At 38.4% G+C, this 144,179-nt stretch overlaps 2 protein-coding genes across 2 annotated transcripts; both read left to right on the top strand.

The window, feature by feature from the left end:
* The first annotated feature begins 30,813 nt into the window (after positions 1-30,813).
* LOC145994482 (uncharacterized) lies at positions 30,814-91,535 on the top strand. The gene is made up of 2 exons (XM_083130617.1): positions 30,814-31,671; positions 89,494-91,535. The coding sequence occupies exons 1-2, from the start codon at positions 30,814-30,816 to the stop codon at positions 90,937-90,939; spliced, it is 2,304 nt and encodes a 767-aa protein (XP_082986743.1). The 3' UTR covers positions 90,940-91,535.
* Positions 91,536-105,879: 14,344 nt separating this feature from the next.
* LOC145994481 (uncharacterized) lies at positions 105,880-106,497 on the top strand. Its single transcript, XM_083130616.1, has one exon. It carries the CDS (start codon positions 105,880-105,882, stop codon positions 106,495-106,497), a length of 618 nt encoding a protein of 205 aa, XP_082986742.1.
* The last annotated feature ends 37,682 nt before the right edge of the window (positions 106,498-144,179 follow it).

The raw sequence follows: 144,179 nt of genomic DNA, 5'->3' as shown, positions 1-144,179 counted from the left end.
CGGGTTCGAATCCCGCTCGGGCTTGGTTGTTTGTGAATGTCCATTCATCAATTTCATCACTCATCCTCATCTTCGCAAATTAGCCAAGAGGCACAAAGTAAAATAAACTAAATCAATCAATCAATCAATCTTGCGAATTGGAGCCGCAACCTTTGTCCTTGACAGATAACCAGTTCCCATAGCCTCTGCCAGGCTGCAGCACCCGGGAGCGCTGATAACTCCAAAACCCATATTTAAACCTTCGCCTATATTTAGATCTTCTCCTCTAACAATCGTAAAAAACATGTTTATTTTTTATTTTTATGTTTGATTCTAGTTTTTTATGTACTTTACGTTTTGGACGTATTTTACGCGTAATTTACGTGTCATGTAGAAAACATTTTTTAGAGCGTAATTGCACAACCCTGACCATGAGGTTACGACTGGTAAAATTATGCGCTGTATTACAATTAATAATAGTTAATATTAAATTATTTTCATCAACATCAAATACATTTCACATGAGTCTTCTGGAATTTTCTTGCCTTAAATATGAACAGACGGAAATCGTTTCTCCCACCTGGGGGAAAAAATGAATTGATTGATTATTTTGGTGTTTTAAGTTCACTTTATGCACAGTAAGGCTAATCAGGACTGGACCTACAGTTTAAACTGGTATCCGAACCACTATGTGCCTCCACCGGGTATTGAACCCGGGACACCTTGAATTAAATGTGTATATCGCTAGTACTTCATGTCGTAATACTACCTTGGTACTTCTTGAAAAATCACTTTGTGCAAGTGAAATATATTTCTATATTGTTATTTTGCGTTTTATGAGGGATTGGGTTTATTGTTTGACTGACTTGAAATTTGACAGTTGGGCTAATCTGTCAGAAAAATCGAATCCACAAGACAAGACAAATAATAATAATAATTAACAAACAAAAAAGTGAAACAAAAATAGACACTATCATGCTGTGCTTACCCCCCTCACACTGAAAAACAAACGTTGTATGTATAAAAAACAAACGAGCCGGAACGCTCCGTTGCCATTCCTGACGAGACGGAACGCCGTTCCAGCTCATTTTGAAACCCGCTTTACTTTTCACCCCTTTGTAAAAAAATCTATGGGCTTGTTGAGGTGCTCGCCCACGTAGAACACCCAATTGTCAACCTCACTTCCACGTAGTACACCCTGGACTGCATTTTGCAGACGAACGAGGCTCTGGCGACTGGTCCCATGGCCAGTATAACTTTGTGTGTTGTCCTGTGTTTTGTCCTTGCTAACAGCCTCAGCTTTTAACCGAAGTCAATTTTTTTTAATATTTTAGTTACTAAATGACGTTACAGTTGTTATTTTAGTTATGGTAAGGGGCGCTGGACCCCGTATAAAGTGAAGGGTGCAAAATAGCGTAAGCGCTGACGCACCCAAAATTTTAAATTCAAATTTAAATTGTTGAAGTGCTGAGGGTATGTGTGGATAAACCAATGAACATAGCAATGAGAAACGGCGAAAAGTGCCGTTGTATCATATCAAGGGTTAAATTAAAAACAAACATTATATTTGACAAGGTTAAATAAAAACTCTACATCACAGTTTACTCCATATAAGCGATTTCAACTAAAACAGAGGCGCTAGATAACTGTGCAAGACTTCGGAATTTTCCATTCCCCCGGCCTTGTGCCCCTCTTGCCCTTCCCCTGTTACAAACTTTATCTTGCCCCCCCCCCCCTTCCTCCAGCTTTAGAGAGATAACAATGTACACAATCCGTTTTGCACTCGTTTCAATTCACCTACAACACGTAATACCTCAATCTTATCGTCACATGACTCTCTCAGGCATTCAGTGTTGCAAGTCCAACAGACCAAAACTTCCTGTCGGTACCTAAAATATTTATCATATACTCCTTTGTCCTCCATCATGAGAAGCACCTCTTTGTCTACGCGGATACCTTCTAATCAAGATGTCCCGCGTTCGATCCGTGCTGCGGGCACATTGCACAGTGTTTGGGATCTCACTTTACACAGTAAGACCAGTTCCGATTAGCCTATGTAAACGTAAAGTGGACTTTAAAACTCTGACATGCATTTCGTCCATCGAAAGAAATTGAATACAAAACTCAACAGCGATATAGCCAGTGCTCGAAATGAAGAAAATGTTGAGGATTGGAACCGTAAATATGTAGCTTTTACAATTTCGATTTCTTAAAAGTCGCCAGCAAAGTGGGGGGAAGGGCAAGGGATGAAGTCACTCCTGGGAAAATTAGTGTAGGCCTAAATTATATTACACTAGCTGATTGCCCGGCGTTGACCAGGTATTTATTTATCCCAATCTTGTATTAGACAGGAAAATAATGAATTCTAACTATAGTGTGAAATGTAACTAATTTTAAATGTGATCGTGAATGTCACCAATTAGTTTAGCGACTCCGAAAACTATGGATTCGACACTAATCTAGGTCATTTATATATTTTTCACCCCCTCTCACCCCCCATGCCGATAGGTGATGAACTGGGGGTTGAACCACATTGGGAGTGTCACGAAAATTATGAATTCCATTCGCAACACAGCCTGAATGTTAGACACCCCGAGAAACACTATCGTTGTGCGGATTGCATAGAGTCACGGATGTCTGTTTGTGCGGAATTTAATATCGGTGGTTCTCGATTATTTTTACATGTCACCCCTTCCCACCCCACCCGGGTGCCAGGGGTGTCTTACCTCCCACAGAATTTCTTTCCAGGTTGCAAATGATACGCGTACCAAGTTTGGTTGAAATTGCTCCAGCCGTTCGAGAGTTATGCCGGAACAAACAAATATACACCCCCCCCCCACACACATGCATCCATTTTTATATATGTAATATAGATTTAGGTCCCTGACTTGATCTGATTTGTATTTTATTTAGCGTCGCTTTTCTTCCACATTTGGCTAATCGCGACGATGGGGAAGAGTGATGATATGAAATTGATGAAGAGACACTGCCACAGAACATCCATACCCAGGCCGGGAATCGAACCCGTGACCCTTGTCCTCGCAGCGCGCTGTGCCCACTCTTCGCCACGGAGGTTGACAACGCGCTCTACTATTGAATCGGCTGGGTCAAGAAGCATAACAAAGCAGAACTCTGGTTAGCACATTGCCCTATGACGTCATGGGTTTCGGGGTCGAATTCAGGCCTAGGCATGGACGCCCACAGGATTTTTTTCTTCGAGGGAAGAGTAAGATTTCATATCTTGCCCTTCAACATGCAAACTTTTATTATTGTTATTTACTTTACAAATCATAGAATTCAAATTAAATTGAAAAATAGTTTGGAGTTTTATTCAAGTTCAGACTCGAATCTACTATTTGGATTCACTATCATATACATCTAACCAGGGTGCTAGATCATTGAAAACTGGTGGGGGGAGGAAGTTCATCTTCAACCCCCTCCCCCACAAACATGTGTAAATTATACGATATTTGTAGTGTTATTAAAAGTAAAAACAAATTACTGAATTAAAATATATTATTATTATTATTATTATTATTATTATACTATTATTATTAATTACATAAAGGAAATTAATTTATTACTTTTATACATATCAGATATTGCAAAGCAGCTAACTAATTCATTTACTAACTTGTACAGATGTTAATAATAAGTTATGAAATAGTTCAAGTGGTTTTATTATATGTAAGTTTTTGTTTAGTTTGTGCTTAATGTTAATATAAATCAGTTAGATTTCATAGTTGTTATTGTTTTGCAATCTTGTTTTACTTTTATTGTGCGTATTGATGTAGATTTGTTAATCTCTTGAGGGAGATGCATTCAATACTCACAATTACAATAATTTGTGTGTGTTTTCGATATTATTCTTAGTAAAGTACAATTGAAATTAAAAGTAATTGCTTATCTTTTGTTTGTTATAACAAAAACTCCCCCCCCGTAAATTTTTGGTGGGGGGGTTTGAGGCCAAGATTGTTGGTGGGGAGGAAATCCCCCTGTCCCCCCAGGATTTCTCACCCTGCATTTAACACATTGTTGACGAATAGTTCTTAACCTTCTTTGTATTTTTTTCATAATGCATGGATATCAAACAGACACTACTGTCCTTCATGGTACCTCAATTCTCATGTTTTCACGTGTCGAAGGGTATTCTAAAAAAAAGAAGTAATAATTCAAAATGACGGGGTGTGAAATATCAAAGTCAGATCGCGACTTTTCGTAATACAGAACATCCGAGAAGTTTCAAAGGATATTAATTATTCTCATTGGGTAGTCAGCGCATCGAATCCCATCGTCGCTGTTTTCTGCCATTCGAGACCGGAGCCTGCTCCCCAATTGTTCTCACGATGCTGGGTCGACACCGAAATTTATGGAGCTTCTACCAGTGGACGAACCGGACACCGCTAGCACCAATTTGAGAGCACTATATGCGGGGTTTCATCTAACCATAATTCGTCCTCTACCTCCATGATTAGCGTAAAGAGACAAAAGAATCATCACGTAAAATGAGAATAATAGAACGCAAAATATAACTGAGAAACAAGTGCAGATATTTTATTACTATGTAACCTGACAGTGGCGGCGATTTGGGGGTGGGGCAGTTGCCCCCCTACTTTTGCCACCTTGCCCCTCCCCCCGGTTTTGTGACCCAATCGCCACCACTGCCTGAAGATATATAGTGTTGTTTGTACCCGTTTTACAACTAAAAATAACAATTTTTCAAAAGTGTCGTGATTTGATTTGATTTTTGTTATTTGGCGTCTCTTTTCTGCCACTTCTGGCTAATAGCGACGATGAGGATGAGTAATATGATGAAACTGATGAAGGAACACTCGGATTCTAATCCAGCACCCCTGGTGTGGTAACCACTCCTCAACGGAGGTCGGTATATGTGAATCAGTAACTTCAATGTTATTTCTCATAAACAGACGGAAATTTTATTCTCAGTGGCAACACTGTGAGAGCGCTGAGAAGTCTGATTCTACAAGTCCAACGGCTACCACATGCATATTGATGATGTAACACGCGATAAATGGCAGGTGTATATAAGTTGTATCCACTTCGTTTTACGCATGGAAAGTTCCTTGTTCGGATAAAACACATCAACCTTGAAATTATCCGCTCGACGCACAATGCCTTTCTCCTGCAGAGCAGAAGTTGGCTGAGTGTTTCTAGTAACATCAAACTTTATTTTAAAGTGAAGGAAGGAAAACCTACTTTTACTCATTGTAACATGTCGAGAAAGCTCGGCCATTTGTGCAGGTGACATGATCAGCACCACGCTCCGACTGCCTTTAATCCCCCCGGTGAGCATTTACTAGATGCTGGGTGAACCCCAGAGCCTCTCTTCGCAGGGAGTTTGCTGGAAAAATTTCCATCTGAAATTACCCACCGCAGGGAATCGAACCCGGGTGTCCCGTGTGGCAGCCAGACAACGTACAACAGAAGTAGTGAGAGAAAAAAAGCAAGAGACTATCAGTGCTATAAAGATGTCACTTTAAACTGTAGGTCCAGTCATGATTGGCCCATCTATGCATAAAGTAGACTTAAAAATACAAATACACAACGAGAACAAAAGTCTCACAAGGATTATACTGGCTGCGAGTCTGTTTTTTCTTTCTACATTTCTAGAATTCATTTCTCATTCTGTTAGTGTTTGTATCGTCATATTCTCATGTCTATTTTTCCTTTCCCCCTGTTTCTTTTCTCTTTCTAACTCCTTTTCCCTTGTTTCTCTCCTCTTTCTAATTACCTTTCCCTGTTTCTTTCCTCTTTCTAACTCCTTTTCCCTTGTTTCTTTTCTTTTTCTAATTAACTTTCCCTGTTTCTTTCCTCTTTCTAACTCCTTTTCCCTTGTTTCTTTCCTCTTTCTAATTAACTTTCCCTGTTTCTTTCCTCTTTCTAATTAACTTTCACTGTTTCTTTCCTCTTTCTAACTCCTTTTCCCTTGTTTCTTTCCTCTTTCTAATTAACTTTCCCTGTTTCTTTCCTCTTTCTAACTCCTTTTCCCTTGTTTCTTTCCTCTTTCTAATTAACTTTCCCTGTTTCTTTCCTCTTTCTAATTAACTTTCCCTGTTTCTTTCCTCTTTCTAACTCCTTTTCCCTTGTTTCTTTTCTTTTTCTAATTAACTTTCCCTGTTTCTTTCCTCTTTCTAACTCCTTTTCCCTTGTTTCTTTTCTCTTTCTAACTTCTTCTCCCTGGTTTCCTTTCTTTTTCTAATTCATTTTCCATAGTTTCTTTACTTTTTCTAACTCCGTTGCCCTTATTTCTTTCCTCTTTCTAACTCCATTTATCTTTTTTCTTTTCTCTTTCTAACTCCTATATCTCGTCTGCTTTTCACTTTTCTACTATTTTGTGTTTTTGTGTTCGTATCGTACGGCTTTTACTGTAGACCATCTTCCATTTCTGTCATATATTTTGGAGGTTCTTAATATGTGAGAAGCTACAGAAGGAAAACTGTATTCAACATATTTTTCTTGGAAACTAAAGTAAAAGTAAAAACATGGAATTGTCTCAGCCATATGATCAGGATAAATTCTAATTATAAAATTACACTAATACACATATGATTCAAACCGAAACTCACGGCAGAACGAAGAACTTAATATTTTCATTTAAAGACCCAACCTCGGTGTATACCTCGTTAAAAATTAACCGCGATCGCCGAATACCTAAGAAAATAGATGCAGAATTTTTCGTTTCTGGCTGACAGGCGTTATTGCATTACACATTGTAAGCACTAGCAATGTGGATGCTTATCTATTGTAGGAGGGCACATCGTGTTATACTAGACTTCCTTATTGATACTGGAGACAATAACGACCATTCTTCTCTAGTAATAACAAATTATCATGAGAAGTACATGGTTCTGCTTGCTCATGTTTGTCTATCAGAATTGCCCACTGGTACGTTGTGCATATGCGCAGGAACTTTTTTTGGGGGGAGGGGGTGCTCACCAGTAAATCAAATGTGCAATTCTTATTTTATCCTGCCAACATTTTTGCCGAGCCTTTCTATCATTCCCGTCTTCGACTGCATCACGAAGTCTCTACTAGCAAAGTAATAGATTAAACAACTGCATTGGTTCCTCTACACTACAACATAATGTAGCCAGAGGCGTAGCTACGGGGTGTGCCGGGTGTACCTAGGCACACCCTAATGGGCTGCTTTATGAAAGAGAATTAAAGACAGATATTTCAATAAGAGAGAAAATAAGCGGCATTTTGTAAGAAGTTGAAAATGTCATCACTTGGTACAAACGCGTGCATTATCGCTGATGAAACGAGTGTCTATAGTTTTTCGATTTTTTGATGTCATTGGAGAAAGAAGATATTTACTGCATTATACTCCGTACTGTAGCGCTCTTCTTCAATACCTGTCACAAGCTGCACGTGTGAGAGAGCTTTCTCCAAGCGTACCCAAGTTAAAACTAAATTAAGAGCAACTCAGAAGCAGGATAGATTGGAAGCCCTGCTCTTGCTATTTGTGGAACAGGAAAAAGCTTCGTCTATTGATGTAAATGGAGTTATTGATGAGTTTAATAACATTGTACCTTTTGACAGACGTCTCTTGTTATAGATGGGGTGTATTTTGATGTATTTTTTGTAACATTTATGAACATTTTGTGTGTGTGTGTGTAATTTCAATGAAATTTGATTTTTTTCTACTACATGTATTCAGAAATTTTCAAAACTGTCATTTAGTGAATTTATATTCCTTTACAAACATCAGTGCAGTTAAAGAGCGAAGCGATTGTGTTGTAAAATATGCTATTAAAAAGGTACAACACCTCATTTTTTTTGTTTGTGCACACCCAAATGTAAAGTTCTAGCTACGCCTATGAATGTAGCATTCAAACATGCTGCTGATGGCGATGCTCAAGTATGTGGTTTTAATACTTCAAAGAAATTGTTTTAATGCAGGGGTTCCCAATTTTTTTCGTTTCACGGCGCCCTTAGTGTTTAAGGATTTTTCCGCGGCACCCAAGTTAAAAAAATAAACACATGTTTCAAATTCATAAACATTTTGTGTAAAAAGTGCTAAATAAGCACATATTTGGAACAATCATATATAAAACCGAGTGTAGACAAGTGTGTGTCATTTCAGTGAAAATATTGGAACATTTCAGGGCGCCGCGGCGCATGCTTTGGGAACCACTGCTTTAATGTATTAAATTTTAAAAATTACACACTGTTTCATCTGTATAATTTCCCAAGTTGTTAATTACAAATTTTCAGTAAATGTTTTGTATTGACAATGATGATATTTAAATATTTTTTGGGCTTCAGTATTCCCAAGAAGGTGTTAAATTTAATTAATTTGCTAACTAAACATAGTATAGGTAGTATTACTGTTACTCTAAATATTACGCAAGAAAATACTGCATCAAGAGGCCAACTGTATGTTTGTAGTTACAGTGGAATTTATATTTATATACAGGGTGTACCAAAAGTCCCATTACCCCCTCTTTGAATTGTAGACAAACCTGCAAAATGTTATTTTAACAGCATGCGTATGATGAGAGGTTGGTATACCATTAAATCAGACCAATGGCCACCATTTACTCTGTGTGCACACCGCCATTTTCATGGCACATTATTTTTCGCCTCCAGGTGCGATGTGAAATCCTCCGTAACGTGGCTGGCGTGAAGGAAGCAAACGCACTGCGAACAGCTTCTTGAAGTTCCTCAGTTGTCTGATAACGATTATGGGCGACATGCATGCTGTTTGATGTGCCCCCATAGCGCATTATCACAAGATGTCAGATTTGGACTTCGGGATGGCCATTTTAAAGGTGCTGGTAAATTTGGCGATCCTCGTCCAATCCGTTTGTCTCTGAACACGTCATTGAGGAATTCTCTTAAAATGGCCACCCTGAAATCCAGATCTGACATCATCTGTTACGGAGGATTTCACATTGCACCTTGCAACGTCCCCCGGTTGTACACCAGTCATCACAAAGTTAGTCCGCTACTCCTTTAGTCGGGAACATGAGAATCTTTGCAAATCATCAGGGCTTGCTGGGCAGAAAAGAAACACAACACAGTATTCAAAGTTAAACGTAGTTTTTATAAGCACTTATATTTTCTATCGTATGTGTACTTACAAGCAAGGCACAGATTTGCTTACGTTTCTGCCTGAAGAGGAACAATTCTATATCATATTAAATCACATCACAATCACTAAAGACACTTTCCTATAGAATTAACGTTGGACGAGACAAACGTAAATACACGAAAGTTTCTGTACTTAATTATTATTTCGAGTATAGCCAGAATGAAACTAAAAGAGTTACCAATTACATTATTCCTGCATTCCATTAACTGTTACCAAGTTCTTGTTGATTCTTCACCTTCGCCTGTTTTTCAAACTCAGTCTGTCGTCAGGTGAGGAACATTCAGGTGGGTTCACTTCCTCGGCTGACATGAGAAAGTGACGTCAACACGAACAGATTTTGACGTATTTATAAACATACATAAAAGTTCCAACTACAACTGTATCAGTCTAACTATAATTATCTGTGACAACTTGCACATTATTTCAAGTAATAAACATTTTAAAAATCTTAACTTCTTATAAATATAAAATCTTAAATTCTCAGGTTCGTTACAATTGCCCCTCGTCCGGGGAAAATTTTCGAAGAAATTGTAATTTACAAGTTCTGAAAAAAATTTGAGTATATAAAGAACATTAAAATATAGAGTTTATCTGCACAATTGAATGACTCAATCTTGGCTTCTCTTCATTTGACAACAGCTCAGAAGGAACGTAGTTTACAGTATCAAAAACAGAATGTAATCGATGGTAGTTAAACAACCAATAAACAGTGAATTCAGGCAATGATTGATTCCATGATGGTTTAATAGAACAGTAGGCTTCCATATATATCTAGTTTTTTCTCCAGAAAGACTTTGTAGAAAACGGTATAGGGTTCGATAAGCAATGAACTGAAACCAGTACTTTCCTATAGCACTTCAAACTCAACACTCTTCTTGCTTCTGTGCTTCTAGAATAATGCCTTTAAATTCCACACCAGCAATACAATAACTCCTGCTTATAGGAATCAATCCAAATATTTACTATATGGACCTTCTCTGAGAGGTCTACGGATTTATACATCCCGATTCTATCCTCATTCTGGACCTTTCGGATGTACCGCACTAAATATATATCTGGAAAATCCTCCTTCATTTGATCAGGAGTGGTAACAAACAACGCATCAACTGCATTCTTCTCAATACTTATTTCTGCCTGGTGCAGTTTTTATAAAAAGCATACGCCAGAGGAAGTCAGAACCAAAACCTTCTTAAATGGATACTTTGGTGCTAAAATTCATAACCACCAATTTCCAGTTCTATTTGTCTACCATCTAACACTCTCTTGTTGAGTCTTACGGAAATTACACCAGTTTCACATTGGAATTTGTTTGCACTTGACTGCCTGAAGATACATTTTCGGTCAGCAAAAAGAATTTACATATTATCCTTGTATTTTACGTCCCGTCGAGTTCACTTGCCTAAATGAAGAGGAGACACTTAGAAAAGGTCGACGTTTGTTTGACATGATTGGGATCGCTGGTTGTGCAGAAACTCTCTAGTAGTCTCCACTGCTTCTTCCTGCTCAGAGGCAACGTCATGTCTTGGGGAGAAAGAACCACAATTGTCACCTCTACGTCGTGGAGAGTACCGTCTGAGCGGACTACGGCTACGTCGTTCTTCGTAACGCCATCTGTCTGGAGAATTCTGCTCTTGTTCTGGACGAGGCCTGTAGAAATTGCTCTGTCTTTGGTTTTGATCTTGGTTGAAACCTCTCCTGCCTAATCCTCTGTTGAATCTTCGAGGTCGTGAGAAATTTCCTCCTCGACTCTCTGAATCCGTTTGGATATTCCGGATCTTAAAACTTTTATTCCCTGCAGCATCTTTATTCTTGGAGTCGTCTTTATGCTTCCAAGCATCAGGGTCATCATAAATATCGAAGTCCTTTAAGAAGTGTGTCAATTCATCCACACTTCGTGGAGCATGCGCCAGACAAAGATTCCGAATGCGATACGGCAACTGTCCAATGATCAAATTAAGAACTTCGCTCTCATTAAAATTGTCAGCTAGGTTTCTGTACGCTGCGTAGACACTCCAGGCAAAACATTCTAAGTTGTCGTGGACCAGGCGAGAATACCTTCGGTTCCTCACAGCCGCTAGTTGTCTTTGTTTTGCCTTTTCTGATGCAAATTCATCCTTAAAGCGTGCGCAGAAATCAGCATAATTCACAAAGTTGTCCATATTACCAGCTAACCAATGCTCAGCCTTGCCGGTGAAAACCCGAGGTAATAATTCCAATCTATAGTGCTCTGGCACTTGCATTAAGTCGAAACTGACATTTAATTCACGCAGATATCTTTCGGCAGATTGAGGTTCGATATCGCCTTTAAACTTCGGAATGTTCGCGATATCAGCCATTCTGGGCATCTTAAACTCTGTTCTGCGTCGAGGAGAAAAACTGTCATTACTATCCTTTTCTCTAGGCCTCTTGCATATATCAGAAGTTGTGGTATTACCGGGGAAGAATGGGTTTGGAAGTACAACAGGAGGTTCATAGGCAGTAGCTTCTGGGTTCAGTCCTCGGATTGGATCAGGCACTATATCGGAAAAGGTTTCTGGTCGAATCTGTAAATTATGGATCTTTTCCTGCAGTTCACTGACCCTACTTATAATTGTAACTGTCTGTTCCTGAATTTCTTGGCGAAGAGATACTTCCATCTTTTTAGCCTTCTCATGGAGAAAATTAACCTTTTCTCCAGCTTCCTTTATTTCAACTTTCTGTTCTTGCACTATATTTTCTATGAGTTCTGTTCGTTCACCAAAGGTTTTTAGTGCTACATTAATAGACTCTACAGAACTCTTTAATTCTTGAACTCTCTGTGGAGGGTCACATTCAGATTCTCTTCCAGACTGGACAATTTCAAGGCAGGTTTCCATATTCTTCTTCAATTGCTCCTGTTCCTTCTCTATCCGTCCTTGCCGAACTGTTAAGAATTTTAGCTGCTCTTCCACAATTTCCTTTACCCTTTCGTCCACTTTTTCAGTGACTTTAATACTAAGCTTTTCTATCTCTCCTCTGACGCTCTCTACCTGTTCAAGTTTATGTTGAGAGAATAGAGCCTGTAACTCTGACCTTAGTTTTATATCTTCCTGTATCCTCCTTTCTTCCTGGTTTTCAATCAATGCACGGAAAATATCTAAGTCTTCTTTTCTCTTTCTCTCTTCCTCCTCTTTCTCTTTCCTTCTCTTAACTTCTTCCTCTTCTTTTTCCTTCTTTCTCCTTTCCTCTTCCTCCTCTTTCTCTTTCCTTCTCTTTTCTTCTTCCTCTTCTTTTTCCTTCTTTCTCCTTTCCTCTTCTTCCTCTTTCTCTTTCCTTCTCTTTTCTTCTATAGACTCAACTATGAGCTTAAACTCCATCATCTCCTTCTTTCGAACGTTCTCTATCTGAGCCATCTCTTTCTTACGCTGTTTCTCCTCCTCTATCCTTTCCTTCTGTCTACGCTCCTCATCCTTCTGTCTACGGTCTTCATCCTCCTTTTCTTTCTGGTTTCTCTCTGCTTTATCTTTCATCAACCAATCAAGTAGCCAGTGATCTGATGAGGGTTTGGTAGGAACGCTCGGTTCTGGTTCTGTTTCTGGTGCTGACAAGCATGATGTGCATCGCATCTCTTTATTTGATGCTGAGATTACTTCCTGCCCATCACAACTATTATGAAACCTCTGCAAACATTGGCAACACTGGAAGAATTCCCTGTCATTGGTAAGATCATCACAGCATCCAAACTTGGTTTCTGCATCCATTGTCGTTCTTCCTCTGCTTCGCAGATTCATTCCTGTCGCGTCTTTCTCCATTCTTCAACACCGTCTATGACTCTTACCAGTTAATACCTTCACTTCACTATCACACTTTTACCTTCGTGAATTCCAAGAACTTTCAATATCACCTTCGTGAATTCTATGAACGAACACTTTCAGTATGCACTAAATCGGGTATCACGTTTTAATTGCTAAAATAACTTTGCACTCAAGCCCCCACGATTGTACCAAAATAGCTATGCACTCGAGCCCCGCGTTGGTGTGCCAAAATAACTATGCACTCGTCCCCCGGTTGTACACCAGTCATCACAAAGTTAGTCCGCTACTCCTTTAGTCGGGAACATGAGAATCTTTGCAAATCATCAGGGCTTGCTGGGCAGAAAAGAAACACAACACAGTATTCAAAGTTAAACGTAGTTTTTATAAGCACTTATATTTTCTATCGTATGTGTACTTACAAGCAAGGCACAGATTTGCTTACGTTTCTGCCTGAAGAGGAACAATTCTATATCATATTAAATCACATCACAATCACTAAAGACACTTTCCTATAGAATTAACGTTGGACGAGACAAACGTAAATACACGAAAGTTTCTGTACTTAATTATTATTTCGAGTATAGCCAGAATGAAACTAAAAGAGTTACCAATTACATTATTCCTGCATTCCATTAACTGTTACCAAGTTCTTGTTGATTCTTCACCTTCGCCTGTTTTTCAAACTCAGTCTGTCGTCAGGTGAGGAACATTCAGGTGGGTTCACTTCCTCGGCTGACATGAGAAAGTGACGTCAACACGAACAGATTTTGACGTATTTATAAACATACATAAAAGTTCCAACTACAACTGTATCAGTCTAACTATAATTATCTGTGACAACTTGCACATTATTTCAAGTAATAAACATTTTAAAAATCTTAACTTCTTATAAATATAAAATCTTAAATTCTCAGGTTCGTTACAACCTGGAGGCAAATAATACTGTGCCATGAAAATGGCGGTGTGCACACAGATCCTCTGAAGTAAATAGTGGTCATTGGTCTGATTTAATGGTATACCATCCTCTCATCATACGCATGCTGTTAAAATAACATTTTGCAGGTTTGTCTACAATTCAAAGAGGGGCTAATGGAACTTTTGGTACACCCTGTATATATACCTGTAAAGGTGTATTCCCTGAAAGGGGTTAAAGTAGAGGCAATTTGCAATAAATTTGACCATATGATACCCCGTCCGAAAATTAGTAGTTTTCGAGATAATCAAATTTCTATTGTTCTTTTTTTAATGACAATTTTCCACATAAAAGTACGAATTGAGAAAAAAAACAGCTCATTGTATGGCACATATTTCAGCGTTTTCTGATAGTTAACAAATAAGTGGTTCGTTGGGAAAAAGTTTGTCCAAAATAATTATCACATGTAAGTAACGGGTGGATATAAACTTACAAATGGTGATAAAAAAAATCCAATCTTAGTTTACTTGGCAACATATTGATAACAAAAATGGTATGACACGAAGCGTACAAATTACTTAAATTATTTTCTTGTGTCATCAGCTATCCAACAAGGTACAAATGTGTACAAGAAATAATACTTCATTCATCTTCATGTGAATGGAATCAATGAACAATACAATTAAAGAACATTGTACGTCTTTCTCAAAGTGGGCACCTCCGTTACGAATGCAGGCACGCAGGTTTTTACGGACATTTGGTCTCTTAACTTGTGATGTGATGGTGTCCTTGATGTTGACCAGCTGTTAAGATCCTCTCCCTGAGCTCTTCTTGCGAGTTTACCGCAATATATAATCCTTTGCGATGCAGCCCATGAAGGGCCTCGGCTTACCCACCGACTGCCGATCTCCCTCCCACGCTTTCCTTCGTCACCTCTAACATAGAGATCTTCAACCAGTATTGGAAGTGTCGAGGGGTCAGCCCGACGTATCCCCAGCCGTTATAGTAGGTCTCCGTGACCGGATTACGCTTACTCATTCGAAGCTCCCCAATTTCCTCACGATGGTGGGTTGCCAGTTGCCACCGGACCTATACAGAGGTCGAAATTTCCTGAGACTGAACCCGGGATCAAACCCATGCCGTCCAAAGCAGGGTGCCTTAGACCGCACGGCCACGAAGGAGGACATTATATATATATATATATTTTTTTTTTTAAAAAAAATGCCGTTTGTTGAGGGAAATACAAGTTCCAAGCATAGTGAAGTACGGATCCGTGGTAGCTCAGTGTCGACCTCCATGGCGGAGTGGTTAGCACAGTACGCTACAACGCCAGGGGTTCCGGGTTCGAGTCCCAGGTAAGGCATGGGTATTTGTGTTTGTCTGTCATGGGAAAAATCGAGAAAAAAGTCCAATTGATATGAGTGAAGTCGTGTGAATGATGGGGAATACTTCCGCATAGCGGTATTCCTTTAAAAAAAAAAAATGGTCGGTATTACTGTGGAACCACGATCTGAAGATCGTACGTTCAAACCACTTCCAGAAGAAAGTGAGTTTTTTCCAAGCCCAGTAGTTAACAAACTGATATAAATAGAAGTTCCAAGATGAAATCAGTGGATATCGTCGATAGCTCAGTCAGTAAGGGAGTTGCTCCGAGATCTAAAGGTCGTGGGTTCGAATCCCTTTCATGGAACGCAGCTTTTGTTCCTCTGTTCTTCTCTGCCATCCACTTTACCAAATTCCTTCATCATCCTAGCCACTTCCCTCTGGCCAATGCAAGCCCCATATTAAGGCCTATGGGACATTACACGCCCTACGGGGCAGTCCCCCAGCCCGCAACCACCTTCACATACATTCCGCATCACCTACAAAAGTCAAGATCCTTTAGGGGATAGGTCCAGGTGTTGGGGAAGCTCCCTTACTGACTCGAGGTAGCGAGGGTATTTTCACTTTTTCCCCTTAAAAACTAGTTCAGACCTTTGTTACTAGATGACGTATGCGTTCACTTTCGACGGTCATAGTTCCATCCTTCCATAACAGATGGCGCCATTTTTTTTTAAAAAAAGTTCTGACAATACGGCTCAAGACTCCATTGTTTCATTATACTTAGCTAAATGAGAATCAAATGCATCCTTTAAATCTTTTTGAGAAATCTAATAGATATATAATTTACTTCATTAATTTCATGATATAAAGAAGTCCATAATTTGGAAAATTATCTAATTTTTCTTTTCGTAGGCTACTATCGATTTCCACACAACGTTAATAGATTATATCCAAAACTTCCAAGATTATGACCTGATGGTAGTTAGTCTTCTATGGCAATTATAAAGAAAATAGTTACTTTAAATTTTACATTTATTTTACCCTTGAAAATTATTGTATTATTTTATAGAATGTCTTTAAATTATTATGGAATGAAGATTAGTTTATTTGCTGTATTTCGTATCATTGGTTTATCAAACATTGACAAAGATAACGTAAGATTCTTATTACTGCGTAACTTTTGTAGCATAGAGACGTCGATAAATGAGATTGTAGAAACTTCCTCACTAAACTTTGCATTCGAGATAATATGAACAAACTAACAATTGTTAAGAGTCCCTTCCTTAAAAGCATCTCAGCAGAGAAATTAATTTCCAGTTCGTATTAGAGAATACTATTGGTACACCAATGGCAAAATAAATGGTCAAATTGTCCACTTTCACAATGTGATCATGAATTAAAATAGAAAAGTCAAAAAGCTAAGAACAATATCTGCTTGCCATCAACAGAATTCCATGTCTTAAAACAAGACACGATGTAGAATATAAGGGAATGTAAATAGTAGAAAATTTGCGTAGTACTATATTTTCCGTTGGCTGTACAGTGGAATCCACAAGTATTGCTTGGTAAATTGTCCACGACTATTTTCGTTAATTATTCTGTTGCATCCTACACGTTTAAAAGTACTCGATTTTTACGTATGCTGATGCAGAGACTGTCAACAGTTTCTTTGGAGCTTTGTTTTAACTCTCAAACCTCTCATTGCATAAAACAAAAAGAATGAATATGGTAGTGGACCATTTGCTTGGTAATACTTATGAATCCCACTGTACCACTGTCACAGTTTTTATACTTTGTCCCGGAAATCTCTCGAGCGTTAGAAGCCAGCCGTTTTAGCAGCGTCCACTGCTTTTCCTCGCCAATCCGCTATCTGCCTCTCTCTCTCTTCCGTCATGCGCGGCATTACTCCATAGATTCCAGAGACCGAGTATAGCTGACATGCAGATATTTCAGAAAGCAAAATAGAGTATTGAGAGTTACTTCATACAAAGTGTACTGGAAATATACTGTGTTCCCTCAAAGTTTTATAAATACAATACAGTAATCATATACCACGTATATATATTTTTTTATTTTTTAGCAATGGGTAAGTAATATAACAAAACTTTCTGTAGCTTTTATTACACATGCTGAATGATATATGTAACTATAGAAACAAATAAATAATAAGAATCGCACCGAAAACTGAATTTTATTTACTACATTTTATTATTACATTTTATAATGTCAGGCTAGCATCGTTAATACCAAGAAACAAGTCAATACGCTGACCAAGGCAGAAATTTATTTTATTATAGAACATAAACTAAACGTAACGTTTCAACCTTCTTGCAAGGTCTTCTTCAGACTCTGCACCAAGTACAAATGTAGTTACATTTGTAGTTAGTACATTTGTACTTGGTACAGATAAAATAAATTTCTGCCTTGGTCAGCGTATTGAGTTTTTCATATCATGGAAACAAGGCTTAATGGTGTTACAAGAAACAGTCCTCTACGATTTGGTAAGAAACTTGCTGATCATTCGTCAGTACTTGGCACAGAAGCATTCTGACCTGAAAACAAAGATTTTACTCTGTTACAACCTGAGTACCTTACACTGATATTTATGCATTCGAATTCCCCTACCTGCATACGTTACATTTCAGACATTCGTTTAGCGAATAGTAAGAAAAGAGAGGAAATTAGACAGGATAATTTTCCTACATTTCTTTCCACAAATTGTCCACTGCATTAGAATTACATTGTTAAATACACTGCTCCACAAAATTTAAGGAATACCAAGGGAACAGAAGGAAACAAACACAAAAACAGGTTTAACCAGGGTTTATGAACACCAAAAAGGTAGAGATGCAACATACAACGAAATCAATGTTTGCTCAGTATGTTCTGCGACGAGTTTCACACAAGTTTTTGAGAACAAGGGAAACATAATCTGGAGCTATGACATGCCATTCGCACTGGTACGGAGTAGGACCAGATCGCGAATCTAGTCGTGGAAAAGGGTTATTTCCCTGTAGGACTTCAATGGCAGTGATGTAGAAGGGTAGGCAATACATATTGCACCTTTCGGTGATCGGGTGATTCAGCAACTCGCCTGCCATGCAAAAGACAACAGGGCTGGAAATGAGGGAAGGTCACGTGACAGAAGGGGCACTTGTAAGCTTATAGGTGTTTTCCCGGCAGCCAAGGGTGTTTCTGAAAGGAACAGGTCTTTTGTTACTGAGTGAATAGTTTGGCTCTTTGCAGCGCCCTGTGTGTCTTTCCGAAAACGCACATCCGGAGCCCTTTTTACCCCCAACTGCTCGCAATCGGGCGCCCAGTTGAGGAAAATTGCCACCGCTCTCTTGGCAGTCCCAATCACGTTACACATATTTTCGAAACACCTGTGCTGTTACGCTTATACAGTGCGTTCAATTTAAAATTGCACTGCACTCCGCACATTGACAAATACATAACGGAAGGCATTTATTTGTTTGCAATGGTAAACCGATGGCTGCATAGTCAAGTTGCCCCTTATTGTAGCCAAGGTATGTATTATCCTACATACATGCACATTAATACTTACTCTCATGATGCTTTTCCGGTGGGTACAATTTTAAATTCAACGCACTGTACTACACTCAAAAACTACTTACATTAATCAACCGGCAATAAAAGTAGGACACCTACATACAGGGTTATTAAAAAAGAAAGAGCATATTTCAAATGTTTATTTCTCATGAACTATAAAAGGTAGAAACACGTGTCATACATCAATGGATAGAGGAAGGTTCAAAGTTTTATAATCCTGCCTATTAGTTCCATTCAATACCTGCAACATTTGAAATGTGCTATTTCTTTTTTAATAACCCTGTATATCCTTAAATATCAGCTTGCCTGCAATGCGTCATGTGCATTGTCTACCTCTACGGTAAAGAGCCAACTTATAGCACCTTTTCAATGTCAAGTTCTGCTATCGCCTCAGAGAAACCAGTATTTCAGGATCCAGGTGTTTCATTTTTATTTGCAAGTGACTGTGCAACATAAATCTTCTTTTCTATTATGCACACAATAAAAATATATTTTCACTTACTTTCGCCCTTCGCTCTTATTATTTACAACTAAAGAACATATTATATATACACCCTCTTTTACTTCTTATGACCACCAGTGGACACCTGGCAACACCGGGACGCGCCACGGAGAAAAGTGCGACATAGTGTTTTCACAAAGCAGATGGCAGATGGCTATAGAAACTAAACTTTAGCCAAATTGTCTTCCAAAGCAAAAAATTAGCATGCCTTTATTTTATCTCTAATTTTTGATAATATACATGTACTATGTCTGTAGTTTTGTAGGGTGTAACGTAAAATCATCGACAACAAAAACATTTTTGACAACGTTTTCATACTGAGAAATTAATATGTATTCACGAGTATTTTGAGACGGTCTAGGCCAGAGTGCGAAATCCCAGGGGGAAATTCCCTCACCAACGGAGTTCCGACATTTCCGACACCGTCATTTGCGACAGTAAGGCAAAAACTGGTTTCTTCCCGTCATAAGCGACACTGCTTGGATTTTCCCCTACGATTTCTAATTTGTTTACCAGAATTAGCGACATTTGCGTACGTGCAGCAGCAATAGCGTCTCTGAAGAAAGTATTTTCCGAAGCTCAGATCAATGGTTGTAATTATCACTTTAACCAATGTTAATGTGTGATGGAAGATGCGCCAAACCACGACATATTGAGAAAATTTTTGGATTATTTCGTTGAACAGTGGATGAACAACTCTGTTTTCGACATTTCCATGTGGAACTGCTCCCAACAGCGGCACAGGACTAACAATGCAGTCGAGGGATGGGAACCATACAGTTAATGTATTGACGGAAAAGTCACGTCCTAACGTATACCAATTAGTGAAGACTTTAAGATTAGAAGCTGTGTACAACGACTACTTATGTGAGAGTAAGGCCTTGAATCTTAAAGGGAAACGTAGACGACGTCAGTACATTATATTAGATTAGAGAATACAAAGAGCGTTTACCGACTATGAAATGCATAGAGATCTTAAGCGCTTTTTGAGGAGAATAGCGTACGTTCAGAAATTAGAATGAGAATAGTAAGATGTTGGTTCAACTACAAGAGAAACGACGCATTCTACATTTCTACATTGACAAGGGATTGCAGTCTGCTCCTATACTGACAAGGGATCTAAAAAATCCGTCATTAACAAAGGATAAATACATCCAGCTTTTAAACACCCAGCTTCCATGATGCCAGTGTGAAGGAAAACTAATAAAGGTTTTCAAAAACCCACCAGCTTCCATGATGCTGCCAGTCCTAAGCCTGGATAAAGTGTGACGGGAAGCTATTTTCCCTTTGTGTCGCAGATGACGGTGTCGCAACTGTCATGGAATATATTTTCCATACAGTGTCACATATGACGGCAGAAATGCTAGTGTCGCAAAGGACGGTGTCGCAAAAGTCGTGGATTCCTCACCAACGACCTTGTTCTAAAATTTCCCCCACCAAACTTTGTTGTTCTAACAACAAAGATAAACAATTATTTTTGAAGTTGAATAAACTTTACTGGAACGATATCGAAAACACACAAAAAGAACGAACAACAAAGAGCCTCATCTCTAAGGACACTGAGGCCACTAAAACTCAGAACACAGAAATTAGTCCGGCTTGTCAATTCCTCTCCATTTCTCACCACCTTTCGTCAGCTACCGCAAAGTATATAAATTTATAAATAAAAAATGTAATAGCATTTAGATGCGAATTTTATATCGGAAACCATTATCTTCTTAATGTCTCTTAATTTTTGCCCCTCCCCCCTAGTCACACAAATCCCCGTTCATAGCATTAGTAGAAAATTAAATATATATATATAGTGTGTGTGGGGTTCTGTCTGCTCCTTCCCCCCACCAATCTGCAGTGATTTCGCACCCTGGGCTAGGCACATTTAAAAGTTTTCCAGAACAATACGTAATGAGAGGACTCCAAAAGCGTTCGGCTCTAGTTGCCAACTTACTTGAGACAGTGCTAGCAATGTTATAAATGTGCAATGGTCATTGCGATGATTACAAACAATTAAATTGTGCAGTGAGTTTGCTTAGTTTCTGGTAACCATTTATCACTTCTCGCCGGTAGCGTTTGGGACCGGGAAAAAGGGGGGGAAAACACCGGCCATCTTTATTTATTAGACGCGGAAATAGAACTCAAAAGTAACCGAGTCATTCCTCATATATGTAGCCACGAAAAGGATAGTTATCAATTTAGACCCCAGATATCTATGTAATATCAAAGTACAAAATATGTAACAAAAATTGATAAAATATGTACCTCAATATGTATTATAATAAGGATATGTAGCTAAATATGTAGTATCAAAGAATATGTAATATTAATAACAATCCAGTATCCAAGCAATTTCGCCGGCCCCTGTGGCGGAGTGGTTAGCACATTGCGCTACGACGCCAGGGACCCCGGGTTCGAATCCTGGCCTGGGCATGGATATTTGTGAGTGTCCATTCATCAATTTCATCATATCATCACTAATCCCCATCTTCGCAAATTAGCAAAAAGTGGCACAAAAAACGAAGTAAAAGAAAGCAAATCAAATCACAAATCACAATGCAAGCAATTTCAAGCATTTTGCTAGATATTTATTTTATTTGAACATATTCAACATAATTTTAAGGACATAGTTGTTCAAATTGAAATTTGAATCAAATTTATAAACCCAAAAAAGCACAGCAACGTGTACATATTTAAGAAACCAATTTTGTCAACTATTAATTACTTTTCACATCGCAAATTATTGTAGAATTCTTTGTAACTTTCGAAAAAAAAGTATAAAAAAATAAACTTCTACAAAAAGAACAATCGAATGAAAATACATAGCTACTTTTGTACTTTTGTATTGTGTAACTCACCACGTACAGGAAGTATATTTCTTGTCCAGCGATGCCAAGTTTCTAGGTGCTTCGCCTAAACCTAAAGTGAAACGAAAATATGTAACCAGAAAGAGGGCGGGGGTTAGGAACTCCATCTTTCAATAAATAACAGTTCCAGTAACTTCTTTCTTCAGCCTGTCTTTCGACTTGGCAGTCAATTTTAGGTGACCGTAAGCACTATCATTGATTAGAAAATATGACATCACATGAGATACACATTTTCTTCATCATCTTTCAGAGATCGAAAATAAGGGAAAAGGATCAAGATAGGAAAAAAATACCGAAATATGTTGTTTTATGTAAAGTAAATTAGCAAATATGTGAAATCTGTAATATCCTGGCAAATATGTAAAAATATGTAACATAAAACTTACGTAAAATCATATCAGTTATATAATTCGTTGACATTTTCCTGTTCAAGGTATGCATCTAGCGTATCGCAACTCTCAAACTGTGATGGGATCGAACCATGATCCTTTACATTGTATTGGTTGACGTAGCTATTCCTCATTCATCTTTCAGATGGTTATTACTCTCTTGGCCTAAATGTGATAAATGCAAGAGGTTACATTTAACGGATTGGTGATAGAAATTAACTTAAGTTAGATTTGGGTTTGTACTCTCCATGACTGAACCGATATGGATTGGTTTTAAAAAAGGATATTACTTGCCTTACAAATAGATGAAGATTATTCCCACACTTGCCCTCTCAAATGTCATTGTCTGACCTCCATCTCATCACACACCATTGTCCAATAATCGTTCTCCACATCGCTTCTCTCTCACCATCCGCAGTCCTTACTCTGTCTCGTATTCTCGTCAACTGATCTCACTCCCTGTCAATTCTAACACTCCAAGCCTCCTCGTCTCCCAAGTCAATAACCTCATGATTTCCTCATTGTTTATTCCGCATTCTTATCTCTGTTTCCTAGTATGCTAAGAATACATAAGACTTGTCATTTCTATCCAATACCTTGGGTACGATACGCTAGAAAGGAATAGAATAATTAGTTACAAATCTTGTTATAATACAAGGAAAGGCCAGAGGTACAACAATTTTTTGTCTGATGGGTGCAAAATACCTGGATCCATTGGCGTCAGAAATCTTTATTGCGGGTCAGCGCAAAGATAAAACTTTAATTATTATTATTAGTATGCTTATAATTCTTTTTAAAAATTAATAAACCAATTCACAATAATTCATCAATATCACTATTGTTATTATATCCTAGGGGAGACTTCGACACGATCCACCACATGAATGAATATCGAACATATCTATTATTTATTATGTTTTGACATTTCCATCATCGAGAAATGGCAGAACTACAGATTGTTTACCTCCCTTTGGGGAAAAACTGGATCCCTTCATATTAAAAGCGTGATTTTAATATATTTGAGTCAGCGCCATCATCACGAAATCTCTGAACTACATAATTTACCTCCCTTGGGAACAGATTGGATGCCTCCATGCTAAAAGCGTGATTTTAATGTAGTTCATTCCATCGGGAAATGGCTGAACTACAGATTATTTACCTTTGGAAAATATGGGATACCTCCATATTAAAAGCGTACTTTTGATATATTTGACTCCAGCGCCCCCACTCATGACCGGATCAAGAAAGTGTGGGGCGTTACCCCCACACCCCCTATACGCCTTCATGGCGTGGTGCTAAGCACAGGGGAGCACTTTACTTTACCTTAACAGCGCCATCATCGGGAAATTGCTGAACTACAGATAATTTACGTCCCTTGGGAAAAAAGTGGATATCTATCTCCGTGTTAAAGGAGTGATTTTAATATCATTGATTTCGACGCCATCATCGGGAAATTGCTGAACTACAGATTATTTTATTCCCTTGGGAAAAGATTGGATACCTAAATGTTAAAATCGTGATTTTAATATATTTGATTCCAGCGCCATCATCGGAAAATAGCTGAACTACAAATCTTGTATCTCCCTTTGGAGGCATGTAACCTTTCCCAAAGGTAGTAAATAATCTGTAGTTCAGCCATTTCTCGATGATGGCGCTGGAATCGAATGTTTCAAAATCATCCTTTTAACATGGAGGTATCCAATGTTTCCCCAAGGGAGGTAAAAAATCTGTAGTTCAGTCATTTCCCGCTGATAGCGCTCGAATCAAATATATTAAAAGTGTTCTTTTAATATGGAGGTATCCTATATTTTCAAAAGGAAGGTAAATTTCCAGATGATGGCGCTCGAATCAAATGTGTTAAAATCAAGGTTTTAAGATGAAGGTATCCAATGTTTCCTCAACGGAGGGAAATAATATGTAGTTCAGCTATTTTTCGATAATGGCGCTCGAATCAAATATGTTAAAATCACACTTTTAACATGTAGGTATCCAATAATTTCCCAAGGGAGGTAAATAATCTGTAGTTCAGAAATTTTCCAATGGTGGCGCTGGAATCGAATATATAAAAATTACTATTTTAACATGGAGGTATCCAATCTTCTCCCAAGTAAATAATGTGTAGTTCAGCCATTTCTCGATGATGGTGCTGGAATTAAATATATAAAAAATTACTCTTTTAACATGGAGGTATCCAATCTTCTCCCAAGTAAATAATCTGTAGGTCAGCCATTTCCCGGTGATGGCGCTGGAATCAACTATATTAAAATCACGCTCTTAACATGGGAGGCATTCAATCTTTTCACAAGGGAGGTAAATAAAATGTAATTCAGTCATTTCCCCATGATGGCATTATAAACAAATACATATTTTTAAGATGGAGATATCCATCCTCTCTTTCCCAAAGGGAGGCAAACAATAATGTCCGATGTACCATTATCTCGTATACTATATATTTGTTATTGTAACGTCACATTTCTGCCACTTTAGGCATATCGCGACACGTGGGATGAATTTTGATAGGATGAAGGAACATTCACAAACACATATGAACGACACAAGCCCCACAGAGTATTATTATGACAGAGTCCGGGCGCCAGAACCTCGTCGGTCTGCAATATTTCAGTTAACAGGGTGTACTACGTGGAAGCGAAGTTGACTTTAACAAAGGACGCCCACAGGAGCTTTTCTCAGATGGGGGCAACAGTGCTTAAGATGGGGGAAACGTGGGGTGATGCTTTCAGAATAGTTCAGAATATTCTCATAAACCATTTACAGGGGCGACTGAAGATAATTTTTTTACCGGGGCGAGGTGAATTTTTGGCACCCCTCAATTTCTGCCGTGCTATCCCCTAACTTTCCACCCTGATCCCCCTACTTTCCATCACTCAGGGCCGTACCCAAGGGGGTGTCAAGGGGACCATGCCCCCCCTTGAGTCATGATTTTTTTTTAATGCAAACCTATAAAAACCTACAAAAATAACATGGAAGATTTTTAATATTTTGCAAGAATTTCCATTTTATTTTCATAAATGAATGTGTTGCTTCTGGTCAGAGGCAGACTCCAGAAGTCTGCAGTCTACTATACAGAATTTAGTAATTTTAGTTTTATAACCATTTACGCGGAGCTACTAAATGTTCCAATTTGGTCGGGACAATTCACCATTTTTACTCAATGTTCTGGCTTTTTTCGAACTGCAGTTTTGATGAGAAAATGTCATTTTTTGTTTAATTCACATTCAGACAAATTCTTAATTATAAGGATCATTCCATTGTGTTTGTGGTCACATTCAGGGTACGAATTCCCATGGCGAAAGGAGGCTCTCCCACCTTTCATCTCGTTCTATTAAAATTTTTCCCCCATCAAAATTTTCCGAGGGTAAGAGTTTGTGTCATAACAACAAAGATAAGCAATTACTTTTGACTTCAAACACACAGTACTTTACTAAAAATAACATCACAAACACATACAAAGAAGGAAGAACAAACAAAGAATGATGTCTGCCCGTGTGTGAATTTGCATACATCTCTTGTTCTCTCTCTCTCTCTCTCTCTCTCTCTTTCGGGCTGGTAACAGCATGGGGTTAAAACGTAGGAGTCATAGATAAGATTTTTAAATTATATTAAATTGGTCTAGTAAGGAATGGAGCTGTAGCTGCGAAGGAGGTTGTCCCTGGAATACAGAAATTAGACCGACCTGTTATTTCTCCTCCATATCTCACCTCCTGTCGTTGGGAATAAAACATACACTTACATGAATTTCGTAGGAAACTAATGTCTTCTTAAAGTTTCTCATTTTTTTGTCCCTACACCTAGTTATCTTTAATTGCAATCGATTTTGTAGAAGTGAACAATAACAAACAAACAAACACTGCTTCAAAGAAGATGGCGTGGGATGCACAACCGACTGTCCTCTTATTAGCCACATTTCTTGAATTTCAAGTTTTCTTTTCGTCGGATTCAACGGAAGGAAAAGAGTGGTTAAATAGAATTTCTACAATGTCTAAGTATGCCAGCTACATCTAGGTAGGGGGGGATACAGGTGGTGCGAAAAATCTATTCTCGTCCTGGACGCTGAAATCTCTAGCTACAACTCTGATAAGGAAATATTTCCTTTCGGGAGACCATTAATAGATTTACACCATTATAAAAACATAACACAATAAAAGTATGAAAATTTAATTATCATTATTAATAAAAAGCAATAATAATTAAATAAAATCTCACATTTAGCTATTAAAAACATTTCACCTATCTTCTAATTTCTTTACATTTTGAATCAGTTGTTAAAGGAATTAATTTGCTAGTTTATAAATGTAGCAAATTAATTTGTTTATATATGTTTATAAATATAAATTAATTATTTAATAATTGATATATATATATATATATATATTATATATATATATATGTATATATATATATATATCATGACAATTATATATATATATGAAACCACGGTTTCGGGCTTGCCCCCTCCTCAAAAAAAAACTGGGTACGGGCCTGCCATCACATCTTGATTTAAAAACAGCACCGTGCAGTGGCGGTAATTACGGGGGCAGCTGCGAACCCCTCCCACTCTTTGCCATTTTTTTAAAGATATAAATGTGTTGTTTGTGGAGAGAGGCAGGTTCCAGAAATCTACAGTGTATGATAATCATGTGTTATTTTCATTGAAATGTCACATCAAGAATATAGCGCTTTCGCGCATAGCAACATGCATTTGTTTTCTTTTTACGCACGCCAGTAAGAACGTTGCACCAGTCAGGCGAGAGCGCGCGAACAGTGTGGCTGCTCGGACGTTTTATGCAAAAGCAGCTCCGGTGTGCATTGCGATATATACCATAATATATTTGTTATTTGTAGTACTCGTGGTAGTGAATAAAACAGCAAAAACACAAACATATGGTCCTCCGGGCCGGATAGTGATACGAATCAGTGCACAAACATTATCACGCGTACGTACAAGTGATTGTGCAACGATCATTCAGCAGACTTCAGTGGCTTCAGTGATTACGCAGTTTCATCCAGCAGCGTTGCCGCATCGACCACCAGCGACACCCGGAAAGCATCGCTTCACACAGCATCGCAGAGCGCCGTAGAAAACACTTCAGCGACTTGGCAACACGCAGGTCAGTTGCATGCTCATTGTTTATGTCTGGCTCTTTTTACGTCAATTTCAATTCCTTGTTTTCCTTGTATCCCGTAATAAACACGCACAACAATGGAAGAATTACAAACGTTAGTAAAGCAAAGGGGAACTCAAAAGGGACAGATGACAAGAATGCAAACATTTATACGTGCCTTTGACATTGAACATGGTAACGTAGAGGAAATATGCACCCGTTTACAGCACTTAGAAACAATATGGAATAAGATTCAAGATGTGCAGCAAAAGATAGACATCTTGTCTACTGATCCTTGTCAGGAAGATGTATGGACGGAAATAGAACAGCTGTATTTTTCGCTTAAGTCAACAATGAGAACAATCATTAAAGATCACGAACTCGATAACACAGCAAAGCTTCAAAACAATGTAACGTCGGCTTCGAGTTCACACTTGAAACTTCCAACCGTGCATTTACCTACATTTGAGGGGGATTATAAGCATTGGCTGGCGTATGAAGACACGTTTCGTTCGCTCATTCACGACAACAAAGACATTCCGCAAATACAGAAGTTTCAGTATCTGCGCACTTCGCTCAAGGGGGAAGCGTTGCGTCTCATTGAAAATCTTCAGATCAGCGAAGCAAATTACAAGGTTGCATGGGAGTTGTTATTAGAAAGATATTCGAACAAAAGGTTGATTGCAGCTTCGTATATTGATGAAATCCTTCACATTAAACCCGTGCATAAAGAAAATGCAACAGAACTCAGGGAATTCGTCAACACAGCAACGAGTAATCTAAATGCACTTCGAGCGATAGAAAGAGACGCGTCGTTAGAAGACATGATTCTTACGCAACATTTCGTTTCACAAGTAGACGTTACAACAAGAAAGGCATGGGAATTACAATGCACAGAATCTTCGTTTCCCACTCTAACCCTTAACAGGAAGTATGATTTTTTATTACATAATTGGAAGTATGTGTCTGACAGACACGGAACGCCGAAACTTTTGTTTCCTTGCAAAGTATTACATAGATTTATTCTTATAATCTAATATTATAAAATTTATTTCAAAATACATACACAACGCAAGTGCTACGTAAGAAAAAATAACTATTATTGAGAAAAACTTTTCTTTTTTTATGAAAATGCAACTTTGCTTGTCTCCTTCCGTGTTTCTCTTGTTTCAGAGTCGTCAAATCAGAGGCCGAGTAACAAAATTTAGAAACGCTTCACTGACATAGCTGATCTAAATATGGGTCTACCCATAGAATCAGTAGAAAATAGGAAAACCATATCCTCATGTCCAGACTTACAAATTGATGTAAGCATAAAAAAGAGCTAAAAGTGCCTAAAGGCAACTCACACTTATGAGTTGGTCTGTAATTGCTCTTTTGATGCTCTTTGACTTTAATTCTTGTTTTCTCTAATTTTACATTTGTCCACAACAGAATATGATCAATAATGTCGTCATCAAAAATTAGAGACCAAATATCTTCCATTTGAGGATTTTCACCTAAATTTCTAACAATCTTTGTCAAGCCTGGAATTCCTCGTATTATATTTTGACGAGGAACACGTCTAGTCTTTGTTGGTTCTTTAGATTCCCAAGAATATCCTTTCTTCCCTTGAAAAAAAGCCGGAACGTCTTTCTCTTTATTTGTTCTGCAACTTACAGACGAAATACTAGCTTCGAAATTACGACAATCTTCATCATCAGTGGAAGAACCATATGTATCAGGAATGAACGTGGGGTCCACATCGGAATCATAATCAGAAAATAGATCTTCCATCTCCTCTTCTAGCCCATCTTCTTCTTCCACTTCTTCCCACATTTTTAAAACCTTGGCGCAAAAATTGGGTTCACCCAGTTTAGCTACATCGCTTAGTTTCCTTTTCCTAGATGTAGAAGGTCCTTCCTCCATTATAACTAAGTTCTAATCATCAACATCAATAATACTTGTGTGTAAGAAAACTACACTACTGGAAGTATGTGTCCACGGGACACGCAAAAAAACTTACGTTATTGGAAGTATGTGCCTCTCAGACACGGTAGGTTACAAAAAAGGTCTTATCAGCTAACACACAAGCGCGACCGACAACAATGAATCACACCACCAAACTAAGAAAAAAAAATTATGAAGGTATTGAGGAGCTCGCTTCACAGAAACATACAGGGTTGCCAGCACAACGAAAAGAAAAACCATGCGTGTCTGTCAGACACATACTTCCTGTTAAGGGTTGAAGGACTTTTTGTCATTTTTAGAAAAAAGATGCCAAGCGTTAGTTTCCATCAAAAATACGGTCAATTCAACTTCTGATAACAAACAAGCAGGCAAAAAATCGTATGTTAATGCAAAGCAAGACAAATTCACAAGAGCATACGTCACTACGTCGTCTCCAACGTGTCCATTTTGTAGACTGTCACATGCTATTTACAAATGTAAAGACTTCATTAATGCAAATCAAGTGCAGAAATATCAATGTTTGCGAGACAATAATATCTGTACTAATTGTTTAAAGAAAGGACATTTTTCAAGCATATGTAAATCAAGCTCATGTAGAAAATGCCGAAAGAACCACAACACCTTATTGCACTTAGATCGCGCAACAGAAGAGTCAAGAAGATCGCAACAATCAGATACTCGTTCTGGTACCTCAGAGCCTTCTAACACAAGTCAGTACAGCCACAATGAATTTTCTTCACCGCAAGCTTCGTATTGCACAATAAAGGGAAAACCTCAGTCACAAGTTTTGCTAGCAACTGTGTTAGTTAAACTGAAAGATCGAACAGGAAGATGGATAAAATGCAGAGGGTTATTAGACAGTACCTCTCAATCGAATTTCGTAACTTCAGATATGGTTCAACAACTAGGGCTCGCGAAACAAAGAAGGGTCGTTCCAATAAGAGGAATAAATGGTGTCACATGAGAAACCAGATCAAGTGTTGAAGTATGTTTGCAATCCACAATAAACGATTTTTCTACAACCATAGAATGTGCAGTGTTGCCAACCATCACGGGCAATTTACCTACAGAAAAAGTTCCGTATCAAGAATGGAACATTCCAAAAAGTATCGTATTTGCAGATCCTACGTTTGCTTTTCCAGGCAAAATACAGTTATTATTAGGTGCAGATGTTTTCTTTCAAATATTGAAGCCAGAACGTATGACTCACCCAAAGAACTTCCCAGTACTTCAAGACACGCAATTGGGCTTCATTCTATCAGGACGCATCCCACAACAATGTAACGCTAACACATCGATTACTTCATGTTTCACAATGACAGATGACAATCTAAACAGACAGATACGAGCTTTTTGGGAGCTTGAAGAATTAGGATCATCGGTGACAACAAGAGAAGAAATGGCATGCGAGCAGCACTTTGTAAACCACACCACGCGTGACCATACAGGGCGTTTCACGGTACATTTGCCATTCAAGGAGGCTAAAGAAACATTAGGACAATCATACAACCTAGCTTCAATCAAGTTTCATCAACTTGAAGCGAAATTGCAACGTGAACCAGAATTACGTCAAGATTACGTAAAATTTATGCATGAATATGAAGAACTTGGACACATGAAACAAGTTGAAGAGGAACGTCACACCTCAGAAGGAGTCACGTATTACATGCCTCATCACGCTGTAGTAAAACCTAGCAATTCTACAACAAGGGTACGTGTCGTATTCAACGCGTCCGCCAAGACAGACAACGGAAAATCATTGAATGATATTCTCATGATTGGACCCACCATTCAACCTGATTTGATGTCTATAGTCTTAAGATTTAGAACACATCCAATCGCTTTCACGGCAGACATCGAAAAAATGTATAGAATGATACAAGTACATCAAGATGATACTCCGTTGCAGAGAATCCTATGGAGAGACACGCCAAAGGAAGAAATCAAAATATTTGAATTACAGACTCTCACGTATGGGACAGCGCCAGCATCATTTTTAGCAACACGCTGTATGCAGCAGCTGGCACAAGAAGAAAGTTGTAATTATCCTCAAGCAACGAACATTTTAGCAGAGAGCTTTTATGTTGACAATTTAGCTAGTGGATCTCAAAACGTACAACAAGCGGCACAATTGCAAGCCGATCTCATCGAGTTACTAGCTAAAGGAGGCTTTGTATTACGCAAATGGTGTTGTAATAACGCTGAGTTATTAAGATCAATTCCACCAGAATACAGAGAAGATAACTTTCCAGTCCAATTACATTCGCAAAAAGGAGTAAACACACTAGGAATTTCTTGGAATCCTGTAGAAGACAAATTCATCGTTAGCAGTAAATTTACCTCTAGTTCTACAACAGTCAGCATTTCCACTAAGCGTCAAATAACATGCGTCATTTCATCCATTTTCGATCCATTAGGGCTTGTTAGTCCAATAGTCATCAAATACAAAATGTTTCTTCAACGTCTTTGGCAGAAAGAAGTTGATTGGGATCAACAGCTGTCACCAGAATTAATTACTGAATGGCAGAAACTGCAAGTGCAACTTCCACTTATCAATGAAATAAACGTCGAAAGATTTGTACTACAAGAAGGTAACGTGACACAAATACAATTGCATGGCTTTTCAGATGCAAGTGAAAGAGCATATGGCGCGTGCTTATATATTCGTTCCATCAATCAGCAAGGTCAAGTTTCAGTAAAACTTCTATGTTCAAAGTCATGCGTAGCTCCAATAAAGAAAGTAACATTACCCAGACTAGAACTTTGTGCAGCATTACTTTTAGCAGAACTCGTGCATAAGGCAATGCCCGCATTGCATTTGCAAATTGAAAGCATACATTTATGGACAGATTCTCAAATTGTTCTGTCCTGGATATCAGCCTCACCTGCAAAATGGAAAACATTTGTAGGAAACAGAGTTTCTAGAATTCAGAATTTAACAGAAATCAGTAATTGGAGACATGTACCTTCAAACTATAATCCAGCTGATTTAATATCAAGAGGTGTTGATGCAAGCATCATGAAACAGTGTCCATTATGGTGGCAAGGACCCGAATGGTTGAAAGAGAATTCAGCTTTGTGGCCTCATTCATCAATAAAACTCGAAACTGAAGCACCAGAAATGAGACGAATATCAACATTGTCATTGTTCATACAGAGCAAAGAGACTCACATCATTGACAAATTTTCAAAATTGTCTAAATTATTAAGAGTTGTGGCATATTGTCAACGGTTTATTTACAATCTCAAGAACTCTCATGAGAGACTGATGGGTCATCTCAAACCCAATGAAGTGCAACGTGCATTACACACATGTATAAAAATTGCACAACAAGCGTTCTATTCAAGGGAAATCGAAGAACTTAACTCGAACCACGAACTTTCAAATAAAAGTTCTTTGAAAACATTGTATCCATTCTTAGACAAAGAGTTGGAGGACGTCTGGATAACAGTCAATTATCATCATTTGACAGCAAGCATCAGATGATATTACCACCAAAAAGTAACCTTACAAAATTGATTGTCGAAGCAGAGCACAAAAGACTTCTACATGCAGGACCACAGCTATTATTAAGCTCTTTAAGAGACAAATATTGGATTCCACGTGGCAAACAGGTAGTTAAGAAAATACTACATAAATGCATAATCTGTTTTAAGCTAAAAAGCACAACTTCGTCGCAATTGATGGGACAATTACCTGCAGCTCGCGTTCAACCATCAAGACCATTTACCAATGTGGCTGTAGATTACGCTGGTCCAATACATGTCAAAACAGGAACCGTAAGAAGCAAAACAGTTACCAAATGCTACGTCGCCGTATTCATTTGTTTATCAACAAGAGCGATACATTTAGAAGCAGTCAGCAACCTCACCTCCGAGGCTTTTATTGCTACCCTTAGACGTTTCACATCACGAAGAGGGAAGAGTAGTAATATATACAGTGACAATGGAACCAACTTTGTTGGCGCGAACAAAGAGTTACAAGAACTTTTACGACTATTTCAATCAGAAGCATTTAATAAGAAATTACAGGACTACTTATCACTAGAAGGTCTACAATGGCACTTTATGCCACCTGGATCACCACATTTTTCAGGACTCGCTGAGGCAGCAGTTAAATCAATGAAACATCATTTGGTAAGAATAGTAGGCAAGTCATCGATAACATTCGAAGAATTGACAACATTATTGTGCCAGATAGAAGCGTGTTTAAATTCAAGACCCATTTCTGTAATCTCACAAGATCCAACAGATCCAACCCCACTTACACCTGGTCACTTCCTCATAGGTCATCCTTTATCCTCGTTGGAGAGATTATCTTCATTTTGTTGTAGAAAGCATGCTTATACCACATCATGGAACTGAGAATATATGTTTATAAAAAGGTATATGGTTTTCCGGACACCCTGTACAGTCACGGACAGTTCTGGCTTGTATCGCTTTCATTAAGATCCAATGGTATTGATGCATCTCAGAAGTGTCCGTGACTGTTGTACATGTACAATGTAACGATTCCAAACTTTTGTAAAAGTTTGTAAAAACCAACCTGTTCCTTGTATACTCCCATTGAAATACCTTCCAACTGTTTATTTTTCCTCCATCCTTATCAAGCACTAATTTCCTTTTCACTTCTGTGTTGTTTGCCTATTTGATATTTGTATTCTGATTATATTTGTGTAAAGCATTATGAAATTAATAATGTTTGTTACATGCACTTTTATGTTGTAATCTATATTATTGAAATTATTGAGGAATATTTTGCAATCTGTTTAAACTCGCTCCCTATTGTTTATGTTTAATGTGGCGTGTCAACCCTATGACAATATCACTATGCAGATATGTAAAGAGCACATTGGTGGTTTTCAATCTAACCCCACAACAACAAGTGATATAGTAGAGCAATACTTTCAGAATGGGGCCTGGCTGATTAAAATAAGCAGGGTTTTATCCAGAATTTTCCATTTGGTGAGCCGTAGAGGTGAATTTAGTGCTTAAATCACCATTGTAACGAACCTGAGAGTTTAAGATTTTATATTTGTAAGATGTTAAGATTTTTAAAATGTTTGTTATTTCAAATAATGTGCAAGTTGTCACAGATAATTATAGTTAGATTGTTACAGTTATTGTTTGGAATTTGTGTAGATGTTTATAAATACGGCATAATCTGTTCGTGTTGACGTCACTTTCTCTTCTCAGCAGAGGAAGTGAACACACCTGAATGTTTCTCACCTGACGACAGACTGAGTTTGGAAAAACAGGTGAAGGATCTATAAGAACTTGGAAACGGAGAGAATTGAAGTATAGATTTTGGTTTTCGAGTTTTCTTCTTGCCGATAAGTTCAAAGTAAACAATTAGTTATGTTCTTTGACTTTCGCTTTATGTGAGGGAATTGCCCAACGTTAGTATTGAATGTTCTAGTGTTGTACTGGTAAGTGATTATGAAATATACGCGTTTATAAAACTGCGTTTTAACTTTGAAAACAGTGTTGTGTTTCTTTTCTACCCAGCAAGCCCTGATAATTTGCAGATTCTCATGTTCCCGACTAAAGGAGTAGCGGACTAACTTTGTGATGACTGGTGTACAACCGGGGGACGTTGCATAGTTATTTTGGCACACCAACGTGGGGCTTGAGTGCACAGTTATTTTGGTACAATCGTGGGAGCTTAAGTGCAAAGTTATTTTAGCAATTAAAACGTGATACCCGATTTAGTGCATACTGAAAGTGTTCGTCCATAGAATTCACGAAGGTGATAGTCCTTGGAATTCACGAAGGTAAAAGTGTGATAGTGAAGTGAAGGTATTAACTGATAAGAGTCATAGACGGTGTTGTAGAATGGAGAAAGACGCGACAGGAATGAATCTGCGAAGCAGAGGAAGAACGACAATGGATGCAGAAACCAAGTTTGGATGCTGTGATGATCTTACCAATGACAGGGAATTCTTCCAGTGTTGCCAATGTTTGCAGAGGTTTCATAGTAGTTGTGATGGGCAGGAAGTAACGTTGGCATCAAATAAAGAGATGCGATGCACATCATGCTTGTCAGCACCAGAAACAGAACCAGAACCGAGCGTTCCTACCAAACCCTTATCAGATCACTGGCTACTTGATTGGTTGATGAAAGATAAAGCAGAGCGAAACCAGAAAGAAAAGGAGGATGAAGACCGTAGACAGAATGATGAGGAGCGTAGACAGAAGGAAAGGATAGAGGAGGAGAAACAGCGTAAGAAAGAGATGGCTCAGATAGAGAAAGTTCGAAAGAAGGAGATGATGGAGTTTAAGCTCATAGTTGAGTCTATAGAAGAAAAGAGAAGGAAAGAGAAAGAAGAGGAAGAAGAAAAGACAAGGAAAGAGAAAGAGGATGAAGAAGAAAAGAGAAGGAAAGAGAAAGAAGAGGAAGAGGAAAGGAGAAAGAAGGAAAAAGAAGAGGAAGAAGAAAAGAGAAAGAAAGAGAAAGAGGAGGAAGACGAAAGGAGAAAGAAGGAAAAAGAAGAGGAAGAAGTTAAGAGAAGGAAAGAGAAAGAGGAGGAAGAGAGAAAGAGAAAAGAAGACTTAGATATTTTCCGTTCATTGATTGAAAACCAGGAAGAAAGGAGGATACAGGAAGATATAAAACTAAGGTCAGAGTTACAGGCTCTATTCTCTCAACATAAACTTGAACAGGTAGAGAGCGTCAGAGGAGAGATAGAAAAGCTTAGTATTAAAGTCACTGAAAAGATGGACGAAAGGGTAAAGGAAATTGTGGAAGAGCAGCTAGAGTTCTTAACAGTTCGGCAAGGACGGTTAGAGAAAGAACAGGATCAATTGAAGAAGAATATGGAAACCTGTCTTGAAATTGTCCAGTCTGGAAGAGAATCTGAATGTGACCCTCCAGAGAGAGTTCAAGAATTAAAGAGTTCTGTAGAGTCATTTAATGTAGCACTAAAAACCTTTGGTGAACGAACAGAACTCATAGAAAATATAGTGCAAGAACAGAAAGTTGAAATAAAGGCAGCTGGAGAAAAGGTTAATTTTCTCCATGAGAAGGCTAAAAAGATGGAAGTATCTCTTCGCCAAGAAATTCAGGAACAGACAGTTACAATTATAAGTAGGGTCAGTGAACTGCAGGAAAAGATCCATAATTTACAGATTCGACCAGAAACCTCTTCCGATATAGTGCCTGATCCAATCCGAGGACCGAACCCAGAAGCTACTGCCTATGAATCTCCTGTTGTACTTCCAAACCCATTCTTCCCCGGTAATACCACAACTTCTGATAGATTCAAGAGGCCTAGAGAAAAGGATAGTAATGACGGTTTTTCTCCTCGACGCGGAAGAGAGTTTAAGATGCCCAGAATGGCTGATATCGCGAACATTCCAAAGTTTAAAGGCGATATCGAAGCTCAATCTGCCGAAAGATATCTGCGTGAATTAAATGTCAGTTTTGACTTAATGCAAGTGCCTGAGCACTATAGATTGGAATTATTACCTCGGGTTTTCACTGGCAAGGCTGAGCATTGGTTAGCTGGTAATATGGACAACTTTGTGAATTATGCTGATTTCTGTGCACGCTTTAAGGATGAATTTGCATCAGAAAAGGCGAAACAAAGACAACTAGCGGCTGTGAGGAACCGAAGGTATTCTCGCCTGGCCCACGACAACTTAGAGAGTTTTGCCTGGAGTGTCTACGCAGCGTATAGAAACCTAGCTGACAATTTTAATGAGAGCGAAGTACTTAATTTGATCATTGGACAGTTGCCGTATCGCATTCGGAATCTTTGTCTGGCGCATGCTCCACGAAGTGTGGATGAATTGACACATTTCTTAAAGGACTTCGATATTTATGATGACCCTGATGCCTGGAAGCATAAAGACGACTCCAAGAATAAAGATGCTGCAGGGAATAAAAGTTTTAAGATCCGGAATATCCAAACGGATTCAGAGAGTCGAGGAGGAAATTTCTCACGACCTCGAAGATTCAACAGAGGATTAGGTAGGAGAGGTTTCAACCAAGATGAAAACTAAAGACAAAGAGATTTCTACAGGCCTTGTCCAGAACAAGGGCAAAGCTCTCCAGGCAGATGGCATTACGAAGAACGACGTAGCCGTAATCCACTCAGACGGTACTCTCCACGACGTAGAGGTGACAATTGTGGTTCTTTCTCCCCAAGACATGACGTTGCCTCAGAGCAGGAAGAAGCAGTGGAGACTACTAGAGAGTTTCTGCACAACCAGCGATCCCAATCATGTCAAACAAACGTCGACCTTTTCTAAGTGTCTCCTCTTCATTTAGGCAAGTGAACTCGACGGGCCGTAAAATACAAGGATAATATGTAAATTCTTTTTTGCTGACCGAAAATGTATCTTCAGACAGTCAAATGAAAGAAAAAAATTCCATATGTGAAACTGGTGTACCTATTTTCCAGAAGACTCAAGAAGAGAGTGTTAGATGGTAGACAAGTAGAACTGGAAATCGGTGGTCTGAATTTTAGCACCAAAGGATTCATTTAAGAAGGTTTTGGTTCTGACTTCCTCTGGCGAATGCTTTTTCCTGCACCAGGCAGAAATAAGTATTAAGAAAAATGCAGCTGATGTGTTGTTTGTTACCACTCCTGATCAAATGAAGGATGAATTCTCCAGATATATATATATATATATATATATATATATATATATATATATATATATATATATATTTAGTGCGGTACATCCGAAAGGTCCAGAATGAGGATAGCATCGGGATGTATAAATCCGTAGACCTCTCAGAAAAGGTCCATATAGTAAATATTTGGATTGATTCCTATAAGCAGGAGTTATTGTATTACTGGTGTGGAATTTAAAGGCATTATTCTAGAAGCACAGAAGCAAGAAGAGTGTTGAGTTTGAAGTGCTATAGGAAAGTACTGGTTTCAGTTCATTGCTTATCGAACCCTATACCGTTTTCTACAAAGTCTTTCTGGAGAAAAAACTAGATATATATGGAAGCCTACTGTTCTATTAAACCATCATGGAATCAATCATTGCCTGAATTCACTGTTTATTGGTTGTTTAACTACCATCGATTACATTCTGTTTTTGATACTGTAAACTACGTTCCTTCTGAGCTGTTGTCAAATGAAGAGAAGCCAAGATTGAGTCATTCAATTGTCAAAATAAACTCTATATTTTAATGTTCTTTATATACTCAAAATTTTTTCAGAACTTGTAAATTACAATTTCTTCAAACATTTTCCCCGGACGAGGGGCAATTGTAACGAACCTGAGAGTTTAAGATTTTATATTTGTAAGATGTTAAGATTTTTAAAATGTTTGTTATTTCAAATAATGTGCAAATTGTCACAGATAATTATAGTTAGATTGTTACAGTTATTGTTTGGAATTTGTGTAGATGTTTATAAATACGGCATAATCTGTTCGTGTTGACGTCACTTTCTCTTCTCAGCAGAGGAAGTGAACACACCTGAATGTTTCTCACCTGACGACAGACTGAGTTTGGAAAAACAGGTGAAGGATCTATAAGAACTTGGAAACGGAGAGAATTGAAGTATAGATTTTGGTTTTCGAGTTTTCTTCTTGCCGATAAGTTCAAAGTAAACAATTAGTTATGTTCTTTGACTTTCGCTTTATGTGAGGGAATTGCCCAACGTTAGTATTGAATGTTCTAGTGTTGTACTGGTAAGTGATTATGAAATATACGCGTTTATAAAACTGCGTTTTAACTTTGAAAACAGTGTTGTGTTTCTTTTCTACCCAGCAAGCCCTGATGATTTGCAGATTCTCATGTTCCCGACTAAAGGAGTAGCGGACTAACTTTGTGATGACTGGTGTCCAACTGGAGGACGTTGCACCATATAATGGTTTTTGCAAATGCAAATTTAGGGAAATGTGGAAAATTAGGTGTATTATTACACTATACTTATATCACGCCCCATTTTTATACTTATTGTAATATACCAGGTGGTTATAATTAAAGTGACGGTGTTCAGAATGGTACAGCACGGGCTGTAATGAGAGTAGCAGTCTGAAACTTCGTAGATATGATAATGAAGCAATGCGCTCGCGAATTATGCAAAAAAAAAAAAAAAAAAAAAAAAAAAAAAATAGTTCCAATTCTCGCCACCAGGGTAAAAAATGGCTCTGTAAGCAGTCAAAACGTGGAATTTTCCGTAACTCTGACGTCAAAGTCGGTGACATTGCCTAACCATTGTGTGAGCTCCCTGGTTGTTGTTGGTGACGCTTGTTGCTTTTTTTTTCCTTTAGTGATGTGAATGTTCGCCGAACATTAAAAGTTTGATTTTTCCCGTGTAAAAAGCAATGGCTATTGCGAAGAAAGACCGTGCACTGCTAGTGAAGTTGTTTTACCAGAATGGGAGCAATAGTAACGCTGCACTGCGGAAATATCGCCAACAGAAAGGCTGAGAAGAGGGCCCATGTCAATTAATGGGCTGAAGAAGATGATGAAGAAATTCGAGGAAACAGGTGAATTGGGTGTTGCACCAGGGAGAGGAAGGCGGCCCATCCCCGTGGAAGTTGTGGACGAAGTTGCTGTAGCTGTAGCTGACCGTGCAGCACATGCCTCAACTTCTGCAACCAGTGCTAGAGCTGTGGCACGTGAATTGTCACTCCCCTGGTCAACAGTTCGCAAGGTATTGCGGTGCATTTTACACTGGTATCCCTACAAGATTCAAATTGTGCACCAATTGAAACCCCAAGATATTCCACAACGCCGTGAGTTTGCCCATCGGTTTTTGGCACGCATGGAAGTGGATGACATGTGGCCGGGGAATATTCTGTGGACTGACGAGGCGCATTTTACTCTGGTCGGTACAGTGAATACTCAGAACTGTCGCATATGGGGTTCCACTCGTCCACATGTTGTGCAGGAACAACCATTGCACTCAGTTTACGTGACTGCATGGTGTGGGTTCACTAGCTCCTTCATTCTTGGTCCGTTTTTCTTTGAGGAGATGACACCTCGAGGGCCTGTTAGGTGTACAGTGACATCTGCACGTTATAGGGACCTCCTTGTGCAACACATGATTCCAGCTTTGCAAGAACGGAACTGTGAACACACCACCATTTTCATGCAAGATGGGGCAACACCACATGTCGCTCGCCACGTGAAAGATTTGCTGCGAGAAACCTTCACTAATGACCGCATCATCTCTAGGCAGTTTCCAGATGATTGGCCTTCCAGATCCCCCGACCTTAATCCATGTGACTTCTGGCTGTGGGGATATTTAAAAGATCGTGTCTACCAGGGACATGTCCGGTCTCTGCCTGATCTGAAGGCTAGCATACAACGACATGTCGCTCAGATTTCACCAGACATGCTGCGAGCAACCGTCGACCATGCCGTGTTACGAATGCAGCATGTTGCTGAATTGGGAGGCCATATTGAACAGTTCTTGTAACCATAGTTCCTAATAAACATGCCAGAGCCATTGTTCTCATGTGTTTGATCTTTCCTGCCTTTTTCCTGTAACTATACCACGTTTTGACTGCTTAAAGCGCCATTTTTTACCCTGGTGGCGAGAATTGGAACTATTTTTTTTTTTTTTTTTTTTTTTTTTGCATAATTCGCGAGCGCATTGCTTCATTAGCATATCTACGAAGTTTCAGACTGCTACTCTCATTACAGCCCGTGCTGTACCACTCTGAACACCGTCACTTTAATTATAACCACCTTGTATATCTGTAAACCGGGGCTGTCCAGGACTGCCGAACAGCCCGGGTACTAGATACTTGATCCTGCAGAATGCGCAATACACCTGTAGAATCAAGACAACTTGTAAAATTTAAACAATAAAGAAAAGATAAAAGAAAAAAAAGGGGGACCGACATTCATGTAAATGACGTCCTGGTCTTTTTAGGCACCAGGACATAAGCGCATACCCTTGAATGTATGTGGATGAAGGCTGGGCATTCTTCGCCCCCCCCCTCGTTTTTTGATTTGATTTGATTTGATTTAGTTTATTTTACTTCGCGTTTTGTGCCTCTTGGCTAATTTGCGAAGATGGGGATGAGTGATGAAAGTTTGAAATTGATGAATGGACATTCACAAACAACCAAGCCCGACCGGGATTCGAACCCGGGACCCTTGGCTTCGCAGCGCGATGTGCTAACCACTCGGCCACAGGGTCGGGCCCCTCGTTTTTTGTGTGTGTTTGCGTTAGGAGGTGGATCTATTCACACACACACCAACACCTCTAAATTTTGTCACTCCCATTTTTTTTTCAAAGGTTCAATTTATGGTCATTTTGAGTTCAAATTTATCCGTGCATTCCCTGAAGTCATCCCATAGAAAATTCTGCATAAAGCCCTGGGGGTGTTGATTAATAATAAGTTATGTGTGTTTTTATTGTGCAAAGCTTGCGTTTTTAATTTGTTTCATTAGTTTCCTTAATTTCTGGATGTATTATTTTGATACTTTATAAGTGAACGAAGCTGGAAATTAAGCATATTAAGATGTCATGACCGAGCAGACATTTGCGACTCCCGACGGGAGCGATTGCGGGACACACTACATAGGAAGAGAGGAGCTGGCAATTGAAGTGTTTCTTATATTTCAAGGTAGATGGAGACAGCTACCAATCTCTGATCACAACTGCAGTGGCATCTGGTGTGCACAGCATCACTCACATGTTGTATACTGCCAACCGTACGAAAATGTTCTGTTTAAAAAATACAGGTCTGTTACACGGTATTTTTCAAGTTCCTAGATGCATTTACGTACGGGAATTCTACGAGCATTAATGTTATTAAATTATATATTGAATAAATCATCGCCAATTCTGTCTGAAATACCACATTACTTTTGTGTTAATAGCGTACCAGAGTGAAGGTCTCATTGGGCTACAATCCCCCTTCCAAATGTATGGGGAAACGTTTGGAGAATATGTAAGGACATTAAGAACTAAAAAACATTTCTAGAACAAAAGTTCGCTTCGAATTAATCATTCAATACATACATTTAATAATTAATAATGCTTTCTGTAATTAACCCAGCAAGGTGCGAAATCGCAGACGGGCCTTCGCCTCCCCCACCATCATACCAACGATCTTGTCCTAAAATTTTCCACTGGAAAAGTTCAGTGTTACGACAGCAAAGATAAGGAATTAGTTTTGCCTTCAAATATACTATACTAAGAATAACATCAAAAAGGCACACAAAAGGACGAAGAATAATGTTAATCGATGTGGTTATTTTACGACGCCTTTTCTGCCAATTGTGGCTAATCGCGACGATGAAAATGAATGGTGATTAGGATATTCACAAAGAATACCCATACTCTGGCCGGGTTTCGAATCCGGATACTTCGGTTGCGAGGTCGCATAATGTCCGTTCGTCACGGGTTCCATATCCGGTGGCATATAGTGGTTCGGATCGCACTTTAAACTGTAGGTCCAGTCCGGAGTAGCCTTATTGTGCATAAAGTGGACTTAAAACACGAAAACAATACAATCCATACCTGGTGGAAGTACATTGGTTCAGATCCTCTATGCTCAGAAGTCCAATCGGGACTGAACTTACAGTTTAAATCGGTGTCCGAACCACTGTGCGATTTGTCTCCACTGGTATCAAACCCTGAACCTCTTGATCAGAAGGTGTCGGGAGTTACGACGGGGCAGTGTGAGTTGTGAAACAAATGAGGAAAACACACAACTTTCGCAGGTTTATATACGTGTATATACAAGGTGACAATTAATGAACTACATGAAATAAAACGGAAATTAGTGACAAACCACGTAGTACACAAACTGTATTGCACATGTAAACGGTACTACAGACATTCGGATTTAGGCTGTGTCCGAAAGCTGCAAGACCATACTTGAAGCGAGCATACTTCGAGAGCATACTCGCAGTGTGGTCTTGAAGCCTGGAAGCGGAAAGCTTTCGAACTGCACTTCGACTGCAGCGCCAACACAAGTGAGGAATGCAACAAAAGTTGCTTCGAAACTAAAATTATCAAACATCGACTGTATGTGCCACTCTTGTTTTCCGTGAACAACACACACATGACTCGGCGTGCAGTTTATATAACACAGCACGTTATTAATTATAGAAATATGAAAGAAATTTGCTCTTTCAAATTAATTTTCACACATTCCGCAACATGGTTTACGATCGCGGGAAAAGAAATTGTTTTCTCACTTTTAAACACCTTCTCACTATAGAAGAAAGAAACCACGCATATATGAATAAAACCAATAAATAAAATTACATAGTATTTTAAAAACTTGTTTACTTACATTTCCACACAATGGAAGAACTACAACTACCAGCTGATTGACTTCAGACGTCCATTTTTTTAACAAATGAAAAGCAAGCACAGATCGCAAGTGTGCACCGCTCGTGTGCTGCGTCCTCTGGTCTTGTACACTCGTTTGCTTGGCGCTTTCGAACTGCACTAGCTGACGTCACTTCCGTCAAGACTGTACTTCAAGTATGTACTTTGTACCTTTTGGACACAGCCTAAGGTTATGACATGTTCGATATGTCTGCCATCTCTGGCGATGATGTGGGGCAGACGAACAGCAAAATTCTGCATGACCCGCTGAAGTGTCGAAACATCGATGCTGTCGATGACCTCCTGAATGGCGGTTGTCTTTAACTTGTACTCGGTTGCAAACTTCCTTTGCGCCGCAATCGGACTGTTATTGCTCGCATAATAGGCCTTCACAAGTGATATACGCTCCTGCACGCTGTACCGTGACATTTTCACTTGCAAATGGCCGACATCAACACGTTGCGTGCGCATACGCATACGAATTCCCATCATGCCCTGTGGCCAGCCACGCACTTTGGACGTCATCACGCGAACCGTTCAGAAATTATGACGGTTTTATTTCATATAGTTCATTAATTGTCACCCTGTGTATATGTGTGTATATATATATATATATATATATATATATATATATATATATATATATACACACACACACACACACACACTCTGTAAAGGAAAAAATAGCGACACTTGCTCGGATATGGTTTTCATAAGATCCATTAAGCAACACCCCCATTTCTTTTCTATTTTCATTTATTTTTTTATGTTTCAATGCAAGATGCTCCCTCTGGTGCTACTCTGTTGCATGGAGGCCGATGAGTGCTTCGTGCGATGCGAACTTACCGCCTGCACAATGCACCTCAAAAGCAACAGAGGGAGCCTCTTGCATTGAAACATAAAAAAAATGAAAATAGAAAAGAACTGGGGTGTTGGATGTCATCGTTTTCGTAAGACCACCTTCCGTTTCTTCTGCGATGATAGGAGGGAGTGAGAGAGGCATCACATGACGAGAGGTTTTCCATCGAACGAACATGACTGTCGATGCCTCCTGCCTATCTCACTCCCTCCTATCCGCTCCCTTGCAACTCTTCAGCACCCCTGCTCGTTCTACAGTTTACTAATGCATTCGTGAACTTCACAAATACGACTGGTGGACAAATCCTGCTTTTCTTATTGTTTTAATTCACTTCATAATCTTGTGAAAACCATATCCGAGCAAGTGTCACTATTGTTTCTTTACAAAGTGTATTCAATGGAAGCATCACACTGTAATTGTTCGAGACAACCATTCGTAATGCGCAGCTCTTCGTGGATGTATCTGATTAAAATCGTGTGCAATGGCATGCGAACTTCTCTCCCTGGACGTCACTTTGATCTCAATGCGTTACTGACGCGCTAAAGACATTTTAATTAATGCTTTTTTCTGACACCTCGAAAATGAGCAAATTGGTACAAGAATTCAGTCATAACTTTTTACTGGTTAAAGATACGTCGAAAAAAACCTTCACCATTCACATTGCGTGTGTATGTGTGCAGGAGGCGAGGGTGACGGGAGTGGATGAACCACTGCCCCACCACGTGGTCATAATTTAAGTTCTCTTATACTAAGAGCCCCCTGGAGCCCATTCGAAGCATCGGATTGCGGTGAAACTTGGTATAGAGGCTTTGGAGACCATGGGGAAGCGAATGCTGACGACAAAAATTCAAATTTTCACCACCAGGTGGAAATGTAGCGTTGGAATCAGGTGCACAGTGAACAACATCCAAGGAAACGCTTCGTACGACCATTGAAGCTGTCTTGAGCTTGATGACTACTGAGACGCTGCGAAACACGGACATATCCGGCAACAGAACTTCTGTTATCTGCTTCTATTGAAATCAAATAGTGTGGCGCCCACTACAGGGAATCGCGTGGAACCGAAGAACGGAATTTCCGGCTAGAAATCTGCAGGTTATCTTAAGGGTTTTCGCCCACTGGGACGCCGGAAGCGAAACTGTTCCATTCTGTTGTTGCGCTTCCGACGTCTCAGTGGGCGTGAAACTTTTACGCTTCCAAAGGGTCATTCACGTTGATGGCGTGCATATTGAACGCTGCTGTACTGACATAAACTCAAAATTAAGTTTGAATGTCTGACTTCACATTCAGCGTCACATTTCCACCCTGTGGTGAAAATTTGATTTTTTCATCAGCATTCGCTTTCCCCCCTCCAAAGCCTAAATCTATATCATGTCGAAAAGTCCAGAAAGCAGGCTTCAAATATGGCCTTGTTAGAAGTGACGTCATTTAGTGCAGGTCGAAATCGCCAATTAAGCGAGCAATCGAGTTCGCAATGTGCAGTACGCGGCAATGCACACTTGTTTACTAGACCCGATCGCTCGTTGTTCACTTGTTTGAAATGAAGGATGTTGAAATTCAGCCAGGTGTTGATTGTAGTTCTTATATTGTGTGGAAATGTAAATACAAGAACTCTTTAAAATGCTATGTGATTTCCAGGGTGAAAAATAAGCGTTTATAAAGCAGGGAAAACAATGTATTTTTAGTTTTATCTACTGCGCTGCAGTCGAACGTTTTCGGTTCCAGTCCAAGGTTTCAAGACTGAACTGCCAGGAACATTGTCGAAGGATGTTCGCTTCAAGTACGGTCTTGCACCTTTCGGACACGGCCCAAGATTTCCTGCAATTGCTTCGAAAGCGCTCCAGAGAGCTCTCAGGAGAGAATATTTAATTCTAAGCACCTCCTATGCACCTGGTAAAGGTAAAGTTTCCCGTGCATATATCACCGTGCTATGAAGGCAAATTTGGGGGATGTGGGGTGAGGGTAGCCCCCCAAATCTAGATCTAGGCCATTTTGAAGTTGACGTGATCAGCACCACGCTCCGGCCGATTTTACCCCCCAGGGTTGCTGTCAAGTACCCATTGACTTCAGGCTGGGGACGACACGGAGCAGCTTTTTTGCGGGGACAAGGCCGAAAAATTTCCACTCCCGGAATCGAACACGGGTCTCCCGCATGGCAGTCAGACGCCATACCAACTAGACCACCGCTCTGAACTATTTTTTCGTCAGCATTCACTTCCCCGTTGTCTCCATATCCTCTCTACCAAGTTTCACAGCAATCCGAAGCTTCGAACGGGCTCTGAAAAGGGAACTTTAATTATGACTACCAAGTATTTCGGACGGTGAGATCGTGAATAGAAGAGCCTCACACGCACTGTGGCACCAAAATCCCATCACCCACGCACCTTGACTATGCTACTGCGTAGGCCGTTCGAATCCGAAGGTCAAGATTCTCTAACGGTCATCATAATCTTACTGCGACCTGCCCAGTCTAATCTTGAAATTTGCTACGTGAGCGTCGAAGGTTTGAACTCACCGAAAGGGATCTCAAGTACCCAGTGTACATATGTGCTGCTGATAAGACAAATTCTTCCTGATACATACATAGCTATCTCTTCTTCTTCCACTTCTTTGATTGGAATGTCGAACTGATTTTTTTATCCAAATCAGAAAGAATTACAGATGGGGTTTGTGAAAAAATTCTAAGAAGTCACGTGCCCTCTTACTCCTAATTGATTTTGTCTGATATGTGGATCCTGAAAGTGAAAAATCACGACTTCCTATTGGTTTCACAATTACCAGTAAAGAAGAGGCGAGTTTATGATGTCCTTGAGTTTCAAGAAATCACTACTAAACTACGAGATGGGTATTCTTTGCTTACCGCCTTTACTACAATGTTATCACAAAACTAGAAGCAACTGTTGTTGACTGGTTGGAGCTCTGTTTACGGCAAACACTGTTCAGACATGTCGACTTTCACGGACAGACAGACGGATGGCTATCGACGGTTAGTACTGTCGAAGTGGTGGTGGTGCAAATTAAAAACATTTTGATTTAGTTTTACTTCGCTTTCTGCAACTTTTGGCTAATCGGGTAGATGAGGAGGAGTGATGATATCATAAGGGACACTCACAAAAAAAACCTATACCCAAGCCGGGATTCGAACCCGGAACCCCTGCCGTCGGAGCGCACTGTGCTAACCAAATGTCAGAGAAGTCGTCAAAAGCATTTGGCATTCACTCACCGTTAGCAAGCCATATATATATATATATATATATATATATATATATATATATATATATATATATATATATATATATATATATATATAAAAAACAATATCCTAATTTACGAGTTTACATTACATGCATATTTTGTAGTGCATAACTTCAGATTTTTGAAAGATGTAAAATACTCTTAATGAGCCCACTTTTAAAATATACGTACAGTGCGATCCATGAGTATTACCGTGCAAATTGTCCATCAACATATTTGTGCACTTTATTTGACCCAATAGGAGCTTCAATAATTAAAAGAAAACTCAAAACAAGCTGTTGACAACTTCTGCACCAGCATACATAAAAATCCATCGTTTTAAAACACATAGGATGTGAGAGAGAAATTAATGAAAATAGTCATGGACAATTTGCACGATTATACTCATGGATCCCACTGTACATGTAGTTACTCACAATGTTGTTCGTACAGGCATAGGCGTGCGCAGACACTTTGATTAGGGGGGGCAAAAGCCTTGAAAATTCAGTCGGGGAAGAAAAACCTCATTTTATCTCACTCTTTTAGTTTTATTGCATTGACGGGTACTTGTGTGTGTGTGTGTGTGCGCGCGCGCGCGCACGCACGCGCGTATATATATATATATATATATATATATATATATATATATATATATATATATATATATATATATATACTTAAATACAATACATAATCAATTCATCCGCCCTCTTACAAACCAACAGCAAAAATGATATGAATGGTATCTGAAATGTGCGCGCTCTTTTACCTCGAAACCAAATTGTATGAAACACTTAGTTGTTGTTAATTCTCTCTGGCAATTTACAATGCATTACAGAAAAGAAATCGCGAGCGAAGAGAGCAAGAAAATTTTTCGATCCAAATTTTTGCAAATGGAAAACAGCATTGATTTCATAGGGCGAAAAAAATTCGACGGGAGGCTATGGCATTCTCTTTTACAATTTTGCTCATTCAGATTCTTCGGCGCCCAGGGACAACTCCCGCCGCCCCCTACAGTCTTACAAGACTGTAAGAAAAGCAGATATTGCGAACGAAGCGAGCAAGACAATTTTACGAAATGTATTTTTATTTGTATAAATTTTGAAGTCGGTGCCCCCTTCCCCCGTAGTTGCTTTGAACTTTCATGGGCTTGAAAATACTTAATTTTCTCCTATAATATCGTTTAATAACAGCGAAAAGATTCCTCTACACTAAATTTCTAGGTGAAAGTATAATACTGTATGGGCATGGGGGGGGGGGGCAAGGATGTCCACACCTCCTCCTTCGAAAACGAATATCAACTTAAAAGTATATATTTCACACGTATCAGTCAGAGTAATTTACATTAATTATTATGTAATGGCAGGGGGGCCGAGGGATTCCATAATATCAAATTCAAGTGGTGTTTTTTTTTGGGGGGGGCAGCACTATTATCGGGGTAATATGCCGCATGGAAAAATATCTTGCTTGTCCCTTCGTGGAAAAAATCTGAGAATGTCCGTGATTAGGGTGACAAATCCCCCCCCCCCCCCGTGCGCACGCCTATGCGTACAGGACAAACGTATCGACAGAGTCGGATTTGCTAAAGAGCATTTACATAAGGATCAGGAGTTATGGGACAATGTGATCTGGTCTGATGAAACCAAAATAAACCTGCTCGGATCAGATGGTGTGACCCGAGTGTGAAGGAAGGCAAATACGCAGGACAAATGTTGCCAATGCAACGCGCACGGTATAACATGGTGGAGGACCCAATATGGTCTGGGCCTGTATGTCGACTAAAAGAGTTGGGAAAATGCAAGTCTCATGGGTGGAATCGTGGACAAACATGTCTATAATAATATCCTGAAGAATAACGTGAAACAAAGTGCCCATGAAATGGGGTTGCCACGTGTGTTCACATTCCAGCATGATATGGTTACTTTTGAAGAAAGCACTTTCCTCTTCATTTTACGTCATTAAAAACTTGCAAATATTCATGACCGAACATGACTCATGCGAAAGCGCCAGATCATCAATCGAACTGAACGAACAATAGAAGACTAGTTGTCACATGAATAGCTACTACGTTAATTGTTTTGACAATTTTGACAGTCCTTTGGACATAGATAAGCTAAGTGTGAATGAAATTGTCGTAGATAAACATGCTTACGTAGGTCCTAATCAACATCCTATTTTCAGTTGCTTTGGATGTGTGAGCAATATTTCTACGATATTATATATATATATATATTTATAATACTGCATTCCACCTCACACTATAGTGCAGGAGGCCTTAGAAAGATCGTTTCGCGGGCTAACAGCAGACGTCGCTCGCACACCATTGCCGATACTCTCGTGTCATCTGCTCCTCAGCCGAACAAACAGGCCGAGGTAGCAAGAGGCAGAGGTCATTCACCCTTCCAGAAGGGTGCAGCGAGCTAGCTGTGGCAACCGGGCTCGCTCATTCACGGACCTGATTGGTTCTCGCAGACACATCCCCATATTGTCGTCTGCTGTAAGCCCGCGAAGCGATCTTTCTAAGGCCTCCTGCACTTTAGCATAATAGGGGATGTGCAGGTAGCGCCCCATACTCCCACGATCCCGATCTTCTTGTGGAGGTGATATGATCGGCACCACGATACGGTCTCCTTTACACCCACGCTTTCTGCCACTTTTGGCTACTCGCGACGATGGGGACGAGTGATGATTAGATTAAATTGATGAAGGGACACTCACAAAGAACACCCATGCCCAAGCCGGGATTCGAACCCCTGGAATCCTAGTGTGCTGTGCTAACCACTGCGCCACGTAGGTCGGCTTGATTTATCATATTCTGAACGTGTAATTTGAATTTTTTGACTTCCCAGTAGGGGCCTTATTCACCCCAACAGTCACTGGTAAGGATTACATTTTCATTTTTTAATTCGGCAAAAAAAAGTGCTTTTAGAATTGACCTTGAAACCTTTTGCGTTCAACGACGGCATTAAGCCCCACATTAGCTCCGGGACTAAAGGGTAATTAATTTTCAGCGTAAGGATTATGCCTGATCGAATTTGTTTTCTTAGCGGCAAATCAAGAAATTCGCTGACGTACGCCCTCCGAAATCTATGATCATGCGTACGTGATATCTTGTCAACAATCTTTGATATCGCTGTTGTTAACTCTTTAGTATTTCTCTCGTTGTTGAAAACAAGTTACGCCGCACTTACCAGAGACAAAAGTCTCTTGGTTTCAGTTAGGAAAAAGAAATCGATGCGACTTTCGATTTAATGACCTGTATATGTGCGTCATCATATCTTCCTTTCAAATAGCACTGTAGAACTGTTGTCCGTCCAATAAAAATCACTGTCCGCAACATAGTTTTCAAAATTTTAAATTTTCTTGAGAATTATATCTAATTAATACATTTTAAACAATTCACGTGTTTATGTTTACGATTATCGAGCTAAAGACAGCTCTGCACAATTTCAACGAAGTGTCCAAAGAGCCGACGAGATCTCAGAGTATCTCAGAGATACTGGATAAGCAAGAGTGCGGATAGTTCCATTCGCTCATTATCTTGCGTATCTACAACACTGAACTCTCTATTATGAATTTAATATTTTAAAGCATTTCTTCACCTAAAGCTTTAAATAAGAGGGTACATACATACCCTACTCACTAGATATTTTCGTTATTTCAAGTCATCATAACTTGGCGGAAAAGTTACAAGTTAATTGTATTTTTGTTAACCTCTTGGAACCTAAAAGTAGCACAGTAACGAATAATGTTTATGATTTTGCAAATGTAACAGTTATTTTCATTGGATAGAAACTTTTTGATTCTGCCCCTCCCCCCTCCCCAAGTTGAGCTCCACGTTATACTACCACCCGAAAGTTAGGTTCCGATTTATGCCTATGCAAGTCATCAATAGAGCTTAGGATAAATATCTGTCTAGACTTACAGTAGATGATCAAATCAGTAGCGAAGTGTAAAATGAAAACGTGCTTTCTCCTGGCTTCTCAGCTAGGTGTTCTTAGTCAGGGAGACTTCTCTCCTTCCCTATTCTCCAAAGTCCTCCTCCCTGTTTCCAATCAATTCGAAAAGTGAATCCTCTCCCAGCCTGTCTGCTCCTCTAAAACCCCCGTCAATCGAGACTTCCTCCACGCTGATTCGTGAGTTTTAACCTTCCTATACTAGTAAACAGATTGCTAACTGTTTACCTGACGAAACTCTGTAACCTCAATGCATCAGGAAGTCTGCACATACTTGAGTATGCATAATTAAAATGCCTCCGAGGAGTAGACAGCTGGTGTAAACAAGTGAACGACCCTTGGTGAATTGAAGTTTCTAGAGAAAGTTTAAATAAAAATAAATAAGAATCCTATGGATTGATACGTATGAAAATAAAATTATACGACACTTTCAATAAGCTTATCGAGGATAAGTTTAGGAAAACGGAATGAGTTGTGCTTTTAACGAGAACATAAAAATGTAAATTTTAATACTTTTGGCGTGTAGATAGGAAACATTTGACAATCATTACGGAAAACTAATGTAATTACTCAAACAGTATCGACCCGTTTCAATTTTTTCTGACGTCGCTATTTACGCACAGTCAGTCAGTCTAAACAAGACTACACTAACGATGTAAAATGGAATGGAATGGGACTTTATGGTCACCCTGTACGTACACCGACAAAGACAAATACCGACAAGTCCTTAGACTTAAAGATCTTAATGTTAAGTAATCTTATAATCACCAGCAAGATGTACGTTATCTATACGGGCCAAATCAGTTATTTTTATGGTATCATCCATAACGCAAAGAAGATAGTTATTAATCTGAGAATTATCTGTGATAAATGGCACAAAGACGATTTCGCACATTTTTTACGTTGATCTTACCTCTAGGAAGATAACGCCAGTGTGCGAATTCAGAAGAGTGTGCAGAAAGCATTTCTGGGAGGGAGGGTAAACAGGAGTTTCACTATCCACACTAAATATACAGGGAAATGTACCAAAGTCGGATGGATCTCCGGCTGCAAGTTAGACTGACATCATGAAATTATGGATCACTCAAACAGCTGTGGTTTGCCTGCCAGTGAGTGATTTATCCACACACCACCGACCGCCCCGAATTTCCTCAACACCCTCCCTTATAAAACTTTTCACTGTGACAATTTGGTTCTAATTTTAGCCTTACACGTCCACACAACCAGCAACTCCAACAAGAAAACTGAAAATACATGAAATCAAGGTCGATGCACTCTTGATGCTTCAATTGACACAGTTTGTAACGTGTTCCTTGGGGTTGCCAATACGGAAGTGAAACCAAGTTACACATAATCTTCGTTTCTTTGAAATTATCTTGTCTGATCTTCTCAACCGATGCATTTTAGTGCGTCACACGGAACAGCAGCTGCTGAAATTATACTTTGGTATAAAAAATACATCAGGGGGTAAAGGGTGACCTGCTAAGGCACTCTAAAGTCAACCTCACTTCCCCGTAGTACACCCCGGTAACTGCTTCTTGCAGGCAAACGTAGCTCTGGCGACTGGATCCACGACCAAGAAAGTCATCTTTTCAGTCGTGTTGTCCTTCGTTTGTCCTTGTGTGTGCTGAGTGCTCCTTCACAGCCTCAGCTTTTAATAGGTAAGGAATTTTAGACTTTACACAGTTTTCTTGTTGATTAATGAATGAAAGGATGATTTTTAAAAATGTATGCAGATGATTTTAACACACATTATATTTTCCTGTTGGGGCCTCTACTCAATTTTGTCGTCGTTAAGGGGCTTGTCCCCGTATTGCGTGCGGGACAAAAATAGCTTATGTGATGATGTGCCCATAATACAAAAATCAGAGAATCAACCAAAAATACATCATTAGCAGTTTATGCACTTTAGTGTGTTACTGAAATCAACAGATTTGTGTCAATTGACACATTTTGCACTTTGTGTACAAAATACGAAAGGAACGTACTAACGTGATTGTTAAACTGTTTCCGATAGGTAAAATAAATATTATGACACAATTTTAAAAGAAAACCCTTTTCCTAAGTCGGTGATAAATGCTTACTGTGATTCTTTGGTAAGAGTTTAGCAAAGTTTGCTTGAAGAGTACATTATGCTCACAAATACTAACCTGGAGTGGAACTACTATTTAAAGTGGGTTCCGAACCACTGTGCAATTTGATATCACTGAGAATCGAACCCGAGACCTCTTGACTACAAGGCGACAGCCTTTGCCACTACATAACCATAGATTGATTGAATTGGTGTTTTAAGTCCACTTTATGCACAGTAAGGCTATTTGGGACTATACCTACATTTTCAAAGTGGGATCCGAACCACTATGTGCCTCCACCGGGTATCGAACCCGGGATCCCTTGATTACAACGCGACGTACACTATCATGGAGGCCACTTTGGTTCTTAATGTAACGATTGTGGGTTGTAGAAGTACACTAACTCTTTCTGACACAAGATTACACTTCAGATATTACTTTTGGAGCACATAATTTCGTTACTTTTTCACAATCACATTATTCAACATCTACTCAGAAGAATTGGCAAGGAACTATTTCCAGAATAAAGGAGGGTTAACAATAGGAGGAAGAAGAATAGCATGTATGATATTGAGGAAGACATGGCCTTGTTAACAGAAGACGAGAGGACGGTGAACAGAATGCTCGAAGACTAAAGGCTGAATCAGACGAGGATAGATCTGCTGCTGGATTTTCCAGTTGGACTTGGACTAGTGGTGTGGTACTGCCTCATATTCTAGTTTTTGCCTCGCACGATACGTGTAACCGTACTGGTAAGTATGCTTTGTTCCCACAAGGCATTGCGCAGAGCAGACAAGCTAAAAAGATGGACGAGCGATTTCAAGAACGTTGTAGGAAAGTAGCTGCTGCTGTTATTATTAAAAATTTTAATAAAAATAAAAGTATTTGTATGGACCAGAAATTGGCTCGAAAGAAAGTGTGGTAATTAAGGTGTTCTCAACAAGCTTTTTAATGAACTCCGGTGTGTACAGGTATGTATGGGATTCCCAGGATTCATTTGTTTTTTTTAAAAAAAAGAAACATTTAATACGCTGGTAATAATAAGGATTTTTATTATCGGCTAATCACATTTGTCGTGTACAAATTTCATCGCTTTGGATGAATTCCTAAATATTAACCAACACGAATGCGCATCATCTGTGTTTACTTTTTCTTCTATCTAGCAGCGAACAAAAACAACCAACGTTCGCAAACCACAGATTATTTTCACACGGCCACACTTTCGCTCTGATTGGCTGTTTTACAGAATCTAGCAGAGAAAGTCAGTTGCAATTAGAACACTGTCTAGTCGTGAAAACCAGCCTGGCATCGATCATTTCCAGCCAGGTAGCCAGTCCAGCGCCAACTAGGGCATTCCTACTGGAAAACCAGTTCCGTGAGATTCTACCACTGGACGCTATCTAAAAAAAAAAAGGTAAAGTGTTCCCCTGTGCTTAGCACCACGCCATGAAGGCGTATAGGGGGTGTGGGTATAGGGGGTGTGGGGGTAACGCCCCACACTTTCTTGATCCGGTCGTGAGTGGGGGTGATGTGATCAGCATCACGCCCCTGACCGCCTTTATCCCCCAGGGTTTCCCCCAGGTACCCATGTTATTCGACGCTGGGTAGGCGCCGGGGCCGCTTCCACCGTTAGAAAAGTTCCCGGATTTGAACCGGCCGGGGATCGAACCCGGGACCTTCAGAATGGTAGTCAGACGCGTTACCGACTGAGCCACCGCGGCCACGCTATCTATAAGAAGGAACTACCTGCTTGAATGGTTAACGGTGAAATGATCCAGGGAAGAAGAAGATATGAGATGACAAATGATATTAAATTAAGTGGATCCTACGCTGACATGAAGAGCAAGTTGTAAGATCAGAAAGCATGGAGGTTGCAGTCAAAATAATAATTCGAATCGTGATACATTCTTTCAGATGAATTTAACTCTCTCTACTGAACTGAATATGCGGACCATATTATACAAATAAAATTATAATGAGATAACGTACTATGACTAATAACACGAGTTACACCCGCATACACAAACACAATAAACCAATGCGAAATAATGCACTATGATGACATACAAAATCAAATTCACCGTCAACAATTCAGCACTTGATCTTGCTTGTTACGATAAGGGGAGTGATACCAGGCTCAATACACGTATGATACAAAAATATGAAAAACAGAACGATGTAACACGGGAGAAAAAGTGTTAACTGAATAACTATTTAATGAAAGACAACGGAACGAAGTGTTCATGGATAGAAACAATCCACATTTTAAAGTGAAGGTTTGTTTTTCTTCTTAGGGAAAGCCGTCACTCATCACGGAATAACCCGAATCTGACCGTAATTTACACTCTGACATCCCAAGCTGAAAGCAAATCAATTTATACTCACAAAGAAAGACACGATTGATAAGACAATTTACCTACGCAGATTGAATATCACAAGTAATTATCTCCTAAAATATTGACACTACGACTAAAACAATGCCTTATTCGTAATCAGCAGGTGGAAATCTATAAGAATTCGTAAAAAAACAATGTCAAGCAAAATCTTGTTTATTAGTGAACCATTATTTACCTTTATGAATGATATAATATTCAGATTTAAATACAAACTGGTTGCATCCTGTTTTTATAAATTAACAAGCAGACTGTTAAATTTTAACGATAGAATATTGCAAATTTTACGGTGACATCTAACGCTGTAGTGAGGAACGAGTTTGAAATGACTGCTATGGAAGCAGTGGCGTTTCCAGTGGTGTTTGTTTTGAGGGTTGCAATGCCCTCTTTGGACCAACTTCCATTAAAAAAAAAAAAGTCTGTTGCATGTAAAGATGATGGAATCCTGAACCCATTGCTGAAAACAAGACACCCTTATTGCTCATGACGTACGAACATGAACAAGGCTCTATTTTTCCATGTTAGCTCCACGTGTGCTAAGTGATAAGATAAACTATTGAAAAATTAAGATCTGAAGTTTTTATAGTGAGAGTTCAGTCGATGAGATACATTTTATTACCCTAATTTTTTTACAAGACAATAAATTACAGAATTGCATTCCATTATCGTTGTTATTTGATAGATTACACTGGGGAACAAAAAAAAGATTTTATTTTGTGGCATAAAGTTTAATAACAGTTTCAGCACACAAAACAGCTGTGATTGCCAATTGTATGATTGGTTCAGTTGAATTGACTCCAGTTATAAAAATAAACACACCATGGAAAATGTAGGAGGTAAAATTACTCTACGCTTTTCTCGGTAATATCAAAATTTGATAATGGACTGAAATTTCCATTAAGAAACTTATTTATTTATTTGTAAATCGTTGCTAGGCAACTTATGAAGCACTGCTAGGCAATATATCGGACACTCAACAAAGCTAAAGGAACAATACTAAAACATAAAAATGGTTTTAGAAAAGAAATGAATATGCTGAACATAAGTGGCTCGTGTGTGTGGATTTGAAGATGTTGAATTTTTTACTAGGACAGCAAAGTGTGTACGCAAAATATCCCTGTTTCCTATGTTTGTGGAATAGTCGTGTTAGAGAAAAGCATTGGACGATAAAAGTTTGGCCCCCAAGGGAAAATATTAGTGGGAAAAGCTAATATCATTCATGAACCGCTGATAGATAGGGACAAAATCATCCTTCCGGCACTGCATATTAAACTTGGGTTGATAAAACAGTTTGTCAAGGCCTTAGATACAACTGGTGATTGTTTCAAATATATATGCCACACTTTTCCAGGACTAAGTATTGAAAAATTGAAGGCAGGAATCTTTGACGGACCACCACAAATTCGTGCACTTATAAATGATGCCAATTTTACAACTTACATGTCTTACATCGAATCTGAGGCCTGGCTGAGCTTTGTGTCCGTCGTCAAAAACTTTTTAGGAATCACAGAGCAGAAAACTACCGCGATATAGTTGGAATTATGTTGAAAAATTTTGAGAAATTGGGAGCTAATATGAGTGTGAAGATACATTTTCTACTTAGCCACATTGACAGATTCCCTGAGAACCTTTGTGATTTTAGTGAAGAACAGGGAGAAAGGTTCCATCAGAATATAAGGATAATGGAAGAAAGGTACCAGGGACGGTGGGATTGCCACATGATGGCCGACTACTTTTGGAGCTTACAGAGGGATTGTCCTAAAAAGCAATACAGCAGGAAATCGTATAGAAAACGTTTCACATAGTTTGTTACTTCATTGTGTACATATTTTATTAATTATTATGACCATAGGCCTATATAAATTTATTTTTATAATAATGATTGTAATCACAAAAAGAAATATTAAATTGTTGTTGGAAGTTCATTTATATGTATGTCTTATGTTTCCGCCATTTTGGTTTAGTTGCATTTATTTCATAAATTAGAGCCAATTCAGGAAATATATTATTATATCATTATTCAGCAGCATGAAATTGCCCTAAATTAGCTCTCAAACACTGTGCCGCAATTTCACTGTTCCCCAGTGTTATTTATTATTTGTTGTAAAGCTGGTGATGCAAGTAAATTCCATGCTTGTGTAAATTCCTTTTTTCTCTAGATTTAGCATACAAATATGAAATCTGGTTAATAATTCTGAAAATGGTAATTAAAGCACAAATATAAAACTTTAACTCGCATAAGAACATGTATGATGATAGAAGAAACACAAGGTAAAACTGGTTAGTGGGGGAGGATACCTGCCCCACTTGGTCCATGCTGTAGCATGAACGGTAAACGCTGTACAAGCACATTAATATTACATTAACATTTAATGGGTGTTAAGTTACCCAGGCTCGGAGTGTTTCAAACCTTATGCATATTTAAAACTTTATTTTTAAAAATACAGTGTGTTTTAAAAGTCGCGCAACCCAAACTTTGAAAATGTATATCATGAAAACCGTAAGAGATATTTACACCGGGTTTAATAATAATAATAATCCGTTGCGCAACAGCCCATGAAGGGCCAAGGCATACCTACCGACTGCCAGTCTCCCTCCCACGCTTGTCGTGCATCACCTCTAAGCGTGGAGATCGTCAACCAGTATTGGAATAGTCGGGGGGTCAGCCCGACGTATCCCCAGCCGAATAAATTCCGACCAGAGCCGGATTCGAACCTACGCCGTCCCACAGCGAACGATCTCAAGACGAGTGAACGTCTTAACCCGCTCGACTACGGAGGAGGACTTACACCGGGTTTGCTGCATTATAAAACCTCATCCATTGAGATATTTTTCAATGTTTAAAATTATCAATTTATTCCATACAGAAAATTAAATACATTAATAACTGGCGGAAGGTGTTAAATTTTTTCCAGAAATGCACTTTTGAGTGAGAAAACTATGTAAGAAATTATCGGAGAGTCATAATTAGATGTCTGATGAGTGATGCCATGCCAACCTGTCGTTTGCAACCAATAATGATCATGTACAGCATTTGATGGATTTATGACTGTCGATTTTATGGGTTGAGTGAAAAAGTGCCATTTTTGGGACATATCTCCGTAACTGGCAACACTAGCAGGTCGAAATTTTGTCACCAGACGCACGCAACATGTGCCTAAGTATTGTCCATACATTTACGTGAAAAATCTTAAATCGTGATTTTGTACCGAAATTGGACTCTTGAGAGAATCCTAGGCTGCCCCTGGCTACCCTGAATTTTCTTCGCTCACGTTTCGCTACTGCAGTGCCTGGTTGATTCAGCATGGCGTATTCATTGGAGCAGCGCGCGTTCATTGTTGAAGAGTATTTTACTACTCATTGTTACACTCATGTGCAAGAAGTTTTCCTGGAAAAATACCCTGCTTCTGCTCTACCTAGGGTTAACAGACGTCCGGTTTTTTCCGGACATGTCCTACATTTTAGCCTTATGTCCGGCGTCCGGGAGGAATTTGAAAAATATCATAAATGTCCTACATTTTGAGCGTCACATAATATTAATTAGGAAAACAGGTAACAGAAAAAATCATGCAAGTTACAAGTCTATGGACTGCGCTTTCAAAGTCAATAGTGAAATTTATTTTGATTCAGTCATTGTACAAAAAGAAAAAAGTTTGTCCTGCTATTAAACAAACGGGAAAACGGAAGCAAGAACAAAGTTTTGGGACCACTTTCTGATGTCACTGTTCAATGCCTGAGCAGAATTTCTTGCCTTAGAGTTTATACTGATGGAACAAGGTGTTGCCCATTCTTGTACAACCTTTGTCAGAAAAGTTCCAGGACTGAGCTCGTAAAAAATAATTTATTCAACTTAGGAACTAATGGTCCTAGGTTTTGTAAAAATAGTCCCCTCGGTTATCTATACACAGCTGCTCCGTTTCTGGAGGTCATGGAAGCAAGCAGGGAAAGCTTTATCTGGAATTCTTCTCAGCACATTTGTCAGAAAACCATTTGGATTGCTACCAATATTCTTCATTACGCTTCCCTTTCAGCGGTGTTTGCACAAGGGGAGACAAAAAAAAAAAATCACACGGTAACTGATCGGGTAAATATGGGGGATGTGGTAGAGCAGAGATACGATGCTTGGCCAGATATTCCTGGACTGATAAAGCCGTATGTGGCCTTGCATTGTCGTGCAATAAGGATGGCGCCGCAGAATTGCTTGACGCAAATGTTTCAGGACGTCAATATAAAGGTTTTTGTTTATCGTTTGTCCTTCAGGCAGATATTCATGGTGCACAAAACCTTTAGCATGAAAAAATGTGATCAACATTGTCTTTGGATCATCTTGCACTGAATCTCTGCCCTTCTGAAACTTTTTGTGCCATTCAAAGATACGGCTTCTCGATAATGCCTCGTCACCAAATGCTTACTGTATCATATTCCATGTTACTCTAGGGCTTTCCCAGCTTAACACAAATCTTAATGTTAACTCTCTGCTCGGAATGCACGTTCATCACGACACTTGTGTAACTTCCAAAAGCCAAACAGTGTGCTGCTAAGCACAGTCCTGCCATCTAGTGTGTTTACATGGAAGCACTTCCAAGGCCATTTCTATTCAGAACACATATCAGGTGACTGAATAACACCCATTTCTTGTGTTTGAATATCACAGGTAAAGAATAAAAAATCAGTCCTGGAACTTTTCTGACAAAGATTGTAATTTGATTGTAAATCAGGGGTATAGAGAACAAAGTTATTCAAGGCGTCTGCCAGTCAAGAAAGTCATGGAAGTCAAGAAAATGTAAAGAAATCAACAAGAAGTCAATAAAAAGGCAATAAATTATTCTTGTGGTCAAGAATTATTGCTATCGATTGGTTGATTTAGTTTGTTTTACTTCACTTTTTCTGTCCCTTTGGCTAATCGCGAAGATGAGGATGAATGGTGGTGAGATAAGATGGATGAATGGATAGTCTCAAACATGTAGGGACAACCGACACAAGCCACACATAAAATTATACTGGCTGCGAGTCCAGACGCCAAAGCCTCGCAGGATGCATTAATACGAGAAAGCAGATCTAATTTTCTTCTTAAATTCAGCTTCAGTTTTCATCTTAACTGGCCCTTTGGTAGGGATTTTCATTAAATAAATATTTATTTTCTTAATTACTAATTTCCAACTTTACCTAAGTAGGGGTCTAGAAAAGTCCAGAAAAAGTCAAGATTTCTGGATGTACGGTATGCTCCAAAATATACAGTACTGAAACTCGCGCACCTCGAACGCGCATGTGCGTTTGTCGATGGGGCATATCTCCAGCCGCTCGTGTTCTCAGTAGTGAAAAGGAAGTTAGTTATAACTCGCTAATAATGTGTATGTAGTGTTTCTTTCAGGATAAATAAACTCACAGATGACAGCAATGTAATGTTCGTCTTTAATTTCAGTACTGTATATTTTGGCGCATACTGTATTATTTTGGTAGACACTCTGTTATTGAACTAAAAACTACCCAAGATGAAACTTCTGGAACCATTTTAAATTATGGTAATTGCTGAATATTTGTTTGCCATTACAGGTCATAATTCGAATGTTGAGAGAGTACTTTCATTACCATCAGCACAACAGACTCACGAGAGAAATTATTTTTCCATAAAATCTGTAAAATGTTTGGTATTGGTCCCTATAATTTCAAAGCGTTTGACTGTCCACTCTAACATCAATATATAGTTTGACTAAACTTGAAATTTTGATAAAAATTGTCTCCTCTGAGAAATACCACTTAAATCAAGTAGTAAGAGGTGCATTGATTAGTATGATTGCAAGTTTTGAAAGTTTGCATTTAAACATTCATTGAGAATTCATTTTCTAAATACTGAAAAGTGTCATTTTTCAACATCTTTCTAACGTGTTCGGAAATATGTATTATTTATTGAGAATGTGTTGTGTCCTACATTTTGGGACAGCATGTCCTACGTTTCCCTTACAGCGAAACGGGACTGGACCTACAGTTTAAAGTGGGATCCGAACCACTTGAGCCTCCACCGGGTATCGAACCCGTGACCCCTTGATTACAAGGCAATGACGCTACCACTGCGCCATGGGGGAGGCCTCGGATTTTTCAAGTGAAATGCTTACTTTTGTTGTGAAGTGAATACTGAAAAGCGTAGAAATTTTGTACCCTGATAAAGTAAATTCATTCAGAAATATTTCTTTATCACGAAATAAATTTGCCATAATCTGTGGCGGAGTGGTTAGCACAACCCGTTGCGACACCAGAGGTTTCGAGTTCGAATCCTGGCCTGAGCATGGATTTTCTTTGTATGTGCCCCTTCATCAATTTCATCATATTACTCATCTTCATCGTCGCCATTAGCCAAACGTGGCAGAAAAGCAATGCTAATAAAAAAATCAGAAATACAGTTGAGGAGAGGATTTATGACTTAGCCAACGAACAATTGAAAGCGAAAGTGGTTCGTGTTGTTGCCTTTTCGCTCACAATATGCGAAATTACGGACGTCTGTGAGCTAGCTCGGTTAGCTCCCTTCATTCGTGGATGCGATTCTTATCTCGATATGACAGTAAAACTACTTGAATGATTCCTCCCCGTGACACAAGAGTTGATATTTTGAAGGAAGTGGAGGCCATTTTGCAAAGTTACAGTCTTCCGTTATATTAAAACTTTTTAGTAAAGTTACAATTTGTCCTTCCCAACTTCTCAGGAATACCAGGAATGACAGGAATATTTGTCCACAGTAAGAATACTACGTGATGAAGTTGGAAACAGGTTTCAAGACTTCAGAGGGTGCGAAGGGCAATAATCTTGTTCTGCTCTGCTCCCTTTTATTTTCATGATGCGTGTGCAAGTCCTGACTTCGAATGGAACTTATTTAATTACAGTGCAACTCGTATTGAAAAATAAATATCGCGAGGTGGGCTATCCTTGATTTTTCTTATATCTCCCATAGCAGTATCCTCGAATAAGCTATTTTGCTGTAGAAATTTTATTAATTTTGGTTGCACTTGCCTTGGTGAAAAGTTGTTTTCCATAATGAAGATTAATGAAACAGCCGAATGATCAAGAATGACTGACAAAACATTTTTTGTCTGCATTAAGAGTTTCATGCTAACAAAAAACTTATTGCAGACTTTTGAGAAGCTTGTTAAAAAGAACAGTGAAATCTGTGCGAAACGAAACTATAATTGCACACAAACAGTTACAATTGTAACCAATTTATACTCGAAAGTAACATGTAAAATACTATAACCATGAAAAAATATGGGGGAGGTCTATATTATAATTTACATATCGATGCTGCAATAATAATCACTGGAATCCCCCCCCCCCCGGCTCCATTGGGTCGAACCACTTACTTCTGGATTTTAAGGTGTTGGTGTTCTAGATGTGTGGCCCGGATAGTTTTGACATTATCGTTATGCGGCCCTACTCACGAATTGAGTTTGACATTGCTGGTCTATAGGACCTGTTGAGGAGATATATGTGTGTGTGTGTGTGTGTGTGTGTCATAGAACATCACTACTTCCAAACAAACTTGGTGTGGCTCTTACAGAACATCTGTTTTTGGAGTGGAACAATTACGAAAAGGTTTACACTGGCCTCCCCGATGGTGCAGTGGTAGCGTCGTCGCTTTGTAATCAAGGGGTTCCAGGTTCGATACCGGTGGAGGCACATAGTGGTTCGGATTCAACTTTAAACTGTAGGCCCAGTCCCGCTTAGCCTTACTGTGCATAAAGTGGACTTAAAACACTAAATCAATCAACCAACAAAAAGGTTTACTGTTTCTTTGCAAATCTTCAATTAATGTAAAATTTAGTATAAAAACATAATTTTTGCTGACTTTCTAACTTGAGATTTAAAGACAAATTATTACTTCGAATTCTTCATTAACAATAACAAAAGTGATATAAAATATTGGATAAAATTCTTGCCTTCGCTGAGAATCAAATTAGAGATGTACAGGTTAGGAAAGTGGAGGGAGAATTTCCTGGCGTCTTCCCCTTCAATGTGAACGGTGCCTCCTACGTTCTAAATTCCATTCAAAATTTCTTCTTAGTTTCAGATATATTTTGCATCCCCTATAGCATAATGATAAAGGTGACCCTTGTAATTTAAAATGTCCCGAGTTTGGTATCCGTGGACGCCTAATAGTTAGTTCAATCCCACTATAAATATAGATCCAGTCCCGATTAGTCTATCTGTATATAAAGTAGACTTAAAACAGAAACTCAAGATACTCAAACGATTATCATAGGGTTCGCGGCGGTTGGTGCAGTGAGAGAGAGCCCCCTCTGCTCAATCAAAATTATGAAACATAAACTTTTCAGTCAGTAAAACATTAAAATATTTGTTTCAATTACTTATTCGACATCGATCTTGTTCACCAGATTACCAATTGTTATAACTTTTCTCTTCTTTAAAAACTACACAAGGAAACAAGTTGAAAACGTGAATTGGACAAGGTTTCTTCTCTAGAACTGATTTTTAAAAGACCATGTCTTAGAGATGCTCTGAAGGATATTCTATTCTTAAAACGCCAATCAGAATAAGGGATCAGCACTTATGTATATTTTCTCCCGCAGGCACGTGACCGGGGGGGGGGGGGTGAGGCTGAAGACCATTCCGAAATCCTACAAATATGTAATTAAAATAGGGTATAGCGGTGATTAATTTTACTTACATTAAACATCGTGTACAATAACTTGTAATATACTGAGAAATTCATCTTCAGGGGTTCTATTCCCCACTTTTTCGCCCTTACATGGCAGCTGCTGATAAGGGATGAGCTTTCCCCCTGAAATAAAATTCTGGCTACGGGCCTGCTGTTCTGCATCGTGACTGTATTGTCCGATGCATCATGCTTTGAGCTCCGTCTACGGGACGCGCGCAGGTTCGAGTCTCTTAGGGGAAACGTATCAACTTTTCTCCTGAGATTTCGGTCTGTGTATAGGACCGGTTGCCACCCACCATCGTGAGGAGATTGGGAAGCTATGAATGAGTCACGGAAACCTACAACAAAGATTAGGGGTTCGTCGTGCTGACCGCACATAACTGGTTGGACTGGAAGTGAGGCCGGCAGTCGGTAGGTGGGCTCTGGCCCTCAGGGGCTGTAGCACCACGGGTTTACTTACGTATATTGGCGTAGCCATGTGTGGGTCCACAGAGGCTCGGCCTCTCCTCGAAATTCTGTCACTTTATTTTGACCAATTCACTGGGATTTTTTAAGAGTACTTTGTAACACGTATAGTGCTGATCTTGAAGATCATACTATAATTAGTTGGACTGAAATTTCACTTGGGAAGCAATCAATTAACATTGGGAAAAATCACAATAGGAGAGAGCAACTAATGTGATGCAGGAACTGGTTATATGTTTCCACAGGGGATTACCATCACCACTAAGAGTTTGTCCCCACCCTTGGCCGATTAGCCGGCCCCATGGCGGAGTATTTATCTCATTTCGCTACGACGTCAGTGGTCCCGGGTTCGAATCCGGTCTGGGCATACGTGTCCTTCGTGAGCGTCTCTTCATCGATTACATCATATCATCATTAGCCAAGAATGGCAGAAAGGCGAAGTAAAATAAACAAAATCAATCACTCTTGGCCGATTAAAGCTGCTGTGAACTTCAACGATGAGAACTGTGCAAAGGGACTTAATTCAGATCATAATAAACAAAACTACTTCATCAAAGTGTAAGTTCAATATTATACTATTGTTTCCTGACATCTTTGTTACTACTGTACATTTTGTTACATTGTTTTGTCCGTCTTTCTCCTTTTCAGTTTTTCCATATGTTATTACGCATGTCCACGTTTCCTCTTTTTATATTCCAGGTAGTTTCGCTCCTGCCCATCTCTAATTATTATAGGGACTCTATTCGTTAATAGTTGAAATAATAATTGTTACTAATTTTTGCCTTATTATTATCATTATTATTATATATAGATATACAGGTGGGTGTCCTTTTCCTGGAAACCTCACTGCGGGAGTCACGCGGAGGGGAGGGGGTGGTGAAGGGAGGAAGGTTCTCTGGCCTCTGGTTTAGGACAGCCGAAAAGAATTCCTAGTCCTCTGATATGTCGCTAGGTGTCTCTGTATCGCATCGGGCCAGGAAACTACTTTCATGCCAACCTCCAGGCAGTGGTGCCAAAAGCAGGGAAATTTCCCTAGGCACAGGGAAATTTGAGGGTGAAAAGGGAAAAGGGAAATTTAATGAAAAATAGCTAAAAAACAGGGAAATTTAAACTCACATTTTCGTTCTTTTAAAAAGTTCGAATTTTTTTTCAGCGTGTACTTTTTCCAAATGAATAGTTAGCAACAGTGACACTTTTCAGTAAGCATCTTTCTCCCTGTTATAGATGACCTTGACCGGTCAGTCTTATATTTGTCGCGTTTCATAGAAAGGCCTCAAGGCACGAGCCGCCCTGCACCTGGAAAGAATTTGTGATGCGATTTTCAACTTCTTTCCTTGTTCCATCCATCATTTCAGAACGTGTCTTAGTGGCTATGGGTGTGTAACTTTGCGTGTCCTGTGTCGTTGCAAGGAGAATGGAAGAGGTGACTAATAGCAAGCTACCTGCAACTCCCAAAAAGGTTCGAAAACGTCGTGGGGATTTATATGCGGATGAAAAGATATCTGGGAAACATGTGAAAAAATTTCGTATTGAGTGGCAGGAAGACCCGCAGTTCAAAGGCTGGCTACAACCAGTTAAAGGTAACGAATGTAAGTGTAGGTGCATAGCTTTATGATTTTCATAAATATTTAATAATAATAATAATGTTTGTTCTTCAGGCAAAACAGGCGTCAAAAGAAGAATATTAACAGCAGGCCCCTAGCTAAGCTTTGACAATGGGTGGGTTTCAAAATCCGACAATCATTGCTCCGCAGAAGAATTTTTTTTTTGGTTTGGGGATTTTTTTCGATACATTAGTGTTTTATTTTAAAATTCAAATGTTTATTTTAGGATAATTATATTATGAAACTATGATCAGTTTCTAGTATTTTATTCAATGGGGGGTTTGAACCCACTAAACCCCCTTATATACGATCCTGATTAACAGTTATAGTAATACAAAGATACAGCTTCAGATGTGTTTTGAAAATCGAGGGAAATTTAGGTCGAAAAAGGGAAATTTTACACTGGTAAAAGGGAAATTCTGCATTCGGAGATTGGTAACACTGCCTCCAGGAAGCGTACGTGTACGTGGGGAAGCGGAAGTGTAAGTGACAAAATACGAAGTGGTCGCCCATCGGTTTTAACCCCTGCGGCAGTGGGGGATGTGCGTACGTCTGGAACAATCTGCAACCAAATGTTGAGGAAACTTGCGTCCCAAGCAGACTTGTTTCTTTCCAGTGCTTATAGGGCTGTAAAGAAAACTACCCTAAAACCATATCGTATTGGCGCTGTCCAAGAACTGCAGAACCTTCATAAGGATAAACGCTTTAAGTATTGCGGGTGGTTTCAATCTCTCATCATAATTCTTTATTTCGTTTTGTTTCACTGATGAAGCTTGGTTCCGTTTGAATGGTTATGCTAACAGCAGTGGCGGCGAGGGGGGCAGTTGCCCCCCAGTTTTCGCCACTTTTGCTCCCGCACTATGCTAAATCTTATCTACGAAGGGAAATGTACTGTCTCCCCCCCCTCAGTTTTGGCACCTTGCCCCGCGGTTTTGGGAACCAATCGCCGCCACTGGCTAACAGCCAAAAGAGGAGAACGTGGTCCGCTGAAAATCCTCATGCGAAAAAACTTCGGAGCTTGTTATACTGTGACACATGAGTATTGCGTTTACTATTGTTGTCAGACTGTTTCTGTTTTCAGACTTGACAACATTTGATTGATGGATTGATTTGCTTAATTTTACTTCGCTTTTTGTGCCACTTTTGGCTAATTTGCGAAGATGGGGATGAGTGATCATATGATGAAATTGGTGAATTGACACTCACAAACATCCATGCCCAGGCCAGGATTCGAACCCGGAACCTATGGCGTCCTAGCGCAATGTGAAAACCACTCCACCACCGGGGCCGCCCCACTTGACAACAATCAACAATATTAAACACCAAAAAATGTACCCACATATTGTTAAGAGTTGGTAGTATTTACTGCTGGAAGATAAATTCTCAGATGTGTTCAGCAAATGAAGAATGTTTTTAAAATATTGTAATTGATTTTATTTGGATAAATGATAACGTAAATTTATTAACCCAGTGATAGCGTACATGATTGGTTTACTGATTTAATCGGAATACTTAATGTCCAAATTGTAATAATAATAAAAAGTAGACGTGTAGTAGCCGCATTTATGACTTGCCATTAACATTTCGTAACAAGGTCCCGTCAGCTGTGTTGGAATGGCAGGGTTGCCAGGTGCGGAGGAATTTTCACTTAAAAGTCAAATTTTGACCCAAAATTATGATTTTGATTTTTAACGTAAATGTATGGACAATACTTAGGCGCATGTTGCATGCGTCTGGTGACAAAATTTCGAACTGCTAGTGTTGCCAGCTATGGAGATATGTCCCAAAAATGGCACTTTTTCACTCAACCCATAAAATCGACAGTCATAAATCCATCAAATGCAGTACATGATCATTATTGGTTGCAAACGACAGATTGGTATGGCATCACTCATCAGACATCTAATTATGACTCTCCGATAATTTCTTACATAGTTTTCTCACTCAAAAGTGCATTTCTGGAAAAATTTTAACCCTGCCTTCCACCAGTTATTAATTTATTTAATTTTCTGTATGGAATAAATTGATAATGTTAAGCTTTGAAACCTCAATGGATGAGGTTTATAATTCAGCAAACCCGGTGTAAATATCTCTTACGGTTTTCATGATATAAATTTTCAAAGTTTGGGTTGCGCGACTTTTGAAACACTCGTTATAAGTAATGAAATCCGCTATTCCGCAAGTGAACAGCAAACACTACCTAAAATTCATTAACTTTAAGTATATTTCACCAATGCAAACAAAGTGATATGATATCTCCACATCCCGGGCGTGACAAGCTTTGAAATGGAGCGGGACTCGCCAACTGCCCATTCTCTCTCCTTTCCAACTCTCATGCCACATACGCCTCCCAAGTCAATAACCTAACCTTTGTCTGATTACTTATTCAGCATTCCTTTCTCTGCTATGTTAAGACTTGACACTTCTTACCCAATTCCTTGGGTACGATACGGTATTGCACTAATTTCATCTTGGACCGACGCGGGAGCTTTATTGAAGTATGTAGAGGCCATGACTCAGAAAGGAATGAATGCAGTTGCTTGTAACAGTGCAGAATATTTTCAAAAACAAATTTAAAAGCAATCGTTGGAATTAGGTACGATATAGATCACATCATTCAAATATTCACTCTCGTTGCGCTGACTCTCTTCGAGTATGACCATCGCGGCGATGAAAGGAATGATGATATGATGTAATTAACGGACACTCTCAAAGAACATTCATTTTCAGGATTTATGCTTTTCTTTCACGGGGTACCTGTACTTTACACACGAATTAACTACTATCAAGTGAAGAGTACATAGAGGATCATACGAGTATTTCATGTAGCTCTGCCCCCCGTGGTAACATTTCTGATTAATAGGGAGGAGTCAACGGGGGTCTTCCCCGCTTCGTGACTGAAACACAGACGCGAATTGCGCAATATGTTGGAAGAGTAATTTAAAGTCACAAGAAAGTACTCATTGCGTTTTCAAGCGAATTGCAATGACGTTTCATTTTACGAATTTATGGGAGGGATTGCGTGAAATTGCTTTCTTCTCACGCATTGAACGAATGCACGGATTATGCAAGAGATATACGGTCTGTATCTTCTGTTGTCTTTTTATTGAAAAGAAATTCGCGACGTTTGATAAAATAGATTGCAGTGGATTAGTTTCAAAAGACACATGAAAAATTAGGAGATTAAGGTGAAATGAACATTGTCTCAGTGGCGTAGGGTCGTTTCCACTTCGGGGCGCAGAAACACCGATACATTTTCACAGCCTGTAGACATCGAGGTCTCGTTTGAACGCTATGATCTCTCGAAAAATGATATAAATATTTTCTATTCTGTATGTATGCAGCTATGTGACAGATTAATGGTGGGCACTACCACCTATATTTTGTGTGAGAAAAAAGAAAGAGAACTGTTTTGATTGATTGATTTGGTTATTTTACGTCGCTTTTTGCCACTTTTGGCTAATTGCGAAGGGATGAGTGATTGTAATGATGAAACTGATGGGTACTCACAAAGAACAACCATGCCGGAAATGGCGTCGTAGCGCGCTGTGATAACCACTCCGGCACTGAGGTGGCTACAAAACTAAGAAGATACGGAGAGACTGTTAAATGTTTAGGCAGCGTCCTCTGTAGCGTGAACACCTGCCTACAAAACAGACCGCCTTAGTTAACGCATCAAATACGATAAGCATCGTTCTGCGTGCATGGAATTTGAAATCGAAGCGAACCAATGCAACCTTTCGAACCGAAGCGAAGCGACAAGCTGCACGTGTCGCTCACCCTGGCCCGTTTTCTCAATATCGTGAAATGTGTCGCCTCGGTCTGTGGTTTGCGCATGGGCGGCGAATGCTTGCTTGTAGACTGAGTGGGCCCGTGTCGTTTGTCTCCTCAGTGTGAAATCTACGTGTCGCTTCAGTATACAATCTAATGATGTTACAGTGATGGCGCCGCCAGAAAAGAAAATTACTGGGAGGAAGAAATGGGGCGTGAATATGCTATGGGGACCAGTAACATTTCATGTAGTCTTAATTCCGTACAAAAAGTGAATATTTGGGTTAAAAATGCATTTATGTAGTTTTTAGGGTACTAATCAGAAATCGCTGAAAAAAAAACAGCCGGACGCGTCCGTCTGTCCGTATCATCTTCCGATATCTCGGGAACTACAAGGGTGATAAAAATAAAATTTGGTAGACTGATAAGAGTTACCAAAAAAACAGCTCAAATACCAGCAAATGTGAAGATAAAAAAACTGGTAAATACTAGTTTAACGTGAGATAAATTATTTTGATTATCACATCAGTCTGTCTATTGGGGATCAAACAAAGCCAACAATTGATGCTTATTACTTCGATATCTCCGAAACCATTCCAACCAGGAATACGAAATTGTGTGGATTGAAAGAACCAATCAAATGGGAAACGAAAGCATCTTGATCAGTTTGCCTGTGGTAGTTAAACAGCCAGAAGTAAAAAAAATATATATATATACGAGGGTCACTATTTATATTTTGAGCCTTGGCAACACTGATTAAAGTTAGGCGCGATTTGACGTTTGCACGGAATCGTCTGGCATTATTGACCATAACGTACTTCAAATGTTTTGTCAATAGCTTCATTTGTGTCGTTTATGTTGCCTTGGAGATTGCGCGACAACAATAAAATGGAATTAAGTCGTGAACATTTTCGTGCGATGATTTTTTACGATTTTCGACGTGGATTATCAAGACAAGAGTGCATCGATCAACTTACTTCCACATTTGGCGATGAAGCCCCATCCTTTGCCACTGTGAAACGCTGGTATAACGAATTTAATCGTGGCCGCCACTCGCTCACCGACGAGATTCGCGAAGGTCGTCCAAAATCAGTTGTTGTTCAAGAAAACATTGATGCTGTGCAAAACCTAATACTGCAAGAGCGTCATGTGACATACTGTGAGATTGAGGCAACCATAGGCATTAGTTCCACCAGCATATATCAAATATTACATGATCATTTAGCTGTGAGAAAGGTATGTTCTCGTTGGATCCCACACAATTTGACAAAAACTCAAAAAGACGCTCGCGTCAATTGGTGCAAACAAATGCTCAATAAATACAATCGTGGTGCTTCAAAAGACGTATATAAGATTGTAACAGGTGACGAATCATGGATATATGCATATGAGCCAGAACGTAAACAGCAGTCGACTGTATGGGTGTTTCAAGATGAACCCAATCCAACAAAAGTTGTTCGCGCTCGAAGCACATCGAAACAAATGGTCGCCTGTTTTTTCGGGAAAACTGGTCATGTGGCAACTGTGCCTTTAGAGGAACTTAGAACGGTCAACTCTGAATGGTACACAACAATTTGCTTGCCAGAGGTCTTCGGTCAAATACGGAAAACAAACAAACGCCGTCGGATCATTCTTCATCAAGACAGTGCCAGCTGTCACAAATCTCGTCTAACAACCGACTTTATGAACAGTCAAAAAATCGAATTGATGGGTCATCCGCCGTACAGTCCTGATTTGGCACCCAATGACTTCTTCTTGTTCCCGAATGTCAAGAATAAATTGCGTGGACAACGATTTTATTTGGCGGAAGACGCCGTTGATGCGTTCAAAAACCATATTATGGAGGTGTCTCAAGAAGATTGGAAAAACTGCTTTGACAAATTGTTCGAACGAATGCAAAAGTGTATTGACCATAAAGGAGAATACTTCGAAAAACAATAAAGCAGTTTTCAATGCCAAATTCCTGTTTTTTCATTGTTAGGCTCAAAATCTAAATAGTGACACTCGTATGTATAGCCTTCGATATCTCGGAACCAAATGTAGTTACAAACATGGAACTTGGTGTAACTAAATATATCCATATCTAAATAAAGAATAGGCTTATTTCTAGAAAAGTTTCTTCCGTTCACGGCAACAATCAATCCATTTGATATTTGTCGATTTCTCGGAAACCCTTGTATCGTCTGTTCCAGGAGTCTGCGTAGCAAGCGAACGAAAACAAGTCTTCTGCGCAAGTCAAGACTCGAGAGGACTCGACCAATAAACGAGTGAAAGAAGTGAATGCATGCAGGGGGAAACGCGACTGCAGAGGCCAGCATTGTCAAATTTGTAACGTATACCTTGGGGTTGTGCCTGGAGTATTACAAAAGATTGGAAAACGTGTAATAAGGTCCGTATATAACTCCCCTCTAAGGCATAGTACAAAATCTTGTGGGTAGAAGTAATGAACGCCGGGTATAACGTTCACTTCTATGTCTCTCGCAAGAGGTATCAGACTATGCAGTGCTTCTAAGAATAGTATGGAAATACCGTGAATAGCAACATTCAAATGCATCATCATACAATGGGCAAACAGCTGCAAAAGAAACACTATTATTATAATACAGTATTCAATCTTGGGTTACCTCCTAATACTCATCGAGAGAAGATATGTGAAATTTGGAATTCATATCAAGGAAACAATACCGTTTTGAAATTTAACAAGAAGAACCATTTTATTCACCTAAATCTTCTCCGTCTCACCATACATGTGAACATAACAAATCATGTATACTAATTAACTTCATGTTGCATCATTCTTCTCATAGCAACTATTGCAGAAATACTTCATTCATTAGTGCAATGCACATAAAACACGAACTAATCTTTAAATGTTCAACATTTACTTAAATTAGTTTAATCATAATTAACACAATTGCAAGTGCATAAGCACGCATAACATTTGCGCCTGCGCAACAATTAATGATTCTCTTTGGTTCGATAATTGTATCACAATACAACAGTTTCGAGTGGTATCGAATGTACTACCTTCATATAATATATTAGTAACTCATTCATAATTCGCAATTTCTTATCTCATGCCTTCAGATAATAGACACTCTGCGTAGGGAAATACAGATAGTGCAAAATTGAAGAGGCATAACGTACCTCTATACCCTGCGTCGCTATATATGGTGCTTCAAAAGTCGATGAACCCAAATAATGTGGCCACAGCGATGGTAGTCAAGTTCAAAGGTTCACCCCCCAACACTCACACACACACACACGTAAACCCATGCTCCTCCTTTTCATACACAGTATAAGTAGTAATTTTCCATTAAATCAAATGTTTACACTCTATTTTATACACTCCAACAACCGTCAGCAACTCTTCAATGCTCACTTTGTACTCAATACAAAGATACTTTTCAAACCACCCTCGTATTAATAAAATTAGTAAAACAGAATAACTTCTTAGTTTTCCTAATTTTTAGATACGCACCCATCCCTTAACACCTCCCCTCCTTCAAACTTCTATGCACATTCCCTCTAAAATTACTCTCAAGGGCCTGATATAATGGCAAGTCTGTCAAATATGACTTGACAATTGCTACATACCCAACCTCATATTGAAAATTCTGTAAAATCAACAAACCGACCAATGCTATGTCTCCTAGAGTACTGTTCACAACTTTGGTGACGACTATCCTAAATTTAACGAGTCAGTAGTTCTTAGCTATTATTAGAATTCTATGTCATCTATTTTTTTCACGTAATTTGACATGGTGTGACTGGAAGAAGATAAGATTTTCATAGAATATGCAAAGGATGATTGATGATAATATATTTCGCAGACGTGAATCATATAGATAAGATTCTTCTCTATTAGACAGATATCTAAACTTTACCCGTTAATGCACTTGACTGAAATACAAACCGAAAATTATTCGGTAAGAAATAACGTTGCTTTAGATCAGACCAGTAACGATGAAAAATTATAGCGGGGGACAGGGGAAAGGGAATTTTCTGAAGGTTAGTCACATTATGAGTAAATATCATGCGAAAAATGCATATTTGGGCATATTTATTTATCTAGTTTTCGTGTTTGCTGTTGAAGGGGTGGGGGTACCAGGAAAGGAGGAGTTAACTGGTGCACACACAAAACAAAATGACTATGATTCCTAAGTAAGTCCTACGAATTTTCCTCACTATTTATCAAAATAACAATATGACGCGGAAGATTATTTAGTTGAATTTCATTTACATTTCTTTTCCTTGTGGCACTGATCGACTAGCATTGCATTATAAATCAATATGCAAAGCAAACATGGTTTATTTGAAATAGCTAAGTAAAATGTCGTTTACACATTTTTTTTCGAGCACAAATTCTTCCCTTGAATAGTTCATTTAAACAGCAACTCCGTGTTACATCATGTGCAGGGTTGTTAAAGGTCTGGGAATTTTAAATAAATTCAATTCCGGTCCAGGAGAGAAAATCAGCAAGCGCAAATGGGTTCTGGACCGTAAAGTACCTTTTATCTGTAAAGAATTTCAATTCTGTCCAGGAACCTTTTTTCCCGATCAATTTAAATTCGGTCCAGGAACATTTTTTTTCCGGATTAGTTTAAATAGGGTCCAAGTTCGGTATTGAAATGAAACAATACGCATCTTGGAACAAATACGGACCTCACGATAAACAATTATCCACTTGTGAGCATGAAAGACTAATCCAGGTGCTGGCTGTCTCGAGAATCTAAGGTACAAGGCAGAAATGGGCGAAACGCAAACGCTACAGTTACCACTCTCCATATAGCCCCATTCTCTCGCGCGCGATCCTTCACTTGGTTGTAGCAGCACTGTTATAATAACGGCTGGGGACACAGCGGCCTCACGTTACCTCTACGACGGTTCCTATTGGCTGCGGTTCCTGGATCGGATGCCGGAGCAACACGTGACGGGTTTGTTTGAACTCAATGTGACGCCATATAGTCCATTGCGTTATGTACAGTAACTCTTCGACAAGGGAGTTTTTGAATCTGGCCTCAAGAGAACAACAGCGTTTTGATTTATTCCCTGCGCTGCGTTTTCTACAACCGCAGTGTGACATTCCAATGTAAAACGTACTCGCGGACATTTTTAGAAGGCAACGTTTAATCGGTCAAGTCTGGTCTGTAATTGTAAATAAATTCAATCCCGGACTGGGAGAGAAAATCAGCAAACGTAAATGAGTGCTAGACAGTGCATAACCGTTTCATATTTAAATCATTTCAATTCGGTCCAGGAACCTTTTTTCCGTATGAATTAAATTCGGTCCAGGAACATTTTTTCAAGAATAAATTTGAATTCGGTCCAGGAACCTTTTTTCCGGAAGAATATCAATTCGGTCCAGAAACCTATTTTCCCGCATCAATTTGAATACGGTCCAGGAACATTTCTTCAATGTAACAATACTCAACTTGGACCGAATTAAAAGTGTGCGAGATAAAATATTACGGTCCTGCAGCGGAACCGAATAGAACCCATTAGAATTAATGGGTACCTGGACCTTAAACAACCCTGATCATTGGTAATATTAAATAAATGCTCTTGGCGTTACAGTGGTTTATCACTGTAACGTCATGCAGGATGATGCAATCGGCTCGGGAATAAACTCAAAATTGTTAACGTTCGCGAAGATATGATTACAGATTTTGAAAGCTCGTATCAGTTTACATATTTTTATACGCAATGGGTGTACGCCAGGCTCGATAAACTCGCTTACACTTGTAGGGACCAGCGTATGGTGCGAACTTCCCGCCTGTACATTGCACGAACGCGACCGGCGAAGCCTCCTGCCTCTCCCCCTCTTTTCCAACTCTCTAAGAACGCCCCAGCACAGCTACTCGTTCTGCAGTCCACACGTGCACCCGAGAGCGCTCTCTCACAAATAAGGCTGGTTGCCCAGGACTGTTCGAGATCTTTCATAGCTTGGAAATGACAACTGGATAAATATGTAGTATATATGAGTAAAATGTTGCATGCTTTTGTTAAACTTGAAAAACATGTATAACAGACAACCTACAATATAATAAACTACATAAAGTGTCGTTTATTGCCTCTTTAAATTATTATTATTTTTTTTACATATATCATACCGTGCCACGACCCGAGTTCGTTGATTCTTTGCTGCGTCACACTTTCTATACATTCTTGTCTACGTTCGTCAAAACTAAGCCCCATAAAATTTTATTGTTGAACGACGATGTCAAATTACGGCTCGGTAAAATATGACTTCAGAATAAGTCTCGAGACTTCCTGTTGTTAGTGCACGAGAGTAATCCATAAAGGCATTTTATCAGGTTCCATTTCGTTATCTTTCCTCATGTGTCATCTAAAACTAACGTCTTCAAACTGGCTTTAAAAATTCGCAGATAACAAGACAAATGCCATTACAATGTATAATCTTGTCGCTCTTCAACTTTTTTATTAGGTCATCGAATTGCACAACTGCGACGGAAGTAAAATTAGAGAAGGCACCGAGAGGTTATCGTGATTGAATAAACGTGCCTCGTTCTCGGGCTCCATATCTAAATTCTATTCTCGTCTCGAAGAGATAAGCCTCTATATCGGCTCAAATGTTGTCGCATTTAATGCCTCTTTGTGTTCATATATAGTAATCGGGACTGGACCTACAGTGTAAAGTTGCTACCGAGTAACTGTGCAACGTGAGCCTCCTTGATAGTTCAGTCTTGTAATCAAGGGGTCCAGGGATGGTTGTATCCCTTCATTACAATAGTCTTAGCCATTCCGCTAATGTGGAAGCTCGAATTGGATGAAGGGACACACATACACACACACAAAGACACCTACACCGGACTTCCTTGATGGTGTCATGAGTTTTTTTTGTTTGCTTGTTAGAAGCCCACTTCTATGAAGATATAGGTTAATCGGGACTGGACCTACAGTTTAAAGTGGGATCCGAACCACCACACGCTTACACCGCATATCCAACCAGGAACCCTTGATTACAAAGCGACGACGTTATCTACGCCATCGGCGAGGCCAAATGCTGTAATGGTAACAGTAAGCTTGTAATCAGGTTCCGGGTTCGATCCCCGACACTGCACAGTGACAAAGTTGGTTTCAAGTCGACTTTATTCTCGGATAGGCTAATCGGAACTAGCGTGAAATTTACCTCCGGCGGGGATCGAACCCGGGAACCATCGATTCTAATGCTTTCAGGGATTCCCACTTTGCACAATGGTTCGAAGGCTAGAAGCTCTACCACAGAGTTACAAAACTAAAACTAATAGTTTTCCACATCAAGCAAAACTTACAACTTACGTATAAAACAGCCCACTCATTGGGTAAATATGAAAAAAATCGATTAAAAAAGGAGTTTTGATTTAGGCGAAAATGTCGTATACCACACTTTCTAATACCAAAGTCTCGAACAAGAAAACGCTTGATAGCAAGTCTCGGTTAAAATTGAAAATTTGTGCGGTAAAGAAAGAATACAGCATTCTTCACTCTGGATGTTCCATAACTGCTCAAGGTCGGTTATGGAGAAAAAAATAAACAAAACCGCTTTCGCGGTGACGATTGTCGTGCCATGGAAGATATAACTAGATTGGACAGTTCATTTTTATTATTAGCCATTAGCTCTATGCGAGCCCAGTAGCTGCTAAACCATTTCAAGGAGAATGTGTGCTTCTAGCACATCCATTGCTGTTGTTCCAATCGTGATAACGAAGACGTGAAGACTTCGTTCCTCAACAATGTGTAGTTCTTTATTCGCTACTTTGTAGGCGAATTGATTGATTGATTGAGTTGGTGTTGTAAGTCCACTTTATGCACAATAAGGCTAATCGATACTGGAGCTACAGTTTAAAGTGGGATTCGAACCACTATGTGCCTCCACCGGATACAAGGCGCCATCGAGGAGGCCCCTGTAGGCGAATTGTCCACTATTTTCATTCAATCTGTTTTCAACAGGATGATAATCATGAATTTAAATAAAAACAGCAATAATATTTACTTCACATAATCAGAATTCCATTCCTTAAAACACAGACAAAAAAGAGTATGAAAATAGCGACGGACAAATTGCTTATTTATCTTTCACTTTGGTTGCACATTACATCATTAAAATAGTAGGTATATAATAACTGTTTTTTGTATATGTAATACGAGAAGTACTATGACTCTTAGGGAGCTTTTAGACCGATGCGACAAGCGACGGAAGGTTGCATTTATTCCTGAAAGTTGGTTTACAAGCGACACGTGTACTCTACATACCGATAATACCGTCCGTCCATTTCCTTGCGAGGCCGAGAGATAAGGATAAGTGTGGCGGGCGACGCTGGCGGAAATGCCGACATTTTCGACCAGTAACGTCCCGCTTAAGTTTACCCTCCAAAGCGTTTTGCTTCGCTCGGAATTGTTTGGAGGTTTCGAACGTGCAACACTGTATCGAGATTACGTTGCAGGCTAAACCGTTAAAAGTCAATGGTTTTCGTGAGCATTGCTTGCAATCTGAAAGCTCCGAGCTTGAGTTGATCTTTCCTTCGCGACTACAGGTGCCCTGGACAGAGCTGCGAATGGAGTGAGGAACAGACCTTGAACCAAGAGCGTGTTAATTTCGTACTGTGTGAAAGAGTGTGAATTTTGGTTACTTGCTGTGCTACTTCTTTGTGTAGTTGCAGTGTGCGTGTGTGTGTTGTGTAGAAATGAGGCGATTGAAACGATAACCGCAAAGTTCACGTTAGAACAAATAATTTTTATGTATGAAACTTACGTGAAAAAAAGACTCGTGTCGAGACGTGTGTAGACAATTTGCACAGAAATTCCCTGGCGTTTCACCTCCAGGTAGAGAGACCGTTAGACGTCTTGTCCTTACATTACGACAAACTGGATCGTTAAATTTTAGAACCTCTAAACAAAAACGACGGATTCTAACCGAAGAAATACTCGACGAAATTGGGACAGCGTTACAACGCTCTCCAAACAAACCTGTAAATTTCATCAAACGATGCCAGGAATGTGTGAATGTAGGTGGATATCACTTGGAACAACTCATAACACAGGTTAGTGCTCGTTTTGCAATATTAATATAAATATCTGCATACTAAAGATATGTCAATAAAAATAAGCGGGACGTCACTGGTCGAGAATGTCTGCATCTCCGCTAGCGCCGCCCGTCACACTACTTCCGATCTCTCGGTCTCGCAAGGAAACGGACGCACTGTATTAATTCAATGGGGGTATCAATGCTTTCACGAAGCGCCGCAACGTTTTTCCAGCTTTTGTCTTACACGTTCGGCGCTCCATTTGCTGCCCCCTCCTCCCTTCACTATTTTGTAACTACAGTTATGCCGAACTAAACCTTGAACATTTATCCTTCCCTACCCAGTTTCTTCATAAAACCTGTATTTCCCCTTTCTTGCATTCATTTCTAGATACCCCCATTATCTACACCTACTTGGTACTTCATCAATTGAAGCATACTCTGATAAGTGTCGTACTGCTGTAAACACTTATTGCCACTTCGTTTGCAACGACTTTCTAACGCACAATGTGGCAAGCATTCTCAGTGAGATTGCCTCTTATTTTAATTGCAAAATACTTCATTCACAAGTGAAATTCAAGATAATAAGACTTCATGTAAATGACGAAGAATAAATGGACTGCGAAAAATGAGTGGGCTCTATCATCTGATGCAGAATATATGAATACATATGTTCAATTCTTGCATAAAATTCACATGCGAACTGGACACTTCAAACGTTGCATCTATATCAAATAATATTCCGAGAGATAATCTCTCCATCTAGAGTTTGACAAATTTTACTTAACTTTTCTACGTTATACTTCCCATCGAAAATATTTAAAGGGCTACAAATAACAGATCCAGGTTTTCCAGTAGGAGCTACTGGGTGTTACGGGTACAAAGTACACACAGCAGGAAAAATGTGAATGTCTTTAACAAATAGTATGACCGATTATAATTAGATATGCACAGTAAGGCTAATCGGGACTGGGCCTACAGTCTAAAGTAGGATCAGAGCCGCTATGTGCCTCCACCGGGTATCGAACCCGGGACCCCTTAATTCCAAGGCGACGACGCTACCACTGCACCATCGGGGAAGCCAATGATATGGAAGAAATTTCGGACAAATAGCCATCACAGCTCCTCTGTCTAAGTTACCGATGACACTTTAACGCTACCGCTGTTCAGTCTTGCTAATGACGCGTCAAACTTCTTCTTGCAGCTCGTCGGTGGTTGGCGGACCATACCTTTCACGAAGCCCTAAACCAATACAAATGTAATGTTCTCTCCTGGAGTGCAGCATAGTGTTTAATTGAGTATGGTGAATAACTATAAAGCTCGGGGCGCAAGTTCTTCGAGCGACTTTCTCGTCGGTGAGTGACGCTTGCTGAGCGCATCAAGTCCCATCGCCGCTGTTTTCTGTCTTTCGAGACCGGAATCCGCTACTTCTTTTTCAGGTAGCTCCAGAATTGTCATGATGCTGGGTCAACATCGATCAATCGTGGACCTCCCACAGAGGATCGAATACGGGACCGCTCTCGCCCAAGACGAGAGCAATAACCATTCGGCTAAGCGGGTGCTCAAATCTCTACATAATTGCTGAATTGTTTTTTCATGTGTATTAAAAGTATTTTTCTTAAATTACTAAAAATAATAATTTGTGAACATAATTTTATCAAGGCTATGGATAACCTATCTGGATCAGTTCCGTGGCTTGACCTGATCGAAAGGAGTGGAGAGGATGGGGGTATTCATTACGATTGATTGATTTGGTTTATTTTACTTCGCACTTCTGCCTCTTTTAGCTAATCGCAAAGATGAGAATGAGTGATGACATGAAATTGATGAAGGGACAACCACAAAGCACATCCATGCCCAGGCCGCGATTCGAACCCGAAAATTCTGGCATTGTAGTGCGCTGTGCTAACCACTCCGCCGCGGAGGCCGGCATAATCATTATAAGTTTATTTCGCTGTTGGCTTCTAATCACGAGATTCCGGATTCGACGGTGGCATTATCATGGTCTAAAATTCCCAAAGGGCGAGAATTTAGCAAAATGCCAATGAACCTAAAAACATCCCACACAAAGTTTAGGACCCGAGCTATATTTTCCGGCCGTACCCCCACGCGTTTTTATTTTTCTCATCAGTATTGCACGCCTAGAACATAGGCATCCTTGCCGTACATGTTCTATGACCCTAAACGGGTCTGATCACTTTATTAAACAAAAAAAAACACCCTTTTTCCTAAAAATAACGGTAATTTTTGCAAATTTTGGACAGACTATGGAGGCATTGCACAGTAATCTGAAGATGAATAAAATGGACTGGTGAAATCGACGATAGGACAAACACTATAACACATGTACAGACACCTGAAATAAAAATGGGACACCTTCATCCTGTAATACTCGCTTCCCCGCAAGGCGTTATGTGTGTTGCCTAACTCTACAGGATAAGTGGATTTTAATAGCAAATTTTCAATGGCAACTTCTACCACAGTTAGGCAAGCGGGAAGCGAGCATTTCAGGATGTAGATGTCCCCTTTTCATTTCCGGTGACTGTACGTCTTATCTGAGAAGTAGCTCAATTTTTCTCGCAGTTTGGGGACTCTGGTTTTACTGCATTTTGGAGTCTCGAAGCAAAACCGAGACTTGCAAGGCGAAACGGGTGATAATACATCGGGACGAGACCCTGCCATGTCTCCTCTCATCAGCATCCCTAAATACGGGATTTTTTTTACACCACTTAAAAGATTCTTGGATTCTTTTTCACAATTTCTTTCACTTTCATTATATCCGCTCCCTCCAATTTTCATTTATCTTGCATAGATTAAGCATCTCTGACGTATGAATTCTGAAGAAACAATCTTGTCGATCTGCGATCATTCGGTTGGATTATGCTTATCTGCCGACTAAACTACTTATGTAGCTATTGCAAAAAGATGAGTCGGTTATTTGTCAAGGATAAAATAAGATAATTATCATCTCCACATCAACGATCGATTGATTATTTTGAGAGGGGAGGAGCGGGGAGGGAGAGATGATTTTGTGCTCTTTAATTGTTGGTTGGTGAGAAATGTTCTTCACTTGTCTTGGAACATTCGTTCCCGTAAGATCTAGTTAAGCACAGGAGTCAAGATGCATCTGAAATTGTTCATCGTGCTGATTGCGGCGGTCTGCGCCTGCTATGGTGCCCCATGGGGAGAAGAAGGTATAATTGTACACCACAGACGAGGTAAATTTACCTCGTCTGTGCATATATTATGTAGACGGAAGTGCTTTTTCACATATAGTGTGTCGGCGAAATTGAAGTTATTCTTCGCGTTTGTGATGGTTCTGTCTCGAACATCTTGGTTGTGGCAGTGATATATCGACTTGTATTCGTGGAGTGCCGGGTTCAATTTCTCGCTCGGTGCTTCCAGTGTAAGCTGTGAATCTAATTGTCAATAGTTTCTTGCATAACCTGAATTCTCACTTAAAAGATCTTCAGTAATTTGGCCTAGTACTGCGTATAGTTTCTGAACAATTGCAATATATTTAATGACCCACGTTCTCATTGTGCAATGATCTTATGGGGTTACATATGTTAAAAGGGGTCAGGTTTGATGCTCTAGATTACGGGCGTTCGGCAGAGTGGTTAGCACAAGGCGCTACCAAGGCAGGGGTTCCGGGTTCGACCCTCGGACTGGGCATGGGTGTTCTTTGAGAGTGCCCCTTCATTAATTTCAACATATCATCATTCATCCTCATCTTCGCCATTGGCCAAAAGTGGCAGAAAAATGACGCGAAATAACAAAAATCATTGTCAAAATAAGACTGACCGGAAAAGAGAAAATGGGTCGATGAGAGTTCTGAGCTGCCAATGAACACTCGCCAATTGGGACTAGACCTACAGTTTAAAGTGGGATCAGAACCACTATGTTACCTCCAGCACGTATCGAACCCGAGACCCTTTGATTACAATGCGACGTTGCCACTACGCCATCAAGGCGGCCACGGAAATATCTTAAAGCACGACTTAAGACAGTGTTTAAGACAATCACTAAGTTTTTCGCCGAATCATACTCAACAAAATATTTCGAAAATATCTGTACTTGTTTCTTTTTTCAAGTTGCATTTTCGTTTCGATACTTCAATTTTCTAATGTAACAAAAAAAAAACGCGCGAAATCAAATCGTTAAGGATGGAAAACATTGGATTGATCTTGGCCATCAAGGGACAGGTGGAAGGGTTATGTTGTTGCAGCCATAAACCTTCGTGTTTAAGACTGCCAGAGAGTTAGTGAGTTAAGGATTTGTAGAAAATCAGGACATTTTTAGTCTGAAATGTAAATCTGTCCATTTTACTGTCTAAAGAGAGGACATGTTCGGGGAAAAGGAAACGTATGGTAATCTTGAATCAATGTCTCGACAAATGGCTTTGATTGATTGATTGATTGATTTGTTGTTTTAAGTCCACTTTATGCACAGTAAGACTAATCGGGACTGGACCTACAGTTTAAAGTGGGATCCGAACCACTTGTGCCTCCACCGGGTATCGAACCCAGGACCCCTTGATTACAAGGCTACGACGCTACCGCTGCGCCGTTGGGGAGGCCCTTCGACAAATGGCTTACACTGTGTTCCGGGAATCTCTGGAGCAAGTTACTGACAAGTTACTGACTCAATGAACACGTGAGACGGGAAGTGAGTACATGAAGGGGAAAACGAGGCTGCAGCTACCAGTAGTTTTAATCAGTGCGCACTGCCTTGCTCCGCGAACTCGTTTTCTCCCCTTCACTGCCGTTATGGGCGGCCTTGCCCCACAGATTCCAGACACAGAGTGTAGATTTGTCAATGAGTGTTGCCAACACCACAAGGGAAAATTGTCGCAGCAAACACAAACGATCGATTTTCTGAAGCACCTTACATAAGGTCATCCCGAGAAGGCGATAACATCAAATAGAAGTATTTTTGTTTTGATACCTTACTCGCCGACAGCTTTTCTCTCTCTCTCTAGATTGCCCTGACTTATCAAAAGACTAGAACTACTTAAAGGGGAATCGTCCAAGTGGAAATTTCTGAGATCATCCACTGTGGGAATCGAACTAGGGTCTGACACGTGGCGGTCAAAGTTCCTAGTGACTGTGTCACCGCAGCTCTATTTGAAACCTATGTTTAAGTTTAATTTTAAGTATAATTTATGCACAGAAAGGCTAATCGGGACTGGACGGGATCCGAACCACTATGTGCTTGCACCATATATCGAACCCGGGACCTCTTGATTACAAGGCGACGACGTTACCATTCCGCCATCGAAGAGACTTTGTTTCGTCCATTTACAACTGCGTTTCAGGGCATAATAAGCTTGCATAGCCTCGAAAAACTATTTCGAATGTTCAGACAACAGCGAAAGCAAATCACACGAACATTCACGTGAATGTGAATGAAACAATTCTAAGCAGATGTAATTTTACAGAATTTGGAATTTCAGAGCAGTTTTTGGAAAGTAGAAGAAATGTAGAAAACTGCTTCGCTGGCGTCGGCCTATGGCCCATCCGAGCCTTAAAACCTTGATTCTCGGTCAGTGCTTTCCTTTGGAAACACGTGTGCGCGGTATGGGTACGAAGTCATGATTACACACACACTCAATAAATATTAAGGGAACTTACTTTTCAAAAGTAAGCGAGCTAAAACAGTAACAAGTTCCGCGTTTCGACAACTCTATTTATAATTATAGTTTCGTCCAAAGTGTGTTACTTGAGACTTTACTTGCTGATTTAGCATTACTTATGGACATTTTCAGTGTAACCTGAAATATTATTTTAACTATATCACTAGATGCCATTCATTGTACATTAGCGTTTTGCAAAATAGTTTGTGTTAATTCGACACAATTTGCGATAAAATTACCTTAGAAGTTGTGCAAAATTGATTCACAAAAGTGAAACGGCCTCTGATTGGATACTTCAGTTATGACATTCTAATTCGGTGTTGATATCAATCGCCTGTTTCGCGCTCTTGAGTGTAAAAGTCTGAGATTTCATTTTAACCTCACTAACGATTTCCAAACTGGGGGTTTAGATTAATTTTACTGATTTTTGAGGAGAAAACGCTATGGGGAGCTTCTCTTTACCATTTGGCACGTTTCAACAGTAGCCTCAGGAGGACGATGAGTTTCAATCGCCGAACCTCTGAAGAAGCGATGTTAGAGCTGCCACTTTCGGCTAATCGCGAAGATGGGAACGAGAAATGACGAAATTGATGAAGGGACACTCACAAAGAACGCCCAGGCCAGGATTCGAACCCTGGAAGGTCATTTAAAATAGCGAGTGGGGAAATAAGTGCGTTCACACAGTGATTCCGTAGATCCAGAACTGTCCAAGTGTTCCCATAGTTCCAGAACTGTCAGTGTTTTTCCAGTATGACATACGATGTGTTGATATTGTTCAAGCTCTGATGTTTTCAGAACACTCAATAATTTTCGTGCTTTTCAGTCTAATAATCATTTTTGGAACTTTCCAATATTGCCAAAATTGTGAAGTAAGGTTTGGCAATAAAATATGAAAACTTGTTTTCTATTTTCTATGGGCTAGCCATGAACAAGAACTCAGGTGAATTAGCCCTGATATTAAAGAGTCCGCGCCTGCCCAAGGAGGTAGCATGACAGGGTGAGCAATAGCCCCCTCTTACCCATACTTGGCGACGCCCCTGCTGAATTAGTCATTTTCAAGAGTTGCAGTTCCCGTTACTCGAGAAACGTAACTGTTACTTGTTACTTGCAAGTGCACTACCAGCGACTGGTTACTTCCTAACACTGACGTGTGCGTGTCTTGGGATATGAAAGAAGTGTAAAAGAAAAGCTAATTTTCCACGTTTGCTAATATCATTTCGAATGTATTTCAGGTACGACACGCCCTTGCACTAGATTGATTGATTTTGTGGATAAAATACAACACACGCCCCAGAGAGGATCATGGAGTTTATTCCTGAGTAAACAAAATAATAATAATAATAATAATAATAATGATCAGACAATTCGATTAACGATGGCGGGGAAAGGACTTCCGACATGGGCATGTTTCCAATGTAAATAAGTGGAATACAGATCGTCACCGAGCTCATTCTCTCATAAAAGATCGGAAACGAAATGGATCACTTGAAATTTTTGACTCATATAGAGAAACAAACGTACCTAGAAAAGATTGTCAATTTCCTGGATCCTTTGGATGAAGATTCGCGGAAAATTAGTAGTCTTTTTTCGAGAGAATGTTGATCTTCAAACAGCAGTTTCGTGTTAACACTTCTGCAGGTTGAAATAAAGCTTACATAAATTATAAACATTGAAATACTTCAATTTTACAACAGTGAAATGTATAATTTTCGACACTGCGTACTCAAACACAGCCCCTTTAATTTTATCATATGGCTTAGAGAGAGCGTCGTCAGAAATTATTGTAGGGGGTAAAGGCCAGTAATAAAAGTAGAGTAGTAGAAATAATAATAATTACAACTGTTTAAATGTTATTATACAATAACTAATTACTAAACTAATTAAATAAACAAATATTATTCGAAATTTATTATTATTTATTTATTCATGCTATTCGATTCACAAGCGGAGTGCATATTCTGCACAACAGTTACAATACTGAAATGCACAGTTCTTGTTCCAAGTTTCCTTCAAGAAAAGACTTTAGAAGTTAGTAAAATTTTTACTAATAAAGTTTTCATTGATTACATTAAATTAACTTAAAATTATATTTTTTGGAATTCTGAATGATTATAAACAGTTCCAATTTTTAAATAGTCAAAACACATGTGCATTAGACAATTATAATCTTCGAAACACGTAAAATGTTTACATTTGATTTACTCCGGTGATGTAGTGTCGAATATAGAGCCTATTCCCTCGTGTTTGTGTCCAGTCTTTTCGCTTTACTGCTTGAATTCACTGATTTTTCCGTATCGTATGTGTCTGAAAACTATGCACAGATATCAGACAAAAAATATTTGTTCTCAACCTCGTGTTGTAACCAAAAGCCACACAATGATTGTCGCTTTTTCTTAAGACATTGCCTTTACCCCTTTGAACTCCCATGTTATTCTATTCAAAACCGGAAGTGAAGTTCCTGCCCGAGCCAAGGAAGCACAGAAATGTAAACATCCGGTACATAGCCCCCATACTGGTTGTAAGTTCAGACGCCAGAACCTCGTTAGTCTGTAGAATGCACTCCAGGATGCACTCCGTGGGAGATAGGTTGACATTTGGGTGCTTACGGAAAAGTCGCCCTTGCTTTTAAAAAAATTAGATCTTTCCTTACGATTGTAATTCCAGAATCACAACAGACGCAACGAGTTATCGTTAAGAGTTCTTACGATACAACGAAACATTGGAGGCAGCCACAATCGTTGCTGGTTCAAGCTAGCATGGTCGTATTCGAATCTGCAAGTGCACCGTTACTTTCTTAACCATTGGTTTTCTGTCCGAATCGAAAGGCTCCCGAGTAATACAGTTGCCACTTTTCCCGCCAGGTGTCAGTTCGAATGACACCCACGGCGCTGTGGAATCAGGCGCATAATACGGAAGCAGAAAGCAGATGCCAACCAAACTTCATAATTCTTTCCATCTATTTACTACTTAAATTGAAAATTTATCATGTGGTTTCTTCTTTCACATTTTTTTCTAAATACAGTGTTATCGATAAAATATCCAATCAGCTTCGAGTTTTAGTAGGTCGCCTATTCAATCAACAGCGCCTCTAAAAAGTGAAAGTTGTAATGTAGCTGCCGACAGTAGCATTGCAGCGAGTTAAAGCGTGAATCTATGCCGCGGATTCGGACTATAGCGGTATGGGATTTCGATGGGGGGACGGTGCTGTAGGCAGCAGCAGTTGCCGATTCTTTCTCATTCATAGGTCGCCCAACCGGCGCCTTGCAGGTCGTTTCTGTTGCAAATCGCCCTCGCAACAGATCGAAGACAGCTTAGTAGTAAGACTACTTTCTGAACGATGTCCAGTTCCAGAGAATACCTCGACATCTCTTGAAGGGGCCGGTGCGAGATAGTGCAAGCCACATTGTTGTACTTGTGAGAAACGAACCCCTTTTAAAAAATCCACAACCTACTTTACACTCGAAATTTTTTCAACTACTCACACACTGTATTCTAATCCATCAAAAGATAAGTCTTCACAATGTAACCGACTTGCATCTCATTTCAATGAAATGTTTTGGAAGTGTATGGTGAAAATGCATGTGGCTTGGTACTAAATTGTCCTGGCACACTTTACTGAAAGTTAATTTTCACTGTGCTCATCGAGATACGAAATGTGGGGTAATGGAAGTCCGACCCCTTTATGAAATTCATTTTTCTGAAGAAAACAGGGAACATAATTTTTTCGATCATAGCTATTGCTAGCTCACTGAATTAAACCATAACTTGACAGGTCTGGAATATTAAGGCTATGAGATTCCAGACAACAAAAGGTATGTGATTGTAACCCAGATGAACATTTAAAATATCCTTAATTGTTTATTGACTTGCAGATTTTAAAAAAAATTCTTTGTATATTCTAATTTAATCACAATCAATTAAAAATAACTTACAATTTATTAACTTTTTTTCCACAGAGGTAAACGAATATCAACAGAAATTGAAACACTTTGGTCAATTTCTACCAGATTCAAGCATCAGCTTCTATAAGGATTTAATTTTGAAAGAAAAAAGAGTACCAAAGGCGGCAGAGGACACCACCACAACAGGGTCGGCAGAGGACACCACCACAACAGGGTCGCCAGACGACACCACCACAACAGGCGCGCCAGACGACACCACCACAACAGGGGCGCCAGACGACACCACCACAACAGGCGCGCCAGACGACACCACCACAACAGGGGCGCCAGACGACACCACCACAACAGGAGCGCCAGACGACACCACCACAACAGGGGCGCCAGACGACACCACCACAACAGGCGCGCCAGACGACACCACCACAACAGGAGCGCCAGACGACACCACCACAACAGGGGCGCCAGACGACACCACCACAACAGGGGCGCCAGACGACACCACCACAACAGGGGCGCCAGACGACACCACCACAACAGGCGCGCCAGACGACACCACCACAACAGGGGCGCCAGACGACACCACCACAACAGGAGCGCCAGACGACACCACCACAACAGGAGCGCCAGACGACACCACCACAACAGGGGCGCCAGACGACACCACCACAACAGGGGCGCCAGACGACACCACCACAACAGGGGCGCCAGACGACACCACCACAACAGGGGCGCCAGACGACACCACCACAACAGGCGCGCCAGACGACACCACCACAACAGGGGCGCCAGACGACACCACCACAACAGGCGCGCCAGACGACACCACCACAACAGGGGCGCCAGACGACACCACCACAACAGGGGCGCCAGACGACACCACCACAACAGGGGCGCCAGACGACACCACCACAACAGGCGCGCCAGACGACACCACCACAACAGGAGCGCCAGACGACACCACCACAACAGGCGCGCCAGACGACACCACCACAACAGGCGCGCCAGACGACACCACCACAACAGGCGCGCCAGACGACACCACCACAACAGGAGCGCCAGACGACACCACCACAACAGGAGCGCCAGACGACACCACCACAACAGGGGCGCCAGACGACACCACCACAACAGGCGCGCCAGACGACACCACCACAACAGGAGCACCAGACGACACCACCACAACAGGGGCGCCAGACGACACCACCACAACAGGGACGCCAGACGACAGCACCACAACAGGGGCGCCAGACGACACCACCACAACAGGCGCGCCAGACGACACCACCACAACAGGCGCGCCAGACGACACCACCACAACAGGCGCGCCAGACGACACCACCACAACAGGAGCGCCAGACGACACCACCACAACAGGAGCGCCAGACGACACCACCACAACAGGGGCGCCAGACGACACCACCACAACAGGCGCGCCAGACGACACCACCACAACAGGCGCGCCAGACGACACCACCACAACAGGGGCGCCAGACGACACCACGACAACAGGGGGAGGAGGAGACTCAGATCCCACACCAACAGGCACAACTGCTGCTGGTGAACGAATCACTTTCTCTTACTTTATTGTAATTGTATCCTTATTTCTTCATAAAAAATTAATCTGATCTGCACTTCCGTGGTATTTTAATGTTTACAGACTGGTAAACAAAAGTTCTGACTACAACATAATACCTAATCAAAACAAATTTCATAGAAGATATGTTAATTTGTATATTGTGCGAGACTTTTACGAAGAAAGACTTTAAGAACAACATAAATATTCTGAAAACTACTGATTGTATTTACAATAGTGGCAAAATGTATATATAGTAGAAACAAGACTACATTGCTAGAAATTATATTAAAAACCACTGCACATATAGATTATGAAAATGCATTTTATATGTATATATTTAAAACTAATAATATTATTAAGAAATCATTGACTTTGTTTTAATAACTAGAAATTCTCTATGTAATATTCAAATATATGTCTAACAGTCTCAAAAGTATATGTTTTCAATAATATAAATGTACTAGCAATCAAGTGACACTCTTGAGTCGAGTTGGTAGTAGTTGAAAAACAGAAAACACCTGTGCTATTTTCCAGGACTTTTTCATTGGACTTTTATCGGCATTTTTCCTGAATGATTCAAATCAATGAAAATATATTTAGTTGGCAACATTTTTCTTGTTCTATGGCTTTATTTATCTCTCTAGTGTAAAAATACACTCATTTCTAAATTTAAAATACAGCTTTCGACATGGAATTCAAAACTAGACATAGGTATTGGCTGCAAGAAAAAAAGCAGGATTTTTTTTTGCATAGTTGTTATTTTCATATTTGAGTAGTCTTATTAAATGTATCTAAGTACATAGCATATTCACATTTAGATAACTATCGCAAATTTGTATATTATTTGAAAATAGAATATAATAATATGATATAAATTCTGTTTGAATTTGGCATGCGAACATTCATATAAAGCAAAATGAAAGAAATTAGAGAACATTTTTTAACACACCTATCAAATATACTTTCAATGGTACCAATCTAGTACATTTACTTTTGTGTTCAGCAAAATAAAATTGTGTGCTGACAATTGAATTAATGGCTGCTAAGCCGGTCACGGAGGAAGTTGTGATATATTTTGACTGCCTAGTGCAGTGGTTCTCAACCTTTGCGGAACCACAGCCCGGTGAATACTTTTTTTTAAAAAAAAGTTGTTCCAACAATTTAACTCATAAATACCTTTGCAAGCATTAATCCATATGCACCATCGAAATTATACAGCGTGTCCACAAAGTCCTGCTACCGTTACAATGAAACCTAACTCCTAAACTATATGAGATAAAGACATGCTGTTTTTTGCAACGTGTTCTGCAGCTCTCAAAGTTTTATTTACAATTACCAGACTCAGCATACCACACACATTGTGCCTTCTCCTGTGCTGTCGTCATTGTCGCTCACAACATAATCTGGAAAAAAAGAAATAATAATAATAATAATAAAATATACCACTACTTATTAAAACTTTGAGAGCTGTAGAACACGTTGCAAAAAACCGCATGTCTTTATCTCATATGGTTTAGGAGCTATGTTTCATTGCAATGGTAGCAGGACTTTGTGGACAAGCTGTTTATTAATAAATAAACAATGGCGTAACCATAAAGAGTAATATGCTTCCCTAATATCATAGTAGTAAAGTCGTCACCTTGTAATAAAGGGATTCATGGTTCAATACCCGGTGGAAGCATATAGTGGTTCGCATGGGCGTATTTAAGGTGGGAGTTCAACAGGTCCAACCCCTCCCCCAAACCCTTTTGGTTCAGTAAAATTACCAGATTATCTATTCTATCCTCTCGTTCATAAAAAAAAATTCTTCAGACTTATTTCATTCTCCTAAATTTGACACACAGGACGAGATACGAATGGGAAGGAAATTACGTAATTCCACACACCAGATGGGACTGCAATTTCCTGATAGTTTCGGAATTTCCTGCGATAAGAAACTGCATTGGTACTGTCAAGTCAGTTATATTTTTTTCCCTTCGAGTCTTCTTAAAGGAATTTGGTTTTTAAAAAGTCAGTGCAAGAAAACCAGGGAAACACTGTAACATTCTCAAGTTGTATGACACAAGATGGACAGAAAAGTGTCAATACTAGTAGCGTGACTTGTGGAATTGTATTCTTTAATTGTAGAAACTTTACGTTTTTCTGAATACAGTCAACACATTACAAAATTGCAACAACTTATTCCAAAAATGTGAAATGGCTACCGCTCATTTATTGAAACCTTGTGTCAAAATGTTGGATGGCATGGTTGATAGATTGGATTTTGATTGCCTGATCATACCTAGGCCTGCTATATGGCCCGGGCGATCCCGGAATGATATCATTTGCCCTGGTCTCCCGAATAGTTTCTTCAGGGTGCACAAATGTCCTGGACTCGGGTGGGAAAGAAGAAATGATTAAGACTATACTTTCCTTAGCCTTATTATATTTCAATGCGTAATATTAAAATGTTCATTTTACTAAATAATCCAACTGTACATTGAACTGCTCTTTCTCGATAATACAGGGGTTATCGAGATACAAGAAGATGCTGCAAAGATATTTGACTTGACGATAGCGCCGCCGTCTGCTAACAACACTGAATTTCAGTTGCAAATCTCTTCCATTGCATGGTAAGCTGTTTACTGTAAACAGTTAGTGCTTGGGTGCCCGCATTGTCCAGTCCGCAGTTCTCAAATAACGTTTCGACATTGTGAGATAGCACCTTAGTTCATTATGGCACCGAAAAGGAATTGCAAGATTAATGATAAACTTCGAAGTGGATTTCTTTTTTTTCTTTTTTAAAGAAGTATAAAAATAATATGATAATGGACATGTATAGGCTACATACACACAACTTTGTCGAGTCCAGCACTCCCCCTTCCCCCACTCCCCAACAATCTTCCGGTCCGCAGTATCTCGGATTTTTCACAGCAACATGTCTGCACTGGGGATCAAACCCAGTACTAGTATTACCTCTATGCCACTGCACACACCACGCACATGCAAGGCAAAAACAAATTAGTAACACGATGCAATGGCCAATTTCTGTCTTTTGGCTGCTAATTTACTTGCCAGGGCAGATGTTTTTTTTACAAATTTTGCAGACCTTACCTATATGTAAGCTAGATTATGAATACGTGCTGTGATATCACTATCCTTATACCGTCGCTTACCTATTCATACAATATAAATATAATGATTTTAATTTAAACATTATTATTATTATTATTATTATTATTGTTATTAGATACTTGGTTCGGATCCCGCGCCTTGAAATATATTTCTACATACATGCCTGATAATAGGGGTCCTTTAACCCTTAAAGGAGCAAGATATGTTCCAATTGCCAAAACAATATGACACATTACTAGAGCCCGGAAGTTTGGCAAAATGCCTCTTTTTATCTACTGCATATATTGATAAAATTTTTCCGGATATACGTTTCTCATGTTGTTTCGAATGTTTTAGAAGCCTTTTCATTTTGCCTATTTTGCCTATTTGGGACCCCACTGCCTATTTTTAATTATAATGCCTTTTTTTGCCTTTTTCAATTAAATTTGACATTTTTTTTAAAAAAAATGTGTATATAAATTATTTTTCTCCCAAAAAACGTTGTTGGCATTTATTTTTCTTTCGTTTATTATGTGAATCATTTTCGCCTTATTTAAGTAATATTGAACTCATGCATGTTTCAACATTGCTGAAGGAGAAAAGTGTGAGAAAAATGTATTTCATGCTCAGTTAGGATATTGCCTTTCGGTTAACATTTCCTTGTGCATGATTGACTGCTGAAGTGGACAGGTTGATTTCGAACACAAAGAAGATACGTATTTCTGAAATCTCCCTCTCGAACCCGAAAATTTAAGGAAGTTGCATCTGAGCTTAGTTTTATCAGCAGCTATATATTATGCTAACAACCTTAAAAAAATCAGTAAGGTGATAGATGCTCTTCCAGAAAATAAAGCGGCTTCAATTCGTGAAGTGAAAAAACTCCTGTGCTATTCAAGTTTATTTTTGCACATTATGGTTCATTCCCGGAGACAATTACAATTACAGAACTTAAAAAAACACCTTGTAGCATCCATGAAAATGTACGAGGAATCTATGCAGCAGATGATGGAAGTGCCAGGAGAAAAGGGGTCAGCTGTTGCGGAAAAGTACTAACGGGTAGTGAGTGCAAATGAGGACTTGAAACAATTGAAAACAATTTGTGATATTCTAAAAGGTGAAAATGCTGTTACCGAAATGAGTCCAGCTACATTAGCTTGTTTTATGTATGCTCCAATAACTTCTGTCGAAGAAGAAAGATCATTTTCTATTATGAAAAACATTCTCTCTGACAGACTACTATCAATGAATGTTGAGTAATTAAAAAAAAAACACCTTGTAGTTATGTGCAATCAAGACGGAGAAAATTGAAATGCTCTTCCCAATGTAGATTTTAACATGTTGCCAGAAATTATAGATAAAAGTAAGCGACTTCCAAATGTGCCTTTTTTCGGTTTATTTTGTCTTTTTTTTAATTTTTAGTGCCTATTTTCCACATTACAAATGCCTTTTTGCCTGCCTATTTTAACGAAAATAAATTACACATTACAATCAGACTACTTGAAACTCAAATATGACAAAGTTATATAAAATTTGTAAATTCCTGTTGCAAAGTTGCCAATTTTGTTGTATCCTGAGAGATACAAATTTCATTTGTGGAAACTTTTGACAACATAGCGCAATATTTCTTTTAGGATACAAAAGCAGAACACATATTTGTTTCTTTTTATTCACAAAATGAAAATTTGGAAATTATTTAATTATTATATGCTATTGCAATAAAAAAACTTAGCCGTGGTAGCTCCGTCAGTACGGCACCTAACTATCACACAAGAGGGCCGGGTTCAAACCCCTGCGAGTGAGAACCTTTTTTTTTTCCACCTGCTCAAGTGGCTCTGGTGACCACCCAGTATGTTTGTCCTTTGGGGCAGTTTTTGTATCTATCTTTCGTGCCCCATCCCCCCCCCCCCCATGATCTAGATATCATCCTATCGGATATGAGCCAGTGAGCAAGTGGTCTCAAAACAAAGGTGGTAGTGGTTCATATTCTAGTTGGTGGTGATGGAATATCTTCAAGAGATGCCTGGACACTTTTCTTTCTGTTCTCAATTTACGTCGAAACATCTTTAGCGGATCATGGCAACCAACTTCCAAAAATGAAACATGGGGACAACTAATATAGACTCACAGTGATTTGCAGTATATTCATCTTCACTTGAAGAACTTCCCAAGTCAGAAATTCTGTCAGGTGGAATGATACTCATAATTTTTCCTGGCTTCTAAGAGTCTCATAAAACATGCAAAGTTGAATTTTCTAAAAAAAATATAATGAATAATTCGAATTTGAAAAGTATTTTTGTACGCCTGTATGGTAATATAAAATCTGCCATTTCTGTAAGCATGTCCATTGAGGGGTCAACTCACTATCTTGCCATCAAAGGTTCTGGATTCGAATCCCAGTCAGACACATGTGATCCTTTGAGAGTGTCCTTTTATAAATGTCATCTAATCATGAATCACATTCAGCACCAGCATTAATCTGCAGGAGTCCTTAGAAAGAGCGTTTCTTGGGCTAACAGCAGACGTCGCTCGCACACTATTGCCGAATACTCTCGTGTCGTCTGCTCTTCAGTCGAACAAACAGGCCGAGGTAGCAAGAGGCAGAGGTCACTTACCCTTCCAGAAGAGTGCAGCGCTCAGGTCTATGGCTCAGGTGCAACCTAACTTGACAGTGACGTCGTAACACCATTGCAAACTTACAGCGTTCATACTTTCACTGTATGCATTCGGAAAAAAGAAAAACAAGGGAATGAAATTCAATAGATTAAGATACAAGGGAAAGAATTTCAAACTGTCACAATGCGAGGATTCTTGCAGAATACGAGGGCCACTATTTATATTTTGAGCCTTGGCAACACTGATTGAAGTTAGGCGCGATTTGACGTTTGCACGGAATCGTCTGGCATTATCGACCATAACGTACTTCAAATGTTTTGTCAATAGCTTCATTTGTGTTGTTTATGTTGCCTTGGAGATTGCGCGACAACAATAAAATGGAATTAACTCGTGAACATTTTCGTGCGATGATTTTTTACGATTTTTTCGACGTGGATTATCAAGACAAGAGTGCATCGATCAACTTACTTCCACATTTGGCGATGAAGCCCCATCCTTTGCCACTGTGAAACGCTGGTATAACGAATTTAATCGTGGCCGCCATTCGCTCACCGACGAGATTCGCGAAGGTCGTCCAAAATCAGTTGTTGTTCGAGAAAACATTGATGCTGTGCAAAACCTAATACTGCAAGATCGTCATGTGACATACTGTGAGATTGAGGCAACCATAGGCATTAGTTCCACCAGCATATATCAAATATTACATGATCATTTAGCTGTGAGAAAGGTATGTTCTCGTTGGATCCCACACAATTTGACAAAAACTCAAAAAGACGCTCGCGTCAATTGGTGCAAACAAATGCTCAATAAATACAATCGTGGTGCTTCAAAAGACGTATATAAGATTGTAACAGGTGACGAACCATGGATATATGCATATGAGCCAGAACGTAAACAGCAGTCGACTGTATGGGTGTTTCAAGATGAACCCAATCCAACAAAAGTTGTTCGCGCTCGAAGCACATCGAAACAAATGGTCGCCTGTTTTTTCGGGAAAACTGGTCATGTGGCAACTGTGCCTTTAGAGGAACGTAGAACGGTCAACTCTGAATGGTACACAACAATTTGTTTGCCAGAGGTCTTCGGTCAAATACGGAAAACAAACAAACGCCGTCGGATCATTCTTCATCAAGACAATGCCAGCTGTCACACATCTCGTCTAACAACCGACTTTATGAAGAGTCAAAAAATCGAATTGATAGGTCATCCGCCGTACAGTCCTGATTTGGCACCCAATGACTTCTTCTTGTTCCCGAATGTCAAGAATAAATTGCGTGGACAACGATTTTCGTCGGAAGAAGACGCCGTTGATGCGTTCAAAACCCATATTATGGAGGTGTCTCAAGAATATTGGAAAAACTGCTTTGACAAATGGTTCGAACGAATGCAAAAGTGTATTGACCATAAAGGAGAATACTTCGAAAAACAATAAAGCAGTTTTCAATGCCAAATTCCTATTTTTTCATTGTTAGGCTCAAAATATAAATAGTGACCCTCGTATAATAACGTATAATAAATAACCATTAAAATGAGCACGATACCTAAACATAATAAACTGCACGAAACTGATTTGGATTCAGATAATGAATGCGGGATGGCAACGCGCCTTCGAACGGCAAGCTCGCGAGACTTGAGCACAAAAACATAGTTCCTTACTTCAAGCACGTTGCATCGTATACAGTACATAGAAATGTATTGCAGATGTTCGAATCTGAAAAACCTGTTGAAATGAAGAGTATCCGGTACGATTGTTTTGCTGCAAGTCAAAGCTAAAACAATTATGTGTAGGTTCGTTGACCCGAATCTCGGAGGTATTTGCAGGTCGAAATGAGGTTAAGGCCGAGTCTATCTTTGTCTGCTGGTTATCACGCGTCCTCAGCGCGGCAAGATCAGGGCAAGAGTTTCGCTTGCTTGTTGCTTTAAATCGCATCGTAAAAGGAAAACTTTGAATAGTCATATGGAGGGGGGATGTGTAAACGTATTCGTTCTTGTGATGAAACGCCGATTTCAATTGTCACAACAACATTTAGGGGCAATGAGAAAGCTAAATTTCCAACAATGGGTAAAGTGGCTGCCGCAATTGATTGAGATCCTGATCCATAAGCACATTAACAATGAGGCGTATTTTGTAAGATCTGGGATTGTATGAGATATTAAGATAAGGAAGCGTTCGTAGACAACATTGTTGCTTGGATCCACCAATATCTGCAGCAATAAAGCGATATCGGATTGCTGTGAAATAAAATCTTCATTACATGTATGAGACATGAGTTAATATCGACCTTCGGCCATTCTGTAAACAAAGTTTGGGAGGGCACAACAGTTGTTTCACATTGCAAGCATGTACCGTATCACACGCAAGTATTAAAATTAAGTATTCAAAATATAACTGTTTAGCATCTGTTGTACACCCAACGGCGAAAGAAACAGTAGGCGAATTGTACACCACCATTTTCATTCGGCTTGAATTACACATTGTGATGACAATGCATAGAAATAAAGACGTCAATAACCAGAGAACAATGTCTGCTTCGAACCAACATACAGGGTGGCTCAATAAGTCACTTAACACCCCCAGTACAAGGCCACTGTGGCATGGGACGTGAAAATGGGGATGACCAATCGTTATCAGGCCAAGGGGGAACCACATTGACGTCACCCGCATGGTCGGCAGCCATCTTCATACCCGTCATCTTGAATTCAACTTCAGAAATTTAAATGGGAAGGGGGTCGTGCGACATATCAAAATGGGCTAGAATTTCACCAGGAAAACAACTGTGACATTTGTTTTCACCTAACTTTAATTGTTGCAGAGTTAACAGTACCACAAAGTTATGACTCAATAAGTCACTTAACACCCCCAGTACAAGGCCACTGCGGCATGGAACGTGAAAATGGCAATGATCAATCGTTATCAGGCCAAGGGGGAACCACATTGACGTCACCCGCATGGTCGGCAGCCATCTTGATGCCCGCCATCTTGAATTCAACTTCAGAAATTTAAATGGGAAGGGGGTCGTGCGACATATCAAAATGGGCTAGAATTTCACCAGGAAAACAACTGTGACATTTGTTTTCACCTAACTTTAATTGTTGCAGAGTTAACAATACAACAAAGTTATGGCTCAATAAGTCACTTAACACCCCCAGTACAAGGCCACTGCGGCATGGAACGTGAAAATGGCGATAACCAATCGTTGCCTGGCCAAGGGGGAACCACATTGACGTCACCCGCATGGTCGGCAGCCATCTTGATGTCCGCCATCTTGAATTCAACTTCAGAAATTTAAATGGGAAGGGGGTCGTGCGACATATCAAAATGGGCTAGAATTTCACCAGGAAAACAACTGTGACATTTGTTTTCACCTAACTTTAATTGTTGCAGAGTTAACAATACCACAAAGTTATGGCTCAATAAGTCACTTAACACCCCAGTACAAGGCCACTGCGGCATGGAACGTGAAAATGGCGATGACCAATCGTTGCCTGGCCAGGGGGGAACCACATTGACGTCACCCGCATGGTCGGCAGCCATCTTGATGTCAACCATCTTGGATTCAACTTCAGAAATTTAAATGGGAAGGGGGTCGTGCGACATATCAAAATAGGCTAGAATTTCACCAGGAAAACAACTGTGACATTTGTTTTCACCTAACGTTAATTGTTGCAGAGTTAACAATACCACAAAGTTATAACACATGCTCAATATAACGTCCCTCTTGCGCAACACCAGGGACGTAGCTAGGTTGATCAGTTCGGGGGGGCCGAAAACTTAATTTTTTTTTCTATCAAACCATTAAAAACTAACAAACTATTAATATACCATATAGGCCTACATAAGTATATGTACAGTATATATATATATATATATATATATATATATATATAAAATCTTGTTGGAAGAGAACATTATTTTCTCCTGTAGCCCCCAAAAATTACGGATATAGACTCGCGAAATCCATGGCACGGGACATTCTGCTTCGTAGCGTAACCTGCTAACCACTCCACCACGGAGTTGTCGACCCTAATAGAAATGAAAATTAGAAATACCGTCTTGAATTTGCAGGAACAGAATTCAGCAGCAAGGGCAAAAAATTTTCGCTCCCACTAGGATAGGCAAATAACAGAAAATACTTGATAAGTAATTTGGCTCTCCATATTTCATGATATTATTATGTAAGTAACTATTATTCCCTATATAACTTTGGATTAATTGTATTTGTATGTCTAGTCAACTTTCCCGCCTAAGCACTAAGCAGCCGCCACAGCGTCTGCATTTGCGGGTGGAGGCCAGAGTTGCTAAAGGTCCAGGAATTTTAAATAAATTCAATTCCCATCCAGGAGAGAAAATCAGCAAGCGTAAATGGGTTCTGGACCGTAAGAAACCTTTTCATTTATAACGTTTTCAATTTGGTCTATGAATTATTTTCCAGATGAATTTAACTTCGGTCCAGGATCCTTATTTCCTGAAGAATTTAAATACGGTCAAGGAACATTTTTTTCCGGATCAGTTTAAATAGGGTCAAAGTTCCGTATTGAAATGAAACAATTCGCAACTTGGTACGAATTTAGATTGTGCGAGAGAAAATGTTCCGGTCCTATAACGGAATCCTATAGAACAAATGTATGCGTTCCCTAATCTTAAGAATCCCAGGGTTGTTAGAGTTCCAGGTATTGTAAATAAATTCATTTCCCATCCGGGAGAGAAAATCAGCAAGTGTAAATGGGTTCATGGCCTCAATTCAGTTCAGGAACCTTTTTTCCGTATGAATTCAAATACGGTGCAGAAACTCTTTTTTCGGTAAAATTTAAATACGGTCCAGGAACCTTGTTTTGCGGCTGAATTTAAATACTGTCCATTAACCTTTTTCCAGAATCAATTAAAATTCTATGCAGAAATATTTTCCGGATCAATTTAAATACGATCCAGTAACCTTTTTATAATGGAACAATACACTACTAGGACCGAATTTAAATTGTGCGAGAAGAAAGGTCCCGGTCCTGGAACGGAACCCAATAAAACCCATAGAACTTATGGGTAGATGGACCTTTGACAACCCTGGTGGAGGATAAATGAAGAAAAATCACAAAATATGCAGAATTTTGAAACGTATTATTTCTAGAGCATGCACACTACTACACTGGGTGTCAGGGTAGGAACAGAGCACTTCGATGTTTCTCGGAAATTTTAAGGAGTGGCCTTTTCCCCCGCTCGTAAGTCATCAGCATGAGGGTCGGGTGTCATTGGGACGGCCGCGTTGGTTGCAAGCAGTATATCCAGCTCAAGTAGTTTGTATCCAAATTAAAGAGCGACACTTTTACAACAGTAAACACTCACATACAAACAGTTACCACAGTACCAAATCAGACAGAGCGCAACACACCGCCAAATGAGGATAATAATGGCGGGGAAGCCTGTGCAGATTATCATATCTCCGAGCAAGTAGTAGTATTCGCACCAAATAACCACTGATTGATTGATTGGCTTTATTTTGAATTCGCTTTTTATGCAATTTTTGGCTAATTTGCGAAGATGGGATGAGTGATGACATGATGAAATTGATGAATGGACACTCACAAACACCCATACCCATGCCGAGATTTGGACCCGGTCCCTGGTGTCGTAGCGCGATGTGCTAACCACTCCGCCACGGGAACCGGCACCAAATAACCAAATAAAAATAGGAACGTACCACTATAGAACTCTCAACATGTTAATAGTAATTATCTTCATAAATTTTCCGATATGATTTCTTTGGTTCAGAGTCATTTTATCCGATTTCGTGAAGACCAACCATAAAAAAATTAAATTCTGAACATATGTAAATACAGTTTTTTATAACGTTTTTGTTATTGTTGCCATTTTTGGCTCCTACGTTTATATACATCGTCCCTGAAATACGCCACTGAAAAGGCGTGTGGGGTTGCAAATATATATTCGAGCTTCTAAAGAATAATTATGTTCTTATGGCATGGAGTCGTTGTTTAAAGTCAGTGGCGTGTCCAAGGAAGGTAGGGTTGGTGGGGGTTATAACTCCCTCCCCCATTAGTCCAGTATTCCTAAAAGGAACGTCGGAAGCGGGAAAAGTCGTCAAAATTAGGGCTGAATACTAAACAAAGTATATCCCCCCCAACACACACACACACACACACACTTTAAGAAAATACGGGACACGACACTGTTTAAAGTATCATTAATTTTATTCATTTAAAATAGGAAGAAAATATTATTATATTATAATAGAATTATTGAAAAACTAGCGCCGTACTAAACTTATAAACTTAACAAAAGTACACTGATTACTTTCCTTAATTTAGCGAGGCATACGCGTATTATCTTCGTTGCAGAGCAGTTTTAGCTTTTGGAGTATTCTAATGTTTTACACAGTGCAGTCGAAGAAACTTGAGAATAGTGATGTTTATCATGGAGCGTCACACTCCGAATAAACATCTGTGGATGTTTTACAGTGAATATATTGGATATACTGCAAGTTTCTTCGTATTTGCGATGGTTATTGTCCTCCGTATAATGTGTCATTGCTATGTGTTGACGAGTCTTTGAGGATGGCGACAAAACTCCGTTCCAGAGGTGGCAATACTTGCAGGAAGGAAGGAACTTTCCGCAGAGCTCTACAGAGTTGCCAATTGTCTAAGTAGCTTCGCCCATCGGTAGTCAGAGTGCGTTTTTGTGTAAAAATATTGGCTATTAATAAGTGCGGCTTGTTATAGCTAATTCTTGTGTAATTTTTCTGCAGAATTGTTTGGTGAAGGTGATATGCAATAAGAGGAACCGGCACATTTTTATTATTTGAGTGCGCGTGTTTGTTTGATTGTTTATGTTTGTGTTTGTGTACTGTGGCCTGGACTGAAATTTGCGTTCTCGTGTAATATAATATAGGCAATGGAGCCAACATCACCTGAGTGCTATAAACAGGGGACGAGGAAACGTGTTAAAGGGCGGGGAAAGAAACATAATCTTAAATGTATATTCTTATTTTCGCTCACAAATAACAAACAATTCACCTACTTCCGTAAGAACTGCAGTAAAAATGACAGCTGATGCAACTGGTGTTAGCCCTTCCACAGTGTTTCAAATAAAAAAGGAATTTCTCGATAAGGAAGGCAAGTTAGACACCCCTAACAAGAAAAGACCAAGAGACCAGCGTAAAACACGGCTGGACAATTACGACAGTTTTGCTCGCGGAGCAATAAGAAGACATGTGCACGCTTTTTTCAAAGAAAATAAACTGCCAACGCTGAATAAAATTCTCCATGTCCTAAAAAAAGACGACCAACTTCCGTCGATATCGAGAAGTACACTATATCGTCTCTTAAAAGACGTTGGCTTCAAATTTGTTAAGCACAAAAGAGAGTCAATGCTAATTGACAGTGACGTGCGGTGACGTCGACACTTGGGGTAGCAGTCAGTGGCGTGCTCAAGGTGGGGGTTGGTGTGAGTCACACCCCTCCTCCCTTTAGGGCCAGTATTCCTTCAAAAAAGAAGAATGTCAATAACAGGAAAAGATTGCAAAATTATGAATGAGTACTAGAAAAAAGTACACGTAACCCCCACCCACATTCGAAAATAAAAAAACTATTTGATTTGACTCTAAGCCAGAGATCCTGGGTTCGAATCTCGGATTGGCCATTTGTGTTCTTTGTGTGTTTTCCTTCATCTATTTTGTTGTACCAAAGGTGGCGGAGAAGCGAAGTAAAATAAACCAATTTGAGCAATCAATCAATGATTTGATTTCATTTTTGTTACTTAGCGTCGCTTTTTTGTCAAATTTGGTAAATTGTGAAGATGATACGATGAAACTGATGAAGGGAACGAGCACAGGGAACGCCCATGCCCGAGTCGGGTTCGAACCCGGAACGCCTGGTGTCGTAGCGCGCTGTGATAACCACTCCCCCGCGCTTGGTTGATTTGGTGACAGGAAACAAAACACAACACACTTTTTTGTAGTTTCTTCAATGATATTCATTTGACTTTTTGAGTTCTGAGATACATTTTTCATTCCAAATTATTTCATTATTCACTGCAACACAGGACAAGAATGCGCACTCACCACGGATTCGAATCCTGGCCTGGATTGTTCATATGAGGTCCCTTCACCAATTTCATCATATCATCACTCAATCCTCATTTTCGCGATAACCAAATGTGGCAGAAAAGCGAAGTAAAATAAACCAAACCAACAACAATATGAACCCGCGTTCTCTTGCCCAAATAAATACATCCGTATTTATGACTGTTACAGGCCAATATATTAGTATATTTAAATAAAACACTACTAAAACGAGAGTCAGAGAGAGCCTGAGCACATATTTGTAATTTAATCATTATATATTCCATATTTGAGAAATAAAAAAAAGAAAGAAAGCATAACATTATTGTCTGCACATAACACGTTCGCATTTTATAAATAATAAAACTACATCCCATATTATACATACACACATATTGTACAACGTGTAAAAGGTTGTGTAAATACAGTGAACATAAGTACTGCAGAAAATTTTACCCTGTGTTCTTTAGAGGATTTACAAAAAAAATATGAGAAACCAATCCCCTATCTGTCCTATAGGAGATAGACTGGGGGACCTGAAAGCCTGGGCTTTCAACCATTGCAGCGGGGTGCGTGGGGGCAAGGGAAGTAGAGGTAGAAATCTTCCTTTTCCTTGGGCCGGCCGTTTCTACCTGGAAACTGGCCTGGCTGAAGAAGAGCGAGCTAGGGTATCCAGCCAGCTTTACCCGCGGAGAACATCGATGGACGAGAAGTGCGTGGAAAAGAAGGTGTTGCATATGAGCTGTGGTGGCTTTAACAAGACAATAAATATTGTGATTTGAATATAATTCGAGATGTGAGATTGATTGATCTATCTCTGCTAGACTAGCTACTCCTCAGTGCACGTCACTGCTATTTGACAGTAAAGATATTATAGCGTGGAGGCACAGATATCTTCGTGCAATTAGGCGTTTCAGAAACGAAGGCCGAAAGATCATATACACCGATGAAACTTGGGCAAACAGAGGCCATACCAAATCCAAGAGGTGGGTGGACTCCAAAGTTACGTCTGCGGCCCAAGCATGGAGTGAAGGTCTCTCGGTAGGAGCAAAAGCGCCCACGGGGAAGGGCGAGAGGGTGATATTGGTCCATGCTGGATCCGAAGATGGTTTTGTTCCGGGGGCAAAGTTGATTTTCCGGGGGAAAAGGGGGAACAAAAACAGCGATTATCATTCCGAAATGGATTCGCATGTGTTCGAACGTTATTTCACGGAAAGGCTGTTACCTAATATCCCCCCCAATTCTGTAATAGTGATGGATAATGCACCGTATCATAGTGTCAGGGCGGAGAAAATTCCCACAAAGAGCAGCACCAAAAAAGACATTCAAAATTGGTTTACTGAGAAAGGGATTTCGTGGGAAGCACACATGAACAAATTTGAATTGTGCGAAATTTTAGACAACGAGAAAATTAAATACATGAACAATTATAAATTGGACTTATTAGCTAAAGCTGCTGGTCACGAAGTTCTTCGCTTGCCCCCATACCACTGCGAGCTCAATCCCATAGAATACGTTTGGAGTTCCGTGAAGAACCACGTCGCCATGGAAAATGCTAAATTCAAATTGGACGAAGTAGAGCAGTTAATGGAAGAAGGAATAGAAAAAGTGAGCATTGAACAGTGGCGAAGAGATGTGGAGAAAGTAAAGCAAACCGAGGAAAGAATGTGGGAAGCTGATGGGCTGATTGAGCGTGTGCATGATACAGTTATCATTAATTTGGATACAGATAACGAAAGTAGTGAAGGAAGTGACAGTGACGACTTGGGAGTGTCAACATTAGCAGACGACGATTAAGAACTTCATTTTGGTGAGTACAATGTAGCTATTTATTTTTATTCTGCACATTTCATAATATATAAATAATTATGTCAACCGATACGCTCGCTAATAATACGTGCTGCCGGACACTAAATTAATGCAAGCTATAAAAATTTACAAAACTCTCCCACATCGATAATATCGCAAAGTTTTGGCTCAAATCAATAGACGTAATAACAAAAAACGAGGGAGGGTGATGCACAAGTTATGAGTCGAAGCAATAGGTTGAGTCTGCTTTAACTATTTATCGTCGTCGATACGTATATATGTTTTAACAAAGATTTTTGTTTGTCGATGTTATTATATCGCTATGGTGATAATGATGAAATAGACAATAGGAAAGCATGAAAGTACTATTCATTGTTCTGTATTCATACACATCAGGGCAGGACCGAGGTGGGTGCGAGACCCAGGGCATGCAATATACGCAGGGCCTATAACCAAAATTTTCCAGGTCTGAGAAAATCAAACATTTTTTTCTCCCTAGTATGAAGTACAGGTGTCCTACATAATCGCAATACAAAAATTATCATAATTAATACAAAATTTATATGTATTTCGTATTATTACCTAAGCTGCAATAAACAGAACTTGTTGGAGGTTTAACCCAAAAATTATAGTGGACTAATTAAAGTTTCTAAATGACAGCTGATGCAACTGGTGTTAGCCCTTCCACAGTGTTTCAAATAAAAAAGGAATTTCTTAATCATGTACCTTTACAATGCACCATACGGTACATGAAGGGGTATTGAAACTCTGCATTATAATCCTTAGACTCATTCTATTTATTATTATTTTAAATTGTAATAGCGCTTGATTTTAAAATGTGTTAATTACACTCTTATAAACAACAGATTGGGAGTTACACAAGATTACCATACGTTAGCATTGGTATTTAAACAAAATAAAGACGAGACTTTGAATGTTAGCAACTTGACTCGGTACTTGACGGCGGAATATAATCTTTCAAAAACTAATAAAGACATCAATTGACACTATAAATATTTACCGGTAACCTTCAGTAACTTTTTTCGTGTTGTTTGCATGTGTGTGTGCGCGCGCGAGAGAGAGACAGAGATGTACTGAGTATAACTGATCTGTACTTAGCCAACTCTGAACGAGCTGAGTTAGCGGTTAAAATTACTGTCTTAATCAAAGTTATAAATAAAGAAAAAATATAAACAAAGTACACGTGTCTTCCTTTTTTTCTTCTTTCGGAGTCTTGACGGTAGAAGTAACCGCGCTGCGGCAAAGGGTAGGCGATGACGGCAACGTCGCAACTCTGATTGGCACCGTGTTCACAACTCCCCTCCAAGAAGCAGGATGCACGACGGAACTCGAAGTGCTCGGTTCCTACGCTGACACCAACTTTACATAAAGTTGACTACATACCTCGTTCCCTTCCTTAATTGAAATGTGGCTTATTCTTCATCACATGTGAGATCAACCGCCCTGGGAGTCAAACCCGGTCTCCTGTGTGGTAGTCGGACACCAATTTAGAAAGTCAATGTGTTGGACATTCGGTCGATCAGTCGATCCTACTTATTTTTTTTCCAGAGGAAAACGAGCTGGCAGCTTCACACTCGAAATTTCACTTCGCCTACCCCCTGGCAGAGTGGTTAGCACATCGTGCTACGATGCCAGGTGTGCCGGGTTCGAATTCCGGACTGAGCATTGGTGTTTGTTGTGTCCATTTATCAATTTAATCATATCATCACTCATCCCCATCTTCGCAATTAGCCAAATGTGGCAGAAGAGCAAAGTAAAATGAACCAAATCAATCAAAATTTCACTCGCAATGCATGAAAATAAGATATCAAGCACTCCGTGATCCTACCGGAATCTCACGTTTACAGAAGCTAACTATGAAACTACTTCTAGGATCAAACTGTTCTTCGAACTAGTTGGCAGTCATCAATTGTCGACCAATCAACACAGTAGGGCAAAAAGAAGCAGATGTTTCTTGAAAATGAGTGGAAAGTTACCAAGGAAGGATATAAACTGGATACGTTACAAAGGCTTATTATGGCCTTTCCCTTCATTGCAGGTTTATGAGCACAAGGGTTGAGTGTGGGAACCTGAAGGAACCGCGACATCTTTGTCATTCATCTCCCGCCAGAAAAGAGACAAACAGTAGAATTTTGTCTCTTGCAATTTGAAAAGCCTATGTCCATGCTGAACCATAAAGTAATTAATCCAGAAAGTCCTAGCTACCTGCAGTGCGTTTCGGCGAGGCCGATAACCAGAGCCAGATGAAGAGAAGATTTTCTGGGAGGAGGTGACCTGGCTTAGGCACCCTGGTGTGCATGAAGGGAAAGTGAGTTTTCAAAAGGTCCCTGACTTCCCAGAAAGGGACGGCCCATAAAATCACTGCATTTCCTACCAATGCACCCGTTTGTGTTCAACCAAAGTGTATGTCACCGTAGGATCCGAGTGCTTCGAGTTCTGTCGGTTGCGGGACTTCTTGAGTATTTTGTCAACATGGTAGAGTTTCTTTCTGCCAAGGTCGTTGCACCTATGAATCGGCTCTTCAGCTTGAGTGGCAAAATACATGTTGTACGGAGAAAAGTTGCACCGGAAAAATTACATTCTTAAATACGATGAAACCTGTAAAACATCCACAGATATTTATTTGGGGGTGGTCCCTCTGACAAAACATCAATATTCTCAAAATTCTTTGAACGGACTGTGTAAAACATTGCAATACTGCAAAAGCTAAACCTGCTCTGGAACACAAGGAAAATGTCTCATTTAGCAATTAATGTGCCTTTGTTAAGTTGGTAAGTTCAGTATGGCACTACATTTTAAATAATGCTGATGGAATAAATCAATAAAGTTTGTTAAATGACAACGACTCCTTACCACAATAATATAATTATTCTTTACGGATATCCCCTATAACGGTTGGGGGTTCGACATGTTGACCCCACGTCACCTCATTACTGGTTAAACATCTCCACACCTCTAGGTAGGATTGTGGGCAGTCGGGAGATAGGCCAAAGCCCTTCCAGGGCTGTCGAACCACGGGTTATTATTTATTTATAGATGCTTAAATATATGTGCAACCTGACATGTCTATCCAGTGACTTATTTCAAGGGTTGTACTTGACTCAACAAAATAAACTTACTGTGTGAGCCAGATTCATACGAACCAAAAATAAAAAAGGTAAAGTGTTCCCCTGTGCTTAGCACCACACCATGAAGGCGTATAGGGGGTGTGGGGGTAACGCCCCACACTTTCTTGATCCGGTCGTGAGTGGGGGTGATGTGATCAGCACCACGCCCCTGACCGCCTTTACCCCCCAGGGTTTCCCCCAGGTACCCATGTTATTCGATACTGGGTGGGCGCCGAGGCCGCTTCCAACGTTAGAAAAGTTCCCGGATTTGAACCGGCCGGGGATCGAAGGCGGCACCTTGAGCATGGTAGTCAGACGCGTTACCGACTGAGCCACCGCGGCCATACGAACCAAAATAATAACAATAATAATTTATTTCAAAATTACAAAAATGTATTTACTTGTTCTTGTTTAAATTTTCGATTCTTCGAAAAGTTTGTTAAGGAGTTGAGTTGAGTTGGTGTTTTTAAGTCCACTTTATGCACAGTAAGGCTAATCGGGACTGGACCTACAGTTTAAAGTAAGATCCGGACCACTGTGTACCTGCACACATGTATCGAACCCGAGACCCCTCGATTACAAGACAACAATACTATCACTGCGCAATCGGGGAGGCATCGTTTGTTAAGGAAGTTTCTCAACATCGGTCTTCACGATATCGAGAAAAATATGCGACTCAAGAAATCGTACAGTTTGTGAAGATAATTACTTTTAACACGTTGCGTGTTTTAGACTGTTTTAATAGTAGAATAGATATTTGATGCAAATAATACTACTTACTCGGAGATATGAGGCATCCTGCCACCATTATACTTATTTAGCGTGTATTGCGCTCTGATTCGAGACCAGTTGTAACTGTTTGCATCTATGTGGTTTACCGCTGCACAAGCGGTCGTTCTTTAATCTACTCAAGCTCAAAACATTGTTTGGATGCAACGGTAACACTCAACACCCAACCGCCTCCCCGATGGCGCAGTGGTAGTGTCGTCACCTTGTAATCAAGGGGTAACGGGTTCAATTCCCGGTGGAGGCACATAGTGGTTCGGATCCCACCTTAAAATGTAGGTCCAGTCCCGATTAGCCTTACTGTGCATAAAGTGGACTTAAAACAACAAATCAATCCAATCAACGCCCAACCCTGTTGACCTGCGACTGCTAGGGGTGGAAAGACCGCTCCCTCAAAATTTCGAGAAACAACGAAGTTCTAGGTTCCTACACTGACACCCACTATAGCTAGAACCAGGAAAACGAGAAAGAAATGTGGTTTTGGGTTCGTGCCACTCAAGAACAGTGTTTCTAACTGAAAGAAAAAATACTGAAATACTATTGCAATATTTGTCATGAAAGTAAAATTTTCAGCAAATGTAGAACAGTTTGCCGGGGCCACGTGAACGTTTTGGGGGGCCAGTGCCCCCCCGGGCCCTCCCTAACGACGTCCCTGCGCAACACACACGTGTAATCGTCTCTCCCATGACCTTACCACATTCTGAAGAACCTCAGGAGTTATTGCAGTACAGGCATCCACAATGCGTGTGCGCAAGTGGGCCAGATCCCTGATTTTCGTAGCATACACCATGGCTTTCAGGTGTCCCCAGAGGTAAAAGTCCAATGGTGTCAGGTCAGGTGAGCGTGCAGGCCATTCCACAGTCCCTCGGCGACCAATCCAGTGGTGAGGGAATTGTTGATCCAGGTACTGACGGACTATCATCCCATAGTGCGGTGGAGCACCATCTTGCTGGAACCATTCAGGATAGCTCCCATCCTCGGACAGTAAGGATGGTAAGATCTGCTCCCGTAGCAGAAGCAAGTAGCCCTCTGCATTTAAGTTGCCCTCAATGAAAAATGGACCAACAAATCGGGAACCCCAAGTACCACACCACACCATTAGCTTCCCGCCTCCCGTCACCTTGCTGGGATCTGTCCAATGTGGATTTTCGGGTGACCAGTAGCCTACCGCAGATTTTGCTTATTCACCTCTCCCGACACATAAAAATTAGCCTCATCACTGAACAGAATCTTGCTACCGACGGCAGGGTCACGTTGCAGTTGTGCTATAGCCCACTCACAAAACTGCAAACGCCTGTCTGGATCGTCCTCACTAAGGTGCTGCTGCAGCTGTATCTTATACGGATGACAGTGGTGGTCACGTACAATCCTTTGAATTGAACCCCTGCTGACACCGCTTTCCAGCGCCAGTCTCCGTGTGCTACGGGTTGGGGATTTTGCAAATGATGCCAACACCGCTAAAGCAGTACCCTCATCCGTGGCTGTTTTCGGATGTCCATGTCGCGGCTTGTCATCCACAGATCCAGTATCTTGGAACTTTGCCAGCAACTGGCTGACGGCCACATGTGACACCGGTTGTCTTGCAGGATTGCGGTTATTGAAGTCTGCGGCAATGTCACGCGTACTTCTCTCCACTGACATCAATATGATGGCAATCCGTTCCTCACGTGTTACTGGCATTTTCGCTCAGATCAGTGAAAAAGGAAACATGCTACTCTTTACACGATCAATTCACATCATCACTCTTTTAAACTTTTATGTAAAGACAAAACACAATCGTAATTCCCATGCCAACCAATACTACAAGATATGTACATACCGGTAAGTCAATATCCGGACATTTTCAGTGATTGGTCTAACAATAAATACCACATAATCACATACTAACGATTATTTGAACAATAAACATTTAAGCAAAAAGGAAAGGACGTGTCACTCTCCCATGCGGAAATCGCCCTTAAATTTAAAGTTAGGTGAAAACAAATGTCACAGTTGTTTTCCTGGTGAAATTCTAGCCTATTTTGATATGTCGCACGACCCCCTTCCCATTTAAATTTCTGAAGTTGAATTCAAGATGGCGAACATCAAGATGGCTGCCGACCATGCGGGTGACGTCAATGTGGTTCCCCCCTTGGCCTGATAACGATTGGTCATCGCCATTTTCACGTTCCATGCCGCAGTGGCCTTGTACTGGGGGTGTTAAGTGACTTATTGAGCCATAACTTTGTTGTATTGTTAACTCTGCAACAATTAAAGTTAGATGAAAACAAATGTCACAGTTGTTTTCCTGGTGAAATTCTAGCCCATTTTGATATGTCGCACGACCCCCTTCCCATTTAAATTTCTGAAGTTGAATTCAAGATGGCGGACATCAAGATGGCTGCCGACCATGCGGGTGTCGTCAATGTGGTTCCCCCTTGGCTTGATAACGATTGGTCATCGCCATTTTCACGTTCCATGCCGCAGTGGTCTTGTACTGGGGGTGTTAAGTGACTTATTGAGCCACCCTGTAGTTTCATTCCTTAAAACAACACAGGATATAGAATAATTAAGTAATTAAAATAGCGGTGGACAGTTTGCCTACTATTAACTTTGCCGTTGACGTCCACAATTCGTCGATGGTTATACCCAGTGGCGGCTGCTTAATACGTGCTACCGTGCTATAGCACGTTGCTAAATTTGTTAAAATGAAAAGAAGAAAAAGCAAATCTCACAGATGCAAGAAGTTTAATGAAGCCCCAAAGTGAAATGAAACTTCTCATGTTAAGAGCCTCAACATTTACCAGCGGCGCGGCGCCACGTATTTCCCTCACGCTGGCTATAAGGAATAGCGTACCGTGCTAAAATCTCAACAGCACGTTTTCGCCCCTTTTTCATCCCTCCGCGCATGAATACTGTACACCCCCACTCCTCGATTTGTACGGGGGATAGGGTCCCGGCTCGAGAAAAATCGTCTGCTAGCGTGCTGCAGGAGGACTCAGCACGGTAAGTGTGCCATCTCAGGATAAGAAAAAAGTCTACGACAACCTATTACCTCTATCAGAACAACGTTTTTTAATGTCATTTTCAAACGTTAGTAGTAAAAGAATACGATAAAGTCAATCGCTATTTAATATTCGCAATTAATTTGCAAGTACTTAGAACTAATTTGCACGGGTTTTAATTAATTCGCATGTACTTAGAATTCATTTGCAAGTACTTAGAGTACTTTACATTTATGTATTTGCTTAATTATAACTTTTATGAATATATAATTATTTATTTTATGAAAAATATGTATATAGAAGGTAATTAGAGGTACTAAACGCTATGCATATGGTTTTATATTCATTACTGCAAAGTATGTAATGTATGAAACTATAATATTAATGTTTATAATATTGAAAATAAGAGTTTATGGTTTATGAACCGCTATGAACGGTGGTAATGGGTGTAGGTACAGGTCCAATTACGAAAGAAGACGGTCCCAGTACTCGAACCCGCGATATGTAATGTTATTAATTAGTACTATGAAATAATTTCTTTATGTTATGAAACACGGTGGTGCGAGATGCTAGACAGAATACTGTCTCCGAATCTCGACTCCGCTCTGATGCCAGACAGAGAGAATGAATTAATATTCCGCGCAGGTAGAGGAGAAAGGAATTTGGCGAGTGTGCGTTCAAGGTCAAATGACGTCAGAACGTCAGAACAAAGAAGGAACCCAATTGACCAATCAGAGATCGCGTCGGTAGGTTTTCAGAACCGGTTTTTTCAAGGTTAACTAGTACGCAAGAACAGGGGAAAGCTATGCAATACTGTAAGGCAGGGGAGGGATTGAACCAGACAACAAAGGATGTCTGGAAATGCGCAGCAAGGGTCAAATCTCTGAAGCTATGCGTCGCTTGTAGAACCGGTTTCCGCCGCCAATTAATATTCCGCTCAGGTTTGCCTCCAAGGCACAGGACGCTTTACCGCGTGTTTCAGGGTAGAGCGCTTGCATGTTAGAACAGGTTTCTGTCAAAGTAGCCCAAGATTACCGAGAACAAAAGAAAAAAGGATTTTGGGATACCCAATTAGATTGGAGCGAGAATTTTACTCTGAACAAGGAGAACGAAGCGTAAGGGTTTTATATCTGTACTAGGAAGAAGGGAGAGCTATCAGGGACTGGGCATACAGTTTTCACTATGTGCTTTTATCACGGGGTATCGAATCTAGGACCATTTGATTATTGATATAGGTAGTAAATTTATGTTACTGTGTGCTATTTAATATAATATTGAACTTATTTTTTACCAAACTTTGACTTTATGTCAAATCTTTTACAACTTTATGTTAATTTTTTACCAAAATAACACTATTTGTACTATTCAAGCAACATTTTTTATTATATTTTAGATTTACAAAGACATTTTTTCAAGTTTGAACTTATTATTTTACAACTTTATGTTAATTTTTTACCAAAATAACACTATTTGTACTATTCAGGCAACATTTTTTATTAAATTTTGGACTCACAAAGACATTTTTTACCAAACTTTGACTTTATGTCAAATCTTTTACAACACTATGTTAATTTTTACCAAAATAACACTATTTGTACTATTTAAGCAACATTTTTTATTAAATTTTGGACTCACAGACATTTTTTCAACTTTTAACTTATTATTTTACAACTTTGTTAATTTTTACCAAAATAACACTATTTGTACTATTTAAGCAACATTTTTTATTAAATTTTGGACTCACAGACATTTTTTCAACTTTTAACTTATTATTTTACAACTTTGTTAATTTTTTACCAAAATTTTACTATTTGTACTATTCAAGCAACATTTTTTATTAAATTTTGGACTCGCAAAGACATTTTTTACCAAACTTTGACTTTATGTCGAACATTTTTCCAGCTTATTCTTATTTTTATCAAAATAACACAATTCAATCTGTTTAGGAAAGACTTTTAGTTATATTTTCGACACACAAAGTGTGTGATCTCAACTTCTATCTGTTAATTTCACAAGTTTAGGCTTATTATTACTCAAATAACACAATTTTATCTGTTCAGGAAAGATTTTTAGTTACATTTTCGACACACAAAGTGTGTGTTTTCAACTTTTATCTGTTTATTTTACAAGTTTAGGCTTAATATTACTCAAATAACACAATTTAATTTAGTCAGGAAGGATTTGTTATTATATTTTGAATGCACAAAGAGATGTTTTCAACTTTTATTTGTTTATTTCACAAGTTTAGCCTAATATTTACTCAAATAACACGATTTGAACGTGTTTTTATTACATTTTGGACACACACGCACTCTCTCACACACACACACATCCACACACACACACACACACACACACACACACACACACACACACACACACACACATACACACACACACACACAGAGAGAGAGAGAGAGAGAGAGAGAGAGAGAGAGAAAGAGAGAGATTTTTCCAAGTTTACAGGATTATTCTCCAAGTTTACTCAAATAACACAATTTAAATGTGTTTTGAATTATATTTTGTACACATGAAGTGTGTTTCGTCAAGTTTTACCCTTTTATTTTACAAGTTTAGGCTTAATATTACTCAAATAACACAATTTAATCTAGTCAGGAAGGATTTGTTATTATATTTTGGATGCACAAAGAGATGTTTTCAACTTTTTTACTGATTTTTTGCAGGGTACGTATTAATTTTTATTTATTTTGTTTTGTATTATATATACATTTACAAATTTTTAACTTAGAGTTTAGTATTTATTTAAATTTTTTCAAAAACACTAAAAAAAGTACTTTTAGCTAAAATGTAAGCCACAGAATATATTATTATTATTATTATTATTATTATTATTATTATTATTATTATTATTATTAGGGTTTACTGATTTCCACTATGCTATTTTTGGTTCTGTATTTCTATATGTATTTATTTAGGTCCGGTTACGCCTGCTACGTAGGAAAGTTTGTTTATTTTAGAGTTTGCTGAGTATTTTGTTACTTTTATACTAGGTAAAGTTTCCAAAATATATCAGGTAGGGCTCCATCCATATACTTTTGTTTCTGCTGTTTGGAGATGATGCGATCAGCATCACTCTCCATCTGCTTTTTATTTTATGTACCCAATATTATTTTGAGGCTTAGTGAATTCTAGAGCCTATTTATGCAGGAGAGAGGGCTTGAAAATTTTGATTTCAGATAACTCACAACTATTTGTCAGAGTATTTTAAAGGATATTTTATATTTATTATGTGCCACTAGAATATCAAAGCTTGCTTAATTTTTATGTCTGTAACGCTGTTATTGTATTTCTAGCTAAGGCTTACTGGATAAAGTACACGAAATGTTTATCATTTCAACTATTTGCTTTTATACGAAGCCAAATTTTTAGTGTAACGAAAATTATTGTGTGTCTATAAAGACTGAAATCCCTTTCCCGATGGGTCCATAACTGGACGCTTACGAACATTGTTCCTTTTATTTTAAAAAAATATAACCATTTATCAATATAGTGACAATTCACAGGACAAGACGAAGTTCACACACGACTGACTATATGGACCATAGGTCCACTTGCTAAATTTGTTTCTATGCTAGAAGAATAATTTAGCCTTATAGCCTTTTTCAAGGTATTTTAGAAGTATTACTGGTGTTTTGGGTGCATCAACATTTGGGTTATTTCCATTTGGTTTATTATACGAGGCTACAATCACTATATGTCTATGAGGACTAAAATCCTCTGATTGAAACTAAAACCTTAGGCTGTAACTAGGGACTTAGTATGTGTATAACGACAATTTATAGGACAACACGAACTTTACAAAGGATTGTAGGTGATGTAGGCCCACACGCCAGAGCTTTGTTAATCTGCAAGAAGCATTTACAGCTAATGCTACGAGGAAATGAGGTTGATTTTTTACTGTTTCAAAAGAATGCTATCTTTTTATACACCCAATATTTGCTTTTTCAAGTAACTACATATGCCAGAAGCACTTACAGGCCAACTCTAACTAGACTTCGATTTATGTAAATGTAGCAAGAACTATATTTCTGAGGAAGCACGCAAAAGCAGATTACCAGATTAAAGTATCAGAAAAACAGATTTTTCTATGCAAGTATATTTTTATTGACTGGATTATTTAACAGATCAAACAGGAAGACTGCAAAATTCATTAAATGTAGGTCTATCGTATAGGTGGTTTCAGAGATATAAAAAGAACAAATATAAGATTTCGCTTTTTTTGCTTCTGAGGCTAATCGCGACGCTAACGGTAAATGGCGAGGAAATGTAACGGAGGAAAAACAGTCCCAAAAGATATGGGCTGCATGTAAGTTAATACCACAGAGATATTACAGTAGGTGTAGGTTCTACCACCAGAACTTTTCTATTATAATAATACTACTTATGCTGTACTGTTAACTAAAGATGCTGATATTTGAGAAACTTAAAAGCTTACTCACGACTTACTGTTGCACAAGATTCGATGACAAAATTTAAAAATTGTAATCGCCCAGACAGGGATTCGAACCCTGGTCAGATAGGTTAAAAGCCTAACGCTATACTAACTAAACTATCTGGGCACAAGGTATTCTTTTCTTGAAAAGTTTGTTATGTTAAGAAATATATTGAAACATTTGAGAACAATCTTGGTCTGGTTCGACAGAGAAGAAGACAACATTTCCAATTTTTACAGACTGGGTGTATTTTTCCACTATAGAGGCCTTCACTATATGTAACTCGAAATGCTAAAGTTCATTTAGCTTCCAAAATTGAGGTAAAGATTGTGTTTGGCGAGATTAACAAGTTACAATTATATCCAGTTACGGACAAATAAAGCTAAAACTCTCAGATTTACTGTACTAGCCAAGTTTTAGTAACATTTTTCTCACTTTAGTACAAATACCAAAGAAATAGGTATATTTTATTTATAATTTGACAAAATGTACTAGTATTTAATTCACAAAGTTAGGTAAAAAACAGTATTTTTAAAAAAAATATTGTTACTGCCTTCAAATTTTATGTTATTTAGCCACTAACAACTGGTTTACACTGTTTGGCATCCTTTAAATAGGAAAAGAAGGAATTATTTGTTTAGTATTTTTACTACTTTATATTTATTTAAGAAAACAATTCTACAGTTTAACTTAATTTTTAACAAATTGTTACTAATTTATATATCAAAGTTATGTTATTTAGAGTGTATGAAGGCGTATAAAGTTAATATTTGTACTTATCAGTGCAACTAACAATTATATTTTACACACAAAAGATGATGTTTACAGTTAAATTATTTGAATCAGAGAATAATATTTTACAGTAATTGATTCATTCAGCACTAGTCAGTACTTTTATGCATCAGAAAGTTTTCTTAATTTTCTATTACGCATGCTATTTTGGGCTATTCTTAAAATGTATTTCTAAGGCAAACTGGTTTAATTTTCTGCTTATAATGCAAAGTTGACATAGTTTTCGCACAATGCATTGTACATTTGTTATATCCTCTACTTACAATCCATATATTATGCTTATTTAATGTATAACTAACTAAGTCTCTAGCCTTTTTACACCCGAATGTTTATGACTGCAGCAACAAATGCCTTTCATCTGTCCCTGTCCTGAGGAAGATCTATATACTCCTTTCCTTCCCTACCAATTTCCTTTAGGTCCATCTCTACATTATCCCTTCATCTTTGTTTTGGTCTTTCTATTGGTCTTTTACCATCAGGTTTTCCAACAAGAATCCTGTATACTCTTTTTTCCTCTCCCATATGTACCACATGATCTACACACCTAAGTCTTTTTGATTTAAGCATTCTAATAATATCTGGACATGAATACAAATTATGTACTTCTAACTTATGTAATTTTCTCCATTTATCTGTCTACTCATCTGTTTTAGGCCCAAATATTTTCCTAGGGATTTTATTTTCAAATACTCTCAATTTATGTTCCTTTTTCAATGTAAGGGACAAAGTTTGTTTACTGTATTTAACTTTCATTTTTTGTAATTAACAAAAATTAAAAGCTTATACTGTAGTTATTATATATTTTTCTATCAGCTTATTTTGAAATTAATATTATTAGGTATAGTCTTTGATTTATAACTATATTGCTTTTCTATCAATTTATCTAAGAGTACATGCAGACAAACATATGTGTACACACTTTTATGTACATAGATATGCCTTTTTTCAATATTTTAGTATGAAGATTGCACTTTAGCTATTCAAGCAAGGGTAGGACATCGGGGAGGCCAAAGGTAGGAAAGGTAGGATTTCTGATAATTTGTTGCAGGATTTTGTTTTCCAAGTTGCGACGAGCTAAAGGACATTCGTTCAATTTATTAATTTAGATCAGACATCTACGACTCAATAACTGAGTCTCAACTTTGCCTGGTAACGCTGGTGACGAGTGCAGATCGCTGGAGATTAAAATTTTATACTTTCAGATTTTCAAATAGGATTTCAAATAATTTACAACTAACAATAACCCCTTTCCATAGCAACAGCAATAACCCAATTTACACATGCGAAATTCCCCCCTTCTGAAAGAGAAGAATTAATCATTTAAACATTTTCACAAACACCAAATACAAATGGAAGAAAATATTTTAGCACGTAAATATGAACACCAGAAACAGTAAACTTATTTATTGTATTCAATTTAACACATATTTCCTGCGTATGAAAGCATCAACAATCTGTCCTTATTAAGTTAAGAGACGTAAAATAAAAACTGTCGATACGTGAACGAAAATTACCCATCAAAGTCATTTAGCATGCACCTTTAATGCCATATAAGGAATTACAAAAGTCCTAATTAGTTCCTATTTTGACATAGAACCAATCTTGGAACATGCTCCTCGTTTATTTTGACTAGTGCTATGCGTTTCTTGCACGAAAATAAATCGTTTTACGTGTGCACAGAGCCCTTTTCAGACATGGCGTCGATGGCCATTTTGTAAATAACGCATGGTCTGTGACGTGTACTAGTACCGTTTCCCGTAAAATTCAACACACGCGAGATAGCTATCTCATAAACAACTTTGCTTAAACGTTGTAAACACGATCTTCGAGAATTTTCTTCCTCTCAAAGTCACTTAAGATAATTAATTTCCTCACCTGGTGTGTCGGGAACGACGAATCCAGCACGCACGAGTCCACTCTTACCTCTCTCTCCCCGAGAGCTCCATTCCTTTCCAACACCTATTTTTGCGATGTGCTTTCACTTCTTGCTATTATCTGCCGTTTTGTCCTAACTGCAGATGTAAAATTCCTCCCTAAAGCACGGAAACAATTCTGATTTCCTCCACTGTAGTGACATTACTCTGTTCACTCCATGTTTCTTCTTCCGGAAGTCCATCTCCACCACTGCACACCCCTCTCGATCACTATTCGTCATTTTTTTAGAGCACATTTGTCTTTACCAAACAACAATTTTTCATGATTTAAATACCACACGTTAACAGATATGTATATGCGTTAAAGAACCTAGTGTAATGCTTTATGAGATAAACTTTTGCTGTTAATTAACCAAAGGCATCAAGACCAAAACGCTGTATATTTTATTATTTTGCGCCATAAGTGCGAATTGCCCATGCGTGCAGTGACCGACACATCAAAATGTCCTTGTGCATAAGGAAACCGCGAGAAAATCGGATCTCAAACAAAGGAATTTACAATTCAAATGCGCACGACGGTCAGAGCCATCTAGCGATTCTTCGCGTAACTGTTAAAGCAACAAAGTTTTCATATTGCATAGGCATTCCACCTATCGTGAATTCTCTGCACTAGACGAGTTCATCGTCTTTGAACCTGAGTTGGGCTACTTTACCCCAGCAAAACACACACGAAACTCAAGTTTCCAGAATACCTTATGACAGTTCGTCATAAAGTATAGATGAGAACTGAGCTGGAAGACTGTTTTGAACCTTTTCATGAGAGTTTGCATGTGAACTGTATGCAAATTGAGCACTATTGACTGTGCATGCTTCTAAGATTTGCTGTTATTTCACATCAACTCTGTGAGACTGTAGACAATTTTCCCATTTCAAGTAGTTTCTATTGATTGTATTTGTATATGTTTTGGGGACTTGACAGTTTTATGTTATGAGGCAGTTTATTGTAGAATATTTTTTACCTGATGGTATGAGATATTGAGTGTCTGCTGCTTTACTTGTAATTATTTTCCTTCTTGTGTTGTGTATTTGACTATCTTTTGTCCAAGTTCGTAGTATTTAGAATAATTGTTATTGACTTGTAGATGTAGGGAGTAATAATCCTTTGCAAGATGCCCTATACTTTAGTCTGAACATTATTCTTAGTGTTCACTTTTGAAGCCTTAGTATTCTGGTAGTATTATTAATGTAGAGGTAAATTAGGGTGAAATGTAGGCATTTTTCTGATAAATTATACTCACTTAGTTGTTTCAGCAGGTAGAAGTTGCATGATGGTTTACTGCTGATGATGTTAATTTGATCTTCTTATGTACTATGTATGATGTAGCTTACTTGAGTAATTGGAATTTTCTACTGAAAAAGGATTGCTTGTCTATTTTATTCCTATGTTGTTGAGTTTGTCCATAAGCAAGCCATGTTTTTACTCTATTCTATGCCTTGGAAGAATCTAGATATATTGTGTTTGCAGTTTTATGTTTCTCTAAGGTTTCAGCTATGTAGTTTTTTAAACTGTGCTGTGGGTGTGACTATTGATTTCTCTTTCTGGATGCCATGTTGGTTTCTGTGTATTCCTCTTGCTGCTTGAATTTGACTTAGGTTGTTTGCTTTTTTTCTTAGATCTTTATTTGTTTATTTGTTCAGTATTCTTTTATTTTTTTGAATTTTAATTACTTTAATTTTACATTAACTAATATATTTTACTTTAATAACAAAAGAATTTACTCTAGTATAAAAACTTCTACTAACAAAAATGTACTATTATAACTTTTAATTTTAGAAAATTGTATTTTTAAAACTTTAACTTTGAAAAATTGAATTTTAATTACTTTAATTTTACATTAACTAACATATTTTACTTTAACAACAAAATAATTTACCCTAGTATAAAAAATTCTACTAACAAAAATGTACTATTATAACTTCTAATTTTAGAAAATTGTAATTTTAAAACTTTAACTTTGAAAAATTGAATTTTAACGCACTTTGACTTTAACAATGTACTTTGAATTTTTTATATAAAAGAATATTAAAAAATAAAAAAAATACTGAACAAATAAACAAATAAAGATCTAAGAAAAAAAGCAAACAACCTAAGTCAAATTCAAGCAGCAAGAGGAATACACAGAAACCAACATGGCATCCAGAAAGAGAAATCAATAGTCACACCCACAGCACAGTTTAAAAAACTACATAGCTGAAACCTTAGAGAAACATAAAACTGCAAACACAATATATCTAGATTCTTCCAAGGCATAGAATAGAGTAAAAACATGGCTTGCTTATGGACAAACTCAACAACATAGGAATAAAATAGACAAGCAATCCTTTTTCAGTAGAAAATTTCAATTACTCAAGTAAGCTACATCATACATAGTACATAAGAAGATCAAATTAACATCATCAGCAGTAAACCATCATGCAACTTCTACCTGCTGAAACAACTAAGTGAGTATAATTTATCAGAAAAATGCCTACATTTCACCCTAATTTACCTCTACATTAATAATACTACCAGAATACTAAGGCTTCAAAAGTGAACACTAAGAATAATGTTCAGACTAAAGTATAGGGCATCTTGCAAAGGATTATTACTCCCTACATCTACAAGTCAATAACAATTATTCTAAATACTACGAACTTGGACAAAAGATAGTCAAATACACAACACAAGAAGGAAAATAATTACAAGTAAAGCAGCAGACACTCAATATCTCATACCATCAGGTAAAAAATATTCTACAATAAACTGCCTCATAACATAAAACTGTCAAGTCCCCAAAACATATACAAATACAATCAATAGAAACTACTTGAAATGGGAAAATTGTCTACAGTCTCACAGAGTTGATGTGAAATAACAGCAAATCTTAGAAGCATGCACAGTCAATAGTGCTCAATTTGCATACAGTTCACATGCAAACTCTCATGAAAAGGTTCAAAACAGTCTTTCAGCTCAATTCTCATCTATACTTGGAAAACAAAATCCTGCAACAAATTATCAGAAATCCTACCTTTCCTACCTTTGGCCTGCCCGATGTCCTACCCTTGCTTGAATAGCTAAAGTGCAATCTTCATACTAAAATATTGAAAAAAGGCATATCTATGTACATAAAAGTGTGTACACATATGTTTGTCTGCATGTACTCTTAGATAAATTGATAGAAAAGCAATATAGTTATAAATCAAAGACTATACCTAATAATATTAATTTCAAAATAAGCTGATAGAAAAATATATAATAACTACAGTATAAGCTTTTAATTTTTGTTAATTACAAAAAATGAAAGTTAAATACAGTAAACAAACTTTGTCCCTTACATTGAAAAAGGAACATAAATTGAGAGTATTTGAAAATAAAATCCCTAGGAAAATATTTGGGCCTAAAACAGATGAGTAGACAGATAAATGGAGAAAATTACATAAGTTAGAAGTACATAATTTGTATTCATGTCCAGATATTATTAGAATGCTTAAATCAAAAAGACTTAGGTGTGTAGATCATGTGGTACATATGGGAGAGGAAAAAAGAGTATACAGGATTCTTGTTGGAAAACCTGATGGTAAAAGACCAATAGAAAGACCAAAACAAAGATGAAGGGATAATGTAGAGATGGACCTAAAGGAAATTGGTAGGGAAGGAAAGGAGTATATAGATCTTCCTCAGGACAGGGACAGATGAAAGGCATTTGTTGCTGCAGTCATAAACATTCGGGTGTAAAAAGGCTAGAGACTTAGTTAGTTATACATTAAATAAGCATAATATATGGATTGTAAGTAGAGGATATAACAAATGTACAATGCATTGTGCGAAAACTATGTCAACTTTGCATTATAAGCAGAAAATTAAACCAGTTTGCCTTAGAAATACATTTTAAGAATAGCCCAAAATAGCATGCGTAATAGAAAATTAAGAAAACTTTCTGATGCATAAAAGTACTGACTAGTGCTGAATGAATCAATTACTGTAAAATATTATTCTCTGATTCAAATAATTTAACTGTAAACATCATCTTTTGTGTGTAAAATATAATTGTTAGTTGCACTGATAAGTACAAATATTAACTTTATACGCCTTCATACACTCTAAATAACATAACTTTGATATATAAATTAGTAACAATTTGTTAAAAATTAAGTTAAACTGTAGAATTGTTTTCTTAAATAAATATAAAGTAGTAAAAATACTAAACAAATAATTCCTTCTTTTCCTATTTAAAGGATGCCAAACAGTGTAAACCAGTTGTTAGTGGCTAAATAACATAAAATTTGAAGGCAGTAACAATATTTTTTAAAAAATACTGTTTTTTACCTAACTTTGTGAATTAAATACTAGTACATTTTGTCAAATTATAAATAAAATATACCTATTTCTTTGGTATTTGTACTAAAGTGAGAAAAATGTTACTAAAACTTGGCTAGTACAGTAAATCTGAGAGTTTTAGCTTTATTTGTCCGTAACTGGATATAATTGTAACTTGTTAATCTCGCCAAACACAATCTTTACCTCAATTTTGGAAGCTAAATGAACTTTAGCATTTCGAATTACATATAGTGAAGGCCTCTATAGTGGAAAAATACACCCAGTCTGTAAAAATTGGAAATGTTGTCTCCTTCTCTGTCGAACCAGACCAAGATTGTTCTCAAATGTTTCAATATATTTCTTAACATAACAAACTTTTCAAGAAAAGAATACCTTGTGCCCAGATAGTTTAGTTAGTATAGCGTTAGGCTTTTAACCTATCTGACCAGGGTTCGAATCCCTGTCTGGGCGATTACAATTTTTAAATTTTGTCATCGGATCTTGTGCAACAGTAAGTCGTGAGTAAGCTTTTAAGTTTCTCAAATATCAGCATCTTTAGTTAACAGTACAGCATAAGTAGTATTATTATAATAGAAAAGTTCTGGTGGTAGAACCTACACCTACTGTAATATCTCTGTGGTATTAACTTACATGCAGCCCATATCTTTTGGGACTGTTTCTCCTCCGTTACATTTCCTCGCCATTTACCCTTAGCGTCGCGATTAGCCTCAGAAGCAAAAAAAGCGAAATCTTATATTTGTTCTTTTTATATCTCTGAAACCACCTATACGATAGACCTACATTTAATGAATTTTGCAGTCTTCCTGTTTGATCTGTTAAATAATCCAGTCAATAAAAATATACTTGCATAGAAAAATCTGTTTTTCTGATACTTTAATCTGGTAATCTGCTTTTGCGTGCTTCCTCAGAAATATAGTTCTTGCTACATTTACATAAATCGAAGTCTAGTTAGAGTTGGCCTGTAAGTGCTTCTGGCACATGTAGTTACTTGAAAAAGCAAATATTGGGTGTATAAAAAGATAGCATTCTTTTGAAACAGTAAAAAATCAACCTCATTTCCTCGTAGCATTAGCTGTAAATGCTTCTTGCAGATTAACAAAGCTCTGGCGTGTGGGCCTACATCACCTACAATCCTTTGTAAGTAGACTCCACTACAGATCTGACCAAACAATAGACCCTTTAATTGACATTAATGGGTTTTTTATTCATTTTCGAGGGGTGACGCTATTGTTATTTAATCTAGCGCCACGTGTCGTGGGTGGAGGAGGAGATGAGTCATCGATGACTCATGCACACGTGTGAGTTTGAAATTAATGGTTTTCCATTAGTGCACAAAAGACACTATTATGTATTCCGTTTTTGACCTAAGCTAACACTATTGTTGTATTTTATTAATGCGTTTCTGCCGGATATGAGTCACAGATGATTTATACTGACGTTGGAGTTTGGAATTAATGGTTTTTCCATTAATGTACAAAAGACATTTTCGGCCATTTTGGCGTCGGTGGTGAGTCATATTTGGTATAATTAAGGATCCGGATTTACCCGTATTCAACCGGTGCCGACGCGTTCGATCGGAGGTAGAAGATATTATAACACATGTTCGCTTTAAAGGCGAAGAAATTGAACGATGTATCCTATATGAAAACGAAGTATGCGAGCAGAATCCATGTTATTAAGAGGCCATATCATGGGCAGCGGAAAAACAGACCTTCATTCAGAACACTTTTACTCGAAAACTATTTGAGGCATTTGAATGAGCTTTGTGGTGAATTGATCAGAAAGGATGAATCTTAACAGTGATTATCGAAATTTTTTTATCACTTCCATATTTTAATAGATATTAGCTGTCAAATATCTCAGTTTTTGGATCGGCGTATAGAGCCCGATTCTAAGTTACTGTAAAAATTTAACCTTGCAAGCCTTTCTTGCATCCTTCCTGAGTAAACTGATTTTTTTATTTTTCAAATTGAGAGGCCCATTGTGACAATACGCCATTGCAAACATTGATATGCATTTTCAAACACCTTTGAGAATGGCTTTATTCGAGCCATAGCGGGGCTGGCCATCGGCTGGCGGGGTTATGTTCAAGTCCTACAAGTTCAGCCGTCTGCCGATAGATGACTCTGACCAGGTTTTACTACTGTGGGCGTGGCTTGGATTTCTTCTTCTTCTACCCTTGGCATTGTCTTTTCCCTTGGGGGCAGCTTTTGACCGTGCTCCGACCATTTCGGAAAATCCAAAGTTGATTTCCTTCACCCGGCTGTTTTTTCATTGTGTTTCATTTGTCTTATTTCTATTTTCCAAAAGAATAAATACATTAATACAGAGACTGTCCCAATTGAATCTTACATAAATTATAGCAAAATTAAATTTGTTTTAAGTCAATTACATGCTCAAATAGGGTAATCGGGACTGGGGCTACAGGATACAGTGGGATCCATACCACTGTGTAGTTCTACCGGGGATCGAACCTGAGACCCCTTGAATACAGGGCGAGATAATTACTACTAATTTCATCGAGGAAACTCAAAGACGTATTTGAGGAGGGGTCCGGACCCCTCCCCCAAGAAAGACTTACCAAGTGAAAAAATTAAATAATGAAAATATATTTGTGTAGCATTTATTACATAATTGATGGTTACAATTTCCTTTGAACTTATTGATTGATTTGTTGTTTCTAAGTCCACTTTTTGTACAGAAAGGCTAATCGGGACTGGACTTACAGCTTAAAGTGAGATTCGAACCACTACTTGCATCCACCGGGTATCCAACCCGGGATTCCTTGATTACAAGGCAACGACGATACCACTGCGCCATCGAGGAGGCCCACTCTTTGAACTTATTGGAAGAAAGATTGGAAGTAGGGTGCTTAGAAGGACAGTCCCAATTACCAAATATTTATGCTTGCACGCTACTATTTATAACAATATGCATAAAATATTAATCAGGAACTTTACTTTTCGCTAACCGGATCTAACATTCTCTTTTATTCAATAAATATTCAATTCTTCATCAATTTGAAATGAATTTCTTTGCCAGGGCACTTGTTTTTTATGCAAATTATGCCGATCTTAACTACAGGTAAGCTAGATAATGAATACTTGCTGTTATCCGATCTTTTTACCTATTTATGTGATAATAATATAATTTTAACTTAAACATCATATTATTATTATTATTCCTGACACAATTGGTTCGGTGTATTTCTAGATACGTGCCTTGGGAGGCCCTACAGAAATTACAGCGAAAGGAAGTGAGACAGTCGGGTACTCTTTCAAACTCTAAATCTTGTTCTTGTCCCAAGTTATGTAAACGCTCTCTCGTTCTCGTCTCGATCTCTGAATATAATTTCAATTATAGTCACATTAACTTCAACGCATTTTAAAAATACAATTTGTGTCTATACAAAGAACACGCTTGGGTAATACATTCACATTTAGAGAACACCGATGTATTTCATAAAGAGGTAAGACAACTATGCTGAAGGTACATTTTTAAATTTTAAATATAATTCACTGCACATTTAATTATACTATATGTAATGTTATGTTATAATAATGGAACCTACATCTTGCATTTTTTTAAATTCTAGTTTCATTGATATTTTACTTTGGATATTATGTGAATACATTAATCGTGATGGAGGGAGAAAACACACCGGAACGACAAGTGACCGGCGACACGTGTCGCTTGAGAATTTCACCAATCGAGCGTAGGCATGTGCGGCCTGTCATGCCGCTACGGTGTGAAACGTTGCTGCTGATTGGCTCGTTCCCAAGCGACATATGTTGCTTGTCGCTTCGGTGTGAGTTCTCCCTAAGAGGGCGAGTGACAATGAATTCAATTACATCTTCATAGCTTGTTCATGACTGAAAGAAGCTACTCGTGTCGCATGTCGCTCGGACTGGGACTTTCTCTCAATATCGTGTATCATGTCGACTCAGTTTGTTGTTCGTGCATGTTTTGCTTTAAACTGTATAGGCTCTTGTTGCTTGATGTGAATGTTCCGTGTCGCTTGGGAACGAGCCAGTCAACAGCAACGTTTCTCAATGTAGCTGCAGACCGAAGTGACAAGCGACACATACCTCTAGAGAACAATCCAATCAACAGCAACGTCTCACACAGCTGTAGAATAACATGTCACACAAGCCTGCGTTCAATTGGTGAAATCCTCAAGCGACACATATTTCACACCGTCTAAAGCAAAATATTCACTGTGCATGAGCGAACAACAGGCCAGGGCGACACGATGCACGGTATGAAAAAGAACTCAGTCCGAGGGACACACAAGCAACAGACAACACAAGCTGAATGGTTGGTAGCATTTATTACTGAGAGCCAGTTACCAAGAGACACGTGTCGCTTGTCGCGTGTTGCTTCGATATCAAATATCCCTAAAAGTAAGCAGCTTTTGAAGCACAGTATGAATAGTTAGTAGGTAAACAGCAGTGACAAAACATATGATTGATTGATTGATTGATTGATAGATAGATAGAAAAAATTGCCTATAAATCCGCACCCTAATCATAACTTATTAAACATATCAAAACATATTTTTCATTCATTAATTTTTTACGCTTACAATAACCTCTAATTATTACTAAATCAATTTTTGTATTTTCCATCTAATATCTTATTATATTTAGCTCTTGCCAGTAGGCACTTTATCTTCTTATGTATATATTTTTTTTGGCCTCCACCTCATCAGACTTATCATTCATTAATTTTCTCAATTATCTCATCTCGTTTGTATTTCCACCCTTCTACATAAGAGTTGTAGCTTTCCTGGCGACTTCAATCGACGTTAGCTTTCATCGTATACATTGCTCTCGTCTTCAGGTAGAAGATGTTGTTGCTATGTATATGCTCGAAACGTTGGAAGATAACGCCGATTTAATCTGGCTGGTACACCTGTTCGAACCTTTCTACATGCTAAATTTAAACAACAATCTTTCGTAATCATTAAACAGGATGGAATAAATAGCGGGGAGGCTTTTGTAATATTAATAATTTGAATTACTTCCCCATTAAAAACTGAGCATCCTCGATGGCGCAGTGGTAGCGTCGTCGCCTTGTAATCAAGGGATCTCGAGTTCCATGCCTGGCTCAGTCCCGATTAGCCTTACTGTGCATAAAGTGGACTTAAAACACTAAATCCATAAATCATTAAGAATTCATTTTAAAATTTTATAATGAATTTCGGGTGAAATTCTGCATGGGGTGCATCTACGTACAAGGGACTCTACTATATAACTACGTGGGAGCATAGAGACGATTTGCATTGCCTCTATAAATAAGCGAGACTGTGAATATGTAAAGAGCCACCACCACCCACCCACCAATATGCCTTCAAAACACATTGCATAATGCAGGTGGGTGCTTTACCAATTTCTTTCAAATACAAGTAGTTAATTATAGTAACAAAACATATTTTTATATGTAATTGGATTTTTCAAAATTACAATAAAATAACAAAGCAACCAATTTTATTGTAATTCTATAAAGAATAAGTTAATACAGGCCAGAATCGGTAAACGTCCCGTTCGGACAAATGTCGCAGTTGAAGTAACAGTCTAAACAGGTAAAAAACTGCTTACTGACACGTAATCTGACTTAAATTTGGCATAAAGCAGTCTATTTTTTAGTTTGAAAGACCTTGTGACATTTTTCGAGCCGGGAAGAAGTTCTTCGTAACTAATGGGATAAAGAAGAAGGAAAATTTAATTCGTAACACTACTAACGGACTTATTACGCCATTCGCATGATGTAATTAATAAACACAATAATTCTAATTACATGATTATTAAAAAGCAAACATTTCTTTGTAAATAATAATGTAAAATGTCTGTTTTTGACCAATCCCTCCCCTGTTGTAGGTTTGTTATCCATGAAATATCAATCTGGAATTTTTTGTTTCACAGGTACCTGTCGTAGAGTAATCTTTACGCTGTAAATATCAATTTCTTTAGCTCCCCGATCGGAGACATCTGGGCTCAAAATTTTGAAAGAGAGAATCAAGAAACGATCAAAGAGCTATAACAGTAATTCAGCCGAAATACTCTGATATTACATAACTTCCCTAACAAAAATATCTTAAACTTTGAATTTTGGTCAAAATCAATATGTTGAAAAAATACGCGAAACATACAATGTAGCTTGAAATGTACTGAAAACAATGTTTTTTACCCAAGCTATCATTTTTCTTAGATGAGTTATCATAATTACCGCAACTGTCTACAAAGGTTAAAAATGCCGCAAATCATAAGTCAAACAGGGCCGCAATTTTTAAACGAAGTCATGTAAAGGAAAATACTACCCTTGCATAGGGGTTACAACAACAAAAATATAGGCTATATAAATAGAAAAAGTTGACCATTTTCTCAATTATTATCTTTTTGGACCACATGGTATTAAATGGCCATATTTTGCTTTAGACCTAATATTAATTAAAATATGCAAGTTTGATTAAATTAGTGCATATATTGTGTATCAGTGAAAGTTTTATAAAAATAGATCAAATACATTCACAGAGTTGGTTTTATGCAAGGATAATGTTGGAAAATTTTCTGCTTGAAATCATTCACACTGAGAATCGAACCTGGGTTTACTACGTGGCAGTCCGATGTCATATTTTCTCTGCTTTCTCATATATCAGTATTTACTCAGTTCCATATTTTTTAACATTCACATTCAGAACATAAACATCCATGTCTTACTCGGGATTCGAACCCGGGACCCCTGCTGTCGTAGTGCGCTGTGCTAACTACCTCGCCCCGGAGGTCAAATAGTAGACTAATCGGACTCTTTATTCGTTGAAGAGAAGCTTCCACAATTACGTATGTTACAAGCCACATATTGTTGCTGCAGGACTCTATATTATCGTCTGGAATTTTGACACGAAATGGTAAGATCAGCTTTTGGCAATGAAGACCCGAACAGCAAAACCTAGGACATGTCTGAGAAAAGAAATGCCAAGGGTTTTACGACCTGTCAATCACTAACTGCCCGTGTACAGGAGGAGGCGTGTTCTTGAGGGCCTCGCAAAGCGGGCCTGGACAAAACATCTGGTGGTGTAAACGCTGTGCGCGCTCTATCGGCAGAAGGAAGGCGAATTCGGAAAAGGCCTTTCCATGATATACAGTCTTAATATTAACCTGTTACGGAAGAACCTGTTATGTGGTTGCATTCATCGGCACCCCCAAACCGCGCGCGTTCATGGACACGTGAGGGGAAAAAAGGTTCTCTATTGTTACGGCCCCCATCGCTTGGTTTTCTTCCGAAGTTGAATGGAAGTCAAGTGTCGCCAAATTTTTACACACGAGTATTGATTTTCTTTGAGGTTCCAATTTTATTTGGTTGAAGTAATCTACGCGGTATTTCTGCCGCCTTTCGTAACATTGCAAAGACTATTTAACCAAATCCGTAAGGAATTTGGCTGAACTAGGAACATTCAGTTCCAGTATCTACAAGTTAAAGTGGATGCGATCCACTATTTGCCCTTATTTCGGGGTTGCGAACCACAGTCCATTTGATTATTGCCTTATAAACATCAGGATTCACGTAAAATTGACCAGATGTTTTTACTGTTAGAGACAATATTTCTCATTTTTTGTGTATTTTTACTCAGAAAACGCTATTTGAACGATTCAAGCAAGAGTTCGCATGGGAATTTAGACACACAAACTGTGTTTCTTCAACTTTAGCTGAAATTTAGGTTTATTTTTTTACTCTAATATCACAATTTCTTCTATTCAGGCAACATTTTTTATTAAATTTTGGACTAACAAAGACATTTTTCAACTTTTAACTTGTTATTTTAAAAGTTTATTTCCATTTTTTACTCTAATATCACAATTTCATCTATTCTTGCAGAAGTGTTTATTGCCATTTTGACTTGCAAAGATAATTTTTTCAACTTCTTTTATTATTTTTTCTATTTATTGCCTTTTGTATCTTATATTTTTAATTCTTAACTTTGAGTTTTGTTCTTTATTTAAAAAAATTCTCTAATCACTAAGGAAGAAGTACTTTTAAGTAAAACTGTACCCACAAAGTTTATTATTACTATTATTATTAGTATTATTATTATTATTGTTGTTGTTTTTGTTTTGATGTAGTTGTTGAATCTTGTTGTTGTTGTTGTTAGGGTTTATTGACTTCCACTACGCTATTTTTGGTTTGCTTCGTAGGAAAGTTTGTTTATTTTAGAGTTTCCTCGGTATTTTCTTACTGTTAGGGTAGGTAAAGTTTCCTAAATATATGAGTAGGGTTCCATATATTCTTGTTCTTGCATGTTTTTCATATGATGTGATCACCACAACTCTCCAAGTGCTTTTACTGCATGTTTCCATTTTTATTGAGGCTTAGTGATTCCTAGAGCCACTTTATGCATGAGAGAAAGCTTGAAAATTTTGATCTCAGATAGCCGTCAACCTTATGTCAGAGTATTTTCGAGTATATTTTAGTCTTATTATGGCCCACTAGAATATCATGGCTTGCTTATTTTTTAAGTATGTTGCGCAGTTATTGTATTTTTGCTTTTGCTTTCTAGATAAACTGTATGAAATGTTTAATATTTGTACTTTTTTGCACTTATAAGAGGCCAAACTTTTACTGTAACTAAAATTATTATGTCTCTAAGCACTGAAACCCCTTTACAAAGAGTACTATAACTGAATGTTTATTAATATTGTTTCTTTCATCCCTTAAATATAACAATTTAACAATATAATGACAAATCACAGGACAAGTCGATGTTAGCAGATGACTACGTGGCTCTTAAGTCCACCTGCCAAACTTTTCTTACCATGCTATTTACCTTTATAGTCTTTTATTCGGGTACGTTTCAAGTACTATTGACTTTTTGAGTGTTTGATTAATACCAGGGGTTATTTGTATCTGTTATGCTGTATTATTCGAGGCTTCTATTTTTTATTCTACATTCACTATATGTCCCTGAGAACTAAATTCCACTGACTGAAGCTTAAAGCTTAGGCTCTACAGCATGTTGAATGGTTAAGCACTGGTCAATATGAATTTTACAGAGGCTAGTAGGAGGCATAGGAACACACGCCAGAGCCTTATTAGCGTGCAAGAAGCACTTTCAGGGAGTACTACGAGGAAACGAAGTTGATTTTTTGAGGGCTTTACCAGTTACACAGCCAATATTTGCTATTTCAAGTAACTACATGTACCAGAACATTTTACAGCCCAACACTAACTAGACTTCAATTTATACTTTATTAGGTGCTAAATGTAGCAAGAACACTGATTGTACATGCTTTTGAGAATCCAACTATTTCAGGATTTTTTCTATGTAAGCATATTTTTATTGATTACTAACTTTAACAGACCAATCAGGAAGACGCCAAAATTCACTAAACTTAGTACTATAGTGTATGTGATTGCATGAAAAGTAGAAATTATAACATCCACAAGATTTCGCTTTTTTTTGCTTTTGTGACTAATCGTGACGCTGAGGATGAATGGATGGCCAAAAATCTTAAGGACTGGATGTATTTTACCACTACAGACGCCTATGTAGAAACACTAGAGTACTGTTAGCTTTCAAAATTGAGGTTATACTGTACTGTTTTTTTAAATATTTCGTATTTGGCACGTTACAGTTATATCCATTTCAGGACAAATATTGCTAAAACTCTCAAATTTACTGGTACAAGTTGATATTTCTGCTATCAGAGGAATTAACAACCCTATTTTACAAACAAATGGTATTGTTTACACTTTATTTACTTCAATCTGAGACTAATATTTTACAGTAATTGAATCATTCAGCCCTAGTCAATACTTTACTGCATCAGAAAGTTTGTTATTAATCTAATAAGTATGCTATTTTGTGATATTCTAATGCAAACGTTGTTTAATTCACTGGTTATAATGCAAACTTTTGCACAAATTCGATATATTCACTACCTTCAAACCAAACAATTGTACTTATTTAGCGCATTTCATTTATATTTCTTGTAATTAACTTATGTTTCTTATAATTAACAAACTAAACTAATTACTTTGGCATGTTAAAAACCTTATTTTTTACTATTTCCTATTCTATCAGGTTCTATATTGCTGTTTTTATCAATTATGTAAGACCACACTCTGGTAAATGCACATATATTCTCTTTTATACACACGCACGCCACACACACACACACACACACACACACACACACACACACACACACACACACACACACACACACATTTACACACTTATACGAACATACATCTGACGTTTTTCAATATTTTGCTATGAAGTTTGCATCCACGCTATTGAAACAAGGGCAGGCAATGTAGTATTTGTGAGTATTAGTAATCCCAAAGTGGTGTTTTTGGTGTCAAAGTTCAGATGAGAGGCTGTTATGTGCCTTTTGCAGGGGATTGCATGTGAAGTGTATGCATATTGAGCATTATTGAGTGTGTAGGCTTCCAAGTTTTGCTGTTATTTTCCTATAATTCTGTGAGACTGTAGAGAGTTCTCCCTTTTCAACCACTTTTCTTTCATTGATTGGATACTTTTTGGGAACTTAGCAGTTTTTTATGTTATGAAGCAGATTGTTGTAGAATATTTTGCATGGTCTTTTGTGATATTGAGTGCCTGCTGTAACGGAAGTAAGTATCTTTCCTTCTTGTGTTGATGTTCTCGTGTAGGTTTCCTATTTTCGGTCAAGTTGCAGTAGGGAACTTAGCAGTTTTTATGTTATGAAGCAGATTGTTGTAGAATATTTTGCATGGTCTTTTGTGATATTGAGTGGGTGCTGTAATGGTAGTAAGTATCTTTCCTTTTTGTGTTGATGTTCTTGTGTAGGTTTCCTATTTTCTGTCAAGTTGCAGTACTTAGAATAATCGCTACTGTCTTATTGATCTACGAAGCTCCTTTGAATAATCATTTGCATGTGACCCTATACTCCACGCTGTACTTTGTTCTGGGAGCTATCTTTTGAAGCCTTGGCATTCTGCTAGTACAGTATTATTATCGTAGAGGTAAATTAGTTCGTGAAAATATGTATTTTTCTGATTAACTATAGTCGCTTAGTTGTTCTAGCAGGTATAAGTAGTTACTGCTGATGTTGTTAATTTTCTATTCGCAGGGGCTATGTATGATGTAGCGTATTTGTGTTGGCTGTCCCTTTTATTCCTATGTTGTTGAGTTTCTCCATAAGCATGTCCTGTTTTACTCTATTCTATGCCTTGTTGCTGCTAGATATCTGAGGTATGTTGCTGGTTCATATCTGAGTTAGCTTGTTTGACTATCTATTATTTTTGCTATGGCTGTGGCTATTGATGTCCCTTTCTGAATTCCATGTTGGTTTCTGTTTATCCTTGTTGCTGCTTGTTATCTGAGTTAGGTTGTTTGACTTCAGGACTATCCTTTTTTAACTTTATTGTTGATTGCTGTTTTGTTTATTTCCTTATTTGTTTTTATTTGTTTACTGAATCTATTTGTTTTGTGTCTTGTAATATTATTTACTATAGTAACAAAATTATTTTTAAAGATTGATATTTATCACCATACTTGTATATTTCTTGTTCAGTATTTGTCAAAGTTTAATTTATTTTGTCCGCTATCTTTAGCAAATAACACTATTTTGAAATTTAATATATAAATTCCTGAAAATTTACTGTAATTTTATATCAACTAACATATTTATTTTAACAAAAATAACAAAATTGTACAAAAGTTCAAATAGCAGAAGAATTGTACTCTTAAATTATTAACTTTGAAAGAATAGTATTTTTAAAACATTAACTTTGTAAAAATTGTACTTTTAAAACATTAACTTTGTAAAAATTGTACTTTTAAAACATTAACTTTGTAAAAATTGTACTTTTAAAACATTAACTTTGTAAAAATTGTACTTTTAAAACATTAACTTTGTATAAATTGTACTTTTAAAACATTAACTTTGTAAAAATTGTACTTTTAAAACATTCACTTTGAAAAAAAATGTACTTTACACCAGAAATAATCAAATATATGGGAAAGAAGGAGAAGTTCTGTTGCTCAGAATAATAAATGTGGGATGGAAGGAAAATAATTTTGTTACTATAGTAAATAATATTACAAGACACAAAACAAATAGATTCAGTAAACAAATAAAAACAAATAAGGAAATAAACAAAACAGCAATCAACAATAAAGTTAAAAAAGGATAGTCCTGAAGTCAAACAACCTAACTCAGATAACAAGCAGCAACAAGGATAAACAGAAACCAACATGGAATTCAGAAAGGGACATCAATAGCCACAGCCATAGCAAAAATAATAGATAGTCAAACAAGCTAACTCAGATATGAACCAGCAACATACCTCAGATATCTAGCAGCAACAAGGCATAGAATAGAGTAAAACAGGACATGCTTATGGAGAAACTCAACAACATAGGAATAAAAGGGACAGCCAACACAAATACGCTACATCATACATAGCCCCTGCGAATAGAAAATTAACAACATCAGCAGTAACTACTTATACCTGCTAGAACAACTAAGCGACTATAGTTAATCAGAAAAATACATATTTTCACGAACTAATTTACCTCTACGATAATAATACTGTACTAGCAGAATGCCAAGGCTTCAAAAGATAGCTCCCAGAACAAAGTACAGCGTGGAGTATAGGGTCACATGCAAATGATTATTCAAAGGAGCTTCGTAGATCAATAAGACAGTAGCGATTATTCTAAGTACTGCAACTTGACAGAAAATAGGAAACCTACACAAGAACATCAACACAAAAAGGAAAGATACTTACTACCATTACAGCACCCACTCAATATCACAAAAGACCATGCAAAATATTCTACAACAATCTGCTTCATAACATAAAAACTGCTAAGTTCCCTACTGCAACTTGACCGAAAATAGGAAACCTACACGAGAACATCAACACAAGAAGGAAAGATACTTACTTCCGTTACAGCAGGCACTCAATATCACAAAAGACCATGCAAAATATTCTACAACAATCTGCTTCATAACATAAAAAACTGCTAAGTTCCCAAAAAGTATCCAATCAATGAAAGAAAAGTGGTTGAAAAGGGAGAACTCTCTACAGTCTCACAGAATTATAGGAAAATAACAGCAAAACTTGGAAGCCTACACACTCAATAATGCTCAATATGCATACACTTCACATGCAATCCCCTGCAAAAGGCACATAACAGCCTCTCATCTGAACTTTGACACCAAAAACACCACTTTGGGATTACTAATACTCACAAATACTACATTGCCTGCCCTTGTTTCAATAGCGTGGATGCAAACTTCATAGCAAAATATTGAAAAACGTCAGATGTATGTTCGTATAAGTGTGTAAATGTGTGTGTGTGTGTGTGTGTGTGTGTGTGTGTGTGTGTGTGTGTGTGTGTGTGTGTGTGTGTGTGGCGTGCGTGTGTATAAAAGAGAATATATGTGCATTTACCAGAGTGTGGTCTTACATAATTGATAAAAACAGCAATATAGAACCTGATAGAATAGGAAATAGTAAAAAATAAGGTTTTTAACATGCCAAAGTAATTAGTTTAGTTTGTTAATTATAAGAAACATAAGTTAATTACAAGAAATATAAATGAAATGCGCTAAATAAGTACAATTGTTTGGTTTGAAGGTAGTGAATATATCGAATTTGTGCAAAAGTTTGCATTATAACCAGTGAATTAAACAACGTTTGCATTAGAATATCACAAAATAGCATACTTATTAGATTAATAACAAACTTTCTGATGCAGTAAAGTATTGACTAGGGCTGAATGATTCAATTACTGTAAAATATTAGTCTCAGATTGAAGTAAATAAAGTGTAAACAATACCATTTGTTTGTAAAATAGGGTTGTTAATTCCTCTGATAGCAGAAATATCAACTTGTACCAGTAAATTTGAGAGTTTTAGCAATATTTGTCCTGAAATGGATATAACTGTAACGTGCCAAATACGAAATATTTAAAAAAACAGTACAGTATAACCTCAATTTTGAAAGCTAACAGTACTCTAGTGTTTCTACATAGGCGTCTGTAGTGGTAAAATACATCCAGTCCTTAAGATTTTTGGCCATCCATTCATCCTCAGCGTCACGATTAGTCACAAAAGCAAAAAAAAGCGAAATCTTGTGGATGTTATAATTTCTACTTTTCATGCAATCACATACACTATAGTACTAAGTTTAGTGAATTTTGGCGTCTTCCTGATTGGTCTGTTAAAGTTAGTAATCAATAAAAATATGCTTACATAGAAAAAATCCTGAAATAGTTGGATTCTCAAAAGCATGTACAATCAGTGTTCTTGCTACATTTAGCACCTAATAAAGTATAAATTGAAGTCTAGTTAGTGTTGGGCTGTAAAATGTTCTGGTACATGTAGTTACTTGAAATAGCAAATATTGGCTGTGTAACTGGTAAAGCCCTCAAAAAATCAACTTCGTTTCCTCGTAGTACTCCCTGAAAGTGCTTCTTGCACGCTAATAAGGCTCTGGCGTGTGTTCCTATGCCTCCTACTAGCCTCTGTAAAATTCATATTGACCAGTGCTTAACCATTCAACATGCTGTAGAGCCTAAGCTTTAAGCTTCAGTCAGTGGAATTTAGTTCTCAGGGACATATAGTGAATGTAGAATAAAAAATAGAAGCCTCGAATAATACAGCATAACAGATACAAATAACCCCTGGTATTAATCAAACACTCAAAAAGTCAATAGTACTTGAAACGTACCCGAATAAAAGACTATAAAGGTAAATAGCATGGTAAGAAAAGTTTGGCAGGTGGACTTAAGAGCCACGTAGTCATCTGCTAACATCGACTTGTCCTGTGATTTGTCATTATATTGTTAAATTGTTATATTTAAGGGATGAAAGAAACAATATTAATAAACATTCAGTTATAGTACTCTTTGTAAAGGGGTTTCAGTGCTTAGAGACATAATAATTTTAGTTACAGTAAAAGTTTGGCCTCTTATAAGTGCAAAAAAGTACAAATATTAAACATTTCATACAGTTTATCTAGAAAGCAAAAGCAAAAATACAATAACTGCGCAACATACTTAAAAAATAAGCAAGCCATGATATTCTAGTGGGCCATAATAAGACTAAAATATACTCGAAAATACTCTGACATAAGGTTGACGGCTATCTGAGATCAAAATTTTCAAGCTTTCTCTCATGCATAAAGTGGCTCTAGGAATCACTAAGCCTCAATAAAAATGGAAACATGCAGTAAAAGCACTTGGAGAGTTGTGGTGATCACATCATATGAAAAACATGCAAGAACAAGAATATATGGAACCCTACTCATATATTTAGGAAACTTTACCTACCCTAACAGTAAGAAAATACCGAGGAAACTCTAAAATAAACAAACTTTCCTACGAAGCAAACCAAAAATAGCGTAGTGGAAGTCAATAAACCCTAACAACAACAACAACAAGATTCAACAACTACATCAAAACAAAAACAACAACAATAATAATAATAATACTAATAATAATAGTAATAATAAACTTTGTGGGTACAGTTTTACTTAAAAGTACTTCTTCCTTAGTGATTAGAGAATTTTTTTAAATAAAGAACAAAACTCAAAGTTAAGAATTAAAAATATAAGATACAAAAGGCAATAAATAGAAAAAATAATAAAAGAAGTTGAAAAAATTATCTTTGCAAGTCAAAATGGCAATAAACACTTCTGCAAGAATAGATGAAATTGTGATATTAGAGTAAAAAATGGAAATAAACTTTTAAAATAACAAGTTAAAAGTTGAAAAATGTCTTTGTTAGTCCAAAATTTAATAAAAAATGTTGCCTGAATAGAAGAAATTGTGATATTAGAGTAAAAAAATAAACCTAAATTTCAGCTAAAGTTGAAGAAACACAGTTTGTGTGTCTAAATTCCCATGCGAACTCTTGCTTGAATCGTTCAAATAGCGTTTTCTGAGTAAAAATACACAAAAAATGAGAAATATTGTCTCTAACAGTAAAAACATCTGGTCAATTTTACGTGAATCCTGATGTTTATAAGGCAATAATCAAATGGACTGTGGTTCGCAACCCCGAAATAAGGGCAAATAGTGGATCGCATCCACTTTAACTTGTAGATACTGGAACTGAATGTTCCTAGTTCAGCCAAATTCCTTACGGATTTGGTTAAATAGTCTTTGCAATGTTACGAAAGGCGGCAGAAATACCGCGTAGATTACTTCCACCAAATAAAATTGGAACCTCAAAGAAAATCAATACTCGTGTGTAAAAATTTGGCGACACTTGACTTCCATTCAACTTCGGAAGAAAACCAAGCGATGGGGGCCGTAACAATAGAGAACCTTTTTTCCCCTCACGTGTCCATGAACGCGCGCGGTTTGGGGGTGCCGATGAATGCAACCACATAACAGGTTCTTCCGTAACAGGTTAATATTAATAACATGGATTCTGCTCGCATACTTCGTTTTCATATAGGATACATCGTTCAATTTCTTCGCCTTTAAAGCGAACATGTGTTATAATATCTTCTACCTCCGATCGAACGCGTCGGCACCGGTTGAATACGGGTAAATCCGGATCCTTAATTATACCAAATATGACTCACCACCGACGCCAAAATGGCCGAAAATGTCTTTTGTACATTAATGGAAAAACCATTAATTCCAAACTCCAACGTCAGTATAAATCATCTGTGACTCATATCCGGCAGAAACGCATTAATAAAATACAACAATAGTGTTAGCTTAGGTCAAAAACGGAATACATAATAGTGTCTTTTGTGCACTAATGGAAAACCATTAATTTCAAACTCACACGTGTGCATGAGTCATCGATGACTCATCTCCTCCTCCACCCACGACACGTGGCGCTAGATTAAATAACAATAGCGTCACCCCTCGAAAATGAATAAAAAACCCATTAATGTCAATTAAAGGGTCTATTGTTTGGTCAGATCTGTAGTGGAGTCTACTTTTGTAAAGTTCGTGTTGTCCTATAAATTGTCGTTATACACATACTAAGTCCCTAGTTACAGCCTAAGGTTTTAGTTTCAATCAGAGGATTTTAGTCCTCATAGACATATAGTGATTGTAGCCTCGTATAATAAACCAAATGGAAATAACCCAAATGTTGATGCACCCAAAACACCAGTAATACTTCTAAAATACCTTGAAAAAGGCTATAAGGCTAAATTATTCTTCTAGCATAGAAACAAATTTAGCAAGTGGACCTATGGTCCATATAGTCAGTCGTCTGTGAACTTCGTCTTGTCCTGTGAATTGTCAATATATTGATAAATGGTTATATTTTTTTTAAAATAAAAGGAACAATGTTCGTAAGCGTCCAGTTATGGACCCATCGGGAAAGGGATTTCAGTCTTTATAGACACACAATAATTTTCGTTACACTAAAAATTTGGCTTCGTATAAAAGCAAATAGTTGAAATGATAAACATTTCGTGTACTTTATCCAGTAAGCCTTAGCTAGAAATACAATAACAGCGTTACAGACATAAAAATTAAGCAAGCTTTGATATTCTAGTGGCACATAATAAATATAAAATATCCTTTAAAATACTCTGACAAATAGTTGTGAGTTATCTGAAATCAAAATTTTCAAGCCCTCTCTCCTGCATAAATAGGCTCTAGAATTCACTAAGCCTCAAAATAATATTGGGTACATAAAATAAAAAGCAGATGGAGAGTGATGCTGATCGCATCATCTCCAAACAGCAAAAACAAAAGTATATGGATGGAGCCCTACCTGATATATTTTGGAAACTTTACCTAGTATAAAAGTAACAAAATACTCAGCAAACTCTAAAATAAACAAACTTTCCTACGTAGCAGGCGTAACCGGACCTAAATAAATACATATAGAAATACAGAACCAAAAATAGCATAGTGGAAATCAGTAAACCCTAATAATAATAATAATAATAATAATAATAATAATAATATATTCTGTGGCTTACATTTTAGCTAAAAGTACTTTTTTTAGTGTTTTTGAAAAAATTTAAATAAATACTAAACTCTAAGTTAAAAATTTGTAAATGTATATATAATACAAAACAAAATAAATAAAAATTAATACGTACCCTGCAAAAAATCAGTAAAAAAGTTGAAAACATCTCTTTGTGCATCCAAAATATAATAACAAATCCTTCCTGACTAGATTAAATTGTGTTATTTGAGTAATATTAAGCCTAAACTTGTAAAATAAAAGGGTAAAACTTGACGAAACACACTTCATGTGTACAAAATATAATTCAAAACACATTTAAGTTGTGTTATTTGAGTAAACTTGGAGAATAATCCTGTAAACTTGGAAAAATCTCTCTCTTTCTCTCTCTCTCTCTGTGTGTGTGTGTGTGTGTGTGTGTGTGTGTGTGTGTGTGTGTGGATGTGTGTGTGTGTGTGAGAGTGCGTGTGTGTCCAAAATGTAATAAAAACACGTTCAAATCGTGTTATTTGAGTAAATATTAGGCTAAACTTGTGAAATAAACAAATAAAAGTTGAAAACATCTCTTTGTGCATCCAAAATATAATAACAAATCCTTCCTGACTAAATTAAATTGTGTTATTTGAGTAATATTAAGCCTAAACTTGTAAAATAAACAGATAAAAGTTGAAAACACACACTTTGTGTGTCGAAAATGTAACTAAAAATCTTTCCTGAACAGATAAAATTGTGTTATTTGAGTAATAATAAGCCTAAACTTGTGAAATTAACAGATAGAAGTTGAGATCACACACTTTGTGTGTCGAAAATATAACTAAAAGTCTTTCCTAAACAGATTGAATTGTGTTATTTTGATAAAAATAAGAATAAGCTGGAAAAATGTTCGACATAAAGTCAAAGTTTGGTAAAAAATGTCTTTGCGAGTCCAAAATTTAATAAAAAATGTTGCTTGAATAGTACAAATAGTAAAATTTTGGTAAAAAATTAACAAAGTTGTAAAATAATAAGTTAAAAGTTGAAAAAATGTCTGTGAGTCCAAAATTTAATAAAAAATGTTGCTTAAATAGTACAAATAGTGTTATTTTGGTAAAAAATTAACATAAAGTTGTAAAATAATAAGTTCAAACTTGAAAAAATGTCTTTGTAAATCTAAAATATAATAAAAAATGTTGCTTGAATAGTACAAATAGTGTTATTTTGGTAAAAAATTAACATAAAGTTGTAAAAGATTTGACATAAAGTCAAAGTTTGGTAAAAAATAAGTTCAATATTATATTAAATAGCACACAGTAACATAAATTTACTACCTAAATCAATAATCAAATGGTCCTA

This window comes from Lepisma saccharinum, chromosome 10 (assembly GCF_977018435.1).
Source record: "Lepisma saccharinum chromosome 10, izLepSacc3.1, whole genome shotgun sequence".
Classification (NCBI taxonomy): Eukaryota; Metazoa; Arthropoda; class Insecta; order Zygentoma; family Lepismatidae; genus Lepisma; species Lepisma saccharinum.
Note: the sequence above shows the minus strand (reverse complement) of the source record. Positions and strands in the feature narration are given on the sequence as shown.

What these genes read in the sequence shown, in the direction of transcription:
- LOC145994481 (XM_083130616.1), top strand. Translation starts at nt 105,880, where the DNA reads ATGGATTCGCATGTGTTCGAACGTTATTTCACGGAAAGGCTGTTACCT.
- LOC145994482 (XM_083130617.1), top strand. Translation starts at nt 30,814, where the DNA reads ATGACAGATGACAATCTAAACAGACAGATACGAGCTTTTTGGGAGCTT. An exon ending in TACTAGCTAAAGGAGGCTTT is followed by an intron (nt 31,672 to 89,493) that starts GTATTACGCAAA and finishes TAATTTTGAAAG; the next exon opens with AAAAAAGAGTACCAAAGGCG.